The sequence below is a fragment of the Mus caroli genome, unplaced genomic scaffold (assembly GCF_978045245.1).
Source record: "Mus caroli unplaced genomic scaffold, Mus_caroli_1 scaffold_4, whole genome shotgun sequence".
Classification (NCBI taxonomy): Eukaryota; Metazoa; Chordata; class Mammalia; order Rodentia; family Muridae; genus Mus; species Mus caroli.
Window position 1 is genome coordinate 88,142,218 of NW_028227259.1, and position 144,179 is coordinate 88,286,396.

Sequence of the window (144,179 nt, forward strand, 5' to 3'; positions counted from 1 at the left end):
CTTGCTTCTATAGAGTGAGCCTGAAAGCCAGAGAATAGTTGGTTGTGTCCATAACTGATACACCACTGGATCATCCTGCTTCCTAGGGTGGAATATAGTTATCAAGGTTCATAGTTGGGTAAATTTTGATGCTTTTTCTCTGCCCATAGTCTACAAAGCACTTTTTAACACTATGAAAGCTAGCAATTGTGGAGGAGGTTTCTGGATCAGTTCCAGCTTAATTACTTTGTATTTTGCTGCTAAGGTATGTGTTATCTATGCACTATGGTCATATTTAAGTCACCTTCCTTGAGACAGGCTCTCATTGTCTGTTATCTGTGTCAATCTTGCTGACTCATGATAGTCCATGTTTTTCCCGTGTCTGCTTCTTGTCCCCTCAGGAGCACTGGGATTACCAATGTTCAGTCATTAAAAAGGGTGTGGATACTTAAGCTCAGGTCTATGGCTTTTACTCCAAGCACTCTGCCTGCTAAGTTTTCTTCCTAATAGTGTTCCATGTTTTCTTAAACATCACACTTAATTAGTATATAAAGAATTTCAAGTCTAATTTGTATCAAATACCTTTACATGGAAAAGATATAAAATTTAAATGTGATTCATCACACACAAGTTGAAAAGTCTACCCAGAGAGTTGAATATATAATTTATATTTTTTTCCAGAAGAAGTTTCAACCAAGTACCCCAATATTGGTCACTTTCCTTGGTGGGAAGAAAATATTAAGAAAGTTGATATGAAGTAAACACAGTAGTGGACTCTGGAACCAGTATCCCAACTAGACTATCTCTCATTTTTGACTTGGTTGGGATGGCTAGACCAATTTTATCTCTATTTCAAATCTGTATCCTACTGATAATAACAGCATGTAGCATGCAGTGTTCTTATAAAGACCAAATAAAATGACACATATAAAATTTTAGAATGGTCTTGTATGATAGCTTAAAATACTGCAGAATTTTGTTGTAAAGCATCTTTATAGAGAGACAATTCTAACCCAATGTGATATGAGTCAAAATATACAAGACAAAATTTTAGGTACAGAATTAATTAGCCACATTCACTTAGTCAAACCACTAAACATTCTGAACATCATGCTGTTGCTTAGAAACCAGAGGAAACAATGACATCCTAAAACTAATGTAAATACTCAGTATATCTTAATTAAATCCAGATATTTATATCTGGGTATTGCCGTGAAAGTTTCCAAATTGAATATATGCATACTCTGCATTCATTATAACTGTCTTAAAAATGAGTGCTAAGGTAGCTTACCTTCTAGGTTGCTGGAAAACATTAGAAGCATTTTCCTGCCAAAACTCAAAATGCTAGGAGTGCTGGACTTGGCAGCAAGTACTGGAATGAAAACTGAAACAATTTTGTTAAGAATAGCATGGTCCTGCTTAACCATGACATACATGCATGCTGTGCATTCCATATTTTAAAACTCATTGAACTGCATACACTTACAACAGGAGAATATTTTGTTGGAAAATTATTTCTTGACATGCCTGTTAAGGGGTTTTGAGACTAGAACCTCATTTGTTTTGTGAATTATACTTTAGTACCTATTAACCACTCAACCCCTGACTCACAAAGAAGACCACCACAAGTTTCCAATGATTATATGTGTGTGTGTATGAGTATATATTATATATAATCATATATAATCATATATAATATATAATCATATAATTTATATAGATATATATCACAAACACATTTTCTCCTGTGGAAATCTTTACCAACTGTGCTAAGCCATGACTATTGTTGCCTACTAGTTATAAAGTCTTCAGACATACATTCAAAAATACTAAAGATGTAGTCACCAATGTACTTGGTGATCATCTTGAGGACAAATGGAAATGTCTCTCAGTGATTTTTTTTTTTAATTTCTAGGTGATTGCCAGCCATTGCAGCCATGGACTGAGATAAGCTGCTGCTGATAGTGCTAAGTCTATGTAAGAATAGACCCATCATCAGATAGGGGTGGGTACAAGAGAGCTATCGCATACAGATATATTCATCTAAAGTGAAAGTCATTTCCTTCAGTTGTGTACCCATAGATATCCACACCAGTATCAATTAGATCACCACAATCAAATGCTCATACGTGTAGCTCATGTTAAAATGAATAACTCATAAAACAATATCAAAAGTGGGAAAGGTCTAGGTAGGAAAAAGGGAAGATTAATAGGATAGGAGACAAGAAAGTTGTGAAGAGAGGGTGACAAGAATGCATGGTATACATTCATGAAGTCACCAAAAAGCTAACTAACATGAGAAAGAAAAAAAAAAGCCACATCCCACCTTTGCTCTTCCTTATGAGTGCAGAGAAGTATAAGGTAACTAGCATAAAACAACTTGTATTTTGAAGACCACTTAAGTTAAACGATGTCACCTGATCATATATGAAGGATAGGCAGCTGAGAGCAGCATATTAGAATTAGTAAATCATTTCTCACTTTACACCCTACTCCAGTCACCATATTTTAGTTACATAACACCAGTGCCCTTACCACATAACTCAAATGTCTGCTTCCTGGGTATACTCGCTGTGAGTGACTGGAAGATAGAAGTTTTCAGAGAATAAAGACACTGTTCTGGCTTTTCAGTTCACAAGCCATTGTATAAAGAACAGACAAACAAGGGTCAAACACCATTCTTTCCCTGTTACTCTACTGGTATTTTGAAACTATGTTATTTGCACACAGACAACAAAACATATAGCTATGCTGTCTTCTTACCTCCCAGTACTAGAGCTATATTTTCTGTAAAATAATTTATCTGTTATCAAGTTACTACTGGTAGATAATCCTCCATGGAATTTTCTTGCATACCTGAGTGAAAATACAAATATATGCATTTCATCCCCAAATCACAATTTAATTAGCCTGCCACTGGACCATGGAGTTATATAAGCCTTAAGGCCCTTATCTATCAGGTAAGTTGTTGCTGCTCCTGTCCAAGAACACACTATTTCTTCAGCTGAGTTTAAGAAGAAACATGGCATGAATTTTCAGTTGAGCTCATCTGAGCTTCATGGCAGGAAGTAAAATACCTGCAGGATGATAGACTCTTTACCACACTGTGCAAAGAGTGGAGGGAATCGAACTGCCTGTAAATGGAGATATAGATGAAATAGCTGGATGTGGAGCGCAGACAGCATTGCAAGAAGAGTGTCCGCATGCCCAGCCAGTGAGTATTTCTAGCAATGAAATAACCCTGGCAGAAAGTGGGGAGCAGGAGAAGCGGAGCTCCACAGTAGAGATACACATTTTATGACACTGAAAATGTACACGATTAAGTGAGTGGTCCAAGCTTAGCAACAAGAATAAAAATTAGCAAAGCCGTTAAAACTTGTTCACTCTACATAAGAAAGCAGGCTTGGCTTAAATATAATAGTTACTTACTCCTTGCTGTAACAAAATATCACACAGTGAGTTGAGAAGGGAAGGTTTGTGGGTCTTGGTTTCCAGAAGAAACACACCTAGCAAAGGAAGGAATGACTGAGCAGGAGTGGGAGCTCCCTCTTCATATAACATTTGCAGTCAAGAGCAGAGAGAGATGCATGCTGGTACTTGTTGGCTTTCTCCCTTACCCCTTCTTCTGTATCCAGACCAGGAGATGGTGCCAACCACATAAATGGTACCTCTCCCTCCTTGCTCAACCGTATAGTAAACGACCATACCATTCTGGAATAATTTTACCTATTTATCTCTATAATCAAATGTACACCTGTTTAATATGTTGTGTGGAACCTCACAAACAGTTTTTTGAACAATCATAAATTTCCACTGATATCTAGGATCATTTCTGATGTATCATCAGCTTGTATCATCAGATGCTGTGCACAGTAAAGTCAGCCTGCCTGTCCTGCAGACATCAAGAGGCAGGTATGCACAATGATGCTATCTCCATAAAGCTGATTTGCATGACATCAGATGTTGGAGCATTTGCCTCTGGTTTAGAGGTCTATGGAAATGGTTACTAACATAAAACTGTTCTCCTCTACTGAAAGAATCCTTGATCTTTCACCAAAGCATTTATTCTGAATTTTGACAAAGTAGGCTGACTTTGAGCCTTCATAGAGAGATCCTAACCTGTGTGTTTTGTGTTCCCTGCCACTGAAAAATCCAGGCAAGCCTTGACTTTTTCTTCTTCTCCACAGCAAGTTTCTAATTTAGATGCTATCATGCATTAGTGTGAATTGATTGTGTTTCTAAATAGTACTGGGTTTATGGCCACTCAGTTCATGGAGAACAACTCTCTTGATGAGCATCCCATATGTTCTTATATTTAAAATCTAACATGTTCTTGTAAAAATGGTGAGATGTGTTTTGAACAGAAAAGAGCCAAAAAGTTGGAGCTAGCATAATTGAAGTGAGGAAGCTTTTAAAATAAAAAATTGACTTGGAAAACTGATAGTATTTTTAAATGTAGTGAAAGTTCTAATGTCAAGGAAAGTTTAAAGAATAGCTTCCAAAAAAAAGATACTATTAGGGTGTTTGTGCACATCTGCTCAGCATTTTCCCTTGGCATTAAGTGATCAGGTCTACAAATATGAATACTGGAGCTTAGGAGCTGGCTCCCTCAGTAAAGTGCTTGCAATGTAAACATGAATACATGTGTTTGTACTCTCAGTTTCCACTTAAAATAAAAGGTGTGGCCTGCATACATCATCATAGCTGCACAATCATTATAGATGTGCACACTTCATCATATGTAAACACATGATCATGGGTACACACATCATCATAGCTGCACACATCATCATTTGTGCACACATTATAGCTGCACAATCATCAGGTGCGCACATAGTTATAGCTGTGCACATCATCATAGATGCACACATCAACATAGGTGAATGCATCACCATAGATACACAGATCATCATTGCTGCAGATATCATCATAGCTGCACATATCCACATCATCATAGGACTGAGGACAGAGAGACAGAAGGATCCTGGGGCTTTCCCAGTACAAGCCCAGACTAAGTAGTGAGTTCCAGGTCCAGTGAGAAATGCTGTCTCATAAATAAAAGAAGACATTGACCTTCCATGACTACACATATGCATATACACCAACAGTATGTACACATATGTTGTGCATCATACACATACAAAAATATGGATACTTCAAGTTGACTGAACTTAAGGTAGACTTAGCAATGAGAGTTGAAATTTAAATGCCATTACAATTCAAAAATTCTGATTTGGTTCCTCCTATGAAGTTAAAATGGTTTTTATTTCAATGGCTAAATATATGGAGTACTATCTAAAAGAATATTTTCTTACATGCAAGAGGAGACAAATTACTTATTCAATCTCCTTCAGCTAGTTAAAATGCCAAGTGAATGTCTTTAATGTTTGATTAAAACAGATTCTAGGTGGCCAGTTGCTATTAATACAAACTGTAGACTAATAAACCAAACTAATATATATATATATATAAAGGCTAATTTCTGTGTTTGGAAGAGGCAGTCTAAATTAACTAACAGTCAAATTAATGATCATTTTGCTGTCCTAGTTCATGAGCAAGTATTATAGAATTGGGTGAAAACGTGTGTGTATGTGTGTGTGTGTGTGTGTGTGTGTGTGTGTGTGTATGTATGTGTGTGTGTGTAAGAGAGAGAGAGAGAAAGAGAGAGAGATGTAATTCTATTTCATTTAAAACATACTTGAAGAACAATAAAGAAAACAATAGATTCAACCTTAAGAAGTTTAGAGTTTATCTAAAATATATATTTAAAAAAACTTCATGTAGTACCAACTATGTTATATATAATCATTTTAAGTGGTAATTTAAGGCATTTCAAATAATAAATGAGATGAATATATTTATAATAGTTTTGAATAACACTGAAAGTCTCTTCAACGAAGTGACAGAGAACTCAGTTTTAAATTATATGTGTCACCTGTAACAGCATTTTAATTAGTCTGGCCTAAGTGACAGAGAAACATATGCAATGGTCAATAATCTGGTTGCAGGATGACTGAGCACTTGTGGTGGAAACAAGTTAAAGAGGATAATTAACATTAATGTCAAATTTTTTCTAAGCATTAATGACACCTTAGCTCAAAGTGCCACAGTTTCCAGGTGTCCACCCAGATGCCACACATTAAAATTGTCCTTAGTTGCACACCTAGTCAGTGGTGCAAGGCAGAAAATGGCAGCCAGCATGGAAAATTGCACACACCAATGGGACTTTGTTCAACTCACACAACTTCTGAATCCACAAGAGTTAGAAATAGAAAGATCTTTTAATAAAAATTACTCTGTGCTTTCATTCCATAATCTTCTTCGAACACACAAACAGATCCTAAAACCACTATAACAATGATGTGTGCAGCTTATACACATACAAAGCCTCCACAGTACAAATTAGTTTCTCAGTCCTGCAAGCTATAAAACACCTGATATTAAACTGACTAGATCTGAGTTCTGTCATCAGAAGACTGGAGTTGAAAATGGAAACATATTTTAGGTAGGAAGAGAAGAAATGGAAATAGACAAAAGACAGTATCAAGAGAATAAAAATCCAATCCACAGTTTGGAGAAAATATTTACAAAAGTATAGACTAATATCATTTAAAATATGTGAGGAATCAAAAGTTGAGTGGTACAAAAATGAGTACTCTGATTTTTTTTTTAAGTAGCAACAGGTATACAAGATGAGTCACCAATGAAGATAGGTGGTAGATAAACATATGGAAATATGTTCATGTGTTTCATTAGGCAGAGGCAAACTGAAACAAGGGCTGACAATTTGCACCTCTTAGCATGCTGTATCTGCACACAGAACCTGACAACACTAAAAGCTCATGAGGACAGAGAGTGCAAGAAACTCACTCATGGCTGGTGACTAGTCAAAATGGCAGCAGCCCTGAACAAGAGAAGTTGGCAGATTATTAAAGAAATGAAGCACTCTCTCCCCCTCTCTCTATAGATATAGATATAGATATAGAGATAGAGATAGAGATAGAGATAGAGATAGAGATAGATATTTGAAATGTAAATAAATTAAAAATCCAATTAAAAAGATGACTAAGCAAGACTTTCTTTAAAAGGGGGGGCAGGGGGAAGACACAACATGGAAACTAACACACACATGCACAGATGTGCAAATTCATACACATGCATGCACACAGATGCACAAATGTACACAAATTAAAATTCAAGAACAAAGAAAGAAGATCCAGAGTTAGAGGAAAATATTGTTGTGTAGCACTTTCCTCTGAGGTTAAAACCTTCTATCTTGGAAGACAACTTCTTAAGATATGGTATATAAAGAGAAACAACAGGATATTTACCAGGAGGTATTATCTAAGAGCAAAAATATTTTAAGAGAGGAAAGACGGTTTTGGTTATAATTTCAGTGTTTCAGTTAGCATTGTGGCAAGAAGCACATGATAAAATAATACTAGGCATTTCATGCCTCCAAAAGGTGGAAGAGAAAGAAAGAAAGAGAGAGAGAGAAGAGAGAGAGAGAGACAGAGACAGAGACAGAGACAGAGAGACAGACAGAGAGACAGAGAGAGAAACAGGTATGGTATAGAGCTTACAGCGGTACTTTTTGTAAATCAATTGTCTATTTTATTGCTGTTAGTCATAAAATCAATAAAAATATTTTAAGATCAATAATTAGTTTACTTTCTTCAAGTAACTTTTCTATAATATTAAATTACTATTAATGGGCCGGGTATGGTGGTGCATGCCTTTAATCCCAGCACTCAGGAGACAGAGGCAGGTGGATTTCTGAGTTCGAGGCCAGCCTGGTCTACAAAGTGAGTTCCAGGACCCTGTCTCGAAAAACCAAAAAATAAAAAAAATTACTATTAATGTAATTTATGATAGTTTTAATGGCATGATCTCCCTCTCATAGCATAAAAACATCTCCTAAGTCAGTTACTTCTGCCATGACATTTTCATAACAATATCATGTAGAACAAGATAAATATATTCAAAAGTGAGTATGTGCATTTATCTCAAGGATAGCAGCTATGCACACTTAGATTAAATTACCCAAAACTGTAGTCATGAGATAGACACAGTAAAAATTAGTTATCAGCCAATAAACTCTTCTGTACATTCACCTTACTCAAAAGGATGGCTAAGGGCAATCCATTATCACATTTGTCCACATAGTAATATATAATGGTTCTATCTCCTTTAAACCTGGAGCAACAGTGAGACAGAAGAACCTAATGACCATCCTCAGGCCACACATATATTGGAATCACTAGTCATTTGTGTTTAGTTAAGAGTGAGCATTATACCTCAGTTGGTAAAAGGTGCACACAGACACAGACACACACACACACTGTATGTATGTATGTATGTATGTATGTACATATGTATGCATATATGTGTGCATGCATACATACATTATTTTATCATGCACTTCCTGCCTTAATGTGAATGAAAACCACAGAAACTGTAACCAAAATGGCTTTACCTTGTCACAGTTTTGCAAAGCCTTCTCTAACATCATTTTTTGTCATTTCATCAATAATCTTCACCTTAATTTCACCTCTTCCACAATCTCAAATCATAATTTAGACACATAGCTGTTGTAACAAACATTACCTGGGAGATACAACACACACACACACACACACACACATCTCCTAAGTCTCTCTCTCTCTCTCTCTCTCTCTCTCTCTCTCTCTCTCTCTCTCTCTGTGTGTGTGTGTGTGTGTGTGTGTGTGTGTACTGTAGTATAGTGTATAGCACCTGTGTGTTTCTGCTACAAGCTCATTGGTTTTGTTAAAAATCAATCTCACGGTTAAGAGAACAGCCAGATGTAGCCTTCCTTAGAACCACCCTCACAGATTCTGCTTCTACAATGCCCAGTAGATGGTCTTTTCTGAGGAGAGGTAAAGAGGGTGGATCTAGGGAAAATGGGAGATAGGGGAGGGGGGAGACTGTGGGGAAAGAAGGAGGGGAAACTGCAGTCAGGATGCAATATATAAGAGAAAAATTTTTTTTAAAAACCTAAATGTTACAAATTTTACAAACATTAAAGTTTATTAGAGTGCTATTTCTTGCCATATTTATAATCCAAAACAATATTTTGCTTTGCATTTGACTGACAGAACAAAGTAAAATGATTTAAATTTGAATACCAAGCTGGATGGTGGTGGAAGAGGCAGGTGGACCTCTAAATTGGCAGGCCAACCTGGTCTAGGACAGCCTGTTCCAGGACAGCCAGGACTCCACAGAAAAGCCTTGTCTTGATAGATAGATGATTGATAGATAGATAGATAGATAGATAGATAGATAGATAGATAGATAGATGATAGATTCAGATATTGATTTTTGTTTACTCTTGTATAATCTCTATTTGTATACTCTTGTAGAACACATATAGTTGTCATATTTCCCCTATAGTGTATAGTTTGATTAGAGTTAATAGAGGAAAAGACTTGTTCCCCAACATCATAAAATAGCAAATTCCCTTTCGTCACTGAAACACACCCATGCCTGTTTGTATTCCTTCCTCATACCATTCTTTATCCAAATTCTATTCCAGTCACCCATTGTCCTACCCCAAGCTATCATAAATTAACTTTCATTTTGATGAATTTTATATAAATGAACAAGTACAATATAAAAATTCTATGGTCTAGTTTTTATTTCATTCTGCATTATTATTTTAAGATTTATCCACATAGTGAAGGTGTCAAAAACATATCTTTATTTAGAGCTGCATTCTCTGTTAAATAAAGAATGCAGTTGTTTACATATTAATAGGTATTTTGTTTTTCCAGATTTGAGTCATTATAAATGAAGATCTAGCATTTATACACATGCCTGTGGACATATGCCTTCATTTATCTGGTGACTATCTTTAAGAATGATGCATCTGGAAGACACAGCACATGAATTTTTAGCATTTAGAGAATGCCGAGCTCTTTTCCATGGTGTGTGCACCATTTTACATCCCTGCCAGTAGTAAGGATTTCCTATTTCCCACATCTTTGATGTCTTTTTAATGTTATCCTGTCTAGTAAATGTGGGGTACTGTATCATAGTGATTTAAATTTGTCTTTTTCTCATTACTCATGATACAAACAAGTTTTCACCTTGCCATTTCTCTCAGCATATTTTCCTTTGTTGTGAATTATCTTTTCATTATCTGTCACTCTTGGCTCATATTTTTATTGGTTTAATTGCCATCTTATGATTAAAAATTGTTTTTCAGATACATAACTTTGAAATATTTCCTGCAACTACATGGCTTGTGTTTTTAACTTCTGATCAGTCTCTTTCAAAGAGTTTTTTTTTATTTTAAAAAACATGATTTTACTATCAGGAATCTACATGTAGCACCTAAGAAATGTTGACCATCCTAACTCACAAAGATTTTTCTAGTCTTATGGTTGTCATGCTATATTTGGTTATGGATCTTGGGGAGAAGGGAGGTACAAATTTTAAGTAAGCAATTGGTTACATGATGCCAAAGTGTTGGGCTTTGGGTAATGCAAGCTAAACATGAATTCATTCTAGGGATTGTGTATACAACAAAAATTATCAAAGATCTATCCCAATGAGTTCATGGGAAATATCTAATAAGCAAGGAAAACCTCTGTGGGTCTGTACTTGAATTTTAAGAGTCTGAACACATAAGATGATTTCATGTGTAATTTTATGAGTATTAGTATTTCAAAACATATCTTAAAATTATATGAACAACGCCTCAAATTTTATTTAAAGGGTATAAATGACATCACCAAACCCCTAACACTTTAAAACTCTGTTTTGTCCTTTGAGAACAATTCTTTTTTTTGTATATGCACGATATATGTGTCATACCACACATTTAGATTCAGAACACCTGGCAAGGTTGATTGCTCAAGCCTGAGAGTTTTGTTAATTTGTGAGTCACAGTGATATTTGTGATCAAATGTGGTCTTTTAAGCATTTTCATTTCTTCTTTCTGCATGTCATGACTGAAATTACGTAATCTTCATTCTCGTTACTAATAATGTGATAGGTCACTGAACAAGGAAAGTAAAAGTGGCACACAAGGTAAAACCAGAAGTATCATTTAATTTAAGTAGTTATCTGCTTTATAGGCAAATGCAATACAACACGCACGCATGGTGGTGAGCAATCTCCCATACACAAACACATGAAATAGACATCAGATGTTCATGGTGGCCGTTTTCATGTTGCTCCATCACCAGAAATCTCATCATCCTGTTACTTTTTCTCAAATATATCCAATGGAGGAAATCTCCCTTCTTTTCTCATCCACTTGACCTGAATTCTACACAACAACCTAAATATCACACGATTGCAGAACAGAACCATAGACTATAGATGAAATGAATATAGACACTGGATTATTTTAAAGAAAAAAGGAAAACCTAAAAATGAAATGTGAAAACACTACAAATCTGTTAAGAAAATGGTAATGTCAAAGGTTTTTTTTTTCAGCATGCCATATTCTTTCCTGTCATATGAACACAATTTTTATAAAGTAACTTTTCCATATAAGAAGGCCATAAGTAAATAAATAAACAAACAAATAAACTTTCACCTGTTTAAAAAAAAACTTGCTTGGAGAAGAAGAAGAGAAAATGAAACATAAGGCTATATTGTTAAGGTATAAATTTGATATGGTTGAGAAACTGTGAAATTGAAAATTACCTTTGAATTTAAGAAAGAAGTTGATTTCTTGATTTATGTTGATTTAAGAGTAAATAATTGCCCATTATAAAATGGCACTACATTTAGTAACTTTGAGAAAACTTATAAATTAAAACCAGACAAATGCTCCAAACTATATGGAATAAACAGAACAGTTTCCACAGGAAGACAGACAAATAGAAAAACACTGACAAAAAAAGAGACAGGTGTATATACACAGACACACAGACGTGCACACACCGACAAAACACACACAAACACACACAAAACCACAGAAAGAAGTGCAAGAGACTGGAGCTGAAATTGTTCTATCTCATGTTTCTAAGCATAGAAATGTTGACCTTATGACCCTGCCTCTGCCCCCTCTCCATTTGAGTTTGCGTAGATTTGTAAAATCTTTCCATCAGGAGCCGAAGCCCAAACCCCTAGTGTAATTAGTTGATGTGTTAATGTTCTATGCAGATATGAGTTGAACCTTGGTACCATGGTTTATTTTGTCAAACCCAGGCAATGAATATCCTAGCAGAAATTTAAAAAATAAAAGGTTATTTCAGCCTCAAGTCAAACTACAGAATGTAATTTGTAACATAGTCAATATAATGTTCTGTGAGAGCCAAGCTTTTCAAGAGAAGAGAGGGAATCTAATGGCATAAACAAATATGCTTAAAGAATTAGAAATCAGCATCACCATTACTGTCACAGATACCAAAGAAATATGCTAATAATAGAGCTAGCCCATAACAATTTGTCTCAAACATTCAGTGTGTTACTAATGTATTATTAAAACTCCATTTAGCTAAATGTTAAATCTACAAAAGGAGAATATGTGGAATGCTACGTTTGATTTATGCCTTATCTTAACGTTTGTATCTTTCTATAATGAGAGTATTATTTTAAGTAGGTCAGAAAAAATAAATATGGTCATAAATATTAAAAAACATAATTTAGTTAGATAAATGCAAGTCATAAATAACCTCACTGTAAATAAAAAATTGAATTAACAATCACAAACATGGCTGTGAAATATTATTACAAGTCAACTTCATAGTAAAATGAATGATAAATTTTCTAATATATTCACTTTTCTCCATTTTGCAATGTCTAGCACTCACTTTAATTTTATATAATAATACAGGCATGACTGGGCTAATATGGTGCTTTAGAGGAGGTATTCACTATAGGGAAATGTCTAAATAATTAAGCAAAGAGCACTGGCGTTATCCTAAAGACAATGCAATGAGACCAATATAAATTAGGAAAACAAACAAACAAAAAAAAACATAATAACAACAAAAAACCCAATCTTGCAAAGGTGTTGTTCAAATCCCTTGGTATGGAAAGTATGGAGTAAAATCAATATATCGATAAAAGTACACTAGAAAAAACAAACAAAAAAATTCTTCTTCCCTTCTTCTAATTATCAATGAAAAGAAGAAATAGTAGTAGTTCAAAAAAAAAAAGCAACAGTACTTTTTGAGTTCAAGAGTAACTTTTGATGTTACAATCTAATAATAGATGCAGACAAAATATTCATAATAATCAACTTTAATATGCCTGTTGATTTTTTTCAATTTAGATTAAATTGTTTCCCATTTAGAATGTAGCCTGGGGGCCTTTCTTGATTTTATAACTCCCAGAGGAGCCGTATTCCTTATTTAAAAATAAACAAATATGTTTTAAAATATGTTTTAAAACAGACTTAGTTCACAGTGAAGTGGGAGAAATAAAAAGGGTTTCAGTCTTTTGCCTAGAATCCAGGAAGATAAAGGTACTTCAGACACAGAATTTACTAACCCCAAATTATGACTCTAGTTCATACATAAGTTTATTATAATTCTATTTTTCTCAACTTATTTTATAATTTATGTTTATCTAGTGCCAACTTTGCCATAATGTTCATTAGCATGAAATACACAAAGATAATTTGCTAATATCGTGACCTCCAGAATTTATAATTTGCTGATGAACTAAGGATATGTGGAAGAAGATATGATGTTGAGTTTTTCACTATTAAATCAGTTCCATCCATTATCCTTTTCATTCCATTTCTTTACTATCATGAAATACAGCAAATAAATTTAACGGATATTTTTCTGATCGTAAATTTTACTAATCATAAAAAACCTAATCTTACTTCAGTAGTTTTCTCCCAAGAAATAAAATTAAATAGTTAATTATTCTATTTATTCTTAATTTGCCCATACCCTGTTCCCAGATTCTTTGAAAAGTAGTATGTCTGCTCATGTCTTTTTTTCTTCTGGCATTCCAGTGTATGTTCCACATACACAGCTATTCTTTAGGTATTAGGCATTCTGCTTTTCTATGTCAGTCTCTTATTTTTTTGCTTTCAGTTTTGGAAATTTCTGTTAACAACCTCAATTTCAAGGGTTCGTTCCCCAACTATGACCAATCCCTTCCAATTTACATGTGACAAACACTAGAGGAAAGAAGGACTTAAAGGTTTTGTCACTTGTCCAACAAGTTACAGCCCAGTAATTTCTTTTGAAAGTGAAATTTGTTAAGAATAGAATGTTTATAAATATTTCAAATGGCTACTTTCCCTGTTTTCCTGCAGCAAATGCGGAGTATCTTTCTCTCATATATGTTTTGATAAATGGATATGGCTTCACGGACTCAGGAATTGTAAGTTTTCATTTCCATGCTCCCCTGGGCTTCTAACTCTAGACTTGACCTATTGAGCCTTCAATGACCCAACTGACAGTTGCAAATTAGGTTTTATTAAGTATCACAAATTTTTGTATGAGACTTTCTTCTCATGGATAGTTATTCTGCTAAATTCTGATAATTATGCCCTCCTATCTCTCCAGTTTGGAGCAAAAATTTCCCTTTGTTCTCAGTTCTCTGACAGATGCAAGAATTGTTCCCTTTCTGCTTGTTTGGTGTAATACTTCAGATGTAATGATGATTTCTTAAGTTTTTGTACATTGAACCACAAAGCAGAGATCTCTCAAATCTTTCTCCTAATATTTTGTCTTGCTATCTGAATTATAAGTTCCTAGACTAATAAGTGCAAATCATCAATGTATTAGATTTTAGGACCAGTCTCAATTAGATGTGTAGGCAAAAGATGAGTAGAATATTTCTTTCCTCTATTTTCCCCCACTTAATTGTAATGTCTGTGTCAATAGATCAATGCCCCAATAGTGTTTGTCTGAGCAGTCAGCTGTTCTCAGTGTGAGCTCCAGCAATGTTCTCTTCTCACAGATTCCTAAGAACAGAAACTGTCTCTCATTGTTGCTGATCTAATTCAAACCCTCTTCATTTGAACCTCTGGGAATAAACTATACTTCTATCTGTAATGAAGCTGATAGAAATAAGGCACAGAACAAGAATCCAACCAAGGTTTGGTTGTTGTATCTTCACTGCCCTATCTGTATTTTTTTAAATTTTTTATTAGGTATTTTCCTCATTTACATTTCCAATGCTATCCCAAAAGTCCCCCATACCCACCCCCCACTCCCCTACCCACCCACCCCCCCTTTTTGGCCCTGGCATTCCCCTGTACTGGGGCATATAAAGTTTGCAAGTCCAATGGGCCTCTCTTTCCAGGGATGGCCAACTAGGCCATCTTTTGATACATATGCAGCTAGAGACACGAGCTACCTGGTACTGGTTAGTTCATATTGTTGTTCCACCTATAGGGTTGCAGTTCCCTTTAGCTCCTTGGGTACTTTCTCTAGCTCCTCCATTGGGGGCCCTGTGATCCATCCAATAGCTGACTGTGAGCATCCACTTCTGTGTTTGCTAGGCCCGGCATAGTCTCACAAGAGACAGCTCTATCTGGGTCCTTTAAGCAAAATCTTGCTAGTGTATGCAATGGTGTCAGCGTTTGGAAGCTGATTATGGGATGGATCCCTGGATATGGCAATCACTAGATGGTCCATCCTTTTGTCACAGCTCCAAATTTTGTCTCTGTAACTCCTTCCATGGGTGTTTTGTTACCAATTCTAAGAAGGGGCAAAGTGTCCACACTTTGGTGTTTGTTCTTCTTGAGTTTCATGCGTTTAGCAAATTGTATCTTATATCTTGGGTATACTAAGTTTCTGTGCTAATATCCACTTATCAGTGAGTACATATTGTGTGAGTTCCTTTGTGATTGGGTTACCTCACTCAGGATGATGCCCTGCAGGTCCATCCATTTGCCTAGGAATTTCATAAATTCATACTTTTTAATAGCTGAGTAGTACTCCATTGTGCAAATGTACCACATTTTCTGTATCCATTCCTCTGTTGAGGGGCATCTGAGTTCTTTCCAGCTTCTGGCTATTATAAATAAGGCTGCTATGAACATAGTGGAGCATATGTCCTTCTTACCAGTTGGGACATCTTCTGGATATATGCCCAGGAGAGGTGTTGCGGGATCCTCCAGTAGTACCATGTCCAATTTTCTGAGGAACCACCAGACTGATTTCCAGAGTGTTTGTACAAGCTTGCAATCCCACCAACAATGGAGGAGTGTTCCTCTTTCTCCACATCCTCGCCAGCATCTGCTCTCACCTGAATTTTTGATCTTAGCCATTCTGACTGGTGTGAGGTGGAATCTCAGGGTTGTTTTGATTTGCATTTCCCTGATGATTAAGGATGTTGAACATTTTTTTCAGGTGCTTCTCTGCCATTTGGTATTCCTCAGGAGAGAATTCTTTGTTCAGCTCTGAGCCCCATTTTTTAATGGGGTTATTTGATTTTATGGAGTCCACCTTTTTGAGATCTGTATTTAAGAAAGCAAGTAGAGGTAAAGGTCAGAGGCTTAAAAAATTAGATTTTAAAACTCTCACATTGTTTGGTAATGCCTAAGGCTAGATTGGTGGCATGTTGAAGGTAACATGGCTTTTGCCCACATCACTTGAGTACAGACAACTCCCTTCTCATACTCTCTGTCTGCGGCTTTATCAGGTGCCTACTCTTTCCTCCTCAGAGTAAATCTCCCCTGACACTCATAAGAGTCATTTTCTCCCACACTTCCTTTTGCTGTCTAGCCATATTTATGAGTTTCTCAAGTGCTTTATCACTTGCCCTGGCATTTCTTCTCTTTCTTCTTCAGTTAGAGCCCCCTTTAAGCAAATGAGTCTTCAAAACAAAATTATTTACCTAGATACAGATCTATACATTCAACTTTGTTCTTAATATTTTATTCGGTGTTTCATATAACTCAATCTATGCATGATCCAAAGAGAGTGTTTCATTGTTCCTTGTTAAATTTTTCAATAACTTGTCAATTTTCGATTTAAATCCTCCTATTTCTTCATGTTGATTTTAGTTTTCTTGCCACACTTTATACATCAACATCTTTTCTTGTAATACTGAATCCAAAATATAGGTCAATTTCATTTTACATTAAAATCATTGACAATGTCCTAATCTACATTAGCAATCTCACTGCACTTAATTTCGACAAAGGCTTTAAAGGAAAACTATATTTCTTATTCCTTTCACACTGATTTTTCACACAGAACATTCTTAAGAATAAATCTTAGAACTTAAACTAGGTAATACTGTATGTTTTCAGTACCTTTTCTTTCAATGTTTTCAGTATCTTTACATTAAAGATGGACTAATATCCGAAAGCCTCCTTAATGGATTGTAGAATAAATATGCTAATAACCTTGCCAATTTATTATTCATCCTGCTCATATGTAAAATTCCTTGTTGTACTGCTTCCTCATACAGCTTCTCTCCATTGTCTAATAGCACAAAAAAACTTTTCAATCCTAGATTGTTTGAATGTGATTCTCTTCTGCTAGAAATATTTTCTCATGTCCTTGCATAGTTTCACTTCACCAAATAATACCATTTGAAATGTCATTTCCAAATCAGATCTTACCTCCCTTTGTCCTAAATAAGCTCCAGGTGTTTAGAAATGAATCTTTTAAAACTATTTCTTTATTATCATCCATCATAATACAATATTTCTTTTCTCAACCATAACTGATTACAATTTGCATTTCATTATACTTTGTTTTCAAAAATTATTGTGTGTTTTCAATATCATGATGTAATTTTTCAAAATACAAAAAGGCATATATGTGTGAATTTTCCAAATATTTACAATGGAATGACTAGTTGAAAAAGAGATTAACTATTTTCAAATGACTTTTTAATAGTTAGAAAATCATTCTTTCTGCTTTTCTTTGAATTGTGTAGTATATTAATCTTTCATGTTGTATTTCCATGTAAAGTAATTGCCATTACCTTCCCCCTCAGAGAAATACCCCAATGCGTCCAGTAAGTAACCATATTCCACCCTTTTACTAACTCAATGTAAATGATAAGTGGCAAGCCCAGTGAAAACATTCAAGAACTACATTTGACAAACTTACGGTCAACATCATGCTACATGAAGATAATTTTGAAGCAATTCCAATGAAATCTGGAGGGAGACAGGGCTTACCCCTATAGCCACACCTTCCCATTGTAGTATTAGAATCACTAGCTAGGCAAAATAACACCAAAGATGGAATTAAATTGATATAATTCAGAAAAGAAGTCAAATGTATCCAGATTTGAAACTGATATAATCTTATAAATATATTACAAATTTCCAACAATAATTAGAAATTATCTACAATTTCAGCAAATTTTTAGGATACAAAATTAACCTTAAAACATCAGTAGATTTCTATAAACCAAACCAAGCATGTTGAGGAAGTGAACATGGAATCATTCACAATAGGCTCAAAGGAAATTAGAATCCAGAAATACATCTTATTGTTGTTGAAATACCTTTATAAGAAAGACTTTAAATCCCTAGAGAAAGGTACTTAGGAAGACATATACTATAATCATATATTTTTTATGAAAACAAAATCTACTTTCAATAAAAGAACACAATATCAGTCTTAAAAAAAATTCATTGTAGCTGGGAAGTGGTGGTGCATGCCTTTATTCCCAGAACTCAGGAGACAGGGGCAGGAGGATCTCTGAGTTTGAGACTACCCTCGTCTATAGAGTAAGCTGCTGGACAGCTATGGCTACACAAAGAACCCCTAGCTCAAAAACAAAATAAAATAAAACAAACAAATATAAAAATAAAATAATAAAATAAATCATTGCTATAGAAAAAGAAAAGTCCTCCAACCACTGATTCCCTGTATTGGTAGAATTAATATTGTGGAAATGATTATATTATAAAAGGCAACATATAGATTCAACACAATCCTAATCAAAATACCCATGATATTATGAAAAAAAAACCCTAAAATGTATAAGGAATCACTACTGATCCTAGAGTGCCAAATGAACTTGAAGAACAATGCTGGAGAAATTACCGTTACAGTCTTCAAGCTGTATTCCAAGGGTACACTATTTTAAACAGTAAAAGATCAGCATGACACAGGCAAAAAACCAGACATGGATATAAATGGAAGAAAACATTCAGAGATTAAAATCAATGTAATAAAACAGAATACCCACACATAAGATAAGGAAGTTACAGTCATCTAATATTAATAGAGATATCTATAATATACTCTAGAAGAAAGATGGCACATTCAAAAAGTGGAGCTAGTAAAAGTGGGTGTACCAAAGATATCTATGTGAAGCCTGAAATGGCCAAAGCATTAGAAGAAAATACAGGTTGTAACCTACAAGATATAGGTGTAGAAAAAGACTTCCAGATTAGGACTCAGTTTGCTCAGGAATGATGAACAGCAGTTGACAAATGAGATCTCATGTACCTAAAGGGCTTTTATACATTTCATAAAACAACCGAGTGAAAAGGAAGCTCACAGAGTGAGAATCTCAGCCAACTTTAAACCCAATCACAGATTACTAAGGAGAATATAAAGCAAAGGCAAAAAACAAAGAATCAAGACAGCAAACAATCTGGTTAAAAACTGGACTATATACCTGAACAGAGTTGTCTAAATATAAAAGAAAACAAGCAAGGTATGGTTGAGCATGCCTTTAAATAGGAGACAGAGACATAGGGAAATTAGTGAGTCCAATGCCATCCAGATCTACATAGTAAGTTCTAGGACATCCAGTCTATGTAAAGCGGACATGCCCCACCTCAATAAATAAATAGACAGAAAATGTGTGTGAGAAAATGCGGAAACAGGACCCTCATTCTCTCTTGGCAGGATTGCAAACTAGTGTAGGCACTCTGTAAATCAGTATGGAGAGTTTAGAAAAAGCTAAAAGTGCATCTACAGTATGGCTTAGTATACAACCAAAGGATTCAGGATACTATTACAGAGATACTTCTCAGCCAGTATTGCCACCCTGTTCACAATAGCTAGGTAATAGATGCTCAGGTGTTCGACTGATGAGTTGATAAAAGAAAAGTGACATTAATACACCATGAGTACATGGATTTATTCTTTCTTCTATTGTTTGGATAGAATAGAGATATAGACATATTCTGAACCACAGGTCTGCTATATTTAAAAGCTTAGAACAAAAAAATACCAGCCCTTTTCAATCTAACCATGTTTCTAAATTATATTACATAATAAGATCTTAAACATGTTTATTAAATAGTATGTAGGTATAGAAAGAAGTCATGGGAAGATCCTAAAAGATCTTCAGTGTTTGTATTATAGTTGCATATATTCCTTTGAGTATGTGCATATTTACTTTTATGTAAGAATTAAATAATTGACCTGTTAATATACAACTAAATTAGATTATTAAACATTGATATCTTACTATTGATTTCTTACACAAAAATGTAGACACCTTATCAAAAATTGGAAAGAAAACAAAACAGGGAAATACAGAGGCTTGACATTAGGGACTTGGTTTGTTTTGTATTGATTTGATTAACTACTCTCCTACTAAATGATCCTTCCCTGTCTTGTGGCAACCTAATTCTAATAGTCATGTAAAGTTCTACCTCTGTGTCCCTTTTTCTATTTAATCTCTTTTATTCCCTATGGGAACTAGTCATATTGATCAGGACATAATAGATAATCATATCTACTAAATTTTTACTCTTTATGTTAATTATAAAGCATGTTGCTTTCTTCAGAGGAGGAATGTTATGTAAGAAGTAGAAAGAAACTCAGCTACTCAAAGTCACTCTCCCCTTCTTACAACTGGGTCCCCAGGTTCTCTGCAACAGCATACTGTGCTTTAGCATCTTTACTGGAAAGCAAAGATACTGGGGTCCTGAAGTGTCAATCTCATCACCAGCTTTTCAAAGTTTCCAGGCTCAAGGGTGGTCCAAACCGATTTTCAAGGCCAGGAGACCTGTTGTCATAGCACAGCTGATTAAAGGTAAGAGGTCTGTCTGAAACGAGGGCAGATTCAGCAAGGCCTGGAACAAACTGATATCATTTGATACCTGTTGGGGGGGTGGTTATTTGTCTGTTTGTTTCTCTAGCATCTGAGAACAGCCCTTCTAGACAAAGTTCTCCAAGCTGAGAGAGTATACAGTCTCAATATATGTAATCCTAGTCACTTGTACCCAGCCATGGCAGTCAGTATGCTCTGCACATGAGATTGTCAATTCTCAAGTTCCATCATCAGATTCTCGTTGGTCATCAAATGGTACAAATTTTCTTGCATGCCTCAGAGTGGTAGGTTGCTCATGTCAATGGCACTGGAAGACAGGACTGTGAAAACGTGCCCCCAAATAGTGAACAGTCTGGTAGACTCTACGAGCCAGCAACTTCATTCTGGACACTGGAGAAGTCTACAGAAACCCTACCTAGGCCTTCCAGGTATGGCTTTCCTGGGTTCCACAGCAGCCAGTGCCTCTGAATTTCATCTGTTCTTGATCATGTGCCATAACCCTACCTTCCAACAATTCAATTTAAATGTAGTAAAAATGTGGAATTCAGTTGTTGGAAGCGTAACACTTGGTTGGATATCAAAATGTTCTAGGGAATCCTAAAATTCTGTTTATTTCCCATAGCTGGAATTAAGTTGTGATGCTCCCAGCTGCAGCCTTCTCTACAAGATGCACATGAAGTAGATCCTTAGACACTGTAGAAACTGTTCACAAGATGCACATATTCACATCGTCCAGTATCAATTAGTTGACCTAGTTGAGTACACATGACAAGGGAAATAGGTCAAATGAGTTAATTTAAATGTTCCTAAGCCCTTCCAATGATCACTTGGTTGCAGTGATGGTTCTTCTCCAATGTATACCCTTGAATATATGTGGAATGCAGTCTTCTAGTGTACAAGAAGATATGGAGTTTATAATCCTATCCATGCCACTATAGACTTTTAAAGGCCTATTTACAAGGTATTTTTACATCATACCTTATAGTATGGTACTAATTCTATTTTGCATAAAAGTGTACAGTGCATAAATATACATCTTTAGCCTGCACATTCAAAGCTTTTAACTGGTTATATACCACAAAGCCAGACTTTGAGAGATGGTTGCTATCCAGGGTATTAAGACAGATAATCATCTCAGCTACCCTATCACACAGATACTTTCTAAAGGCAAACATAAGGATAAGTGGGGGAAGGATTCCTGCTGGATCTGTAATAAAAATGTATTTATGGGACATTATAATAGGTAACATTGTACTTATTATGGGGCCTTTAATTTATACTACTAAAACATTTTACACTCCAGCTTCATTATATAATACAGACATTTATTGCTAAACAATGAGCAAACTGCATGTGTAAATTTGCTTACCGATAAATCTATGTTTTGCTGGTTCATTGTAAAAGAGAAAAATGCAGAGGGATGAGGGTTTTTTTTAAGCTTATCTTAAAATGAATTAAATATATAGATTTAAAAGGCAAAAGACAATAGAAGGCAGAAATGCAAGAGTGTGATAGCTTTGTGTATAGCTTGATGGAAGAGGAAAGGAAGGAAGAAATAAACCAAAGACAAAGAGATATTTTCATGCAAGGAAAACATACAAAATTTAGGCATGAAATTAAAGGTGAAATACCTTTGCTATAAACAATATAGCCTTGCCAATTGTGCTGAGTGAGAATTGGGTGGGATTGATTGTGCCAAAATTAGATAAAGCACTAGCTAAACAAAGCGCTTCTGGCATCCTGAGGCAGGAGCCAGAAAGTACAAAAAAAGATCAGCTCAATGGCACTCAGCCATTAGATACCAATGAAGCTAATCCACACTGCGAACTTCTGAGCAGAGTAGATTTTCCTTGTTGTCTGTTCTCACAGATAATCATTAATTTTAAGTGCAGCCTGTGCAGGTGCAGAGAGAGTCCCTACTGTTCTGACATTGTGTTGGAGTATTTCCAGAATTGCAAGCTGGTCTAGTCCTTGAGTCCCTTCCACTTCGCTGCCTCTCAAATTCACTTACACCTACAGCCAGCCAGTTAGGGGCAGATCAGTTTTCCTGGCACCCAAGGAGTTTCATTTTTCTAAAAGTATGCAGCTAAAATTCCATAAACCTATTCAACAAGTGACAGTAGAAACATCATGTAACTATCTTTGAAACGGGCATGATTGACACTCTTCGGATTAATTGATCACTCCTCTGGACTAGATTTCTAATATTTTTATGCTGAAGGGCATGTAAGATATGTGCTTTGTGCTCTAAAGCGATAGGAATTCTGTTTCACTCAGATCCAAACTTTCACTATTTTTCTCCTCCTTCTGCATTCTACAGATATTTAAACACGGAGTTACATTCTTTGAAGTGAAAACTTGAGGAACGGTAGCTACAATTAGCCCTCTGAGTTGAAGACATTTGTGTCTTGAATTTTAATTCCAATTATACAGCTTGCAAGCAAATGCCGGATGGACCTGTTTTCCTCTCTATTTAGAGAAGGGAGGAGGGAAGGGGACATTGCACATGGCATCATTGGAGGAAAGCCAAGTGGCAGAGTGTTGGGGAAGAACTGGCAGCCATACCATCTGAGAGATCAAACTGGCGACAACTTTCAATGCATTTCAAAAACAAGATGTAGTATAGGATGACAAGGACAAACTTTCTAGCAAACATCCTGAAAAACATTTTTCTCCCTCCCCTTACATGCAATTATCACTCCAGCTTCTCACTTTCTAAATATTCCAATTTGATTTCCGCTGTGTAGCTATTTTGCTATAAATGTCAAGAAAATCTTAAAGGATTTGTTTTTTTTTTTTTCTAATCTTGGAAGATACTTCAAGATTTCTGTGGGATTTTTGTTTGTTTGTTTGTTTGTTTGTTTGTTTTGCTTTGCTTTGCTTTTTTAGAAAAGAGGGATCTAACAAACAAAGGGAATTTGGAGGTAACGTGTTAAAAATGGAAAATATCAGAAGTAATCATTACTAAAGAATGCCCTGGCAATGGAAATGCTTTGCTTGCTACTATGCCCAAATCAAGATCAGGACAACTTGAACATAATGGCCCTTTTTATGTGACAATCTTGGAACATGTCCAAGGCAGTCATCTCTTTAATCTCTAAACTATCACCACACTAGAGAGAAGTACAGTCTATCAAAGCTCCATTTTCCAGATAGTAAATTCTCAATGCAAGAGATTTAAGTCTTACTTAATGGTCCAGAAGCGAAAAAAAATGGGTGGTATTTTAAAATGTGTAAGCCTAGATGGCTGTGTATGGCTCTATCCATTTATGTTCATATTCTGTTGGGTATGGGGAAGACACAGTGACTTGCCCAAGATGAAACTGTTGTTGAGGAAATGTACCTGGTCATTAGAGGATAAAGGGCTATGGACAAACATGGCTCTAGGAAGAAAGAGCTCAACTTCATTCAGGTATACATCCAGTATAGTCTGTCTCTGGCCACAAGCATTTTACTTTGATACAGTGAGAAACAGATTATGAACAACTCTCCACAGAATGAATAGAAAACTGGAGTTACTGGCAGTTGAGGTTGATAAATCTGATCAATGGGGGAAAGGAATAATCCTGACTTTGGTTACAATGTCCTCTAGCCTGGCTTAGTTAGTACTGAAACTGCTTATTCTGATACTCTCCCATGGTAGTCTTTGCATTCACTCAGGAAAAAAATAAAGGAACTATTCCACCATCACCATCATTGTGTCCCAACACTTCAATAAATCAAATTAGAACAATGGCTACTTCATAAGATTTAGCTTAGTAGAAGCAACACTAGTAACTACAATATTAGCAATGATGGTTGCTAAACCATCATTGTTATCCATAAGCAAAACACATGTTCTAAATAAAGAAATTCTCACATCTTCTATGGGATAGAGACTATGATTAATGTAAGAAATCAGGCCAAGCCAGGTCTCATAATCTGCCAAACACACAGGACTGTTCCTTCACCATTATTACTGTCAGTAATATTCCTTCTTAATTCTTATATCAGAAGTATCAGTCACTTTATAATCAAATTGCCTTATGAATAATAAAATTGCTTATGAAGCCTTATGTTCAATCTCCTGTACTTTGAGTAAATTAATTCACCAATTAATAATTTATATTACTAGTTACTTTTAAATTCATGTGCTTTGATGATCTGGCCTCGCCCCCCCCCCCCAATACTAGGAATTAAACCTATGATCTTACACACTCTATACATGCACTCCACCATATATTATATCTCCAGACCTTTTTTTTCACTCTTGCTTTGATGAAGGATCTAATTAAGCTGTGCAAGCTGACCTTGAACTCACTGCTCTTTAGAGTGGCCTTGATATTGAGTTTGCTCCAGCCTCTGTAGTAGCTGGGATTATAGACCTATGCCACACACCCAGATTGGCATGCTGTACTCATTGTTTCATTGTTTTTGTTTGGTGATATTTTTATGGTAAGTGGGCTGTTGTAACTATTCTCAAAAGAAGAGATTACCTAACATTTCTATTTCAAAAATATACTAAAAACAAATTCTATATATTAGAGCCTTCAAAATAATTGAATGGAGTGAACATCTTATAGTCCCATTTTACAGAGGAGGCATAGATATCTTCATATCTTGAAAAGTTTGCTATCAAATGTCTTTAAATTAAGCATTGATTGGACTATAATGCTCTAGAAATTAAACCCATTCAAACCTTTACAAACACATATTCATTCAATATTTATAATATATTTATATTAACAATATATGGGTACTTTGTTGTACATTATTATACCATAAGTCATAATCATGAAGAATTTTGTTTCTTGTGGATTAAAGTCATAGTTTATAGAATTCAGATAATACTTAATATAAGTTGAGTAATTTTCATTGCCTGTCATTAGGCAGAATCCTAAAGATAGACTTATGGTATCCCATTACAATAACTGAACTCATCCTGTAATGATTCCTAGCAAAAGAGTATAAGATATACTGACTTCCACAGTTAGCAGCCCCACACATACACCAAGCTAACAGCTACAGTATATTCACAAAAGAAACACATGGTGCAAACCCATGTTTACTGCTTCAATCTATGTTAGCTCGTAGGAGCACTGTTTAGATGGTTCAGTGAGCCATGTTCTCCTGATTTCCTCTATCTTTTCTGACTCCAATCTGTCTTTGCCTTCTTCCATGGGATTCCAGGAGCTCTGAGGAGAAGGACCCAATGTAAATCTCCAGTTCAGACTCTCTCAGCATGTCTGGCTGTGGTTCTCTGCATTCACTCCCATTTCCTTCTAGGGAAGGAATCTTACCACAATGGGGGACGGCAGCAATCTAAGTATAACAGAACTTGACTCTTGCCTGTTCGATTCTTCCCACATTGGATTTCCTTGTCCAACTTCCTTGGTGTGAAGGCTTTTGGCTCATCTTGCTGCATTTTGTTTTGTTGTATTTAGTTGTTCTCTCTGTGGTCAAGATGTAATTTATAAGAGAAAACAACTCTATTTAGATGAGATAGAGACAGAGAGAGAGAGAGACAGAGACAGAGAGAGACAGAGACAGAGTGAGACAGAGACAGAGAGAGACAGAGAGACAGAGAGACAGAGAGACAGAGAGAGAGATACCTTTAGAAAAAAGAAAAAAAAAGGAAGGATTCATGGACACTCTCCTTGTCTTAAAAGGTGTTTGTGTATGTATGGGGTGTGGTGTCTGTTTGTGTGTGTGTGTGTGTGTGTGAGAGAGAGAGAGAGAGAGAGAGAGAGAGAGAGAGAGAGAGAGAGAGAGGGGTAGAGGTGTAGGAAACAATGGGGTCTGTAAGAAGCTGTTGAATCCCTGGAGCTGATCACAGTTTGGTATGAACCATCTGGTGTGGGTGTTGGGAACAAATCCCAGTCTTCTGCAAGAGCAGCAACCATTCTTAACTATTGAAATGTCTCCCCAATACCTTGTTACATGTACATTTAAGAGAACTATAGTTCTGTTCTTTACCATAATAATTTTAGTTACTCCAACTGTCATTAAAACAGCCATTTTCCTTTTCTAAAATAAATACTTTTCTAGTTTCCTATTATTTTAATACAGTTCTTTTAAATGGACCATTCAGTCTTTGAACAGTTCATTAACAACATCTAAAAGCCCTACTCATCATTATATGACAAGATGAAATTACCAAAAGAAGACCCTGGAATACAGCCAGTTAGCCTGCCTGAAATGTGATAAAACACAGGTACTCTTCAGTGTCTTGCACATAATTGGAACTCACTAGATGTGATCTGATTCAGTGATTACCAAGTTGGAACTGTGGGGAGGATAGATGTGCACAGGATGTTCAAGCAGCTTATGGGTGATGAGTGGAGTAAGTTACCTACAAACAGGGAGATTAGAAACAAAATGTTTTTAAAGATACCCTGAAGCATAACTTCAAATGCTCTATCATGGCAATGGACAACTGGAAATCCTGCACAGCAGATGGCAGAAGCTAATGCCCAGCAAAAATGAAATGGCTGCATTTTCAAAGGTCCCAGCTATCCAACCCCCCCATGGGGTAATTACAGAGTTTTCAAATGTAGGTCAGTCTTCATTTGTACCTATGATATGGAAAAGGTTACAGTATACAGAAAAGATATTTTAAGCTCAAATGTGGGAAAAATAAGCAAGATCCTTAAATGTTTTTATTTAATTAACTATATGAAATACATTTATATAAATATGCTAATATTCAAGATATCAATAGTATCATACATAAATATTTATTGCAAAATAATTTATAAATATTATTAAGCAATAAGTCACAAATATCATTTCATAATTGCATCTGATAAGGCAACAGGTAAACTTGTGTCTTGTTTGGTTCTATAACTATGTATTTAGTTACCTATTTTATTTTATCATATTAATAGGTATAATTTTGTATTAAATCAGTTATTTCATAATTGTTGACTGTGCCTTATTCACAATAGATGTATCATATTTTCATTCTTCAAATAGCCCATATGCCTTTATTTCTTCTTCCTATTTAATAGGCAAGAATATAGAAAGGCATTCTCATTAGAGGCACTTAAGAGGAAAAGAGTAAGCAGACTGGAATGCAAATGGAGAGGAGACACTGGGATCATGAGCAGGTACATGGTTTGAAAACAAAGAAAAGTAGTTGTTGGTACCTAGTGCATACATGGTACAAAACCCCAGGGAGCTTTCCAGATTCCTGATTTCTCATTATAGGCCATACCAAAAAGAAGTATATAGACTACACCAAATCATAACTGTCCCCGGGGATATCTAGGGGGTTATTATTCACCCAAACAGCATCAATATAGGCTTTATCTCATGTATTGAGCCTTAAGTAACATATAGATTGATTACTTCCAGAACCTTTAGGCCAACATTATATATTGTAAGCAGAACATCATTGTAGGTCAAAGAGTTTGTAGCTGAGTTGATGTTTACATTTCCCATTGGTAGCATGCAGAGTAACTGCCTTTACCAAAGATGCTAGAATGTAGGTGCAAAGGCTCTACGTAGGCAACAGCTCCACTTTTCCATGTTCAAGGAGTTGTGTGTTGTCTTCAGCAATAAGGCCTAGCTATTACTCATGGAGAGCAAGCTATAATCTTGGCAACAACCTGTGCTTGAAGGGAAGGGATTCCCATGAGATCCCTTTGGCCAATAGATTATATATAACCCATTCTTAGTTCATTTAGTGACAAAAGAAGTCAAGCTGGGGAGGTGTCTGCCTGAGAGGGCTCTGACTGCTGGAGCAAGTGAGGGAGCCATTTTGTGTCCCTGGTCCTTCAGAGACCAGTATGCGCAAGTGAGAGTGCAGACTGCAGAGGCAACACATCTTCTGGGACAGCCTCTGTTTAGGGCCTTCACCTTCAGTCAGGAGATAGGTCTGAAGGCCAGAACTCTGTGCACCTTCCCTGCAATAGGAAAACTTGGCTGCTGGGAGTACTCTGACCACTGAGACTCAGGAGAGAACTGCTGACAGAGGCTAACAGAATCACAGGCAGAACAAGCTCCAGCCAAAGACAACTATAACAACTAACACCAGAGATTACCAGTTGGCAAAAGGCAAACATAAGAATCATACTAAGAGAAACCAAGACCGCTCACATTCATCAGAACCCAGCACTCCCACCTCACCCAGTCCTGGATACACCAGCACACCCGAAAAGCAAGACTCAGAATCAAAACCATATCTCATGATGCTGGTAGAGGAAATCAAGAAGGACCTTAAAATAACTCACTTAAAGAAATACAGGAGAACACTGCTAAACAGGTAGAGGTCCTTAAAGAATTATAGGAAAACACTGATAAACAGGTAGAAGTCCTTAAAGAGGAAACACAAAAATACCTTAAAGAATTACAGGAACACACAACCAAACAGGTGATGGAATTGAACAAAACCATCCAATAGCTAAAAAGGGAAGTAGATACAATAAAGAAAACCTAAAGTGAGACAATGAAGGAGAAAGAAACCCTAGGAAAGAAATCAGGAACTATAGATGCAAGAATCAGCAACAGAATACAAGAGATAGAAGAGAGAATCTCAGGTGCAGAAGATTCCATAGGGAACATGAGCACAACAATCAAAGAAAATGCAAAATGATCCTAACTCAAAACATCCAGGAAAACCAGGACACAATGAGAAGACCAAAGCTACAGATAATAGGAATAGATGAGAATGAAGATTTTCAACTTAAAAGGCCAGCAAATATCTTCAACTAAATTATAGAAGAAAACTTCCCAAACCTAAAGAAAGAGATGCCCTTGAACATACAAGAAGCCTACAGAACTCCAAATAGACTAAATCAGAAAAGAAATTCCTCCCGACACATAATAATCAGAACAACAAATGCACTAAATAAAGGCTGAATATAAAAGAAGTAAGGAAAAAAGTCAAGTAACATATAAAGGCAGGCCTATTAGAATTACACCAAACTTCTCACCAGAGACTATGAAAGCCAGCAGATCCTAGACAGATGTTATACAGACACTAAGAGAACACAAATGCCAGCCCAGGCTACTCTATCCAGCAAAACTCTCAGTTACCCTGGATGGAGAAACCAAAGTATTCCATGATAAAACAATATTCACAAAAGATCTTTCCATGAATCCAACCTTCAAAGGATAAAAGGAAACACCAAAACAAGGACAGAAACTACACCCTAGAAAAAGCAAGAAAATAATCCTTCACCAAACCTAAAAGAAGACAGCCGCAAGAACAGAACCCCAACTTTAACAACAAAAATAACAGGAAGCAACAATTACTTTTCTTTAATTTCTCTTAACACCAATGCACTCAATTCCCCAATAAAAAGACATGGACTAATAGACTGGCTACACAAACAGGGCCCAACATTTTGCTGCTTACAGGAAACCCACCTCAGGGAAAAATACAGACACTACCTCAGAGTGAAAGGCTGGAAAACAATTTTCCAAGCAAATGGTCTGAAGAAACGAGCTGAAGTAGCCATTCTAATATCAAATAAAATTGACTTCCAACCCAAATTTATCAAAAAAGACGAGGGGCACTACATACTCATCAAAGGTAAAATCCTCCAAGAGAAACCATCAATTCTGAATATCTATGATCCAAATACAAAGGCAGCCACATTCATTAAAGAAACTTTACTTAAGTTCAAAGCACACATTGCACCTTACACAAAATAGTGGGAGACTTCAACACTCCACTCTCACCAATGGACAGATCCTGGAAATAGAAACTAAACAGAGACACATGGATACTAACTGAAGTTATGAAACAAATGGAATTAATAGATATCTACAGAACATTTTATCCTAAAACAAAAGGATATACCTTCTTCTCAGCAGCACATGGTACCTCCTCCAAAACTGACCATATAATCAGTCACAAAACAGGCCTCCACAGATACAAAAATATTGAAATTATCCCATGCATCCTATAAGATCACCACGGACTAAGGCTGATCTTAAGTAACAACATAAATAATTGAAAGCCAACATAAACGTGGAAACAGAACAACACTCTACTCAAGGATTCCTTGTTCAAGGATGAAATAAAGTAAGAAATTCAAAACTTTTCAGAGTTTAATGAAAATGAAGCCACAACATACCCAAACTTATGGAACACAATGAAGGCAATCCTAGGAGAAAAATTCTTAACCCTGAGTGCCTCCAAAAAGAAACCAGAGAGAGCATACTGTAGGCAGCCGCACGCCCAAAAGATGGCACCGACCTCCGGTACACCGGCGCTGTAAACAACACCATTGCGCAGGTGCCAGCCCGAATCTGGCGCCAACCCCTCCCGAGTGGGTGTTACATATCAAAGGGGCCGACAGACTGACAAATCCCAGGAGGACCCTTAGCTCTCCTCAGTGCTGGGGTGGAGATAGGAGTCCTCCCGGGGGTTTCCAGAGTTCCCGAGTAGCATGGAGGTGTTCTGGAAATAAAGAGAGCTGTTGAGAAGAATCCAACCTTGTTGCGTCTTTTCTTGCTGTACAAGGTGAGCGCAACAGCATATACACTAGCAACCTGACAGCACACCTAGAAGCTCTAGAACGAAAAGAAGCATATTCACCAAGAGGAGGAGACAACAGGAAATAATCAAATTCAGGGCTGAAATCAACCAAGTGGAAACAAAAAGAACTACTCAAAGAATAAACCAAACCAGGAGCTGGTTCTTTGAGAAAATCAACAAGATAGCCAGACTATCTAGAGGGCACAGGGACAGTATTCTAATTGCCAAAATCAGAAATGAAAATGGAGACATAACAACAGAACCTGTGGAAATCCTAAACATCATCAGATCCTACTACAAAAAGGTATACTCAACAAAACTGGAAAACCAGGATGAAATGGACAACTTCCTAGACAGATACCAGGTACCAAAGGTAAATCAGGATCAGATTAATGATCTAACCAGTCCATTTCCCATAAAGATATAGAAGCAGTCATTAATAGTCTCCCAACCAAAAAAAAGCCCGGGACCAGATGGGTTTAGTGCAGAGTTCTATCAGACCTTCAAAAAAGACCTAATTCCAACTCTCCTCAAACTATTCCACAAAACAGAAACAGAAGGCACTCTACCCAATTCATTCTATGAAGCCACAATTACTCTGATACCTAAACCACACAAAGATCCAACAATGAAAGAGAACTTCAGACCAATTTCCCTTATGAATATCAATGCAAAAATACTCAATATAATTCTCACTAACTAAATCCAAGTACACATCAAAATGATCATTCATCATGACCAAGTATTCTTCATCCCAGGGATGCACGGATGGTTTAATATATGGAAATCCATCAACGTAATCCACTATATAAACAAACTCAAAGACAAAGAACCACATGATCATCTCATTAGATGCTGACAAAGCATTTGACAAAATCCAACACCCCTTCATGACAAAAGTCTTAGAAAGATCAGAAATTCAAGACCCATACCTAAACATAATAAAAGCAATATACATCAAGCCAGTAGCCAACATCAAAGTAAATGGTGAGAAGCTGGAAGCAATCCCACTAAAATCAGGGACTAGACAAGGCTGCCCACTTTCTCCCTACCTATTCAATATAGTGCCTGAAGTCCTAACCAGAGCAATTCAACAACAAAAGGAGATTTACGGGATATAAACTGGAAAGGAAGAAGTCAAAATATCACTATTTGCAGATGATATGATAGTATATATAAGTGACCCTAAAAATTCCACCAGAGAATTCCTAAGCCTGATAAACACCTTCAATGAAGTAGCTGGATATAAAATTAACTCAAGCAAGTCAATGGCCTTTCTGTACACAAAGGATAAACAGGCTGAGAAAGAAATTAGGGAAACAACTCAATAGTCACAAATAATATAAAATATCTTGGCATGACTCTAACTAAGGAAGTGAAAGATCTGTATGATAAGAACTTCAAGTCTCTGAAGAAAGAAATTAAAGAAGATCTCAGAAGATGGAAAGATCTCCCATGCTCATGGATTGGCAGGATTAATAGAGTAAAAATAACTATCCTCTTGAAAGCAATCTACAGATTCAATGCAATCCCCATCAAAATTCCAACTCAGTTCTTCACTGAGTTAGAAAGGGCAATTTGCAAGTTCATCTGGAATAACAAAAAACCTAGGATAGCAAAAACTATTCTCAACAATAAAAGAACCTCTAGGGCAATCACCATACCTAACCTCAAGCTGTACTACAGAGCAATTGTGATAAAAACTGCATGGTACTGGTACAGTGACAGACAGGTAGATCAATGGAATAGAATTGAAGACCCAGAAATGAACCCACACACCTATAGTCACTTGATCTTTGACAAGGGAGCTCAAACCATCCAGTGGAAAAAAGACAGTGTTTTCAACAAATGGTGCTGGCACAACTGGCAGTGCAAATTTTATAAGCCCTAGAACAGGGAGTGAGTGGGTAGGGGAGGAGGGCAGGAGGAGGGTATAGGGAACTTTCGGGATAGCATTTGAAATGCAATTAAAGAAAATATAATAATAATAATAATAATAATAATAATAAAAGAAATCAAGCTGGGACTCTGTAACTCCATATTTTGACAATTATTTTGCAATTTCATTTATATCATGTTTATATATAAAGTGGAGTTTATATATAAAGTGGAGTTTCCCTCAGGAAGATGGGAATTGATGTATCCTATAATCCAGCGATACCTGTCTTGGCCATTAACCCAAATGGTTATATATACTTTATATATATATATTTATATATATAAAGTATATATATATATATATATATATATATATATATATATACTTTAGGAAGCATCTATGATATTAGGTTTCATATTGTCTTGTAAAATGCCCTTGATTTTAGCTGTCTCTTTCTATATTTCTTCCCACAACAATCCTCCAAGCTGCTTCACCACTTGATCCTCTCACTCCTATCCCTATTCATCCATAATTATCTATTCTATTTCTCTTTCCTATGGAGATCTATCGGTTTCCTATATTCTCTACTCTATACCTAGTCTTTGTGGTTCTATTGAATACTAGTAATGATTGACTTAGTGGATAGTACCTACACATATCCAAAGGACCATATTTGTCTTCCTAGGTTAGAGTTTCTTTACTCAGGAGTATTTTATTTTAGTTCTGCCCATTTACCTCCAAATTTAGTCCTGTCATTTTTTTTAATGGCTGAGTATTATCTCATTGTGTATGTGTATTACATTTTCTTCATCCATCTTTCTCTTGAGAGACATCTAGGCTTTTTCTAACTTCTGACTAGTATTAATAATGCTGCTATAAACATTGTTTATCCACTGTTTCTGTAATAAGATGAAGCACCATTTGGGTTAATGGCCAAGACAGGTATCGCTGGATTATAGGATACATCAATTCCCATCTTCCTGAGGGAAACTCCACACTGATTTCCATACTGGCTGTACAAGTTTGCACTCTCACCAGAAATGGAAAAGGGTTCCCCATATTCCACATCCTTACCAGCATGAGCTGTCATTTGTACAATTTTTGATGCCAGGGTTGGTGATACCTCCAGATCTTTTGTTATTTATGATTTTGTTATCTATTCTGTTGTTTTGGTGTGTGTGTGTGTGTGTGTGTGTGTGTGTGTGTGTGTGTTTATATGAAGCTAAAAATGATCTTTAATCTATCAAGATATTATATCAGAAATTTGACTGTGATTTAAGTAAATCTGTAAATTAATTTTGGAAAGATGGTCATTTCCATTGTAGTAATCCTACCAAACCTTGATTAGGGAAATATTTCCATCTTTTGACATCTTCTTCAATTCCTTTTTAAAATGTTTTAAATACCTTATTGTACAACTCTTTCACTTGCTTAGTTAGAGTTAGCCCAGGATGTTTTATATTATTTAAGTCTATTATGAACAGTGCTGTTTCCCTGATTTCTTTCTCAAAATTTCTTACTTGTATATAGAGGGCTATTGATATCTATGTGTGTATTTTGTATCCAGCTACTTCATTTGTTTTTTTGTGTCAAGCTATGAAACTACATCGGGCAGAAGCTACCTCTATTCTATTCTGTAACATACAAAAGCAGAATAGAGAGAAATCAAAGGTATCAGAGAGCATCGCACTAGGGGTAACAGGAAATGAAAACAAGGCCACAGTAAAGACTTCCACTCATAAAACCAGTTTGGAAAAATCATACACATCTATGACTTGGTCAAATTGCTTTTGGTACAATATCCTCTCCTATCCCTTTCTTTTTCTGTGCCAGCTACTCCAGGAAAACACTGCATCTGTCGAAGGAATGTTCATCAAGTAAAAGGAATTCTAAATAAGAATTGCTTAAACCAATGAAGATATGTCATTCATGGCTTACAAGAAATCTGAAGATTAACAGTGACTAGTATTATTTACTCGTTTGTGATCTTCCAACATTACACCCATAGAAGTTGGACGTTATACCCAGCCTTCCATTGTCTTTATTTACTAAGTTACATTTACATTCCAGAGAAGAACACTAGAATAGTTCTAGGGAGAGTGACATAGAGAGATAAACATCTGACATTACATCAAAAAATTCAAAGCATCCCTGTCAGTTCCACAGCCAGACATAATTTCCTGCACAGAAAAGGAGTGGATGGGTTAAAGCCACGAATAAACAAAATAAAGGTACCAAAGAAGAACTCTGTTGGCCAGAAAGCATATCACTAATTGTTAAAACACTTTGTTGTGTCCTGCAACACTTATTGGGCTATGAGTTTTAGTGGAAAGTGTAACCTTACTGGAAAGTTATATCAAAGTATTCTTTAAATATGACAAACTTTTATTGTACCTTTCTGGAAATTAATCATTCCTTCTCCCATGCAATAAGCAGACATTGATCAGAATCCTCTAGAATGGCTAGGCATATCCCTTTCCTTGCTGCTTCCACAATTTGCTGTAGCTATGTAGAAATGTTGGTTTAGGTTCTGCCACTGAAAAGTGTCACAAGTCATATGTTCACCTTTTCTCTGCCACACTAATATCCAAACAGAACCAGTGTGTAAGACTGCTTTAGACAAGATGAAGGAAGCTACAAAAGTAACTTAAGTCCCTTCTTTTTTCTTAGCTTTTTAATTCTTAATAGGATTTTTTAATGTATATTTTAGGTGTGGGGGGTATTTTCCTTGCCTGTATGTAGATATACAATGTGTGTGCCTGATCCCCACAAAGACTAGAAAAGGTTGCTGGTTCCCTGGAACTAGAGTCTCAGCCAGTTACTATCTGCCATTTAGGTGCTGGAAACTGAGCCCTATCCTCTGCTAGAGAAACAGACGCATCTAAACTGTGTGCAATGACTCCAACTCCCTTTACATTATTTGCGTTTATTTATGTGCTTATGTGTACATGGCATGCATGTGCTTATGCTTACAGAGACCAGAAGAGAACCTCAACCTATGGAGCTGGAATGACAGGTGATTGTGAGTCATCCAACATATGTGCTGAGAATTGTACCTAGGTCCTCCACAGAGCCCAAAGTTTACTTAACAGCTGATCTCTCTGTGTGTCTCTGTATCTCTGTCTCTGTCTCTCTGTCTCTGTCTCTGTCTCTCTCTCTCTCTGTCTGTGTGTGTGTGTGTGTGTGTGTGTGTGTGTGTCTTTCTCTCTCTGTGTCTCTCACTCTCCTATTATCTTTATTATTATAATATGTGGAGAACTTTGTGAATAGCAACAAGCAAGCAAGCCTCAAAAATCTTAATGAGCCATGTCCACAATACAAGAAACCCCCTTCAAACCCCAGTTTCTAAACGGTCAGTTATATCCCCGAAGTAATTGGCCGCATTAATGAAAATATAGTTCTAATCCTGGAACTACCTGCTTCAGTTTTCAGCACCACAAAAAAAGTTACATGATAACAATAACAATTTTAAGTTGTTACAAATCACGTTTTTAGTTATATACTTCTATTCTAAAAAGGTATGTGCTAAAATTAAATTATTTCTTTTTATAAATAACAGGGAAAATCAGTCTTATATTTTACTTTGTTATCTTTTCCCTGCTCATAGGAATTATTAGGAGCAGTATTAGAAAGCAACAGCAAGATGAGGAAAAAGGAAAAAAAAAATGCAGAACAGCACCAGCAGGGGGCGCATCAGGCTCCTTTCGTTTCTCTCAAATGCAGAAAACAACTGATGGGGATTCTCAGAGCTGAAGGAACATGAACTCCCAGTGTGAGAAACAGAAGGAGTTTGCAAGAATCAAAGAACAGCCAGATGATGGTGTGAAAAAGAGAAAGTAGTGAAGGTGATGGATGAGGGAAGAGTTCGGCAAGGCCACCCCTTGTGGGATACAATCAAGAGACTGCGTGGGTTCTGAAGGTGCTTGAGGAGACTTTGAAGGATTATAACGAAAATGTTCATTCTAAACTCTCTTGAAGATAACCTTTGTTTTTGTAAAGAATACAATAAGTGAACATGTGTTGTCCTCTTTTATAAATTATTGATGATTCATCGTTGTGGAGCCAGAATCATAGAGAGGAATTCACAGAATGTGTCAGTCCGAATATGCTTAACAAGTATAAATGAAACTTTTCTTTTCAATGAATAGGATATGAAGGGTATGAGACGAAAAATCCCAAAAGCTTCCTTAACAGGTGGTAACGCACCTGTGTTACTGATTTCTCCATTTTTCAAAATGAGGGGGTCTGGGAAATACACATTTTTTGGATAAAGATAAATATCATGAAGAAAGACAATAGATGAATTCTATTATGCACATAATACGTGCACTATATCTATCAAATAACCAGATATGGACATCAAGTAGAACCATAAAAGTTCAGAGCACATGGAGTATTTTAGGGTAGAGGGACTTGATTAGATATTGTCAGAGTAGAGATGGGAGCTATGATGGGATTGAGAAGTAAATGCCCATGTGCTCAGACATGTATACACCAAGAAAGCATAAGAGAGGCAGGGAAATGGCAAGGAGTAGGCACTTACGGATTCATAATGAAGGTAAAATGGTCTAAGACCAGAGTAATTAGTCCCTTAAAATGCAGACTTGAGCCTAGCATAAAGTTCCTCTGTGCCAGGCGTGGTGGTGCACGCCTTTAATACCAGCACTCGGGAGGCAGAGGCAGGCGGATTTCTGAGTTCGAGGCCAGCCTGGTCTACAAAGTGAGTTCCAGGACAGCCGAGGCTACACAGAGAAACCCTGTCTCAAAAAACCAAAAAACAAAACAAAACAAAACAAAACCAAAAAAAAAAAAAAAAAAAAAGCTCCTCTGTGAGGCTCCACCCAGCAGCCAATGAAAACAGTTGCAAAGACCCACAGCCAAACATTAGATGGAGATCAGAAGTCTTGTGGAAGAGGTTGTTGAAGGATTGAGAGATCCAAAGAGGATAGAAACTCCACAGAAAGACTAACAGAGTCAACTAGTATTGGCCATTGGGACTCCCAGAAACAGAACCATCAGCCAGAGCAAGCATGGGCTGGACCTACCCTCCCCCCTGCATGTAGGTAGTGCCACTTGGCCTTTGGCTGGTCCCCCAACAACTGGAGAGGGGTTGGGCCTGAATCTGTTGCCTGCCTATGGATCCTTATTTCCCCTGCTCTTGTCTTGTCTCAGTGGGTAAAGATGTAGCTTGTCCTGAAGTGTCTTGATGAGCTGGGGGTGGAGTAGAAAAACCAGAGAGTAACTCCCCCTTCTGAGCAGAGAAGGGAAGGCGAAGTTGAGGGAGTCTCTGTGTGACTGGTACTGGTAGAAGATGGGGGCTGATACTGGATGTAAAACAAATAAATAAATTAATAACAAAAATACATAAAACAAAAAATAATGTGGCCATGAAGCAGAATGGGAAAGCTTCAGTTTGAAAGATGGATGACCTTGGCAACGGCATTTAGTCTAATGTAATGATAACACATGCCTCAAGGGAAAAAACAAATAAGATGTATATGAAAACACATAAAATATTTTGTGCAGTTAAAAATAGTTTTTGATCAAGTCAGGGGACAAAGAGATGCAGGACATTTTTGCATTTTTAAAATTAACTTTGTTGTATATTTGTATACAGATACTTTGGTAGTGAAGAAAATATCCATTAGCCTGTGAGGAAGGCCACAATAATCCATCTCCCACCCCATGTGCTACCCTACGTTGGGGCTTTGACATTCTCCTCCTCATTAAGGTGTGAGGTTTGTATTCCATCCTCATAAGTCTCTGCAGTTTATGATCCAGCCTAAATCAAAAGGACCAGAAAATAGACTCTGTGTGATGTATCTTGCTGTTCTGAGGTGAGGACGGGAATGACAATGCAATTTGCTCCCTAGTTCCTGGGGCACTCCCACTGTGCAGTGCTAAACTGCTTTGTGAACAATGATCCTGCCATGAAACCACTGTGCTTTGAGAAAGCCCAAAACAGATGCAGAAAGCAAAAAAATGCAGAGGTGCAATGGAGGGTAGTTCTGAGACACTGTGAGCTCTTCTTTTTTCTTTTTTGAGCTCAGGAGATTACCTAACTACATCACATGCAGATCCTGTGTTAGCACCTGCTTGCTACCTGATCACTTCCTGAACACTGGATCCTAGGGACGATGAAATGTCTTTTTAAAGATACACATTTAGGAATAGCTTATTATTTGAGCTGTTGCACCTATAGTAAAAAAGAGAAAGGGGGAAATTTTCAGAGGGACTTTTACACAACTTTACAGGACTACTCTCCACAGGTAACGATCATCTGTGATAGGAAATAAGTAGGCCAGCTGCATGCAGCTGGAGAACTTCATAGTCAGCAGATGACATCTGCTTTCTTCTATTTTCTCTTTGCTATGTAGAGAGTCATCAAAGAATAAGAAGGTAAAAGGATGCTAAGTCCTCAAGGAAGATAAGATGTAAAATGATACTTGAAGGAGGTAGATGGTGAGTTGAGTAGGGAACCAGCCTTGGGTGGCTTTGTCAGCCTGAAGAAATGCATAATGCTTGCCATGATGCTTTGATGTAGGCCAGTGAGTGCACTTGAGAGACTTTAGCTTTCCGTCAGCTATTCTGGATGCTAAGATACAGGTAAAGCTAGAACGAAGGTGTAACAGAAATTGATATTTTACCTGGAAATATAGACAAAGGGCACGCCAAGATACTTTAAAGGATTTCACAGTAAAACAATGTCACAGTAAAACAATGTAATGAATGCAGTATATCTGGATAAGAAGAAAAATGAAGAACTATGTAGTTAATACTGGTATATGAAACCCTAGCTAGGGTAGAAATACTCGTATTTTAAAGAATTAGAGAAACATAGCGTTTTTGAGTCACATCGTTTGATGCTACTGAACAAGGTTTTGTGGAGATTACCATTTGATAATACAAACTAAGAGTGTGCAGCTCAGAAGGAGTGGAGAGCACATAATCTTTGAATGTTGTGCAGTTAAGTAACTAAAGGTCCAATATTTTAAAGTGTTTACATGAATGTTTCAGATAGAAAGAAAAATAATAGATACTATGTATTCAATTGTTGAACATGCCTGGGAATTAGCAGGTGTAACAGTGGCTTTGCAAGGAGAGGTGAGATGTACATCATCTACACTCACGTGCCTGAGATGAACAAGGAGCAATGGCATACTAAAGTGAGACAGACAGAAATCTTGAAAAACTATGAAAAACAGTTATAGTATGCCATCTCTGGTCTTCCCTATTACAAGAAAAACAAAATAAAAGTTGTATGTAAGACGATATCTGAGATTTCTTTAGCATAAATGGGAATGAAGGATTGGGCAGATGGCTCAGTTGATAAAGTGATTGTACCTTTACAAGAAGAAGTACCTTAGGTTTTCTCCTTGAAATTTATGTTATAAAAAAACAAAAAACATAAAAAAGTGGGTACACTTGTATACACTTGTAATCCCAGTACTGGAGAAGCAGAACCAGGAGGACACCTAGAACTCACTGCCAGCCGTGTGTGTGTGTGTGTGTGTGTGTGTGTGTGTGTGTGTGTGTGTGTGTGTGTATGTGTAAAGGAAAAAGACGTGATGTTGATCTCTGCCACAGGAACACATGCATGAACACATTCACACATGCACACAATATACACAATAAAGAATGGGGACAAAAGCAAGAAAGATAGAGAGAAGGGAGAGAGGGAGGACAGAAGAAAGACAGGAGAAAATTTCTACTTCCAATATTGCTCCCTCTCTGTTTCCTTTTCACCTTCATTTTGCTACTCTCATACCCTTAAAGCAATCCCAGGTCCTTTTTTAGTTTCTGAGACTCCACAGGCATTAAACACACAAAGATAAAAATTAACATATATTTCTGGGCCCAAGTTACCACACCCACCCAAAGACATAGGGAGTATCACGGAGTAATGGGAAGAAAGCATGAGAGAGTGTAGACAGGGAAAAGGATGGGAACCACTATCTTTGAGTCATATAGTTATATTCCACACATCTACCATTGGGAATGCACTAGAGCAAGCCTATCAGTGACAATCATCAGTTCAAGGTGAAGACCGACTTCTTCCTGTGACTACTGACAAATTCTGGAGAAATTGTCATTACCTTTAGCTGTGTGCCCAGTGAGGGACACACTGGGCTCCCCCGAGTAGTTCAATACCCATGATCATGCAGCCTACCCAGGTTAAACTCAGTTGGACCCAAAATGAAAGAAAAAAGGGTGGGTGTGAAAAAGAACTTGTAGAGGGCAGGAGAGGCCATAGTAGGAGTGGGGATGAAGTGGGGAGTGGGCATGGCACTGAAGAAGTCAGAATGAATAGTATTCAATCATTAAGTTATCAAGGAACACATTCAAACAAAACCTACTTTAAAAAAGAAAGAGAGAGATCAAATGGAAATGGCACATCAATAGAAAAGAGACAGAATGTATTATGGACAAGACAGTTCAAGGTGAGGACATGTGTAAAAGGCAGAGAATTTTCAGACTGGGAAATAAGCAAAACCCAGTGGAGGTAAAATCTTGTTAGGATATAGTTTAGGTTGTCTGAACCTGAGTTTGTGATCAAGATAAAACATTATGGCATTAACAATGATGTGTCTTGGGCTATGCATTTGATATATAGTCTCTCTTTTTGTGTTTGGGTTTTATTTTATGTGTTATGCGTTATGTTTATGTTATGTTATGTCGCATTGTGTTATGTTAGTTATGTTTTGTGGGTGACGGCTTAAGCCAGAGTTTTTCTGTGTAGCCTTAACTGTCTGAGAGTTCATGCTATTGATCAGGCCAGTGTCCTACTCAGAGATCTCCCTCCCTATGTCTCCCAAGTACTGTGATTAAAGGCATGTTCCACCACCACCCAGCTATCGTTTGTTTGTTTGTTTCTTTCTTTCTTTCTTTCTTTCTTTCTTTCTCTCTCTCTTTCTTTCTTTCTTTCTCTCTCTCTCTCTTTCTTTCTCTCTTTCTTTCTCTCTTTCTTTCTTTCTTTCTTTCTTTCTTTCTTTCTTTCTTTCTTTCTTTCTTTGTTTAATCACTGTGAAACTAAGAAGAGAAATAGGGATTCAGGGCAGCAGATGACAGTCTTATCTAAAGCATGTGAATTTCTGGCTTTTCCTAAAATCCTACTTGGTCATTATTAATGCTAGAGACACAAAGTCTTATGAGAGGACAATTATTTGGAACTGGATGAGATGCTGATGTAAGTGCTACTGTCACAATATGAGAAACAATTTTTCTACAGTCAAGTGGAGCTTCCAGCCTAAAAACAAATAGTAATAACAGCCAGGACCATGGACAGATACATTAGCTTTGAATGGGAAAAGTAGTTCTGTTTCGGAAGTAAAGTGTTATTAAGATAAGACTTTATTATTAAGAAGCAAAAATGCTTAGATCTCATAAAAGTGCTGGTTAATTCTGTCTGAAACAATATAAATTTGAGGCTGAATATAAATTTGAGGGATTAAATAAAGGTTTGGAATTGCTGTGAGGTATTTAATAGAATAAAGAAAATGTCAAGTGTCCTGAAGAGTCAAGCATAAATGTATAGATAGAAGGAATTATGGTTCACCGGTATTCTATGATAGACATAAAATGATAACATGAAAAGTATCTGATTTATAGTTTAAAAAGGCAGTAATTCGTGATTTATATCTTTACTATAACTATAAATCATGAGGTTGCCTTTTACCTTCTGGACTTGTGGCGCTGAAAGACAGCTGCTTATGTAGCATTGCTCACTGTGATATTTGATATCCCAGAATGAGTTCCTGAGGTCAAGGAAGATATCCTTTTCGTTATTAAATACTTTCTTTGTTTACATTTCAAATGTTATCCACTTTCCTCATTTCCTCTCCGAAAACTCTCCTATCCCATCCCCCCAACCCCCGCTCACTAATCCACCCAGTCCCACATCCCTGTCCTGGCATTCTCCTACACTGGGGCATCAAGCCTTCACAAAGGCCTCTCCTCTCATTGATGTCCCACAAGGCCATCCTCTGCTACATATGCAACTGAAACCTTGAGTCCCTCCTTGTGTATGCTTTGATTGGTGGTTTAGTCCCTGGCAGCTCTGAGGATACTGGTTGGTTCATATTGTTGTTCCTCCTATGGGGTTACAGACCCCTTAAGCTCCTTGGGTCCTTTCTCTAGCTCCTCCATTGGGGACCCTGTGCTCAGTCCAATGGATGGCTGTAAGCACCCACTTCTGTATTTGTCAGGCACTGGCAGAGCCTCTCAGGAGACAGCTATATCAGGCTCCTGTCAGCAAGCACTTGTTGGCATCCACAATAGTGTCTGGGTTTGGTAACTGTATATAGGATGGATCCCCAAATTGGACAACCACTGTGGAAATCAGTTTGTTCATTCCTCAGAAAATTGGACATAATACTACCGGAAGATCCAGCAATACCTCTCCTGGGCATATACCCAGAAGATGTTCCAACTTGTAATAAAGACACATGCTCCACTATGTTCATAGCAGCCTTGTTTATAATAACCAGAAGCTGGAAAGAACCCAGATGTCCCTCAACAGAGGAATGGATACAGAAAATGTGGTACATTTACACAATGGAGTACTACTCAGCTATTAAAAACAATGAATTTATGAAATTCTTAGGCAAATGGATGGAACTAGAAAATATCCTGAGTGAGGTAACCCAATCTCAAAAGAACATACAATGAATGCACTAATTGATAAGTGGATACTAGCCCAGAAGTTTGGAACACTCAAGGAAGATATCTTGTCCATCTTCTGACAGAAGCACCTCAGCACCTCATGCCTAATTAGCATACGTAAATACTGAGTAAAAGTACAGCTACTCATATTAACATGTGGTGTTGGGAGTGGGACTGGTAGGGAATAAGCACTTGTGATAGATTCATGACCAAAAACTAGATTTTGTGTTGTGGGGATCACATGGTGTTCTACTTATTACATATATGAGTTATGTATGTGTACATATATACATGTCTTTATTAAGATATTATCTAGCTTTTAATCTAAGAGTAGTACTGTTAATTATTGCTTGCATGTCTATTCTACATACTGGATTGAGGTACTATGAAGGGAAAATGATATTATGGTATTTCTGGCATTCTCTAAAAAAGAAAATAAAAACTATTACATTACAATATGTTAATTCCAAGGTATTATATAATGTTCCATAAATACATGCAGCACACAATTCCAAGAAAAAAATATTTCATTTATATGGTAATATCAGGGCCACAACAAGGAGTGCAGGTTAAAAATGGATTCTTTTCATTAGGATCACACAACAGGAGTTGACAATTATACAAACTAAAGGAAACACTGATGAATTTAGAAAACAACAGGCCTGTTTCTTTAATTTTTATTAGGAATGTTTAGGAAAAGTAACTTCAAATAAAATGCTCAATATACTCTAACCAATTAGAAGAGATGACTCCTCAAGTCCTTGATCTCAAATATTCAAACTTCATCTCATGACCGGATTGAACAGGAGGGGCACCCTGAAACCGAGAAATTTTGTTTTGACTGTTGAGGTCATTTAAACTCCATCTGGTAAACAAGACTGTGAATCTTAATCACTATGCAACAGAAGAAAACTCCAAAAGTAAATAGGGTAAATTAAAATTTACATAAACACAATAGAAGATAAATAATTAAATAAAATAGTAGAAAATAATAATTAAAAACATGATATGCAACTTTCCCTACTCCACGGAGGAAGTTGTTGGTCAGGACTGGACAGATTCTTTGTAAAGCCATGCACATATTTGCCTGATACTCTGTCATTCTCTGGCATCAAGGCATGTAATTCAAACGGAAAATGGTGTCAGTCATTCAGAGGTTTTGACTAAACAAGGCTAAACATCTGCATATTTGGACGAGTGCCTGGTTTTCTAATTCACTAGCAGGAGATGCTCCATTAGTTGTTATCCTAAGCATCAAGAACATTGATTCATGATGTGTATCAGATATCCTGTGCTTGTTTAGATTGCATTTATCTTATCATCTAAGATTATGTTGATTTTACTTAGATTACATCCAAATAAAGGGTAATTAAACTTATATGTGACAGGAAAGAATCTCCTATTGGATGATTCTGCAAAAATGGATATAACTCTCTAGATAACTTTCAAGGGAACAAGAGAACTGTGTGTGCAAGAAAAAGAGGCCTGTGCCAAACTTCTCTCATACACAGCCTCTTGAGAAAGTGGTGCTGTCTGCCAGGTCATGACGTGTCTCAGTTTCCTCAGCCATAAAACAAATTTAAAATACCTTGTTTTACATCTTTCTGGATATATTGAAAAGATAAATGACTAACTATTGCTTGCAAGTTCAGACTCTGGAGTCAAGTGCATCTGCTTTGGATTGTAATTGAAAGAGTCATTATAAATGTAGTTATAGTTCAATTTCCTCATCTACAAATTGTTCTGTTCACAATATTTGAGAATCAAGTAAAACATGCACTGTGGTTGCTTAACAGTGGTTGGCACACTGTATGTAGCCAACAGGCAAACATTCGAGAAATTCATAGAAAATATGATCAAAGTAACTTGGAAAATGCATACATCTGTAAGCATCCCCATGTCTCACACTTGAGAAGTCAGAACATGGAAGTGTAAGGTGCACCCTGTTTTCAAAGCATTGAAAGGTTAAAATGAACAAACTGCCAATCAAAATGACATAAATCGCATACAAAATTTAATTAAACATATATGTTTTTATATAATATATATCATCATATGTTGCGGCCCGCCCGCGGTCCACAACACGAACGGTTCACTGAGAATGGCAGTTCCCTGCAAAGAGAGGAATCTAGACGGGGCGGAAGAAACAATGGAGTCAAGACAACATTCGGATCAAGACTCAATTTAATATTTCCAGACACTCAGTTTATAAAGGAAGGGGGAGGGAACCCAATTTCCCGCCAAGTAACTCAGGGTCCAGTAGCAGGACGAACACGTGTGTGCCTCCAGGCAGCAAGGGCAGGTTCCAGCAGTGGGCGTGGCAGGACGAATGAGCCGGTAGCTCCACCCTTGAGCAGGCAGGTTCCAGGCTGGGGGGAAGGGAGGCCACATTTCCCCCCATTAGATAACAAAACAAAAATAAAAAAGGGGGTGGCCTGTGGCAGAAAAATTATCTATGTTCAATAGTTCTGCCTGAGTTCCTAGGGCTAAAGAAAAAACCTATTTCCGTGGGATTCCCTAACTATTCTAATGGTAAACTGTATCTGGCTGAGACTGTCTTAAAAGCACTGACTGAAATACCAGCACTGGGCTGTAGGCTCTGACTTTATAATGCTAATTAGTGCTGAATAGGTAGCTACCTGTTTACATTTTAAGTAGGGCGTTGGAACCCTGGCTGGGTTTAACTAAACAATTTTAGAATAACACTGAACTGATAATTATCCACAATTTTGGGTAAAAGGCAGGGGAACAGTGAGAAGGGGTTAAGACCAGCTCTTTAGTACAAGGCCAGTTGGCTTTTTTATTTTTTTTTGGGTGGGAGGCAGTGAAGGGCTTGCCCTTACGACAGCAAGGTCTCCAATCTCTCTCCCCCCTATTAATTAAGTTTAAATAGGCAATGCTTAACAGAGGTGATCAAATGATTTTCTCATCCGTAGATGAGTGGGCCTTTAACCTTGACTTGGGTGGACATTGACCTGATTCCTCCCTGAGTATTGTAACAACTCACATCTGTGGCTCTTGGTATCTTTTGGGGAGGGGAGGCAGAGCCATAAGTATTTTTGGTTTTTAGCTGGAGTCAGATACCAACCTCTTTCAAATCAGGTGTGTCGCACAGGGAACTCAGAAACGGTCAAACTGGACCTTCCCTCCGCAGTAATCTCCTGCGCCAAGCGGTACCCATACCGTATTCATATGATTATGAATCAGTATCGCAATTCTGAGTTATTGCGAGGTCTCTATATGAGACTTGTCAACCTCAGATTTAGCAAGGCCTAGACAAGAATTATGTCAGTATTAACACCGTTAATTTTGGTTAAACTAGGAGCTGAAAGTCTTTCCTCTTCATCTCTGTTATTCCCAGTAGCCTGAGGAACTAAGGACACCTTGCAGTAACAGCAAGGGTGAAAAGCCAGAGGCCAGCTAAGGGACTAAGCCTATATCTATCAAAATAAGAACTAATCTTTGTAAATATATATGAAATTTCTACTTCCCTAGCTCTCCTGGTAAATCTAAATCTTATCTTAGACTGAAAAGCCACATGCTGGGATGTCCCTGGAAGGGAGATTAGCAGAACCACCTGTTTGCTCTTAGGGGCGGAGAACCGGAGAATGTAGATTGACCTGCTTGAGAGAAGGAAGAATACTAAACAATTAGAGTGTAGTAATGTAAATTTTCTGTTTGGAGAAGTCAAGGTACTTTATTTAGATGCAAATTGTAAAGCTAAAGTTAATCTCCGGCCTCTTGTAGGGGAATTGGCTCAGAGGAAACAGTGTTTTTTGAGAGCTTCCACTCTCAGCTCAAGAGGAATTTTAGTCTTTAGAATGATACTTACGAGGAGAGACAGAATCTGTGTTTACCTGACGAATTAATCTCTCTGGTAGCCACCGTGCTTCATCTTCATCTCGTGAAAAAACACAAACCGAGCCTCTTCCCCAGATTAGAACTGGATCTGGACCCTTCCATTTATTAGTCAGGGCGTCCTTCCATTTTACCAATGCATAAGAATTAGAAGTAACTGGGTGCCAGTGGCGTTCCGCTGCAGACTGACCTTTAATGTCAGTTTGCAAAAAGTTTAGGACAAATAAGGTAAAGGCAAGGTGAGCCTTTGGTGACCTTGGGGGAAACGCTCTGAATTAACTTTGCTAGGTAATTTAGAATATAGGAATCTCTAATAATTGAATATTAGACCAGTCTAAGATTGAGTTAGAATGGCTGGTCACACTGAAGAAGAGTGAAAAATCATTATGACTCTATTAAATGACTAATTTTACTAAGTCTGAATATACAGTCTCTGATGTACTATTGCCATAAAGTTAAAAGGCTAGAAGCTAGTCTAAACCGGAAAAATGACAAGCAAGGATGGATCTAAAACATGAATTTAATCTTTTAGTCCTTTTAATTAGGACACTGAGTTAACTTACCTGTCAGCTCAGCACACGAATTACCAATATGCTTCTGTAGAGTTCTGTGGAGAGAACCTGTTTTTCCCTTTCCTAATAAGGTAGCTGTTTTAGGATCAATTTATAAGCCAATAAGTAGATCCTTTTAAGATACTAAAAAGCATTTATTAAATTTGACATTTTAATCTCAAATTTTGAAAATAAAGGTATGTTTTAAATAGTGTGCATGGAAATGCACTAAATAGTATATATGGGGATACAATTTCTTTCTTTTGTCTTTTAAGAGGTTAAAGTTTAAAATTTTACAATATCTAACCTTTTGAATTAATAACTTTTTGGACAAAACATTTTAAATATTTGGCTGTAAAGGGGCAGTGACTAATTGCACTTTCAATCATTTTTCTTAAGGAACGGTTGTAACTAGAAGGCTAGAAAAGTTATTAAGAGTCACACGTGCATAATTTATTTATTTATTAACTAAAAATATGTATAAGCAATTGTAAATTTGAGAATTAATAGTATCTGAGGGATGAACAATTTTAAGTAATTACGAGCTCAGAGATATAGCATTGACTATTAATATATAAATTAAGGTTTGATTGTTCAGCATTTTAAAACACCATCTACAGCACACAACCAGATTATTTGTGCTGGAATAGGGGCAACTGTGTATCTTAAGACTCCGCCCCACAGCAGCTAGTTGGGCCCACGTGGGCTAACGATTGGAGGGAGGATGAGAAAAATGACTTTACAATAATGTTTTTTCTGGCCAAAGAATTGTCTTGGGCACAACTAATTTTTAATTACCAATTAACAACAATTATAAAAGCTTTCTTTATTTTTTGTAAAACCTTTTGTAGTAAACTAAAACACCAAATAATAAAAGGATACTGTCTCTGAATCTTTTGGGTGAGAGCAAGGATTTAAGGTAAACTTCCCTTGAGAAGCATTAGTTAATAAAATACTTTCCACTTAGGAAACAATATATACTGAAAGATTAAAACTTTTGGCTTCTTGTAAAGAAGCAGAAACAATAAACATTTTTCTTACATAATGTAAAGCTATATTAGCCATACGTAGAGGCAAAATTTTCTAGTGATTACCAGTTTACTAGAAGCAAAAATCTTTGAATTTAAGCATTATTTTAAACATCTGAATAGATCTGTAACACTGTTAAAAAGAAATTTTCTTGAACACAGGGAAAAACTTTTTTAGGCATTGTTTGCAAAACAAAAGAAAAGGCCACAAGCCGCTCTGGGACTGCCCAGAGCCCTGTATTGACTCAAAGGTAAAATACTTTGTAATCTGAGCATTAATCTTAAATTTGCAATCAAACTGCAAGCTGTAGTCAATGGAACAATGGCAGTTTTAACCATAATTTTTAAGTTTTTGTGCAAGGTTAGGATAATATCTACAACTTTGGGAAAGTAAAACCTATGTTTAAAACAATTTATCACTGTTAAAATCAATATTAGAAGCATTACTATCATATTACGAAGTTTGGATATCAATTAATACCTATGAATATCTATTAAGGCAAGCTTTAACGCTTTAATAAAGAGGCATTGCTTTATATCTTATCTTAAATTTTACTATTTAGGATAGGAACCACATTAATCATTATCTAAACTAGAAATATCTAAAGAGACTCAGCCTCTGAAGCTTAATCTCAAACTTTAACTTGCTTCAGGGCCTCACCAACTTTTTCCCAGGTTCCACAATCTATCGTTTCTTCTTCTTTGAACCATGGACAACAGCTATCTATCTTATCTAAAAGATTTCTGACTTTGAACCCTTCTTTCTTCCACCTAAGCAGTTTTCTAAAAAAACTGCGGCACACCGCCTGTCTCCGTATCTAGTTCCGATTTACGAACTGCTGACCCCAAGCAGAACCAGTGTTGGGTCAGCACTGCTTCAAACTTGTTCGTATCCTACCGCATCCTCAGCAACACTCTACAAAACTGAAATTTTTTAGGCTAGCGCTAGCATGTGTACCTGTCCCTTGCTCTGATGCTCCTCTGATACGAAGATTCTTTCCTTTCTTGTGGAGCTCCACACAGCAGTCGTTTCTCTTAACATCCCTCTGCCATTCCTCAGGTCCCAGTTCTGGCGCCAACTGTTGCGGCCCGCCCGCGGTCCACAACACGAACGGTTCACTGAGAATGGCAGTTCCCTGCAAAGAGAGGAATCTAGACGGGGCGGAAGAAACAATGGAGTCAAGACAACATTCGGATCAAGACTCAATTTAATATTTCCAGACACTCAGTTTATAAAGGAAGGGGGAGGGAACCCAATTTCCCGCCAAGTAACTCAGGGTCCAGTAGCAGGACGAACACGTGTGTGCCTCCAGGCAGCAAGGGCAGGTTCCAGCAGTGGGCGTGGCAGGACTAATGAGCCGGTAGCTCCACCCTTGAGCAGGCAGGTTCCAGGCTGGGGGGAAGGGAGGCCACAATCATAGTTATATAATGTAGACTACTGTCTCTACTTAACTTTATATTACTTTTTCTATTTTATTAAATTATTTTAACAGATATACAAAGATTAGCTAAAACTCTCCAAATATCATCCAACTCTTCTATACAGAGATCAAACTAAAAGCTAAATCTTTAATTGGCACAGTGTTTCCTTTAATGCATAGTTCTTGGAAGATTCTTCCAAAACCAATCGTGTGAACTTTTCAAAGTACTAGAAAACCTGAAAGTCCCTGTCACACATGCCATCTACCTGCTGAATTCTCACTGCTGTACATTTTCTAATATCAATACCCATGGCCAGTCACTTTTAATACTATTTGCATCTGAGCTATTATTCATACAGCAAATCAATAATTCTCTAGACACAATCTTCTATTGAAATCTAGAATAGGAAAGTTAAATCTTTTGGATATAAATATGCGCACAAAAGTATGTAACAATTATTTTGTGTAGATTTAAGTATTGTAGATATTAAAATACTATTCATAAGACTACATAATTCAACAAAAATTCAAAGATCAAACTCGTCTGTGTCACCAGCACCCAGATCTAGAAACAGAATGTCCCTAGCACCCCAGATGCTCCTCCAAGCTTTCTTCCAGTAACTTTTCCCACAAGGATTCTGCTAGTCTCAGTTCAAATGTCATTGACTCATTCTGTCCCTTTGAATGTCATGAAACAGAATCACAGCATTCTTGTATAACTATCTTCTTTCTTTAATATTTGTTTGTGAGATCTGTTCATATGACTACCAACAGTTGTAATTTTTTTGGATATGTTATTTACTTAAATTTCAAATGTTAGCCCCTTTCCTTGTTTCCCCTCTGCAAACACCATATCCCACTCCTCCCCCCTGTTTCTATGAGGGTGGTCCTCTACCCTTCCACCCACTCCCCCCTCACCACCCTTGCATTCCCATACACTGAGGCATTGAGCCTTCACAGGACCAAGGACCTCTCCTCCCACTGATCCCAGATAAGGCCAACCTCTGCTACATATGCAGCTGGAGCCATGGGTCCCTCCATGTGTACTCTTTGGTTGGTGGTTTAGTCCCTGGGAGCTCTGAGATGTCTGGTTGGTTGATATTGTTGTCCTTTCTATGGGGTTGCAAACCCCTTCAGCTCCTTCAGTCATTTCCCAAACTCCTCCATTGGGATCCCCACGCTCAGTCCAATGGTTGACTTCGAGCATCCACATCTGTATTTGTCAGGCTCTGGAAGAGCCTCTCAGGAGACAGCTATATCAGGCACCTATCAGCAAGCATTACTTGGCATCAGCAATACTGTCTGGGTTTGGTGTCTGCAGATGGGATGGATACCCAGGTGGGGCAGTCTCTGGATGGCCTTTCTTTCAGTCACTCCTCCACTCTTTGTCCTTGCATTTCATTTTGACAGGAGGAATTATGGGTTAATATTTTTGAGGTGGGTGGGTGGCCCCACCCCTCAACCAGGGGCCGTGCCTATCCACTGGATATAGTCTTTACAGGTTCTATCTCCCCTTTGTTGGGTATTTCAGCTAATATCAGTTTTAATTCTATTGATACATTTTACAGCCTAATCAGAGATTCTTCGTGTCCCTTTCAACTTCATTTTCTTCTCTGAGCCCTATTGGCCAGAGTGTGCCCCTGAACTAGAGATTAATCTTACTAGAAGAAACATTTCCATATCCAGTTCTCCTAATACCTCAAGATCGCCTGTACTTTCTACATGCTTTGAATTCTCTACATAAAAGACTTAAAGTTTCAAATAAGCTTCTTCATCCATGCATAGATGAAATTGCTAAGCCCTTGCTTTTTACCATCCCCAAATTCTTTTCTTTTCAAGTTTTGCTTCATTTTAAATATGCCCAAAATATCTTGAATTGCCAGAAAAGAAGACAATTCTTTGTCTGTTCTTTAGGCATAGAAGATGGTGTTCAGATTTCACACTGGCTTTGTACAAAAGGCTAGTGTACTTAGTGAGGAAAAAGTAAAACCTTTCTGCTCTCCTTTGAATGAGAAAATATTTGCACCATATATGTAGCCATATTTAAGCAACAGCAGCACATCATTAATTAGCCAATTCTTTTCAAGAGAGAATAAAATCAGTGCTTCTGAACTGAAAACCTATGATAAGACATTTAATAGCTAAAAAAAAAAAATCCCTTGTCTTCATGATATCCAAATGTGATGTATGATATCTTTTAAGTGATCTTTGGAAAAATTAAAATATTGTGATTCAAAGTATTATTTTGACAACAAAGAGTACATTTTCCCTCAACCAAGAATCATTTCTCTGGGAATACTCTATTTTATATTTTCTCTGGAGATTTTTTTTTCAACAAGCTTTTAAAACAGATGCTGAGCTAGAAACCAATCCAAGAAATAAAGAAAGCCAAGGGGGAAAATAATAATAATAGACAGTTGTACTTGATTGTTTCCCTGATCAGGGTATCCTCCTGAGTGACAGGTAATTCATCTTCTGTCAGTTTCCATTGCCTAGAGATCATTCCAAGCATTGTTATCAGCAAAACCTCCACAAAGTGAAGGATTCTCAAAGAGAAAACCAGATGTGATGAGGTCAGGCCTTGCATGTGATGGGGTATTTGGGTTAATGATGATTGATACCATATCACATTTCATAAAGCACACGCTTGCTAAATCAGGGGTTTTTGCTGTCGCAGAGGGGCAGTTGCTGAATGCACTTACAGCAAAGCACCAAGGTCAAAGAGGAAGGAATGGACAGAAGAGCCCAAGGTCCTTAGAAAAGAGGCAAAATAAAACAGTGCGCATAGCGTAGAATTGTGTAAAAATCCTTTCAGACAACTGTAATTTGTCTAGGATTTCTAAAAGAGTCTAAAATTTCCAACCCTCTGGTAAGCACGCTGTCTCAGTGTGTCTCAGTGTGCCTGCCTTCCTCGGAGGTGCATTGTTGACTTCATTCCTGTGGTTTAATACATACATTGACCTTACCTTTGCTAAATTGAGACTATCAGAATCTACATTAAAACAGTAAACAATTAAATTTTTTCTAAGACATTTCGATTTTAAGGAAAAGGCTTACAAATACAATTTTATACCCAATTGTATACAATGTTCCTCTATTGATGGTAGATAAAAAGCAGTGATTTAATTATCACTTCTGTGCAAAAATATATTTACTTTTATTTTATATGAGAGTATATTTTATAACTAGAAGAGGACAGTTGGCAAAATTTTGCATAGGATGGACTCTCATGGTTTCTTCTCAAAAATAAGTCTTTGAAGACTCTTATTTATGCTGTTGTTTTGAGGTTTGGTGTTTTCAAAGGAACGATAATGCTTTAGCTTCCCTAAAATAGTCAAAGAAGGTATAACATTAAGTTGTTTTATTTATAAGAGGATAAAAATGCCCAAGTTTTGCACAGCTACTAACATCGTCTCAACTTCTTCAAAGCTAAGTCATATTCCACAAAAGGTTCCAGTTGAACATGTTTGAGAATAACTTCTTCCTAATAATCAGTTTAGTTATACTTAGAAGTTATGTAAAGAGTAGTAGTAGATTCTTTTTTAGTATTAGCAAGACCATGGCTCAATCTCAGGTACCATGGACAAATAAAACAGCTGAGATAAGAATTTGTTCAGAATAAGTAGGTGTTATGTGAAAAAAAAATGAGCATCATTGTCAGCACTGGATTGAGAACTTTATACCTACCTAATAAAAGGTAGAAATATCATCATGAATTTCTGTGCCAACTTGACAGTGCCACTAGACAAATATTTGGTTAAATGTTTCTTCTGGGTCTGTCTTCAAGGGAGATTAGCATTTGAACTGAAAGAGTTAGTAAAGTAGTTAGCCCTCTCCAGTGAGGACAGGCATGCCCAGTCAACTGAAACTAGAAAGGGCAAGAGCAGTCATCCATTCTCTCCCTCCTTCTAGAAATAGACAAGAATATTGGTTTTCAGTTGTTCCACATACCATTGAATCTCTCAATTCTTGAACCCCAACCAGAACTATACCATGAGTTCTTAGAAACTGCCATTTGTACCTGGGGCTTTAGCTTCCATAATCATGGGTATAGACATTCTTTCTCCCAACATCTGTCTCTAACACCAATATTCTTTTGCTGTTGCATATGTTCTTTGAAGAACTCTAAATAATATGAATTTGGGAGGCTTAAAAGGTAGCTGTTGATATAAATACATAGCATGTGAATGATGTTGAAAGTAGGTACTTGGTAGAAGCTGAGAACATTTTGAGGTCGATGCTGTCAATCTGAGAATCAACAGAAGGAAATGAAGGACATGGTGATAGAGAAAGAAAAAATGGGATTCTTCTAGTAGAACAGGAAAGCTGTGACTGAAATGTAGCCCAGTGATCTCTGGGAGGAAAAACCTGAGAGTCACAGTATGTGATATTACTGAAGGACACACACAAACACGTTGAAGTGAAGTGCTGGACTCATTCACAGTGACTGACCTTAGTAAAGCAAATGCAGAAAAATAAAAGAGTTGAAAAAGATATTGTTCAACAAAGAAAACCAGCTGCTAAAACACTGGGAAATTTCTCAACATTATGTTTGCAAAAACATCACTGTGTGGCACACTGATGATTTTGGAGGAATGGAGTATAAGGAGAAGCCACTGGTGCTTATAAACACTGTGAGATAAAATTTGAGAAAATAGGAAGAAAAGGCATTAACGAGAATTTTCCTTCAAGAAGAGATACTCAGGGACTTGAAATGTGATTCAGCAATCATCATAACTGCCCTTCCCACCACAAACCCAGAACACACAGGCTGCCTCCACTTTTCTCCAAAGGCTAGAGCTTTGCTCACTTTCTTTATAACCATTAAACATTTCATGTATTTGAAATCTTGAGACAAAGGATTCCAGGCAAGTCAGGAGGAAAGGCAACAAGGGAAATGAAACAGAGCCACTAAAGAGAACTGTTCACATCCACTCAGCAAAGATTGAATTTCACATTTTCAACTTTAAAGTTTGAGGGCAGATGTAATAAAATGTAATAAAGGCATACATACTTATTTATGCCTTGGCTCCTTGAGTAGAATCAGGGAAAAACACTTTGCAGTATCAAAAGTTTCCACTGGGACATAGAGATGTCACTACTGGGCACTTGGTTCTAAGGCAGTCAAGTTGCACATAAGACTGGGGGAAAAGAAAAAAAAAATGAAGAAGAAGCAAAATAGCAAAACGTTCTTGAGCCATAAGATGCAGTGACATGTGGCTGGCTAAGTGCTGAACTAGTTTAGAATTTGTTATTCCTTTCTACCCCTAACATCATCCTATTGGATGGAGAGTAATTATCTTTTCCTGGACCTGCCCCACAATTTTACTGCGAAGCCTAGAGTTGCTTGCTTTTGCAAGCAGTTAATGCTAGAGGAAGACAAACTGGTGGAGATCACATTATGAAGCCAATACCCTTGTGAGAAGAGAAGACAAGGCGAGGATACTGTCTCCTAGCTTTGTAAGGACACAGAGCCAGAAGCCATTTGCAAGATGTGTTTCACCAAGGATTTGTTGGCATCATGTGGGATTCTTCATTGTCTCCAAATTATGAGAAATAAGCATATTAAGCCACATAGTATGAGCAACCCAAGCTAAGGCCAAAAGAAGAATCCAACAAAGGCAATGGGAACAAGCAGTAGTTATTAACCACCTCCCTAGATGCCAAGAAGACATGAAAACTGAGGCACTGGTGACTTCTGTGTTCACAAAGAAGGCATAGACTAATTGCCAATACTTTTGAGACATGAGCTTTAGACTTTTTGTTTTCTCTCGAGACAGGGTTTCTCTGAGTAGCCCTGGCTGGCCTGGAACTCACTCTGTAAACCAGGCTGGCCTCGAACTCAGAAATCCGCCTGGGTCTGCCTCCCAAGTGCTGGGATTAAAGGCGAGCACCACCACTGCCCATCTCTCTCTCTCTCTCTCTCTCTCTCTCTCTCTCTCTCTCTCTCTCTCTCTCTCTCTCTCTCTCTCTCTCTCTTTTAACAGTCTAGCAATTAATGCATCTGGATCCTTGAATGTGCAGATTCTGGCCAGGTAAGTCAAGTACTTTGATTGAGGGTAAATGTGGCAGTGTTTGAAAAATTCCATGCATTTATTGAGACAAAGATTGCATTTCTTCTTTTGGACTTCACATTGTTGGGTTGTACACACTACTTCTCTATTAGTATATATACATGACCAGCAAAATAGTTAACAAAAAGTAAATAGAAATAATCCATTCCTTGAGGTAATAGAATAATATTGCATCCTAGTTACATTCTGAAGCACAATGGTATTTTGATGACATGTAGTACTTTTTTCTTCAGTTCATGTACAAACATAGATTCCCACACATTTTAATACATTGACGTCTGAACATATTTTCCTGTATTAACTTCCCCTAAGGCCCTGACTCCTCTATTCATCCCGTTCCTAATCCTAAATAATACCCCTTCTGTTTTCATGCTATTCTTATAGATAGATGACAGACAGACAGTGAGATGACATAATATTAGTATATATGATATATATATATATATACATACATATTATATATAGAGAGAGATACATATACATATACATATACATATACATATACATATACATATACATATACATATACATATACATATATATCAGAGAAAGACAGAGTTAAATTGTTTGTCTTATTCCAGTTTCCAATAGCCTGAGTAGGTCCTCTGGAGATATTTTTAAAGGACATATTCACAGTTAACACTAGAACTGAAAACACACAAAAAAAGAATAGCTTTTGAGTATGTGCTCAAAAATCTCTGATAGACAAGAATCCAAAGTACAAAAGCAGAAAAAGAACATTGCTCATAGTCTTCTGCCAGAGGCACATGGGGGAGGGGATGAGATTTTTACTTTCTTATTGCTTAAGGTAAAATTACTCCCACCTGAGGGAAACATGACAAATGGTGGAAATGGGGTTATCCTGGGAGGGTAGCCTGAGATCAGTTCCTTTCTGAAGCCTTCTCTTATCACAATGACATCTTTGGTACAATAAAGTAGGCAAGTGTAATGCCTCCACAGGCCACATTTTTCAGAGTATGTGATTTTTTTTCTTCTTCCTTCAAATGTATTCTAAGACATTAGCCTCTGTGAAAGAAGAATTTTGCATAACTGTACAAATTCTAAAGGTAGGGTGCTTATAGTAGAAATCTAAATTTAACACATATTGTACCAAGGCATTTTTTTAGCACTCTTTTAAAAAAAGAGCATATGATACTCTGTATCAAAGGAAACTGTTCACTGCTTTCAGTAACGGGATATATGCTAACATAAAGGGAGCTATACGTGAGATTGAGAGTTCAGGATGCAAAACAAGAACAGGAAAGTATTCTACTTTATACTGTTCAAAAAAGCATATCTAACTTCCCAATAGTATTCCAGAGAAAGGACTAATTTACATATATGTAAAATATGTATGGACAACTTTATATCTAAGATAAGAGCCAGAAGTATTGCATCACTTGTGGATGGTATGTAAATGACCATATCCAAGTAGGAATTTAAAATTAAAATACCTTTTTAAAAAACTCATTTCCAAAGTAGTACTTAATAAAAGCCTGACCAAGCCACAAAAGCTTTTAACTTTTAACATTTCTTTACAAACTATAATTCCTTTTATTAAATCAATGATATAAATAAATATAAGATCATAAGTAACATGATCAAAACCATTAGTTGTAGTCTCTTCTTCCCTAAAATTTAACTAGACTTCTCAAATGTATAACTTCTGTTGTTCATGTCTTCAGTTTGCTCTGTGTTATACACATGTGAACAATATACTCAATATATTCACCCCTATTTGCCAGGGGTAGAATACTTTTGAATTTTCAACCTCTATAATTATGAATTAAATAAACTTGGTTTTTATAAGATCCTTATCTCTTCTGCTTTGTTAAATAACAGAAAACAAAGTAAGATAGAAAATATTATCGAATTTCATCTTGATTCCAAAAAGCAGTTTGGGTTGAAGATTAGATTAGTAACTGCTAAGGATAAAACATTTAATACCAAAGTAATAAATATGTTACCTAGTATTGTTTTGTTCAAAGAAAAGACAGAAGAGACCTTAGGCTTAAGACTGAAAATAAAATTGAAGAAAAAAAAAAGGTGTGATGGAAATTAATCACTTCTCCTAAGGAGTTATGTATAGAAATATGAATACTGAATCTGGCAATATTGGTGATTATAGCAAGAGTTGTTCAATAGAGAAGTTATGATGCTGTGCTCCTACATTGCCAGATAGTCTCAGACACATGTGGTCTTGTAACTAGTGAGCATTTCATGGGACAATAGAGTCCCATGGGACAGTAGCAACATGTAAGTGCAGTCTACGAATTCAAGGGCAGCTTTATAGGATTTATAGCTTTTGAACTTTGTAAAGGGTTCTCTGATAAACTGAGGTGGCTTCAAGTCAAATTCAGAGGGGCAGTTAATTATTGTTTGAAACCTTTAAGGATATCGAATGACTGAAGAACCATGTGAAGACTCTGATTCGGATGCCTCTGCTGCTGTGGTTTGCCTCTGCTCCTATCTGATATTAACCAACCCTTTATCTGGTATTCTTCTTTGCATGTCTCAGCACATGGCTGGCATTGTTCTGAATGCTTTGCAAATACCACCTCATTTAATTCCCATTCCTAACACTGTAAAGTGAGGACGTTGCAGTATTCAAACACAGCCAACACACAGAATTCTGTCAGCAAAGTAGTTTATTTTCAGAGCTTGAGGCTTCGAGCTCTGCATTCATTTCTTTTATAGAATGCTTGTGTGTGAATAATGGTTGTCTCATTGTCAGGTGGAGAGCATGTCATCCTATTTCCAGATTGATGATTCTAGTCACGTGAAGGATCACCCATCTACTGGTTAATTTGGGCTCTTGGTTCCTTTAGTATTTCTAGTGTTGAGTTATAAGCAAGCAGCGCAGGCAATGTATTGTTCATAGTCATTTATCTTTAAAGTGATATTAGATGACACCTTCTGCTGATATTCCTTAGCTTATGGTGGGGTTACATCCCAATAAAATCAAGATAAATCAGAAAGGTGGTCACAATTACATTATGTACATGTTTAAAATATCATAATTAAATCTAGTATTTTAGATAACCTGTTTATAGCAAGGGGAAAATTTTAAAAATGCACTTAGCATGCCTACCCAATGGATTGGCATAACTTAGCAGCACTGCACATTAGAGGAAGTTATTTGCCTCACTAATCATAGGGTGACTAAGAATTGCAGCTGGCTGACATTGCAGAACTTGACAAAAACTATTGTTGCACTTCGTACAAGCATAGGAAATCAGAACTTAACTGTGGTTTCTAATGAATGCGTATCTATTTTTTCATTATGATGAAGTTTAAAACATGTGCATTGAGACCAAGCTTCAGTATTGTTTCATACACACACACACACACACACACACACACATATGTATAATTACTGAAGAGCAAATTATTGTCTTTGCTCTATGTCGCTTTAGTGGGTCAGATTCGTATCTGATCCCTTGCTTCTTTCCATCGCTTTTCTCTCAGAAGTCTAGAAAGGGTGTCTGTGAGAAATGCAATAGCAATGTCATGAATACATCTCATGTAGAAATGCCTTCCTACTGCTAGAGCTGCATGCTCAGCTTCCCTACTGTAATAAACCTAACCTTTATCTCACTCTCACCACACTTGTTCTTTGACCTTAAAATGTCTGGAATTCCATTGTGGAATCCTTTCTAACACCTCATTTCCACCCCCCCCCCCATCCTCACCTGTTTGTATACCTCTGATAGCCATCTTGCCACAATTCTCAGTTTCTATTCAATCTCGTGTTTGTAGTAATCCTGAATTATGATCAGTTAAATAAACCTTAACATAAGCAGGTTCTTCTACATTGAGCAGATTTCTTATGATTCAGCCAACCAACTATGTAAGTTGTGTGTTCTGATGGTACCACTAACCTTGAATCATCCGACATAAATCAGTTGCTAATGGCTAATGGATCTCCCTCTCTCCCCATCTTCCCCCACTAAGTCTTGAGCTGAACTTTGCCTCTATAGAAGACTTACACTATGGAAAGTAGTAGAGTACTCTATCTGTAAACACAACTGCTTTATGGCTTGAATGTGATCTCTACTCCAACCAATGGCACTATTTTTGAAAGTTGTATAATGTTTAGGATAGCTAGTGAAGAAGTAACAAAATTCTAGGCCTTTAGGACGAGGCTTGGGAATGTGACCTTTGTGACTCATTGTTCCAAGGTATGCTAATCATACCTTGATAGCGACATTCCTTCCTCTACCTACCTGCTTCCTGGGTTCAAAGAGTGTTCATTCAAAGAAAGTCACCCTGACCAACAGCTGGAAACTGCCATGCAAATGTGCTATTGTTAGGGGCTCTTAGAAACTGAGAGTTAACCAGAACAATTACCAGGTATTCTCTGTGACTCTTGTGACTTTGCACTTCCTTGTGACTCTTAACTGGTATCTTTGGTATTTTTCCAACAATGCCCTCCCCACTTCCTTGAGTTGTGGTTTCTTCCTTTAAATACCCCCTTATACAGCTACTCGGGGCGCCATGGTCCTCTACCCCTGCGTGGTGTATGACCATGTGCCCGAGAACGCTCTCGAATAAAAATCCTCTTGCAGTTGCAGCAAGACCGTTTCTTGTGGGTGATTTTGGGGTGTCGCCTCTCCTGAGTCAGAACGTGGGGGAGTCCTCACGTTGTGGGTCTTTCACTAGCAAACAGATATAGGTTCTTAGAAACAAAGCTAGAGAATCAACACTCATGCTTGTAGTCTAGGTCATGGTCTCCACCTTCTGATCCTGATCTGCTGAGGTGTGACAGTCACACTGCAAAATCTCCAATCCCACTTCACAACTGGAATCATAGCCACTTGGCATATCCCATAAAACATGAAAAGATGTTGAAATAAACCCTTCATCTTTTAGTTGCTCCTTGTTAGGAATGTGTTTGCTGTCATGAGAAAAGAAACTAATAGTTATGATCATTTTACTCCCCAGCAAACCCCTTCCTCTCCATGCCAGAGGAAGAACTTTGTTATTATTTCTAAGACATTTCTTTGGAATACACTTCATTCTGTTACTCATGCTTCCTCCAGGCTCATACAACAATCATTATCTGATCTTATTTATATTAAACATCTCTCATTCCATTGTTTATATCTCACATATGCATCCAGAGTATAGCCAAGTAGAAGACACAAACTTAATTAGAAAGTCTTCTATGCCTCCCAGATTCTTCTTCCCTTTAATTTTTCTCTACACAGTATGTCCACTATGCTCATAATACAGATGCTTGCCACCATTTATATTTGGAAACTGTTCTAAGTTTTAAACATGAAAAACAATATTGTTCAAAGTCATATGGGAACATTTATGCAGATCTCTTTGTTTCTTGGGTCTATTACTAAATTATAGTGGAAATATCAAGAGCAGTCATCTGCTTCCCTTTAGTGTTTCCAAGTTCTAAAATATTAACTAGTTTTCCACTGTGCATATTTTAAAATATTATTCCTCTATTTAAATTGTTCTGAGCTTTTAAAAAATATTTTGTTTCATCCCAATTTCAATTGTACTCATTCTTGGTGACAGAATGACTAAAACAAAAAGTTCATCAAATTTGAAGTTCATGAAATCTGAATATTTTTTGATCATCATACAAAAGTATTTTCTCATTATCTTAATTTTTAATATTCAATTTAACTTTTACAAACAAGAATATCAGTTCCAAGTAGAAATATCATTTTGAGATTTTAATTTTTGAAAACTGAATTAAATATTATTAAAGTTTTGCATAAAATGCAAATTCACCCAAATTTTGCACTCAACCGTTGTCTAGGTGTCAAAATGAAGGTTTATATCATATATGTGAAAGTTACAGGCAAACACAAATTTGAGTGTAATAGAAACTGGTGATGCAAAGTAATTCAAGCTCTACCACATATCTTGAATACCTGCTCTTTATCACTAGATTTTCCAGCGTTCCAGTGTCAAAGGCTATAATTACCTGGCATTTAGACACCATTGCCTTTTAAAAGAGATATATTGTACTCAGGGAAAGTGTGATACTTATCCAAGGAAGAGATCTTTACAGAGGTGCAGGAGTCAAGTGATAAATTCGATCATACAAGTGCTTATAATGCTTATAATATGGAAAATACAGGACTCTAGACAACGACAATGACCATTCATGCCTGAATATAAGGACTAGTCATGGTAGAATCTTCGTGTCACTTAGAAAAATGAAAACACATTTCTGCTGTAACCAAAGACTTGGCTGGTGGTTTAGTCTCTGGGAGCTCTGGGAGTACATATGGAGGGACCCATAGCTCCAGTCAAATATGTAGCAGAGGATGGTCTTGTCGAACATCAATGAGAGTAGAGGCTCTTGGTCCTGTGAAGGCTGAATACACTAGTGTAGGAGAATGCCAGGACAGGGAAGTGGGAGTGGGTGGATGGGTGGGGGAACATCCTATAGAAACAGGGGAAGGGGGATGGGATAGGGGGTTTTGGAGGGGAGGTTGACCCAGATCGGGGAAAACATTTGAAATGTAAATAAAGAAAATATCAAATAAACATACACACAAAATAACTCTTGGCTAGAAAGTATATCATGAGCATACTGTTTTAACTTAGGTATAATTACAAAACTTTATTAACAAACCTGGGGAGAAGTATTTGTTGTTTACCAAATTGAAAGCATACTCAAACTGGAATTGTATCTTCACTAGTTACTGGCAGCTCACAACAAGCTAAATACCAGAAGCTATTGCTTCAAGAAGCACATCAAATCTAAGGCAACTCAGGGACCAAATGCATGTAATACTAGACAGGTTCTGAGCAAAAATAACCTCAAGTAATTTAAATGAGAGGATTTCAGGAGAAAATTGCATGTAAATAGCAAACTGGGGATTATTATTAATGTAACATGCAAATTCCTTATCCCTTTTTTTTCTCTTTAATGCTTTAAATGAGTAATTCCCACAAGGGAAAAAGAAAACCAGGAGCTCTTAACTACTAGATTTCCTGAAAGCTATTACTTGTATACAGCTGATATACAAGGAAAAATGTTGCTATTAAACTAAATTTTAAGTAAAAGCATATTATAGTAGAAATAAGACTCTCCAGAGAGTAATTTTATAGGACCATTATTGCACGGTAGCTTGGGCAGTTGAACTCACATGAAACAAATGGCTCTATAAAACAAGTCCCAAAGTGGCCTATTGCTTAATTAAATTCATATACAAAACGTCCCTCTGCCTTGACACATGTACATACATATATTAGATGTGTTTTAAATTCCACCGCTAAAAATATGACCTCATAAAGATGCAAAGGTTTAGACACCACTTCAAAACCAAGAAGCTACTTGAAGCAATATTTTACATGAAACTGTGACTTAATTCTTTTTTTTCTTTCCCCTAGTAAGAACTGTCTATTTGATGCATATAATATGTTTAAGCTTTCTCTGTGCCTGTAAGGACATGCCATAGTCTTGTAACAAATGCAAATACTTTTTCTGCCCACTTTATCAAAGTGGAAGTGTATTTAGAGAACCTGCGTATGAATAGACAGGAACACATTTGCAAGATCTACAGTCCAATCGCTCAACCGCAATGTGTCTACTTAGAAGAATGCTAATTTAATGAATGCAAATAAATTAAGACATGTTTTATGTCTTGAATGCAAAATTGTTTTACCACAATGTATAACTCCATTATCCTGCATTGTGGACTACCTACATGTCAGCAACAGCCCTGGAGGAACAGGCTGTGGTCCATTCTGTTCAATAGCCTAAAAAGATTCTTAAAGCCATCTGGTATTAAATGTGCTCAAAGAAGATAAAAACATGAATAAATGAGCTGGCATTACTCAAAGCATTAGTGATTGATTATGAGGTCTGGGAATCCACAAACGTTCTTTCAATTTCTAAATCGGAATCTCAAATGACTCCCTTCTGTATTTTTCACCTGTTCTTTGAAAATAGAATTTAAAAATAGCCATTCAACTCATACTCTAAAGAGAAAGGTGAATCAATATGTAAAATCTAGACAAATATGGGCAATTGTCAAATGCAGACAATAAATAAAAGCACTTTTAAATATGTAGGCAAGAGTTTTTAAATTTGAGTAAAATTATCAGGTTTCAAAATAGAATAGAATGGAGAAACAGTTCAATGGTGAAGAACAAGCATGGCTCCTGCAGAGGACCTACATTCAGTTCTCTGGACCCCGATGAGGAGAATCTATATTTACACACCTTCGTTTACAGCTCCAGGGCATCCAGTGCCCGCTTTTGTTTTGCCTTCTCATATAGCTTCTCTCAGATGCACACAATCCCACCCAGACATATATGCAAAACCACAATTTTAAATTTAAAACAATCATTTTTTAAAATGGAAAAGAAAGTTTGTGTGTTGTTTTAATTTTTGCAACCACAGATAAAAAATATCTTATGAAAAATATAAGCATGTTACAGTAATGCTTCCTTTTTGGACGTCTTAGGAGTCATGGCAAATCCCCACAAAAGAACACAAACCAACAACATAAAGAGAATAGCGAGTGTCAAGAAAGCTTTACATAATACAGTGGACTTCAGAAATGGAGACCAAAGACTAAGACATAGTGAGTATTTTTTAATATTTTAATTTTAAGGTTTTTATTCTTTTCTCATATAATATGTCCCAACCACAGACTCCCCTTTATGCCCTCCTCCCAGCTCCTCCACCACCTCCCTTCTTTCCCATACCCACTGCTCCAGTCTCCTTTCAGAAAAGAACAGGCCTCCTGTGATATCAACCAAACATGGCATAACAAGATTCAGTGAGACTAGACATTTCCCCTCATATACAGGCTGCATGATGTGGCGACCCAATAGAATGAAAAATATGCCACAAGCAGGCAAGAGTCAGAGACACCCTTATAGTGCATAATTTTATACATGGGTTTTAGGAAAAAATAAGCAGTTATATCAGAGAATGATTTTAGTAAAATTTATTAAGGCCTGCTTTTTCCGTATCTTCTTGGCCTCTCAGGTTCAGGGTAATGAAGTAGGATGTTCTCTACTTCTTATTTCCTCATGATAGAATTCAAACATTTAGTTTATATCATACCTCAGAGGAGAAAAAGGATATGAAGTTCTTGTGTTCTCTTCTCTTTGGCTGAGATTTCATAGTTTGGAAAATCATATCTTGATCTCAGAAGAGAATAATAACAATCATAAGAACTAGTATATATGGAATTTGCAGGGAGTACCAGGGACTATGTCAGATGCTTCATACACAGTCTAAAATTTAATACTCATGGTGAACTGTCATTTTAAATATGGACTAAGCAATGCATGTGGTAGATCATGCTTATGATCCCAACCCTGGGCAAGCTGAAGCAGGAAGATTGCCATGAGTTAGAGGCCAACCTATATCAAATAGTGAGTTCCCTGGTAACCTGAGCTACAGTGTGAGACCTTGTAGCAAAGAACAAAACAAAACAAATAGATAAATTGAGACACTAAGACATTAAGCAATTCACATCAAATCAGTTAATGACTGGCAGACTTGGAGAGATGAATACTCATAGTTTCAGGCCCTACACCCAAGCAGCCAATTTTAATAGAAAATCGTGCGTCTTGTTCTGGGTCTGGGTAGAACCTTAGACCCATGTAGAGGAAACTCTACATTTAGGCAACTGACAGGAAAAGAGGTTAAGAGGTTGAATAGAATTCCCTTGCATGGACAGACAATGCCAATCTCATAGTGTATGGGTTATTAAATTAGAGTTGAAATGCATGTGGTCCTCCCTATTGTGAGTGAGGCTCCAGGGGTTTCTATAACACAAGCAGTTTTTAATTCCCTCAGTTACTCAACAAAACCACACACTAAGACCTTATTGCTAAAGACACCCTATACTTGGCTGCAAGAGAGGAAAACCAATCTCAAACTTATCCTGCTGGGTAGAGTTCACAGAAATGGAAGGTTCTAAGCAATCTCCAGTGGCAGAAAAAGAGGTCAGTTGCCTTATCTAGCACAGGACTCTGCATGGCACAATAGAGACTTTCTAGGCAAGAATTGCTTACTAGCACAATAGTAACATGACCATTGTCAATTAGATAACGGTTCTCTTACTAGATTTGAAACCTACTTCACTGGAGGAAAATGCATGACTGGTACTATAGTCTTGGTTAAAAACAAAAGGCTAGGAAATTCAGGCCATTGAACCTAAGAATGTGTTATTATTTTCTACATGGTCATGTTCTCAAATTTCCCTCCAAATATTTAAGTTTATGCCCATAGCCCATCACTGTTCTCAACCTCAGTCAGATAGGCTTATTTCCCTAGTTATTATCAGTCAGTGTAGAGATGTGCAAATGGTCATACTGCTAAGAAATTGTGTGCTCTGCCCTAAGTGAGACATCTGTTGCCTTCCGCAGTAAGTCTCAGGAAACAGTAGATAGGCAGACAGTCAGAAGTATTGTTAGATGCTAAAGATTAGAGAAATGATGGGAAATACTATCTTTGGATAGGGTGTGGCTGGTGAACTCATGAACTCACACAAGCTGTAGTTACTTATATAAGACCTGAACATGATAACAACAGGCAAATTTTCTGCACAGATGGGGAACGTGCTTTCCAGACTCCAGTCATTACTGAGGAGCTACTGGCAGGTGATAACTCCTGTGTGAATAATCAACTTATTGGGGAATGTAGTATTCTCATGCTTCAGTGGAAAGTCCCATACCCATTCACTTATCAGCAAAAGTAATTGGACTTAGTGAGTTATTTAAAAAGAAACCTATAAAGATGGGAGGGGGTGGGTTAGAGTGGTACAGGGAAAGTCAGGAAGGGGAGGAGCAGGGGGATATGATCATGGTTTGTTTTATATGTGTATGAAATTTTCAATAATCAACAAAAGTTATCAATAATGAAGAGACATCCTTAATGCTCATATCACCAAAGGCAAACTGACTATGTCTAACATACATAAACTTTTACACAACTAAAGAGGCTTATGTTTGGAGTCAGGGGATAGTTGCTCAGATTCTGTATATTTTCAGAAAAGAGAAGCACATAAGCTTTTGTCTGGAGGAATGGAACAGTTAGTTAAAGAGATGCCACAGCTATGAACCATCTGCGGGATACAATGATTAAGCCTGAGTAGAAATTGGGGAAGTCAAAGGGCCTGACTGGAGAGCATGTGTGAGCCATCAGGTCTCTGTATGTCATTCCCACCTCCCACACTCTCACTGACGCCATAGCTGAGACAGAAGGGCAAGATCTGCAATATCTCAGAGAGCAATATCGGAGAGCAGATGTTATTGTCTTACAAAAGAAAAACAGCCATTCTCAAAATAGCAGCCTAGAGTACATGCTAGGCTTAGGAAAATGTGCAAGACTTTATGAGAACTTCATAAGGGAATGATATGTTTACTTTGTCTGAGTAAATAATCATAACGAGGCCAAGGAGTCTTAATTGTGCCCAGCGTTAAAGGTCACACTCCAGCCATTACAGAAATACAACTGATTTCCCTGGCTGTGTTGAGAAGCCCTGATGAGATGAAGAAATCACAATGGTCACTTCTTCCCAAATCCTCTAAAGTCTCTAGTCTATTAAGAGAAGGGCTGGTAAGAAACGACAGATCCATCTCTCTTTGCTTCTGACAATTGTTATTGGGAGTAGTTTTAACAGGAGCCCTTGAGAAAGCATATCTAAGAGATAAATTCTCCTGTAGCCTCACTATTACATTTTCAATATTATTTGGTCACTTTGGTTAGGAAAAGAAACCATGTGAGTAAGATAATTTTACATTTCAGTAACCTCATTGTTCCATGAACTACAAAGGTTAAGTCACTCCTTTTTTTAAATGTTAATTATTTTATTAGATATTTTCTTCATTTACATTTCAAATGCTATCCCCTTTCCGAGTTTCCTCTCCAAAAGTCCCCTATACCCTCCCCCTGCCCTGCTCCCCAACTCATCCACTCCTGCTTCTTGGCCCTGGTATTCTCCTGTACTGGGGTATATGATCTTCACAAGACCAAGGGCCTCTCCTCCCATTGATGGCCAACTAGGCCCATCCTCTGCTACATATGCAACTAGAGATACGAGCTCAGGGAATACTGGTTAGTTCATATTGTTGTTCCTCCTATATGGTTGCAGACCCCTTTAGATCCTTGGGTACTTTCTCTAGCTCCTTCATTGGGAGCCCTGTGTTCCATCTTATAGATGACTGTGAGCATCCACTTCTGTATTTGCCAGGCACTGACATAGCCTCACAAGAGATAGCTATATCAGGGTCCTGTCAGCAAAATCTTGCTGGCATATGCAATAGTGTCTGGGTTTGGTGGTTGTTTATGGGATGGATCCCCAGGTGGGGCAGTCTCTGGATGGTCCTTCCTTCTGTCTCAGCACCAAACTTTGTCTCTGTAACTCCTTCCATGGGTATTTTGTTCCCCATTCTAAGAAGGAATGAAGTATCCACACTTTGGTCTTCCTTCTTCTTAAATTTCATGTGTTTTGCAAATTATATCTTGGGTATTCTAAGTTTCTTGGCTAATATCCACTTACTAGCAAATGTATATCATTAAGTCTCTTAAGGCATTAATTGAAGGAGTGTAGCTTAGATGTGTGAAAGGTGGCTATTGTACTCTCGTAATTCTCCAGCTCTCACACAGCCTTTCCACACAGCTGGAAATTAACCACTAGAATATAATCTCCATGAGAGACCTGACCATAGTCAGTCTTAACAACATGCACCAAGTCTACTGTGTTACAAGTCCAATAAATATCTATCGAATATGGATGGGTAAGGACAAAGTAGGCCTGATGGGCCCTGGCTTATTGTTGTACAAGGGAGTGGGAAATGGCATTCATAGTTTTCATCTCTCTTGCTTTATAGAAAGATACAAAGCAACTTGAAATAACAACCATGTGAAAAAATGATTGAAAGTAGGGACCCATAATAATTTAAATATTACAAAAGAACTCTGCTGCCATTATGTAATGTGGAGATTTTCAGGTGTCTTAACTATATCAATAAAGATGTCTCCTTATGCAGCACTTTTCAAATTTTTTCCTTGACAATGTTGCAGAAGGATATGGTTTAAGATTCATATTTATTCAACAAATATTTATCTAATGCCTACAACGTCCAAGTCACTTTTGTGATGCCTAAGAAGACATCCATGTGTCTAAGATGCAGGTATTCTTCAATTCAAAGAGTACTTACTGAGGCAACAATGTAAAACAAACAGCCAAAGCCATTGTCCTAAGCAGCCCAGGGAGAGTGCTTTCTTGATTATAGAAACTGAACACTTGAGAAGTTCCTGAGTATCACTTTTGTCTTTAGCATTTGTAAGTACTGCTCTCACCCTTAGATGTAGTCAAGCACAAGGCACTTGAGACACAGAAGCCTCTCTGTATTAAAGGTCCTAGAACGGAATCTGCTTCATGTTACAGGACTACTGTGGGCCTTCCATGCTCAGTCTATGTGACAATGAAAGTTACCAACCAGTGAACAGTTAACTAAAGCACTTTGAACTGATAACACTCAACGGTACCGTTGTCCTTTACCAGAACTCCAATGTCCCTTCAACATGAAAAATCCTCTCTTCTTACAAAGTTTGTGAATTCAATGATATAAAGAATATCTTAGCTGAAGAAAAATTTAGCATATAAAATTTAATTTTACAAATGATACCCTAAAAAGCAAAGAAGCAAAGTAAATCATAGGCAGCGGACATTGAAACTCAATTTTTCTTCCTCAGTTTGTTTCCAATCCACCACACTAATTATTAAGTTGCTCAAATCCATTTTGTCTTTGAAAATATTGCCTGAACATATTCTCACTTTAAAATCTTTTGGCTTTTTATTAATATTGTTTGAGAATTAATACATTCATTTCTAGGACAAAAAGGCTTCAATATACAATATTAAATGTAGGCAAAATAGAAAGATGCTTGTGGAACAGTGGACCGTGCCACAAAACTTAATTATATTGAGTGGGTCTGAGACTCCGGCACCCAGGCACCCACCTGAAATGACAGTAGACATCTCTCTGCTCCCAACTAGATGCCTGGCCCAAAACATGTGACCCCACTCCCCACATCTGTCACATAGCTCAGAACAGAGTTCTCCATTCTAATGAGGCACCTAGACTCCCTGAAGGTTTAGCCAATAAACTTCCCTTGCCAGACATTCCTTCTTTCAAAAGGTATTTAATCTCTGGTCCACCCTGAGAAGGTGCTATGCACCCATTTTCCATGATGAACAGTCAATAAACAGTATGGATATATATGGACTGTCTCTTTCATCAAGAACCACTATGGGGAGGATGGAGAAGGCCTTCGACTACCAAGCTTCAACCTAAGTCTCCCACAGAAGGCCCCAATTGCACTCCCTACCAAGGGCCAAGTTAAGGACTTTCATAGATGGCTCTTTGTCATTCTTAGCCGTTACACCCCCAACTCTGTTCCCAATTCTTTGCGACTCAGCAGCGCCATGGATACACGGGAGTCAGTGAACCCCAACTTCAGCATGCTACATTCTAGGCTGTTTTCCCACCTCCTGAACACTGTCTCAGCACTTCCCTTTAAGCCCAGCACCCAATGGAAGCAGCTCCTGGAGGTGTTTCCCACACCCCAAAGGCAGGGTGAAACACAGACCCACAGATGCTTGCAAAGAAAACTAAGCACAGTGACATGTTTCATATGTATGCAGATCTGTCTTTGACATAAGAATTGTTCTGTTTGTCTGTTTGCTTGGTTTTGTTTCGTTTTTTGTTTGTTTGGTTTTTTTTCTCATGCAGTTCCCGGGATCTCATGTATGCCAGGTTGGCCTCTGTTTTCAAACACATTATAGAGCTAAGGACGACTTTGAATTTCTAGTCATCCTGCTTCTCCTTCCCAAGTGCTAGGATTACACTCCCGGGAATTGTAGTGGTTAGTCGCACATGGTTATGAGGATTGAGCTAGTGCTTCATGCATGCTAAGCAAGTACTCTGGAGATGATACCCCCAGGCCTAGAGTTGAAGTCTTACCATACATTAGGTTTCAAGTGTGAAACCCACAGAACGATAAAGGTCTTCTCCACCTTTGTTATTAGCATCAATTCAGAGCCTCAACCTTGCCTACTGAATACCCCTAAAGTTCAGATTTCATTTTCAAATGAAAATGTATGTGGTATGCAGTAGACCACTTACCATTTCTGTCTCTCATGGTATCCCACACGATTTGCTCTTGATATCTTACTGGTGGAGCTATTCCATGATTGGAAATTTCTTCCTTGTGTTCATTAGTATAACCTTTCACATTTTATTGTGCATTCACTTCCTACTGTTTTCCTCCATAAGTTCTATGGAAACAGAAACTAGTCAACTATATACCAACCTCATCTTTATCCTGACACCTACTGGCTATGCAGCATCTACTTTTAGATGAACAAATGGATAATCATTGGGAACGCTACTAAAATAGATGGTCCTAGATCAGTGGTTCTCAACTTGTGGGTCCCAATCCCTTTGAGGTAGTATATCAAAAAGCCTGTGTAGCAGATATTTACATCACAATTCATAACATTTATCAAAATTACAGTTATAATGTAGCAATGAAACAACTTTATGGTTGGGGGATCACCACCTGAGGGACTGTATTATAGACTCACAGCATGAGGAAGGTTGGGAACCACTGCCCTTGATATTTTGAGAAGGGTATCTAAAACTAAACAAAGTATCCCCTCTCTTCTCCCCAGATATCCTACCACACTAGGTTGAGTTTTCTCCTCTGTAGAGACCCTCACTTTGTTTGAATTGACATTTCACAGTAGCTCTCATTTGACATTGGTGTTCTTTAAAGCAGAAATGACCATATGCTATTCTGCTCTACCTACTTTCCCTTATGGGTTCATGACATAGGCTTTCAATTAGTTTCCTTCCTGAAAGCCATGGGGAAAAAAACCCACCCACCAAAAAACAAACAAAAAAAAACAAAAAAACAAAAAAAACCCTCTAATTAATCAGGTATCATGGTTTCTACAATTGACAAATTAAAACTCCAAGCTATCATAGTGTAAAGGACTCAAATGGCATCTCACTTAGCTTTCCCTGCACGCTTGGTGTTAAGGGGTCCAATGCTTTCACCAGCTGTTCACGATTTCTCATATACTGGTTTGACTCTGACGTATCTTCTCCATTATGACCAATTAGTTCTACTTTTCTTTCATATCTGATTGATTTCTTTTTGTGACTGTTACCTCTGTATGCTGAGCTGCACCCCAATGTGTTTCCACAGGTTCTTGATCCTCTTACCCTTGGTACCCCTTCACTCTTGCATATAAAAGTTATCACTTTTATGCCTGTCTTTCTATGTCAATCAGGTAAAATGAACTGTGGGAACAAACACAATGTTTCTCATTTTAGTCCAAGAGTGTTGATTTCTCTTGCATATAACAGTCTTTTAGAAGAAAAAAAATTAAGTCTGAGACAAAATTAACCCAGGCTATTTATTTATAAACTTTGGTAGGAGAAGCCATCTGTTGCCATTTAATTTTGGCTGAGACTCAAAAGTGGGAGAAAAGAAAGTAATTTAGATAGTAAAACTAAGAAAGAAACAGGCAACTCCTTATTGGCAAATATTTTATTAAAATGGTATTTTGAAAGTGAGCTAGACTGTCTTATTGATCTCCAGACTTCATCTTGAATATAAATCTTAGAATTTGGTTGGGATTTTGTTTTGATTTTTGTGTGGTTGGTTGGTTGGTTTTCTTTTGGATGTTTGTTTTTGTTGTGCTGTGAGGATTTTCATTTGTTTTGAAGGAATTTGTTTTCAGTGTGTGTGTGTGTGTGTGTGTGTGTGTGTGTGTGTGTGTGTGTGTATACACATATGCATGTGGATGTGACTAGCTGTCTTATGTAACAAACAGAGATACACAGCACAACATACTTTCTGTGGCCAAATGTCACAATGATTCTTAGAGATGTTGTTGACATGACAGGAAGTTTCTCAGTTCCAGAAGTGTGACTTGGTGTCTCTCTTCCCAGTGATAATCTAGGGACCCTATCTCCTCCTCCTCCTCCTCTTCCTCTTCCTCCTCCTCCTCCTCCTCCTCCTCCTCCTCCTCCTCCTCCTCCTCCTCCTTCTTCTTCTTCTTCTTCTTCTTCTTCTTCTTCTTCTTCTTCTTCTTCTTCTTCTTCTTCTTCTTCTTCTGACCATGAATTCCTTTAAGTTTGTTGAACAGATAAGGAAAGAAATGTCTTCTTATAAATGCCAAAAAGATGTGAGTATATCTCTTCAGTATTAAAATTCTGTAGGCGATCTTAACAAATTGAACTTTATGGACATACTAGCTGCAAAGAGTCCTAAGAAACACACCTCAAATGGGGAAAGCACAATTCTGTGACAGAGGAGTATCAATTAGAAATGAGCAGTTAATAGCTGCCATCTCTGTTACCTGTCACCTGTCACCATTGGATTCTGAGATTTGTAAAAAGAGACACTATGTTTCTTTCCTAGCAAAGGTACAGTGACACATTTTATAGCTATTCGGGAAATATTGAATGATTAGATAGACATATCTTTTACTGATTCTATAATCTAAAAACTCAATTAATATCAATAAATTTAATTCTAATCATGCATATACTGAAAATGGAGTATATAATGAAAGTAAACCATGTAATATATAGATATATAGCAGGACTCTGAAGTTAACATTAAATATCCCATGTCTACATAGGTCTACCCAGATCTCCCAAAGTTTAGACCACCAACCAAGGAGTGTACCCGGAGGGATCCATGACTTCAGATACAAATGTAGCAGAGGATTCCTTGCCTGATAAGAATAGGAGGGGAGGCCCTTGTTCTCGGGGTAGGGGGAGGTCAGTTTGATGCCCCAGTGTAGAGAAATGCTGGAGTGGTGTGGGCACACTGTCACACAGGCAAATAGGATGGGGAGGGCAGATGTGGGACGGGGAGTAGCAGAGGGGTAACTGGGAAGTAGGATATCATTTGAGATGTTGAAACAAATGCAATGATTAATGAAAAAAAATACTGAAAGTAAATCAAACAGAAAGCACCACAGGAAGTCTATATCAAATGATCCAATAGCTATATTTTAGGCAGTAGAAATCTAATTGTCAAATAAGTTACAGACAATATTAAGTAATTCACTTGTCAAAGTGGCCATTTTAAGATTTCCATGAGATTTCCAGATCTTATCTTAATGATGAGGTACAAATGTATTTTTATTTTTAATTCTGAGATAATTTTTGAGGCATCAAGATCAGTCTTAATCATTTCTATTTGTCACTTGAAGGTATACTGTTTCTAAAATAAAATTGTCAAAAATAGAGCATGCAATAAATATCAGCACATCACCTAGTGAAAACTATACTAAACAACATTCCAATTAGATTTTTGAGGTATTCAGGAATGAATTATCCTCTGCTCTCAGGTTTTCATGAATAATTCAAATTTCACTGTCAGTCGACCTAATTAGTAATTATCCAAACTATTTCTAAATTATCTGGTTTGAAGCTACCTGAATCGCAACTAGATTTATTTCTGATATAATTATTAACCCCATCTGTGTTGATCTTGTCACTCTTCCTGTTGCTGGTAATGAAAGAGGAATCTCTACATGCAAACACCAGTGATGCAGCTTAATAATGTCCCATTATCAATCAATCCCTAAGGTCTGACAGCATGTTCTACACAAGAAGATATTTTGAGAGCTTAGAGACATATGTCCCACATGCAACTAACTTAATGATGAAGCAAAAGAAATAAGGATCTGACCTTGAAGGAAGAGCTTGCATGACTGGAGAGTAGTTAGGCAAAGAACTTAAAACACAATCAGAAGCATTGTGGAACAAAAGAGGAATTTAAGCTTAATTTTACTAATGGATCAACATAATACAGATTGTATTACTTTATCATAATACATGTCATTTTGCATATTCTTTAACAGTGAAATTTTATTTACAAATAATACCTCTTTCTCCACGATCTAACAAACTTAGAAAATAAATTGGAATATTACTATTCCTTCTGAAAATAACCATAAATCATAAAAATTCCTACGAAGTCTTATAATGAAATAAAACATTAAAAAATACTAACTAGGGTATAAGACATACTTCATAGATGACTCCACCTGCATGATAAACTTTATGATGAAAATTAAATTATCTACATATCTTGTTTCATTCCATTTGTTCTTAAAAGGAACTGAACTGAAGTGATGTCTTTTCCTTGGTATTTTTTTTTCCTTAGTGGACACTTGTAGGGAATTACAATGTTCAATACATCTTTTTCAAAGCTGTCAGAAACACTTAGTTTTAACCCCAGAAGCATGTAAAATTTTGTTTTATGGTTGTTGTTTCCCCTACAATGGTAACTTTTGTCTGCTGCTGTCATTAATAGCATCTCCAATTTCCATACACATTCAAACACACATTTGAAAATGTCTCAATGCCTTTCTTGTCTTTCTTTCCCAGATCTTACTGAAAATTGAAAAGAATAAAATCTGTGATAGGCTCTGGTCATTCCTTGAGTCACAGGCTCAATGTTTTCCCCTCTAAGTTTTTTTTTTTCTTTTTCCATTTTGTTCTTTCTTCTGGATGTATTTTTAGAAACTTCTCTTATATTTTTTGAGCCCCCTAGCTGCATTACTTCATTTTGCTTTCCTGTCTCTCTTATTGTGTGCCTACATTCCTTGATGGCTAGCTTATATCTATGCCTTTCGATCTCCCCTCTTTTCCATTTCCTATACAATTCTGTTTTGTATTTCAGCACTTAGAGAACTCTCCCTCACCCACAGATTTTTTTTAATCTTCTCTGTATTCTTAACCTGTACTGGAATTGCTGCTGAGTGTCTCATGCTGAGCTCATCTTAAAACTTATTTCTTCCCTTTTTTTTTTTAACAAAACCCTAGCAGTTGGCTACCGACTTCAAGTGATTATTTTACTCAATATATTAATAACTCCTCCTGCTTAGCCTTGATGGCCTGCATCAGAGATGTTGAACAGGTCTTTTAAACACTATAAGAGACATGCTGGTCTGAAAACAAAGTGGGACATTTTAAACACAATTCTATGGTACCCAGTGATTAAGAATGCACATGTCTGGACCATTTGTATACTAACCTTCTGAGTTATTGAGGTACTCTCTGCCTCCTAGAGCTACATAAACATAGTTTAAACCTGGGGTCTCCCTAGAGGCTTGAGTTTTGAGTACTTATTCCTCAGCTGATACCACTGTCTGGAATGCTATGATCTATGGGACTTAGGGCCTAGCTGACAGAACTAGACCACTAGTGGTGAGCATTTTAAGGTTGCCCTCTGCTCCAATTCCAGCAGCATTCACTGCTTGAATTAAGCTCAAACTGGCTCCCACATGGCAGCTGCCCTGGATTTGATCAACCATGTCTTTTTGCCATAATGTATTGACATCTCAAAACTGTGGCACTATGTAAACCTTACTTTCACATGTAATAAATCAGGCACTGTGTTTCAATAAGAAAGCCAATGTTATTTTGGTCAAGCGATGAGTCTGATCTACATATTTGTTTCAGTAGCCACTACTGCCAAGATCAATGTGAAGCAAGTTAATTTGGATTTGCTATTTACAATTCCTCCAGGGACTCAGAAACACTCAGAGCCTTTGTTTTAACACTTTCGGGGGCACTATTTCATTTAAGCCCTCACACTGGTTTTTACAAATGAGGAGAGAGCTTTTTTGGTACAGTGATTGATAGATAAGCATGAGGAACTGAGTTTGACACTTGGAACTAGAGGGAAAAAGGTACATTGGACAGTAGGGCTGGAGAAGTAAAGACAAGAAGAGGTCCAGGTCTTGCTCATCACCCAGTCAATTCAAACCAGAAAGCTCTAGGCTCAGTAAAGACCTGTCTCAAAAAAAACAATGTGCGAGCAACTGAGGAAGACACCTAGCATCAACCTCTGGCCTCCATAAGTATGTTAATGCACGCACATGAAGATGCATACCTATGCATGTGAACTGCCCACCCCACTAATTCACATACACAAACCAATGAACATACATACAAGTATGCATGTTCATATAAATATGTGCAAAACCAACTGTAAGTCCTTAGAAAGGATATAATGATAACAGCTTAACAATAAAAACAATTAAAATGGAAGAGAAAGCAGAAAAAATATAAAAGCCAGAGAAAGGGGGGAGTTTGATGTGAGATTGTGTCTTCTAGGACTGTCTAAACATGAACAGAGTAAGGACAACAGACATGCTAAAGTGGATGGGGAAAGCCCTAGTTCTCAACCCTACACAAAGAATGACAGGTAACTAAGGGACACTCAGAGCTGAAGAAATAGTCTTCCACAGGAAAGGGTACACCAATTGGTTATACAAGAGCTATCACATAACTTTGAAAACACAAGGACAAGTAACACTATCCAAACTGAGAAGTTATATCTGGCTTCTCTGTGTGTGTGCCTCTGTCTCTGTCTCTGTTTCTGTCTCTCTCTGTGTGTCTCTCTCTCTGTCTCTCTGTCTCTGTCTCTGTCTCTCTCTCTCTATCTCTATCTCCATCTCTTCTGTGTGTTTCTCTGTCTCTGGCTGTGTGTGTGTATGTGTGTGCACGTGCACTCAAGCATGCACGAGTGCATATGCATGTTCATGTGTATATGTGTGTTTATGCATGTGTATTTATGTATGTATTCTCCATATAGTGTTTTATAGAATTGACCAGAAGCTTCTAAATAGGTAAAAAGCAAATTACAAAACCATGAACTCAAGCAGTCTCTATGAGGAGGTTAAAAGAAATAATAATAAAAAGTAAAATGGCCAGCTTAGAAAACAGTCTGGCTAGCTGTGGAGGCATCATCCTACCATTGATACACCCCAGTAAAAAAGCAGAGCCTTCTACACAGACATCTGTAAAGAAATGACTTTTAAACCTGATCGTGAATGAAGAAGAAGGAAAACTTTTTGTACCAGAAAGAACTGGTAAGAGTAAAACACCATCAACATTAAATGGATTTTTCTTCCTTTTTATGGATTTTACATTTTAAACACATATGTCATGACATTTTAATGTAGCAGTTCTGAAATGGAGAAAAAGCACATTGATTTTATGCCCTAGAGAAAAATAAACAAGAGCACTTTCCAAAAGGTTTTGGCCTGAGACTTCCTTGAACCATAGAAAGGACATTTATCGCCACACTGAATGATGTTGGTTGGTAATGAGTGTACAGCTCTGACCACTCTTCCCATCTAAATATACTTTTTGCTTCTATGCATGAGTTCACCAAGATGCCACAACTATAAGGCCATGTGCTGATGAAGTGACCATGAGTCAGATTGACATTTAAAGGAGCTGTACCAACTCCCAAATAAACTGCATCACTATAGAATCAATAAATACTCACATACCCTTCCTGTATTTAACTAGAAAAATCAGTAACTTTGAGAGAAAATTTTACTGAGCTCAAAACAAAATGGTAAAATATGTGTACCCAGGTAACATAGACAATATTGTTCTACCTGGTATTTCTTTCTGCCTCCATAGTTGACTTTGTTAGCTGCTCTAAAGAGAAAAGAAGAAAATACTTTTATTAAGAAAAAAATTTTTAATCAATAGACTGTATTGGATGCAGGTAAAACCAGTGACCTGAGAGCCTGAGGGAACTGTTTACCACCTACTTTTACATAGTTATAGGAAGATTCATGATTGCGCCAGTGCTGTGTGAGGTTTATAGGCATGGAGAACTTAAAATAATAGTTACCTTCATCTTTACTGGAAAAATATGGCTCCATTCAAAGAGATCACTCCGGTTGCATTAAAATAATTCTTTAAATTGATGCTGTAATGGCCAGCATGATGGATAATCAGTAAAAGCATTTATTACCAGGTCTCAGTTACCAGGATCCCCACAGAGGAGGAGAAAACCAACCCCTGGCATGTGTCCTTTGACCACATCATGCAAGCACTGTTGCACAAATACCCCACACATACACATACAATATATAATATAGGATTTTTTTAAATACTGCATGATGTAAGGCAGGATTTTAGACAAAACTATATTACATTAGTATGATTTTGATAATTCATACTCTGAATTAGACTGTATTTTAGATGGCCAAGTTTAATATTATATATATAATAATATATAAAAAGAATATATATATATATATATATATATATATATTCTTTTTCAGGGGTTCTATTCCAGTACAAACATCATGACCAAGAAGCAAGTTGGGGAGGAAAGGGTTTATTCAGCTTTCACTTTCCACATTGCTGTTGATCATCAAAGGAAGTCAGGACTGGAACTCAAGCAGGAAAGGAAGCAGGAGCTGATGCAGAGGCCATGGAGGGATGTACTTACTGGGTTGCTTCCCACGGCTTGCTCATATAGAATCCTGGACTACCATCCCAGGGATGGTACCACCCACAAGCGACCCTCTCTCCTTGATCACTAATTGAGAAAATGCCTCATGGAGGCATTTCCTCACCTGAAGCTCTCCTTTCCCTGTGATAACTCCAGCTTGTATCAAGTTGACATAAAACCAGCATGTATATACATGTGTCTGTGTATATATATATTAGTATATATACATATATGTATATATACACAGACACATGTATATAAGTGTGTGTATGTGATTGATTAAAAGAAAGAGTGTGTGTGTGTATGTATGTATGTATGTAAAACCTTAGTTTCCTTAGGAATGTCATTGACACAACTAACACATTGACAATAAAAATGTTTATTCTTCATTACATACCGAAAATGAAAAAGTTTCTTATTTGTTTCTACTTTGCTCTCTCAATAACAAATATGCAAAGAGCTGTTTATTATACTGAGCCTGAGAAACCAAGGCTAAGAAAAACAAATTCTGGACGTTTTCTTTATTTGTAGATGATGGTAATCAATCTTCAAATGTGAATTTATAAACCAGAATGACTCCAGATATCAGGGAACATAAAAAGGAACCACAGCAGGGAGTAGGGGCAGATAAGAGCTATTGATATGAAGGAATAGTAAAACACAGTTGCAGTAAAGAGAAATATGGGGAATATGTGTCAAATGAATATCTGGAAGGGAAGAAGAAAGAACAAAGGGGGATGAGGCAAGAGAAAGGAAAACATGCACACTTTAAAGTTCTAGAGATGATGATGATGATGAAGAAGATGATGATGATGGGTGGCAGTGGTGATGATGAAGAGATAGATGATAGATGGATGGATAGACAGATAGACAGGCAGATAGACAGACAGACATACAGACAGACAGATAGATATTGGAGTTATACTACTTGAGTTCACAATGTTCCCCCAAACTCATAGACTAACAAAAACCTCAGTGACCGGCATGGGAAAAAGTCAAGAGGTCCAAAAGACTTCCAAAACAATTCAGAATATCTCTACTGAGCTTGGTTGTCTTCCAGGATAAAAAACTAAATAAGGCTTTATTGCTGAATACAGCACATGCATTTCAATCACAGAACTTGAAGAAATTCATATGAATGTGGCCAGAAGCCTCCTCCCTTAAAGACCACCTCTCATAGCATCTGAAGGTGCTGTACAAGACACTGAAACGCAAATGCAATCATTTGTTCTATCCAACTGTAATGTCTGAAAACCATAACAAAGATCAGAATGGCAAGACGTTCTAAAAGGGAAAATAGAAGTCTTTATATCCTAGTGAGGAATTAGATCCACCTATTTGGACTTACAGCCTACACAATTAGGAGAAATTTGTGCTTGGCACTATAAATTTAGTCAAACTACCTATGGCTGGTAAGGCCATGGTTCTCACCACATCTCCTATTGCTGTCATTTTCCGAAATCAGTATAATCTTTAACCACAACCTAAATGGTTAATCTTAAAGATGCTTCTTTTGGAGACCACTATAGGAAGTTTTAACAGGTTGAAATGCAAAGAACAGATGACCAAGGATACCCATCCCCAATTTATACATTTATAATAAACCCCTACACTTCTAACTCAGGAACTAACACAGACAAGATGGTAGAAGGTAATAAGAGCCAGGGGACCAGGATGTCTGATGCAAGATAGTGCCTTCAAATAATTGGGGAAAGAAGTGGAGAGGGTAATAAGTATGTTCATGATGTGTTATATGAGATCTATAATAATTAATAAAATAGTATAATTTTTGTTTAAAAAAATCTAAAATAGCAGAATGTTTTCACCTTTGAGAAAAGTCTGGGAAGTTGAGTTGGTCCATTCCTACAAAGAATGAAAAGAAATGAACCAAATAAAAGAAAGAGAATTCCATTCAAAGTCACTAAGAAAGTGTATTCTGAAGCTTTATTGACTGAAAGACTTAACAATGTTAGTATACAGAGCTTTTAAAATAGAAGCATATGTTGTGCGACTTTCCACAGATGTCACAGTTCCTCTTTGCTTTATGCCCACCCATTTTTGTTGTATGCTCTGCAGGAATCATCATTTCCAAACGAACTCTGTCATAATCTGAGTTTTCCAAAAATAGTCTTCTACTGTAAGACTATTTTGGAGAAACCTACATTATTTGAAAGTTTGTTTGTTTGCTTGTTTGTTTGTTTGTTTAAACCATGGGATGTTTTCAAGACAATATCAATGTAATTCAGTTGGTATATCTACCCAAAATGATTTTTAATCCATAGCTATTTTGCAAAGAAACTAGGTAGATAAAATATATTCCATTCAGATTTCCACCAAAGCCCAACTTATTCTTCACACTAGTACAAACCTTGTATCCAGGCAAATCAAATCCACTTACAATGTATTCAAGTCATCTCCAAAGATCAAGGAAGAAGGAGGAGGAGGGGAAGGGGGAGGAGGAGGAGGAGGAGGAGGAGGGGGAGGAATAGGAGGAGGAGAAGGAAGAGGGGGAAGAGGGGGACAAAGAAGATGAGAAAGAGGAAGAAGAGGAGCGGGAGCAGGAGGAGGAGGAAAGAAAAAGATGGTTGTACATAGTGACACAAGGCTTTAATCCAGCACTCCTTGGGAGACAGATGCAGATAGATCTCTGTGAGTTTGAGGTAAGCCTGGTCCATGTAGTGAATTGCAGAACAGCCAGGGCTACATAAACAGGCCATATCTAAGCCTCCAGACTTCAAAATCAAGAAATTTAATGCCAATATTTTGTTTTTCAATTGGAAAAAAACTAAATTTTGCATTTTTATTAAAAACTCTGTTTATGTTAGTATTTTTCATAATTCAGGCTATCAAAAAGCAAGAATAAGTGCAAATTAACTGTATTTGTCAGCACTTTGTCTTTAGTACATGTTCTGTTATAACTGAACTTGAGACGTTTTCCACAGAAAATAAAAAGAATGTGTGGTAAATATTGCATGTTAGGTGTATGCATCATTCTGTACCGCATCATACTAAAGTGGCAGCGGGGAAAACATATCAAGGGTAGAATGAATGAGCTTTGGATAGACTAAGGAACATAAACACATCTGTGATGTTTGGGAGATGAAAATTTGGTGAATCCAAGGTAATTAATTATTAAAACAAGAGTTACTTTAATGCAGTACTATCAGCAATTAAAAACAATGAATTCATGAAATTCTTAGGCAAATGGATGCATCTGGAGGATATTATCCTGAATGAGGTAACCCAATCACAAAAGAACACACATGGTATGCACTCACTGATAACTGGATATTAGCCCAGAAACTTAAATTACCCAAGATACAATTTGCAAAACACATGAAACTCAAAAAGAAGGAAGACCAAAGTGTGGATACTTTGTTTCTTCTTAGAATGGAGAACAAAATGCCCATGGAAGGATTTACAGACACAGTTCAGAGCTGAGAGGGAAGTAAGGACCATCCAGAGACTGCCCCACCTGGGGATCCATCCCATGTACAACCACCAAACCCAGGCATTATTTCATATGCCAGAAAGATTTTGCTGACAGGACCCTGACATAGCTCTCTCTTGTGAGGGTATACCAGTGTCTGGCAAATACAGAAGTGGATGCTCACAGTCATCTATTGGATGGAACACAGGGCCCCTAATGAAGGAGCTAGAGAAAGTACCCAAGGAGTACTTTATAGGGTCTGCAACCCTATAGGAGGAACAACCAGTAACCCCCCCCCCGAACTGTGTCTCTAGTTGCATATGTAGCAGAGGATGACTTAGTCGGCCATTAATGAGAGGAGAGGCCCTTGGTATTGAGAAGATCATATGCCCCAGTACAGGGGAATGCCAGGGCCAGGAAGTAGGAGTGGGTGGGTTGGGGGAGAGGGTAGGGGGAGGGTATAGGGGGCTTTGGGGATAGCATTTGAAATGTAAACGAAGAAAATATCTAATAAAAAGGCATTAAAAAATAAAAATTTTTAAAAAAGCTGAAACCCAGAAGAGGGATGCAGACAGGAAGTAGTGTATTCATGCAAAGAAATGTGAAAAAAAACTTGGAAAATGGAAACAGTGGACACTTCAGAATGTGAGGACTACCTAAGAACAATTTCTTCCCAATCCTAAACATCCACAAGGCTACATATGATCACTATTTGGTAAAAATTAAAAAGTGAGAAAAAAATTAAGCTTTGGACCTACAGCAGGAGAGGGCACTAAATGTCTTACAGGACCACAATCCGATAGTCACTGAAAAAATATATGTATACACAGAACTATGCTTCTTCCTACACATCGCTGGAAGCAAGATTCCACTGACCAGGTCTAATAAAGAAGATAAAAGTACATCTCCAAAGAAGGTATGCAGATACGAAAGACCAGATACACCTAAGCACAAAGGAAAACTGGGAAAGCCCAAAGGTAAATTGTGTCCAAATTCCACACTCCAGGCTTTTAGTATTTCAATCTCGGAAGCACAGACAGTAAAGAAGTTCCCGAGGCTGAGAAAATGTTTCAACACCAATGTTATTAAACTTAAAATGACAAAAAGAATTAATGCAAATACATGCAACATAGGAAATGGGACTTCAAAGTGTGCTTATATAATTAATATTCACAAACAGCAACAAAAAGAGATTGTTCTGTAAAAATAATAATAATAATAAGAGATTGCTCAGAGAAAGTACTTTCCATTCAAGTTTTAAAAAACATTAATGAGAATGTTGTCACAATAGTATAAAAAAATTAGAGAAAAGCAAAATAGGTGAATTATTTGAAAGTTCAATTGCTGACTGTCAGAATCATCAGAAAACATAACACAAAGAAAATGGGAAGAAACATGCTACAAAATAAGTAAACAAAAAGGCATTCTTTCAGGCTAGTTCACATCATAACTCATGGCATTCTCACCCAGGAACATACAAGGCTTCAAAACTCTGAGATATACATGTCATTCCCCAAAGCTTCTAGGAATAGAAACCAGGTTTTAATAGATGCCCAGAAAAGAGGTTACACCATACAGAGATGCAGTCAATGCAGGTATGAAAAGATTTTAAAATATTAGCTTGTTTGATGAATAGAGGAACTAATCTGGTCAGTTTGCAGTTCCTGGGCAAATTTGAAGGAATCCGATTACCTTCTTTTCTGCTATTTCACAGATGACAGAGAAGCTTGACTAGGAAAAAAAATAAGTCATTTATGATCCTTACACGGCATTATTGTACTGTATGAGAGGCTTCTCCAAGACACTGGCAAAGCCCTTTGATGGCAGACAGACAGAGAAAACAAGCAATAATGGCACTCATGCAGCCTAATGTGATACTCAAACAGAAGTGTGATACGTGGAGATATTGGAGCATTCGCCTGCAATGTGCTTCCTTGAGCTGAGTTTCTGCAACAACAAAGCATGCATAATCATGCCATTTGCTTAGACAGGTACAACAAAAATTGAACAAGATATGCCATCCAAAATATGAAAACTGCTTAGAAAGTAATTAGGGGTTAAAAAAAAGTGTACCCACTTCTTCTATTTTTCTTCTATTTTTATTCACTCGTGTATACTGATATATAATTCATTCATTTACTGGTCTGCTTGCTTTTGAAATAAAGGATGAGCATAAAAGTTATATTGTGAAGCCAAGCCACGGAGGGAAGTTGAGCTCAGGATCAAGGTCATAGAAAAAGAAAGTAGTAGACCAGCCTTTGAACTTCTAGCTCTTTCTTTTGCTCCCTTTATTCTAATCCAATCCCGATGTAACAGAAGACACAAATATGTAATATGATGAAGTATGACATATTTTACAGTTCTTGATAAGATATGAAGCTAACAGGAAACTACATCCTTTAAATGCTGTTTACTTGATGGATGGATGGATGAGTGGATGGATGGATGGATGGATGGATGGATCAATCGATCGATCAATCGATCAGTCAATTGAGAGTTGGCCAATAAACTACATCTCTGTTATCACATAGTTTAAGCAAAATGTTTTCTTCTTTATCTGGCCTAGAAAAATCAAAGATTTTAACAGATTATACCTACAGGAATATATAACCTTGGGTAATCACTGCGGGAAATGATCAGTTTTGGTACTTGGGGCCTTCTTTATATAAGAAACAATTGGACATGCAGTCACTTTTTCCCATAGAACTGAAGTGAGCAATATCAAAATCATGACCATCAGCATCAATGTCTCCAAATGACTAGAGCTTGACCTTGCATTCTGGGAAATCATGGCAAAACGAATTAACTCAAATTGAAAACTCAAAAGTTTGGGAAAATATAATCACTTGTATTTTGTAGCTTTGATCTTACAGCAGTGTGGAGAGTTATAGAGTCACTACATTGGGCTTAATTAATAACCTCAAAATGTGTGCCACCCTGTGTCTATGTTGTGTGCTATGTAGATAAAGTGAGTAAGTGCTGTTGAAAGCATTTAACACAGGATGCAGTCAGTGGCATGGCACTCATATCAATACCTCCATCATCTGAAGTTCGGAGAAGTATTGTCATAAATCTGTTTGTAACTCTCCAACTTTTAAAGATTTGTTTATTTTTATTTTTATTTTGTATGCATTAGTCTTTGACTATATATATTTATGTGCACCAAGTATTTGTCTAGAAGTTCTAGACCACAAAAAAAATGTTTGTTGCTGCCCCTGGGATTACAGACTGTTGAGCAAAACCATATGGGTGCTGGACATAGAACCTGTGTCCCCTGCAATGGTAGAAAGTGTTCTTAATCACTAAGCCACCTTCCTAGCCCTGCCTCTTTTAGTTGTAAAACATTAAAACCATCCTGGTGCCAGAACTACACAGAGAAACCTTGTCTCAAAAAAAAAAAATTAAAATCATTTTGTTCAAAGACACAGAGTGAATTTTTAAAATCAATCAAATAAACAATTATTTAAATTCTTCATATGTTTATCTAAATCAAAAATATTCCCTATTAATGACTTAAGAATAGAGCTGAGAAACAAAGAATTCTCAACTGAGGAATATTGAATGGCTGAGAAGCACCTGAAAAATGTTTAACATCCTTAATCATCAGGGAAATGCAAATCAAAACAACCTTGAGATTCCACCTCACACCAGTCAGAATGGCTAAGATCAAAAATTCAGGTGACAGCAGATGCTGGCAAGGGTGTGGAGAAAGAGGAACATTCCTCCATTGCTGATGGGATTGCAAGCTTGTACAACCACTCTGGAAGTCAGTCTGGTGGTTTCTCAGAAAATTGCACATAATACTACCAAATGATCCAGCAATTCCTCTTCTGGGCATATACCCAGAAGATGTTCCAAATTTTAATAAGAACACATGCTCCACTATGTTCATTGCAGCCTTATTTATAATAGCCAGAAGCTGGAAAGAACCCAGATGTCCCTCAACAGAAGAATGGATAAGAAAATGTGGTACATTTACACAATGGAGTACTACTCAGCTATTAAAAACAGTAGATTTATGAAATTCTTGGACAAATGGTTCTATCTGGAGGATATCATCCTTAGTGAGGTAACCAATCATAAAAGAAGTCATTAGATATACACTCACTGATAAGTGGCTATTAACCCAGAAATATAGAACACCTAAGATACAATTTGCAAAACACAAGAAAATCAAGAAGAGGGAAGGCCAATGGGTGGATACTTCATTACTCCTTAGAATAGGGAACAAAATACCCATGAAAGGAGTTACAGAGACAAAGTTTGGAGCTAAGATGAAAGGATGGACTATACAGAGACTACCCCAACCGGAGATCCATCCCATAATCAGCCACCAAACCCAGACACTATTGCATATGCCAGCAAGATTTTGCTGAAGGGACCCTGTTATAGCTGTATGAGGATATGCCAGTGCCTGGCAAATACAGAAGTGGGTGCTCACAGTCATCTATAAGATGGAACACATGGCCCCCATTGGAGAAGCTAGAGAAAGCACCCAAGGAGCTGAAGGGGTCTGAAACCCTATAGGTGGAACAACAATATGAACTAACCAGTACCCCCAGAGCTCATATCTCTAGCTGCATTTGTAGCAGAAGATGGTCTAGTTGGCCATCACAGGGAAGAGAGGCCCCTTGGTATTGCAAACTTTATATGCCCCAGTACAGGGGACTGCCAGGACCAAGAAGTAGGAGTGGGTGGGTACAGGAACAGGACAGAGGGAGGGTATAGGGAACTTTTGGGATAGTATTTGAAATGTATATAAAGAAAATATCTAATAAAAAATAACATTAAATTTTAAAAATAAAAATAAAAATAAAAAAAGAATAGAGCTGAGGTCAGGGTCCAGAATTTTAGCTCTGCTCTGCTCATCTCATAGTGATGAACTGTGTGCTACACATTAACTTTTATCCTTCATTGCTTTCTTTCTCCCCTCCTTCCTTTCTTCTATTTGTCTTGGTTATCAGAGAATAAGGCTTATAGTAAGTGGAGGAAAAAGAATAATGTGCACACATGGTTCAAACAGAGCACATGCTCATATTAAAGATTTTCTTGTCTCCTGTCACTAATGGGAAAAGCATGGTAAGAACCTGTGACTTGCTCTAGGGCAACAATATTTTACAATCTGCCAATTGATTGAAGCCCCACAGTTGCCTGGAATTTGAATAGTAAAAAGAAAAAGAAGAGAGGATTTTGTTCAGGTCAAGGGAAAAAGGTTGTTGTAGTGCCCTGAAGCTAGACCAAGGGCACATCCCTCAGCCAGAACCACAAACATTGCTCATCAGCCCCAAATGCTGGGACTTACTGTGGTTTGTGTTGTTTCATACATACATACTCAAATGTATTCTCCAAAACACACATCATACTTTTGAAGGATCATCTATGTAAGTACATCTTAACATGCCACTCTTTAATCTGGATTCAGCTAGTTTATTTGATTATAATCTAAAAAATTTGACTTTCAGATCACTAACTTTTGTTTTGTCACTAACTATCCTGTCCATTTCCCAAGACTCCAAAAGATAGTCCAGATATCAACCTGGACTGTAGTAGGGTTTCTGGCAATGAATTCCAGCATCCCTCTGGGACTTGTGAAACTGTTTACTTCTACCCAAATGAGTACCTTATCACTGGTAGAAGGAACAAATGATTGCCCTGGATGCCTATGAGCATATATCACAGTGTATGCTGACTTCCAGGGTCCCTCAGTTTCACAAGTACCCATTACAAACATCATAGTCCATGCTAGCACCCTAGACCTTCTCACCTTCTCTCCTATCCTAAACTCCCTCCAGTTCAGGCTTCTTCCCACCACCAGCTTCTCCAGTCACTATTCTCCATATAACACTCCTATGTTTGTATTCTCATTCTCTCTCTGGAATCTTCCAAATGCCACTAGCTTTTTTCTCTCTCATATCTAGAATTAAAACCTCCCCCTTTAACCATAGAATGAAGTTCTCATGTAACCAGTTTATTCGCTGACCACACGAGCTCACAGTCGTTTGGCTAAATGAATTTAAGCAATTTTTCTTCTCTTGCTATGAATTTTTCAAACTCCAGAACTTCTATGAGCCTTTAGTATGCTAAACTAAATTATAAATTTCAATGAAGAGGAGACAGATGGCCTCATTTTCCGAGCCTTTGTGATACGAGAATATATTTTTAGTAACCATCTTTTCAGGTGGCTGAATAGATGGGTAACCTAGGGGATTACACAATGATTGGTGTTTCAGAAATAAATTAACGAAGTTTATTTTCTCAGTAATGAAGGAGTGATGTACAGCTGAAGCGGGAGTGGGTCTCCTTGCTCTGATTCATAGTGGTGAGTACTTCTGCCCCATCGCTGCAAGTGTGAAAGACTTCTGTGATGCTAATGCAGCTTCAAGGTTGGAGATGTATCTGCTTCTGTATAAGCTAAGTCAAGTTCTGTGCAAAATCATAGTATTTAATCATAGGATTGAAAGTGCCATGTGTGAGAGTCAGAAATGAGCAAGTGTTTATCTGAGTGGCATCATCTCATCTTGGAAGAAGAGAGTGTCTTTCTTCACCACTGTCACAAGATAAGTCTCATTAGTGAAATTAACAGTAAGCAAAGGAAACAAGTGATCCCTGCAACACAGAACATTAACAGTGATACAGCAGGGTGGCAAGATTAAAAAGCAGAGGAGACAACTATTTCTTAGCTAGGATGAATAGGGGAGGCATATCGTAGGAATGACATGTAAGCCGACCCTAAAGGATGAAGAAAAATAAAAATGGGTACATTAAGTGAACAAGTGAACGTCTAGAAGAAACAGCTCTTGTTGAATAGGACATATTCTTGCATCAACCTTAAAATTCTATTAAGAAGGATGAAGAACTTGAAAAGGAACAAGAAGCACAGGGGATAAAAAGAAAAAATGCTGGCCACAGGCACTGCAATGTTTGCTCTGAATCTAGATAGCAAGACAGAAAACCACAAGAAAGAGGGGAAGAGAGCCAAAGTCAAGTGCAGCTGACAACAAGCAACTCACAGGTAGATAAGATGAGTTAAGGGAAGGCATATCAGCTACCCACCCAGCAGCCAAAGTGCTGCAGGAAAACAAAGCCCAAGGAAAATCAATACTGTCTTCTAAAAGTAAGGAACTGCAGCTGCAAGTAGATGATTCAGCATGGTGATGCAATATGTCTGAAACAGACGGGAGGAGACTTACGCTACTGATGCTTTGGGAGTGCCATAAGAACATTTGCACACTGGCTTGTTAACACAATAGAACCCTGTCTTACCAAGATAGAAACACAAAGCACAAGAGCAGCATGACACGTTTCTAGGAAGAGGTATCTTCTTGAGTCACTGGACTCTCTCATCTTTCTCAATTCTCTTGTGTGAAGCCTGAACAGAGAGGGTCACTGCTTGTAGCTAATGAGAATAGTGGGTTAAACATACTCTTTATTTAGGAAGAATGTGGTAAGTGAAAAGTACCGCTTCCTTTCTCTCTCTCTCTCTCTCTCTCTCTCTCTCTCTCTCTCTCTCTCTCTCTCTCTCTCTCTCTCTCTCTCCCTTCTCTCTTCTTCTCCCCCCCTCTCTCTGTGTACATGTGTGCATGTGTGTGTGTGCTTGTGTGTGTTTATAGCTGGGTACCATGAATGCATATATGGTTACACATATAGTCAAGTTTGAGAGGACTGTAAATATTCCAATTACTTTATTCTACTACATATAACCTTTTATTATCTTCAAATGATGTGAGGTAAGTCTCTGGTAAAGAATTTTTGATAATAATAGATTGAATTGAATATGAACTACAAAAGTCATTTATGACTATCAATGGTTTATGTATCTTTGTAATTATCCTTTGATCACCCCTAATATATAGCCTGTGTTTAGAATACTATCCTATATTTAATATGAGGTAGATAGCAAACGAACATTGCATATATTGTTGGTGAGTGATGTTCAAGGAATTTGGCATCTTGGTACCTTAATCTCTTTTGTCTTCCATCAGAAATACTGGGCTTTTTTGAGGAGAAACCAAAGTGAAATATCTTTTCTATCTCTAGTTACATCTCTTTACTTCTTCCTTAGCATATATCACATTATAGGGATTTTACTTCACCACCAGCAAAGTGAATTGTTTATCAGGAATTTTTGTGGGAGGGCATTGCTTGGGCTAAATTTACTAGAGTTTAATGTTTTAAAACATATATTTGTTTTATGACACTTCAATAACAAAATGTTGCATGTTTGGTTATGTAAAGAATAGAAAATAATTTTCTCAGTTCTGTAATCAATTTGTAGTTTGTCATCAATTCCAAAATGAAGGTACAGTCAGAATGCTTCTGACAAGGCCACTCTTTCTGGATTGAATCTTCATGTAACCTCCTCTCAGTGTTCATATGGAAGATGGGAACGTCCCCCCAGACGCCATGAGTTCTGTTTGATGAAGGTAACACACTTAGATTCCCAGTAAACTGAGTCACCTCACAGACTTACAACCAACATACTTGTTTCATATCCATTCAATACAGGCAATAGAAGATGCATGAGTGAGTCCTTCCCAAGGATTATGAAGGAATGGTTATGTGTTCCCTGTTTCTTGTTAATAGCATATGTGTGTGTTAGCAAGGTTACTATGTTACAAGGTTACTATGTTACATACTCTAAGTACATTAGCCTAAAATAATGTTTTATTCTCTCATGTCTAGTTAGCAGGCTAATAAAGGTTTTTAAATAAAGGCTATTTAGCAGGTTTATAAAGAAGCCCTGATAATGTTTCCTGTGTTATTCCTAATACCTGGAGTTATCTGGGACATCTTCTGTTTTATATGCGACATCACTTCTGCTCTATATAATTGTCTTTGTAGAACTAAAGAGAGCATATCTCATCACACTAATGGATTTGGCTTGTGTCAAATACATCAACACTTAGTGACTAAACAAATGATTTGATAACATTCAGGATCAAGGTATGAAGGGAAGTAAACAAGTCTTACTGAATAAGTCATATACAACTTTTTATTACCTTTAAATGCTAAGAAGACTCTGGTATAGAAATTATAGTATAAATAGACTGAAAAATGATGAGTATAACCAGTAATTTGACTGGTCACAATAAATTATAGCTTAAATAATAAAAGGAATATATCAGGAAGGGTTCATTTATTTTATATTAATTTCTGCCAAACCTCTGTAGATTCCCATTTTCTTCTTACTGAATCTTTGTTTATTGCTGTACAATTGTACCAAATTGTAGTTATAAATGAATACTAATAATCTCCCTATAGCATTGTGCCTAGAGTAGTGGTTCTTAACTTGCAGGTCATGACCCCTTTGAGGGTTGAATATCCTGTATCATCATGCATATCAAATATTTGCATTATTATTTATAATGGTAACAAAACTGCAGCTATGAAGTCACAACAACATGAAGAACTGTATTAAAGGTTGAGAGTCACTGGCCTAGAATTAACAACACTGTCTTGTATGCTTAAAATTGTGTTAGCTGATTAGGTTTTATGTTCTTGCCATGATAAAATAACGTGATTATTTCTAAGGTTGAAAGAGGTATCACTGAGCTATATGACAGTTATGAAGCACCATGTCTTACACAAAGTCACTAACTGTGCTCCCATAAAGGTTTTCCTCTTCATACTGTATTTGTTCATTGCACAAAAAGAATTCTAGTAGAGTCACAGATAGCAAAACTTTTTGATGCCTTAGTTTCCAGCATTTCAATTTACAAAACTCTGTTTGAACTGGAAGAGAAATGCCTGAATGCTGTTTAATTGCACCAACAATGTGATTTCCATTTTGGTCTTATAAAGGAAAATAATCATCAATCAGTTTGCCAGATTCTGCATTTCCCAGATCCTCATTATAAAACCAGTACCTTTTGAGATAATCCCTAATAGAGAGAGGCCAAACTACAGTCTGTTAATATAGCATATGCCGTGGATTTGTGGCATTCGCCGGGGAGATGTCAAAAGACCTTTGCAAACTCCCACACGCGTAAATGTCACTACAGCATATAATTTCTCACATAAATCTGCTGAATGTAATGATGCATTTAAATAACTCCTTAAGAACTCTAATGAAGGTTTCTGCATACCTGATGACAAGCTGCGAGAAACAGAGCCACAGCGATGCATATCACAGTTAAGGAGGCTCACTTACAGGATAGTGCCTCAACTCTCACACTGGCCTCAAGGACACAGGATGCAAAGACAAGCATCAACATGCGAGCACCCCAGACTGTGAACTTTATGAGTTTCCTGTGAGTCATCACAATCACAAGTATTAAACCTATGGATTGCAAGGGTCCACTCAATTGTAAGATGCAACTCTGATGAATATAAACGATAACAGATAGCACGAGAAAGGAAACAAAGCCCACAGAACCCTGAACATGCACGAAAAAGACTGTGTCTGTTCAGCCCAGTGGTGTTTATGTGATCAGGTAAGATGTGCAGCAACTGGGTGTGAATGGTATCCTGTAAACCTGTGCAACAAGCTCTGCTGTAAGAAATATGCATCCCTTTGCTCCCTGTTCTGCAACCAACATCCATTAGCATATAACCTTCCATTTACAAGCACACGTGGGAAACCTGCCAACAGGACACTATATGCTGAAGACGATTAAATCAGCATTATGGAGAGGAAAAAAAACACGAGAAGGAACCATCCAAGCAATTTAATTACAAGGGCCACATTTACTGGAAGGCAAACTGAAGACTCTTATCACTTACCAGCTACATGTAAGATGAAATTTCAGAGTAGTACGAGAAAGAAAACAAGGTTAATCGAAGTTAAATGTATTTGCTTGAATCCACCTTACAATCATCTAGCGATTCTGTGGCTGTCCTCATCTGTGCAAATCCACTCCATGACAGGATACAATGATGAAATCCCCTAACAACGTCTCAACCTGTACCTTCATCAATAAGTGACAGGGTTGTATATCAAACACAGAGACAACAACAACAATGCCAAAAAACAAAAGCCCTCTACAAAATGGATTTATTGACTGCAACATATATAGCCCTTTATTTTCTTTTATAAAATATAAACATGTATCTATAGTATGCATACACCTTGACTGTATATCAAATATACCTACAACATACATATACCTAGCTCCACAACTGTAACCTTTAACGTCAAATAACATTTTAATTGTTTTCAATATTATCCATTCCATGATATAATTTCAAAATTTTAATATTTCTGTTGGAATTGAAATGTTCATTTTTAAGCTAGAACTAAATTCTACATGTCTGGTTTTAAAATGTTGATTACAAAGCAATGAGATGAGCATATAAATTCTTCCTTGGGGAGGGGTAACTTTTCAATTGAGTAAATACAGATCTAAGAGTGAAGATAAGATCCCTTTTATGTTCTATGCCAAAAAAAAAATCAAAAAATAAACTGCCTGCTAGGAGAATTACCTCACCATGGACTACAGACGTTTTTGTTATAAAGGCAACTCTAAAATTAGTGTGCCCTAATAACGCTCACTTCTTCCCTTAAGAAACAATTACATCTATTCACACTGTGGATTAGAGTTTTCCAGAGGAGCAGAACCAATAGGATGTACACATAACTATAAATGAGGGGGTTTATTCTGACACTATCAGAAGCTGTCCAATCACAAAATGACTGTCCACATGATGGGGAGCCAGAAAATCCAGGAGCTGCCCAGTCGAAGGAGTCAGAAGCAGGGCAACAAGAGGAACCACTGGCATAGCTACAGCTTGGAGCTGGAGGCCTAGAGTCTCCGATAAAAGTTGTCATTCAAAAGTTCAAATCTGAATACCAACTACAGGGCAAAACAGCAGCAAAGAAGGCATCTGGTCAAGAAGAATGTATCCATGAACACTTCTTCCTCTTACTCCTTTTTATTTTATCCAGACCCATTTGGCTGTGACACACACATTCAGTGTGGGACTTGCCCTCTTTTAGTTCACTAGCCCATACATTACACACTGAAGTGTGCTTTACCAATTCTCAGTAACTGAGTTCAGTCAAGTTGGTAACTCAGGGTAACCTTCACAGGCAGTGTGCTTATACTTATAACTGTGTGTAGAGTTTAAGCTGTGCTACTATTACATGGTAGGCATCTGCTGTCTTCCAGTTGTGTTTAGTCATTAACCACATATTTTGTTTCTCAACTGCAACATTGTATGGTTTGTATATGGTTGGCCCAAGAAGTGAACTATTAGAAGGTGTGGCCCTTTTAGAGTAGGTGTGGCTTTGTTGGAGTAGACACGTCACTATGGGCATGGGCTTTAAGATTCTACTCCTAGCAGCCTGGGAAGTTAGTCTTCCACCAGAAGCTTTCAGATGAAGATGTAGAACTCTCAGCTCTGCCTGCACTCTGCCTGCCTGGATGCTGCCATGCTCCCACCTTGACAACACTGTACTGAACCTGTAAGCCAACCCCAATTAGATACTGCCCTTTATAAGACGTGCCCTGGTCATGGTATCCGATCACAGCAGTAAAATCCTAAGATAAACATGTAAAGAACTTCGACAGTCACAAGGTGTGTAAAGTTTAACATAGTACACTTTCACTATGAAGACGGCAATGTGCCATGGAACAAAAAGGAAACAGGAAAATACTATGACTGAATTCCCATTGGAGTTTTAGAAACCAAAAGAAGTAATCAATTGGGAAGAAGTGGTCCAGGGGTCAAGGAAGCACAATGTTAAGGGTATTTATTTATTTATAATTTATGTATAGTAGGATGGGATCAGTAAGAACTATGATTGTACAGGACTCCAGATACCTGAGCTTGCCTCCCAAACATGCCCCCAACCTATCTTCCCAGGCCACACCCTCTAGCTATCTCTTAATTTAGTTTCAATGTGCCTCCTGGGGTTTCTCTGCACCTTTCTATTTTTGTTGAACAAGTTAAAGAAATCTCTCTCTCTCTCTCTCTCTCTCTCTCTCTCTCTCTCTCTCTCTCTCTCTCTCTCTCTCTCTTTGCTATATTAAGTGATGTCCTGTGGTTAGGGTTCATAATAAACAATCTGTCATGCTGACACACAATGGCTGGTATACAGCCTTCTGCAAGAGAGGGTAGGGATGGGTAACTCGGAAACCTGAGAAGTGCAATGCAAAACTGAGCCTTCACCAGTGCCTCAAGTTAAAGAATTATATAAGATGCTTCAATAAATACATGTAGGGTTCAAATCTCTTTAAACACACTGTGGGTAGCCTATTGGTAAGAATATATATATATATAAAAAAAAAAATATATATATATATATATATATATATTAATGTGATATATATCACATTTACATAGGAAATAGGCAAATATAAAAGTGACCATGCATAGGCAGTCTATAAGAGGAACATTTGTATATACATATTTATATACACATATCTTGCTTTCTAACAATATAAGATAAATATAAATCAAAGCACTCTACAATCGAGAGTCTGTTGCACTTCAGTTTTCTCTCTGGCATTCTCTTTCCTTTCTTACTTCATCTCTTTGAAAATTTATATTTTTGAACTGCTTAGCATTTCTTCTAAATACCAATAATAACAAATCTAGCACTTTGAACTTTTAACTTAAAGTTCAGTTTTAACTTCCTTTTTTCTTCAATGTTCAGGAAATTTTTATTTTAAATCATAAATTTTGCAATCTAAATTATATTAATGATACTCATTTTCATATTAAAAATTGCCAATATTCTCTAAAACTTTTAGATTTCAGATTGTTGTAATGACATTTAGGTTAATAAAACATGATTCTATATTAAGCAAATAATATAAAGTTTGGACATAAATGTGGTTCTTAAGAAACAATAACAAAGTTTGTAATTTCTTAAAGAATTGTTTTTAATTGTGTGTTTGCATAGATGTGTGCATATGCACCCCTGGGTGTGTGTGTATGAGTGTATGTGTGAGTGTGTATGAGTGTATATGTGAGTGTATATGTGAGTGTGTGTGTGAATGTGAGTGCTTGTAGAGGCCAGAGATGTCAGACACTCTGGAGCTTGAATTTCAAGTGGTTGTGAGATACCAGTGTAGGTGAGTAGGTAGAAATTGAGCTCCAATCTCCAGAAAAATAGTTCTTGCTCTTAACCTCTGAGTCATCTCTCTGACCCTTTGCAATTTTTAAGACATCTCTTTAATGTAATAATAAAATTTATATAAAATATTGGTTTTTTCCAAAAATCTATTGAGCATACAAGTAAAAAATTACTGGAAGGAATACAATAATAGTATGACACATTTAAAACAACCTCTTTCAGGAGAAATATGAGGCATATTTAAACCTTTCCTGGTTAAATAGTGACCCCCCCCCATCTGCTTGGGGCTCGGGGCTCAAGCCATGTTTACACCAAGCTAGTGGTGGGCAGGCTATGAGAAGCCATGGAACCCCACTCCGGTGGTCTGGGGAGCACAATCTGAGTAGAGGACTGCCAGAGCTGGCTTGGGGGCCCCTGTGCCTGCACAGAGTCTGGGTCTAACTGGTTATTCTCTTGGGCACCCAGACACCGGGAGCTGCAGAAGAGCTGAGAACAGAGTAGGGGCCTGTAGCCTGGACCCAAAGGAGAAAGGAGAGAGCTTTGGTTGTATCCTGCATGGAGGATTGTCCTTGGCTTGCTAGGCAGGCAGCTTGGCTTGGTGGAAACCGTGGCTGGGAGCACAGGGAGGCCTTCTGCTGGAGATTAGCAGTCACCTCTTTAGAGGAAGGGCTGTTCCATTGCTCCCCATGATAGATCCCAATGAAAAGAGGCAGTAATGATTTTAAGGCATTGATTGTCATGGTGGAGAGTGGCGATGAGTAAAACCATACCCTACTTTCTCAGGGTGGGTCTGAAGTTAAATGCCTTTTGCAGGAAGGAGTGTCTGGGAAGGAGAGTTTATTGGCTAAGCCTCCAGGCCTTTGGGTACCTCATTAAAATAGAGATCTGTCTTGAGGCTACATGGCCTGTGGTCAAGTTTTCTACCCGTTGAGGGGCGTGGGGCATTACCCTTACATGACTGATGACCACAGAATTATGGAGAGCTGTGGACTCATGCCAGAAGCCTAGTGTCCAGGAATGTGGCAAAGCGCTTACAGAGTTATCCTCTGTGGGGTCACCTGAAAGGTCACTGGGGTTTCAAATCTAGTTCAACCAGAAGCCAGGATGCCTTTCATGGTCCCACACTTTCCTCAGCAAATTTTAATTCAAGCTTAAAAAATAATAAGTGTGCTGTTAACACAATGGTAGACATAGATCCCAGTGGTATGGAATAGAGAGCCTGAAGTTCAATCCATGCCTGCATAGTTAAACTGTTTTCAAATGAGTTAAAGTTACAAATGGGGGAGAAGACAGTCCCCCCAATAAATAGGTGCCTGCAATAAATTGATCTGGCACCTTACCCTGTGTACAATAGGTAATTCAAATGGATAATGACCTGTGAAATTCCTCAAACCATAAACAAACCAGTGGTATAAAAACATCTTTATAATATCGCCTATTTACTCATTTTTATATGATGTCAAATATACAAGAAAAAATGGACAGTGGATTATAAACTAAAAAGTTGTAGAATAAGGGAAATTACTGACAGAAACACAAATGCAGAATAGTAAAAAATAGTCACAAGCTATACACCTTGGTAAGTGATTAATTTCTAAAACCTAAAACAACAAATCAGGTCTAAGACAACAAAAATCGCTCATTTAAAAAGTAGCAAAAGGACTTAAGACATTTCTCCAAAATGACATACAGGAGCCCAAGAGCTCTTGTATTGCTAATGATCACGGGGAAAAAAAAAGGCAAGTCAAATTTAAAATGAACCATTCTGTCACATGAGGATGTCCATTATTCAGAAACAAAAATGTAATGATGATAAATGTTTGTGGTGATGTCAAGGAAACCTTTGTATTCAAAAAGAAAGAAAAATGTTATTATAATGAATACAGAAATCTCTTGTCAGAGAGTTTATTCAAAAATATATAAATTGATATCAGAAAGGGACATTCACATTTCCAAGTTCACTGGTACTTTTTTTAAAAAAGCAACAAGTAAGAAGTGGAAATAATCTAAGCATCATGAAACTGATATCATGAACATGATGACATGAAATTATCATTCAAAGTGAAAAAGTCTCATGACAGAAGACATATATCTGACTCTCCTTAAAGTATATCAACTATTCAAACTCATGAAACCATAAAACAGAATAATGTTTGCAAGGAGTCTGGAGATGAATTTGTGTGTGTGTGTGTGTGTGTGTGTGTGTGTGTGTGTGTGTGCACGTGCACGCATATATATATATATATATATATATATATATATATATATATATATATATATGCATACACCCACATGATTAGTGTCTGGATTCAGAAGAGTTTCCTTAAAGAAATAAGCAAGAGGCATGCTATACACTGAAATAATATGCACCAGGAACATGACATACGGCTTTGTCTCAAACAACCTCTTTAACTAGTTAAGAACACAAACTACAATTGTGCAAAGCAGTTAGAATTTAGACAGGTAATTCATGTCAGTGTCAAATGAATATATAGTTTCAGTGAAGGGCATAATCAAGCAAAGCTAGTCAGAGCGCCATTGCAGATTAGTGTCTCAGGAAATGTGCTCTTGGGTTGTAATGAATGGCAGTCAAATCCCTGCTGTGTAATTGTGTTATCCTACATAAGTAACTCCGTGTGTGGGATGTCTCCTACTCTATAAAATTGAGAAGAGTCTATGTTTATATACATATACACATAAACATACATATACATATATGTATATATTAAATTATACCTACTGCACTGTGGAATTCAATGTAGAGTGCTTCCCTTCACTTTGTACTTTCTTTCTTTGGGTACAAGTCAGAAAACATCAGAGAAAATATGATAAAAACACACTAAAACTTGTGAGCTAAAAGAATAAATGTAATTTTAAGAAAAACTTTTTTTAAAAGGCTGAAAAGAAAACTAATGAGAAATACCACCTGTTATTCTATCTCACAGAATAAACACACTTGAGATTTTATTGTGTCTTTTCTCAGATAGCATGACCTACACAGAGGCAAAGCTGCTGCGTTATCATTTAATAATACACGTTTTTCTTTTCTATGATGCCAAACACCATGGGATGCATCATCTTTAATGATTGTCCAATCGTCCACAACAAAAAAACCAACGTACAACTCATTCAACAAGAATCCTGTGATTATTTCCTATGTTCTGAGCGCCAAACACTTAAAAATAGAACAAAAGAGAGACAGAATTTCCACTAATGGTTTCCAATAGTTTAAAACAACAATCTCTTCCATTTTCTCCCTGTAGCAAACCACAGAGCAACAAATGTCATTGGACAGAAAGTTTTGGAAACAATTTAATATTAATTTTCTTGACAGTCCTGGAAATAAAAGAAAATGTGTAAATGCTAAAAAGACTCCTAAGACACACAACAGTCTAAACTAATGACAATCTTAGTTCATTTTACCTCAATTAACAATATATATATATATATTAGCTTGCCATGTTAATTTATTGATTAATTGATGAATTTTTTTAACTTACTTGTATTCACAGATTCTGATATCATCACATTGACAAAACAGGAATGTGTATTTCAATCATGCTGTCAAGTAGGTCAGTGTCTTAATATCCAAGATTATTGTTAACTATCCTCCTACATTGTTCTAGAAAGTCAGACCAGGAGTAATTAGATGATAATAGTTTGACCAAATGATCAATGAGATGACCTTCAATGAAAGGAATATGTCTAGGAATGGGAAATTGAAAATAGAATTAATAACATTTTATGATTGAAACTGAAGAAATATGTAGAGAAGGACCACTTCATACAAAAAAAAAAAAAAGGAAAAAAAAATCACCAAGCCTATCTAAGAAGCAATGCCTTTAAACTATAGTAGAAAACTGTGTACAAATTGTACCTGGTCATAGGCAAAAAAAAAAAAAAATGGATTTGAGAACAAAACCAAGTAGAGACACAAAGGATACTAGACATGACCTCAAGGAAGGGGTGTGAAAAACAGCAGCTAGATATAAGTGTTCTCTGACAGTCATCTCTATAGCTGGACTGTGAACTCTCCTTCTGGTACACTGTGCCCCCCCCCCCTCCAACAGAGATAACTCGATTCTCAGTACTGAAAATGACAGCATCTATAAAAGAAGCCTGAAGACATGAGTGGCAGCACAAGAAACAGTGAAAGGCAGGACGAGGATGTGCAGGAAGACTGATGAAATGGCTCAGCTCATCCCTGGAGCCCAACTGCCATGTATCCATTCCACGAACATATCTTTAAAGCTGCTTGGACCAACCTTCTCTTTACAGGAAATAAACTAAAACAAAATAAAACAAAACAAAAAGCTTTGGCATTTATAAAACATTCTCTCCTAGTTCGAATCTCCCAGATCATTATGAAATGTTCAAAGCAATAATAACTCGCTTTTATTTTCTTTTATAGATATGACTCAGAAATATAATAATTCATCCCATTAGCTTTTCTGATTTTAAATCATTACTACCCAGAAAAAATGCATCACAAAACTATAAGGTAACAGAATTCACAGAGACCAATATGATTATATGCACATGAAAACACATACACTATACAAATGAATGCATAGTTTCTGATATCACAGGCTCAAAGTTTAATGAGAGAGACAAATGAACAATCAATTAGTTATGATACAGCTCATTGTCATTGAACATATGCATATAATGTTAACTATAGACAATATAACTTGAACCAAATTTCATTGTGTGACAGTAAATACACAGTACTATTTGGTGCACAGATAAATATTGGGGAGGGAAGCATAGGGGCGGAAGTATTAATAGCTAGGAAAAAGAGGAAGATAACAGGTCTGCACACCTTAGGTACTGAGCCAGATTAGACTGGATAAAAGATTGAACTGATAGAGACAGTAAAAGTACTGTGGAGGCATGGACAATTCTTGGGCGAGTAGCTGAAGACAGAAGTTTTTTTAAGGAAATAAAATGACTGCAGATACAGTGAGAGAAAGTTTGAGTCATTTGATATTGCAAGAGAAGTAGGCGCATTTAGAGAATCTGAAACTTTAGAGAAGCCAGATATCAAAGCATCCTGGACTTCCCTTGCTGCTTAGAAGAAAGTTGAACTTCTCTTCACATCCTAGGCAAGGCAGGAGAAGAGTTTTCAGGTTTTCATTTAGAAAACATATGTCTGGTAGGCACAAAGATGAACTAGAGAAAGACAATACAGCAGGAAGGTGTGAAAAAATGGTTTCATCATGGAAAAACCTTAGACTTATAGAATAAATATGGCAGCTACAGTCAAATTGAATCAGAGAGAACAAAGCACAAATGAAGTCAACAAATTACTAGCTTAGGGATCCCCTTCTAAATATATGTACAGAATGATAGATAGAAGATATAATATACTGACATTAGGATCATTTCCAATATTGGCTGGTGTTCCTAACAAATATTAAATGCAAAAAAATGGATATGAAGAGAAATCAGGGGGAACCAGGAGTAATGTCAGAAGCTGAAAGAATGTAAGATAGAAATGACTATAATATCAAGCAACAAAGTATTGGGGAATAAAATCAGGACCAATATGTACAGATGAGATCTGGCAGATAGATCACTGGTGGCCTAAGCAACAGCTGTGTCAGGAAAACAGAGTAGGCAGCCGGCAGAGAGCAGCTGGCAGAGGGAGGGAGATGGGAACCAAGGGTAAGGCACCAAATGCCCAGCGACCCTACCTTGCGCATTGTTAATATTATCTTGAGAAACATTGCCATATTCAGAAACCATTTTAAAATTTAACATTCATCTGGTTACCTAAGGATCACTCAGTTATAATCAGAGGAATATATGCACCATATTCAGGGTCCTTCACTAGGTGAAATGCATCAAAGTGGCAATATGAATCATTGGCTAGACTGAGTCCCAAAACATTAAGTGCATGTGTCTTGTCTCTCTTGGTCCTAATACCTGGCAGTGACAGTCATTAAATAAGAAATAGATTGCACCTTTTGTGTGTCTCTTTTAATCCCTTTATCAGGCTAACATAAATTCCATTCTTTCTTAAGGTCCTCAGAAACTTCAGAGAATGAAACATCACCCTCCATTTTTAATGTATTTATCTTTCTTTTATGTGTGCATGTATATATATATATATATATAAATGATATAAATATGTATCTGAAGAAACTAAGAAATTTAAATGTGTGTAGATAGAGAGATTAAAAAAAAGAACCCTCAATATGATAAAATGTGTTATATCTGTTTGCACATTGCATTACAGTTTATTTTACACATATACACATACATATGAAAAGACTATCAATTATGTTCCATCAAAGCAGCAGGTCTTCTATATGTAATAAAAGATTTTATTGCAAGATTTCTTTGCCTTCAAGTCACCTTTTACTTCTAAACTATGCCAGCAATCAGGAAGGAAAGATTAATATGAACAGAGAGAAAGAAAGGGCAAGGTGGAATTCATGAAGATGAGATTAAATCCGCAGGGATACATGAACCCACATCTGTCTTTCATAGCAAGCGACTTTGGTCTCATATCTCATCCAATCCTCTAGCTTCTAACTCCAGTTACTCAATTTTCCTGAAGGTCTGCTGAACAATGAACTGTGAACCCATGATTTTAAGAAGGAGAGAAGAAGACCCAAAAGAACTTGGAAGTGACCCTGGATATCTACAACTCTGAGCAAGGAGTACAGTTGTATATACTACTGCAGCAACCTTCTGTGTGTAAGCCTGCCGACCGCTTCTCCTTTATATCCTAATGTCAAGCAAATTTCTCTTACTGACAATACTAACACTGGACCACACAGTGTGAAAGTGATTCTGGAAAATTAGCTCCATGTAGCTAAGTTGACACACAACAAAATCACTGCAACCCTTCTCTCATTAATTGGATACCATATATCTTTTAGTCACAAGAAACTTCCCAGTTAAGCAATATCAAAATCATGTGTTCTAGTAAACATTGTACTGATGTTTTTCATATGGCCAAAAATCTAGCCCTCTCCTCACAATAATTATTAATAATAAAAATGAAAATAATAATAATAATAATAATAATAATAATAAATCACTTTATGTACCTCCCCATCATATTCCATTCTCTTTTAGCTGCCACACTCCTCCCAAGTATTCTAAGCTTAAATACCAAGATGGATTTAGTTATAACATATGGATTTAGTTATTATAACATTTGTAGATCATATAGCATAGTGGAAGAAGGAAAGAAAAATGATAAAATATGCAATAACTGGTTTAAACCAAACTAATGGGATCATGTAATTGTAAAATTGTTACAGTGAAATACAATTGTATTTCATACAATTATGAAATAAAGCACCCTGTAGGTGCTATCCTTCATAGTCTTTACTACCAATATCATATATAATCCCCTGTTAAGCAGGCACCTTGATAAGTGGAGTGACCCTAATTTTACTCCTGGGATGTTGCAAACATTAGTTATTCTGACTATCATTACATAAACTATGAAGCTGTCAGACAGTAAGAATTATTTAAAATTAAGACACTGGAAATAGATGACCAGTGCCTGTGGAAGGATAGCCAATGTGGTTCTCTGGCCTCCACTCCCCGCAACACATGAGCACCCACTTATATATGTTTGTAAAAGCATACACATGCATAAATATGAACATGTTTATTCACATGCATGGACACAGTTTCCCTCCAATATTGTGCTCTTATTTTCACACTTGTAAATACTATTAAGGAATTACTATCGTATACTGATTTAGTGTCTATATTACTTCTTTTCAGCCACTATCTCAACCTAAAAGATGGTGTCCAAATGAGTATTTAAACTGAATATCCAAAATGGAATTCTATAACCTATCAAACTAGATGTCTCAAAATGATAGAGAACATTAATACAATCAATGAATTCTGCAAAATTTGACCTACCTCAAAAAGTGTTGTAAAGAGAGTCAAATAATAATAATAATAATAATGTGGGGAAGGCCTTCACAGTAACTAAGTGGCTTTTAGAGCCACATATGTTGGTGTTGAAAAAAATGAGAAAAGTAGTGGCAAATTTATATCCCTGAGATAGCTATCTCACAGAGAACAAATTCTGACTCTATCCAGGAGGGAAGTGATCCAACATAACCAATCTGCTAGAGTTGGTTGGCTAGCTACCACAGAAAATGTGGCCATATTGAGCACTGAGTGTGGATCTCTGTTTTGAACAGACTAGGCATTTAGCAGTGACCATAGGTATTCATTCCTAGTAGTGAGAGACCATTCACAACCATGCTCACTACCACAAGCAATGCACGAATCCACTAAGCAAGGCCAAGAATGGCAGAGAATAGGATGTGTCACCTTAGCCATCTTTATCAGTCTTTGGCTGAGGCTGAATTCATCTGAAACAGAACGGATTTCCTCCCCTATGCCTGTTCAGAGAAGTCATGCTTAGTATCCTTTCTTGCTTTGCTCATTGCACCAATATCCTGATTTTGCTTCCTTATGCTCTCAGCAATCATATCTAACTGATAGTTAACTGGCTATAGAGTAATATAAAGCCATCTCTCTGGCCACTTCTCCTTTAAGGTTTTAGTTCTCCTTACAAGAAGGTTCTTTTCTGCCCTGTACATTCACAACAACATGGTGTACCACCCCTGCAGCTCTCTCCTTTATGTAATATAAGCACAGGACTTAAAATCATCTACAAACCAGGATAAAATATTGTTAAATTTCTTCAAGGAAAACATTAAGATCCAGTATTTTATCTTGCATACAGAAGTCCCTCAACAAATAACGTTAATTTAAAACACTAACCCTCCACAAATAACATTACTTTAAAACATATGCTCTATTATATGTTTTATTCTATTATTCAAATATATATACATACATATATATGTATTCTTTTCTTCTTTCCCAAGTTCTTCAAGATCCTCCACACCTCTCCTTACCCACTCAATGTCACATTTCTTTCTCTCTGAACAACAATCAAAAAAAGGAAAAAAAAAACAACAACAAACTATAACAATAACAACAGTAAAAAACAAAACAGAACAACACATTAAAAAAAAAAAACAAAACATGGTCTGTTCTGTGTTGGTCAACTACTCCTGAATATGGGGTCTGCCCTGTAGTGCGGCTAATACATCCAGTATCACTCCATTGGTGAAAACTAAATTTACCCCTTTCAGCAGATATCAACTACACATAGCTTCTTGGTTAGGGGTGGGACGTTGTGCCCAGTTCTCATTCTCCTCTCTAGAATTTTATCTGTCTTGAACTTGTCACAGAGACCAGAACCTGTTAGGGCATCTGTAGTCATATATGCATCAGCCCTGTTGCTTCTGGAAAATGTTCTTTCCTTGTTGTCTTATACCATATCTCACTCTTACAGTTCTTCCACCTTCTCTTCCTCCTAGATCCCTGAGCCTTGAATGGAGGGGTTTAACATAGACATCCCATTTAGGTCTGAGTACTACAAAACCACTCTTTGTCTGCACATTATGTGGTTGTGGGTCTCAATAAAAAAAAACATTTTTTTCTCTTGGTTCATCTTTTTTTTATTTTTTTAAATTAGGTATTTTCTTCATTTACATTTCCAATGCTATCCCAAAAGTCTCCCATGCCCTCCCCCACCCACTCCCACTTCTTGGCCCTGGCATTCCCCTGTACTCGGGCATATAAGGTTTGCAAGACCAACGGGCCTTTCTTTCCACTGATGGCCAACTAGGCCATCTTCTGATTCATATGCAGCTAGAGACACGAGCTCTTGGGGGTACCGGTTAGTTGATAATGTTGTTCCACCTATAGGGTTGCAGATCCCTTTAGCTCCTTGGGTACTTTCTCTAGCTCCTCCATTGGGGGCCCTGTGATCCATCCAATAGCTGACTGTGAGCATCCACTTTTGTTTTTTAGTTAACAATTTTAATTGCCTCTTGAGCTAAAAGAAGACCAGAGGAGAGAGTTGAGACAAAGTCTTTCCTTTTCTGTATTTGATTTTAGAACTATTTAAATGTGTTGCCTATTTTTAAATATTTGCTTATTTTAAGTTTCAACTCGATTAACCATAGTAGATTCAGCACTTACTATGATTTTTTTTTAAGGAATTCTACTGACCATTGTTTAGAATTTTAAATATATTTTCCTTGTATTTCAACAGTTTATATTAGAGTCTTTAGATTTTATATTAGGGGAGGGAGGCTGACTTCCTTTTAGATCTCTCAGTGAGTTTGCACAGCTTTAAAGTAAGCCATGCTTACATAATCCATGCATTAACCTTTTGAAAATGTCATTATGTATGCATGTTCACACAGTGCCAGTGAACATCGGATGCTACTCAAATCCACTCTACTGTGTAGTCATGTCAAACATACTTCCTTTGACTTCTTTTCCTCACCAATTAATTTTTTTGAAGGAACTCTCACTAAAGCTTCAGAGAGAAACTACATCTTAAGGGTTTGAAGTAATAGCTTTCTTCTTACTGCAGAAAATGTGCTGGTTAAGTCTTCCCACATATAGCAAGGATAAACATGATTTCCATGTGTGTCATCCTTTGACAAAGATTTCTCTAAAAACTAAGAAACAGGCATCAATACTCATGTGCTTTTATATTAACTAGTGGTTCTTCATGTATTTATTGCTTTTTTCCCTACATTTTATTCAAAATTCCCATATTAAGTTTCTCAGGTGTATTGTTGGAATAAAATATGGATGGATGGATGGATGGATGGATGGATGGATGGATGGATGGATGGATGGATGGATGAATGGATGGATGAGTGGGTGAGTGAGTGAGTGAGTGAGTTAGTGAGTGAGTGAGTGAGTGAGTGAGTGAGTGAGTGAGTGAGTGAATTAGTGTTGGGCTTTGTTTAAAATTGTGGTTGAGTTGCTTCTCATGATATATTAATACATTTGACATATGTGACTTCTGACTGTAAGTTTTCTCTGTGTCACCAGTATCATTGTCTACCTCATCTCTCCTCTCTTTTTGGATGCACCTCATTTCAGTATCCCCCATTATTGCCCTCTCTGAGCCTTAGGCCTTTCCTCTTCACATATACATATTCCTAGATATTTTCTTAACTTAGTTTTAAGTACCTTTATTATACTAATCCCAAATGTATCAGGTTTTATTTCTCTTCTTTCAACTTTCAACTGATATATTTATCTACTAATTCAATCTTTCCACTTGGACGTTGAATTGAGAGACCAGATCTTGGGTTCAGACTCCATCTTAGAGAACCTGACATAAGGTCAAACTCTTAGCTAGTGGGTTGTTACCTAGCACCAGTTTCCAGGCTACCACCTCCAATAAGACTGGGGTATAACACCAGTTTCCATGTAACTCCCCAACAAATTTGCACCTCCAGGTTACAAGTCTGCCCCTGACGCTTCACTTTCTAACAACCAACCACCAATCAAAAGAAAAACAAAAGTTAAGTTTATGGTTTGGCTCTCAGCACCAGCCAGTTATATTAAAGGCCATAATGGACCCCCAATCAAATGTGTACCAGGCTAGATCCTCCATTCTTGCCTCTATAAATACCTGATTGAAATTGAACTTGGGACTTCTCCTTCTGATTCTGTTGCATCAAAGACCTCGGTGTGGCCCAAGCTTGAGCTTATAAATAAAGACCCTTATGTAATTACTTCGGAGTTGGCTCCTGGTTGGCCTTTGGAGGTTCATGCTTTATGGCACAACAGAACAATAGCTGAAAATTAGCATGGCAACACTCAATTCCTAATTACCACATATGCTCAGATACACTGATTGGGCAGTCTTCCTGCTTTTGTTAGTGACTGCTCTATCCACTTGATCATATCAAAATCTCTTACATTTTCCTTTCCTTTCACACCTCGAAACACTGATCTTTCATAGAATCCAATCATCAATGTTCTTTCCACTATTCCCTCAAACATTCTCATTTAAACAAGCATCAGGTCTCACCTTGATCTTAAGATCTGATCTTTTCTCTGAAATCCCAGCCAGCATGCAACTCCTAGAGTTCTTATTCATAATGCTATGGCTTTGTACCTTAGTTATCCAAACCCTCCAGTGAAACTAATATTATTATCATTGTTGTGGGGGGATTGACAGGATACCATGTAGTCCATCTGGCCTCAAAGCCATGCTTTTCCTGCCTCTACTGCCCAATTTCTAGATTTATTAGTATGTGTCACCATGACAAGCAGTTTATCCTAATAAGTGTAGGAAAATTAAGAAGTTTATAGGACTCATAAAGGATATAAAATGAGATATGAAGACATTTATGTAAATCAAAATTACTGTGATATTTTAATAATCTTTTGGGGATGGGAGAGGCTAGAAAAAATAACAAACGGTAAGTTTAATCTAGATCTTAAACAATGGAAAATAGAAGTCTCATGAAGTCTGATAAGGAGGGGAAAAACCTATGAAATATCCTTGAGAAACTGAAACATCATAAAGATAAGTCATAAAGATTGAATCTCTGGATGGAAGAGTGGCAAGGAAATGTGTGAGAATGTGTGTGTGTGTGTGTGTGTGTGTGTGTGTGTGTGTGTGTGTGTGTGTGTATGTGTATGTATATGTGTGTATGTATGTGTGTGTGTATATATGTATGTGTATATGTGTGTATGTATATTATATATGTGTGTTTATATGTGGGTATGTATGTGTATATATGTATGTATGTGTCTATAGACTATAAATTCACATGCTTTTTAGCTAAACATCAGATAAGTGTTGCTCTAGTTTAGCAATGAGTTTTGATTCAAATGTACAACATAGCAAAAAAATTAAATAAAAAACAAAAACAAACTAACAAAAAACTATAGGCACAGGACAGTGGTGAGGCAGTCTTTGGGAGGCAGAGGCAGCAGATCTCTGGGTTTATGGTCTACCTTGTCTACAAAGAGTTCCAGGACAGACAGACAGAGAAACCCTGCCTCAAGAAAAGAAAAAAACAAAACAAAACAAACAAACAAAGAACAACAACAACAAAAGAGGTAACACAGATGTAAAAGATAAAAGAAAAATGAAAAACTTAAAATAAATTATTATAACAAAGCAGAAATTGAAGTTTAATATAATCATCCCTTGCTATTCTCAGGAGATTTGGCTAAGTGCCCCCTATCAAACTCTAAAATATTAGGAACCTTAAATCCTTTAAAATAAAATATGATATTTCCTTTTAACAGGTGTACATTTTCCTGTACAATTAAGTTTAAATTATGTCTGCATTATTTACAACATATGGTACAATACAAATGCTGTGGTAATGTCTGTTATACTAAATTGTTTAGGGAATGATTATAAATAAAAGGTTGTACACATATAACAGAGACACAATTTTTGTTGAAATATTTTTTTCATACTTGATTGAACCCATGAATACAGAACCTATAGTCTAAACAAGCAACTATATATTTAGGATGTTTTCATCATAAATAGACCATATTTAATATATATGATATTAAGTTCCTTAAGAAATCTCCAAGACAAAGAAATTCATAAGAAATACGAACTTCAGGAAGTTCTGAGGTCATAAATATGGGTATGTTCAGGTAAAACTATGTATAAAGAATGATCCTTTGAAGTTAAACATCTTAAATATATATGTCTGTATTTTTAACAATTAATCATATTGGTCTGTGAGAGTACAAGCCAAAAAACAGTACTCAAAGCAAGAATAGAAGACCTACCTTTAAGAACCAAATTTTAAAATATCAGAAAACACTTAGAAAGTCAGAAGGAAAACCAGTATCAAAAGTGCTGAAGAAAGAAAGAAAGAAAGAAAGAGAAGGCAGAAGTGGTTGATCGAGGATGTCACCCCACCACCACCACCAATGGAACAGCAAAGCCAATGAACAACAACACATGACAGCGGATGATCTGGGTGCCACTACAACTGCTTTATACACCCCACTATTAAGTGGGAATTGCTTTTATTTAGAAGCCAATGAGAAACCAATTTCCTCTCCACTCATTCAATAAACATGTCCACATCAGTAATTTCATGGCCTAACATAGCCTTTTGAATTAAAATAGATTCACCAAAGCAAAGTCATTTTTCTTATATCATCAAAACATGTAGAATCTGTTGAGCTTCTTCCGTTTCCTATTGTTGATGTTTATCCCACAACTCATCAACTATGACAAGATCTCAAGCATTAATGTTAATTGTCTTTAATTGGACATATTTATTAGACTTAAATGTGCTTTCATCTCTTCCACAAAAAATGGCAGCACCTTTGTGTTTTACCTCGTAGCCCCCATCAAAGGACTGCAACGCTATAGAAGCTCCCGTGGGCCACCACCTGAGTCATGGCCTTCCCCCCTCCTTGCATGCAGCTCACTCATTTTATAAGGCAAAGAGAAAGCACAAGATGAAAGTGAGCAAGATAAAAGGGGATAATAAAAGAAGTAAAGCTGAAAAGAGGTGGCATCCAGCACTCCTCTGAACAATAAGAGGTCCTCATTCATAATAAGGAGACACTTTGCGGGAAGTCTTCTTTCAAGAATGCAGTAAAGTGCATAACCTTGGGAAGAAAAGATGGAGTCAAACTGCTACAGGGAGCAGTTATTTTTTCCTCTTGAGCTGATACATAAACTTAAACTTTCTTACAACACTCAGGGGTGATATGACAACATATGGTCTGAAAAAAAGGCAAAATATCCACCATAAAAAATAAAATATGTGCAATTCGGAAAAAAATCAGAGGGTGTCCACATAGGAACCATACTCACAAAGCAGGTACCAGCAAAAAGGATTCTCAGCTCCTTTTTAAATCTGAGAACATCACCAGTTTCCAATTCTGCCTAAAACACGTTGTCTTTACCCTGAACATCTGGAAACTTTCATTTCAAATTCCCCAAAGTTTTCACAGTTATTAAATTCTTATTAAAATTAATAGCAACTTACAAAGCATGGCAGCATTATAACATCCTTTTATTAAGAAAATGTGATCAATTGAAATAATAAAACCACTAAGTGTAATATAAAAAGTGAGGCCAAACATTATGTAAAGAAAACTATTTAAATTATTCCTAAGGAAATGTCACTCTTTCTCATGCAGTTTGGATGTACTGGTGAGTTACTCATAAGGCAACATCATGGACATTAAAGACAAATATTTCTATATTTACAATGGTCCCACAGAGCCAAAATTCCAAATGCAGTCAATTATATATCCTTTTATTCTAGAATTAAGTGCATTAAATGACTGAAATATTATATTGTATATTGTGGCATCACCTCAGTTTAATAAATATCTGTTTATAGCTTAAATCTGTTTTAGGGATGTGTCCATTCTTCCTATTTATGTAGTTTTTTACTTATATTGATATTATTATCTTCTACTATAGATTTACCCCTAAGCTTTGTGTCTGTGTATTGGCTGTTACTCTGCTTCTTTCTATCTGTGTGTCTGTGTGTGACATTCTCTCTCTCTCTCTCTCTCTCTCTCTCTCTCTCTCTCTCTCTCTCTCTCTCTCTCACACACACACACACACACACACAGAGAGAGAGAGAGAGAGAGAAATGCATTCTCCATGCTACATTTTTTTTTCTTTTTAAATGTTTGTATGTGTGAGTGTTATTTCCTTCTGGGTATGCTGTGTGTAGCCACTATATTCATGTATTGGTTTTTTTGTTTGTTTTGTTTTGTTTTTGTTTTTGTTTTTTTTTACTTTGGATATATTTAATTTGTATTTTTTTTCCTTTTCTTGATGTAAAACTTAAGTTCTACAACACTTCTCTGTATTGCCCACTTTAGAGTGTGTGCTTTGGTGGCTTTCAGTATCTTCCCAGTGTTGTGTATCTATCAGTACACAGTTCAGGACATCTTTATCATCCTGCAAAGAAAAATGGTCTCCATTAAGCCGCTATGCCCCATTTCTTCCTCCTCTGCTGCCTGACACCACTAATCTTTCCCTGTGGTTTTTCCTAATCTAGAAATTTTTATCCAAAAGTAATCATGCAGTAAGAAACATTTACACCTGGCTTCTTTCATTAGAACATCCTTAAGTTTCATTCCTGAGGTAACGTGTCAGAAACATTCCTCTTTAATTTTTGAAGAAATTTTGGAATAGGTTCTTATGTCTCCAGGTTTAATACTGGGCATCTATAAGCCCCTCCGCACGGGGTTCATGGGGTTTTGTTCAGTATTCCTTTTGTCTCTCTCAGTATCCCATATTGGCTAGGCTCTTTGAAGTTATTTATATCTGTGAATTCACGGACCCCCATGCACAAGTAGATGCTAGAAACTTGCACAATACCTTCTGCAAATTCATTTATAGAAAACTTGTCTTTCATGGCTTTGGATTGTTTTCTTTACAACCTCGATTGCCAATAAAATATAAATTTAGAGCCCCATAATATTCAGCTTGGGGAAAAAAAGAAGCATACTTTGCATCCAGAGTTTCTCCAACAAAGACAGTTCAGGACAGCTCCATCACAAGATTCAACGCATTATCAAGTAAAACGGCACTTGGAGAAGGAACAATGAAATTAAAATGATATGTAACATAAAAGTTATAAGAAGGAAATATTTCCAAATTGCCATGTTAAATTATTTTCTGCAAAATATGTCAGAATTCCTTTTGAAACTAATTGTAAGCTCTAGGTGACATGATGTCACAGCCTTTCTCTTCCAAACACAATATACATAGGACCACCACCATATCCCTTAGGTAACACTGGCTACACAAGGAGGGAGTCTGATAGGATGTTTCCTATAACATTCCAACAGATTGATTCCTGACCACTTTAAAGCTTTGAGATCATGTCCTTCTGTCTTTCACTTACCCAAGAGGCTAACTACCTTGAACTCACATGTCCTCTGCTAAACAATTCTTAAGGCATCTGGTAATTTTTTTTTCCTTTACTTGTCTGCCATAATTTCCTCAAATATAATATCAAATTAAAATCATTTTCAATAAATGTTGGTGAAATTAAATAATTTAAAATTTCCAGTTAAATAGTATGGATTTCGTACTGCTTTATGAACACTGAAACTAAGAAGAAAAATAAGGGGGAATAAACAAAATCTAAATTAGGGGCTGAGGATACCTCTCAGGGGTTACAAGGCCTTGCTGCTTTTGTAGAGGACCAAGGTTCAATTTCCATCACTCACAAGAGAATTTACAATTGTGAGTTTCTTCTGTCCTTTTGGGATACCAGGCATGTACAAGGTGTATAGACATGCATGTAGGCAAAACTTTTATACACATAAAAATAAATATTAAAAAAAATCAATATTAGAAAATGATTCTTGAGCATGCCCTTAGAGAGACAGTTTATGGACCCTACTCTATCATTTTTTTGGAGGTTGGTAAGACACAGGGCTTCTGTGAATCACTGCTGAACAAGGCCATGATATTGATGACAGTGTGTGGGGGCCAGGGGGAGAGATACTTGGGGGAAAGATGCTGAGTGACATGGATCACTAAAGCAGCAATCTGTCTCAAATCAATTTCATGTTGTCACAGCAGTGTGGTGATGTTTCAAAGGAATCCTTAGAGCTATGCTTTCAAGTTTCTGCTGCATTGCACAGATGACCCTGAACCCAAATATGGATACTAAAGCATTAGGTAGAGTTTTATTAGCCATTGGGGGTAAACAGGGAAGAAGAAAAAAGAACTCCAAGGAAATGCAAATCAACACTTGTTGAACAAATACAATTTTCCCTTGGTTATACTTCTGCCTACTACAGCCTTCAACCTCTGGGTCAATGCTAACTATGCAAACAATATCACACTGAGTGCATCTGATTAGGAGACAATTTGGTGCTATTATATTCAATATTTCTGTGCACATGGGTTAAATTGTATTTTTTTTAAGAAAAGCAAACTAAAATTGTTTTTCCTTTAGCTAGGATAGAATATAACAGGACAAAATTCTTGATTCTCTTCTGTCTTGTCTTTTCTGAAATCAAAAAAAACTTAGATGTTTGTGTAAATCAGAAAAAAAAAAGGTCTCATGATGTAAACTCTAGACACAAAAGATATGTGAACTCATTAAATAGACAAAATGAGGAATGAAAGCACATAAGAGGAAAATTAGAAAAAGGAAGAACTAAGTTAACCTGCTTTTCTCCCTGTACAAAGCTCAAGTCGAAGAACATCCACATAAAATCAGATACACTGAATCTAATAAAAGAGAAAGTGGGGGGAAAGCCTTGAACACATGGACACATGGGAAATTTTCCTGATCAGAACACCAATGGCTTATGCTCTTAGATCAATAATAGACAAATGGGACCTCATGAAATTGCAAAGCTTCTGTAAGGCAAAGGACATTGTCAATAAGACAAAATGGCAACCAACAGATTGGGAAAAGATCTTTACCAATCCTAAATCTGATAGGGGGCTAATATCCAAAATATATATATAAAGAACACAAGAAGTTAGAATCCAGAGAACCAAATAACCCTATTTAAAAATGGGGCACAGAGCTAAACAGAGAATTCTCAACTGAGGAAACTGAAATAGCCGAGAAGCACCTAAAAAAATGGTCAACATTCTTAGTTATCAGGGAAATGCAAATTAAAGCAACCCTGAGATTCCACCTCACACCAGTCAGAATGGCTAAGATCAAAAAAAGTTCAGGTGATACCAGATGCTGACAAGGATGTGGAGAAAGAGGAACACTCCTCCACTGCTGGTGGGATTGCAAGGTGGTACAACCACTCTGGAAATCAGTCCGGCGTTTCCTCAGAAAACTGGACATAGTACTACCTGAGGACCCAGCTATACCTCCCCTGGGCATATATCCAGAAGATGCTCCAACGTGTAATAAGTACACATGCTCCACTATGTTCATAGCAGCCATATTTATAATACCCAGAAGCTGGGAAGAACCGAGATGTCCCTCAACATAGGAATGTTTACAGAAAACGTGATATAATTATACAGTGTAATACTACTCAGCTATTAAAAGCAATGACTTCATGAAATTTGCAGGCAAATGGACTGATCTAGAAAATATCATCCAAAATGAATGTGGCTGCCCTTGCATTTTGAGCATACATATTCAGAACTGAGAGTTAATCTTGGAAGATTTTACCTTTGATGAGTATGAAGTGCCCCTCCTTGTCTTTTTTGATAACTTTGGGTTGGAAGTCAATTTTATTCGATATTAGAATGGCTACTCCAGCTTGTTTCTTCAGACCATTTGCTTGGAAAATTGTTTTCCAGCCTTTCACTCTGAGGTAATGTCTGTCTTTTTCCCCCAAGATGGGTTTCCTGTAAGCAGCAAAATGTTGGGTCCTGTTTGTGTAGCCAGTCTGTTAGTCTATGTCTTTTTATTGGGGAATTGAGTCAGTCCATTGATATTAAGAGATTGTAAGGAAAAGTAATTGTTGCTTCCTTTATTTTTGTTGTTATAGTTGGGATTCTGCTCTTGTGGCTTTCTTCTTTTAGGTTTGTTGAAGGATTACTTTCTTGCTTTTTCTAGGTTGTAGTATCCGTCCTTGTATTGGTGTTTTCCGGTTAATATCTTTTGAAGGGCTGGATTCATGGAAAGATATTGTGTGAATTTGGTTTTTTCATGGAATACTTTGGTTTCTCCATCTATGGTAATTGAGAGCTTTGCTGGATATAGTAGCCTGGGCTGGCATTTGTGTTCTTAGTGTCTGAGTGATGTAACTGAATCACAAAAGAACACACATGGTATGTACTCACTGATAAGTGGATAGTAGGCAAATAACATGGAATACCTACAATACAACTCAGGGACCACATGATGTTCAAGAGAAAGGAAGACAAAAGAGTAAATGCTTCATTCCTACTTAGAAGGGGGAACAATATAATCAAGGGAAGTAGAACGTGGGAGGGACTTTGGAGGAACAGAGGAGTGGGAAGAGAAAATATGGGCAGAATCAGGTATTCAGGTATAGGAGGAGATGGAGGAGATGTACAGAGGGCCAGGAAATTGAACAGAGGTGTGTTGCAATGGGGAATGAGGAACTGGGGGTAGTAATCAGAAAGTCCCAGATTCCAGGAAAGCAAGAGCCTCCCAGGAACGCATGGGATGACATTAGCTGAAATACCCCACAAAGGGGAGGGAGAACCTGTAGAGGAGATCATAACCAGAGGTTAGGCATAGCACCCCAGTTGAGGGATCGGGCCATGCACCCATCTCCAAGATTTTAACCCAGAATTGCTCCTAACTAAAGGAAATACAGGGACAAAGAGTGGAGTAAAGACTGACAGAAGGGTCATCCAAAGAGTGCCATCCCATGTGCAGACACCAAACCCAGCTTCTATTGCAGATGCCAAGCAGCGCTTGCTGACAGGAGCCTGATACAGCTGTCTCCTGAGAGGCTCTGCTAGATCCTGATCAATACAGACGCAGAGGCTCGAAACCAACCATAGGACTGAGCACAGTGACTTAAATGGAAGAGTTGGGGGAAGGACTGAAAGAGCTGAAGGGGCTTTATCTGGCATCAATGGGAGGGGAGGCCCTTGGTCCTATGAAGGTTTGATGCCCCAGTGTAGAGGAATGCTAGGGTGGTGAGGCCAGAGTGGGTGGGTGGGGAGCACCCTCATAGAAGCAGGGTAAGGGGATAAGGGGTATGCAGAGAGGAAAGTAGGAAAGGGGATAACATTTGAAATGTAAACAAATAAAATATCTACTTTTTAAAAAAGAAAAAAAGAACTATAATAATCTTCACAAAGCTGGAGAAAGAGAAGCCACACCAAAAACTTTGTTGCCTCAAATAGCACTTACTATTAAAGCACTTGAAATGTAGCCACTCTAATGCTTTATAGACATAAAACTTCATATAAAATGCCAAAAATGTATGAAAAAGGAAATATAAAAATAGTCTATTGGCAACTTTTCCACTAAATGTATGTTAGTAGTGTTTGAATAAAACTAAACAAAATAAATGATTGAAGTTAATTTCATTCTATTCTACTAGAAATTATTGTTGATTATATGAATTTGGTTATTTTTCTGACAGACCAAATTTTTAAAATACTGGACTTTGGATAAAAGAATTTATCTGAAACAGTTATTCTCATTTAAAAGAACTATTTGCATAGAAAGACAGTATTACAGTAAAAAAGAACATGGGGCATGAGATGTGTAAGGACCTCTGCTTTCTTAGATGAAATGGAATTCTCTCTTACAATGAAGAGTAGACAAAACTACAGAGTATAAGCAATTATTATAATAGGGAAGCTGAACAAGAAACAGACTTTCTTCCAGTCAGCTCTCAGGAGGCTCCATGAAAGGAAAGCTCTGTTATGGCCAAAGTTAGAAATGCTCAAAGCTCAGTAGTTTAGGAAAAAGAGAGAAGTTTCACTAATTGTCGGGTCAACTTAATAGCATTGTCTTCCACCTTATCAGTGGGACAAACAAGTTTGCTAATCTTTTATGAGGTAAAGAAATGGAATGTGGATGGTCTGTACCCAACTGGCAGACTAAGCAAGGAGCATCTCTGAGGTTTGCCTATGTAGAATAGTGGTAGATAAGTTATTCAAAACCAAGGAAAACAAACAAAGTATATAGGAATTTCTTTAGCTGTCCTTGATTTCCTGAATTATGGGGCTCTGATAAATTTGTCAAAGTCAAACAGTTATTAGAACCTAGATGTTGAATGTATGGTAATAGGCTCCTATACGTTGGGGTAACTTTTCTTCACATTATGTGAAGGTATGTCTCTGTATTTTCAATTGTTAATTCTCTAATGGCAGAGAGACAAATGCTGAGAGGATTCTAGTATTGTGAGTTCTATGACTGATCATTGGTCTTATATTTATTTGTAAATACTTGTTTTTTCCACACATGCTCAGATACTTGACGATTTTTGTCTAGAGGCAGTCTAGAATTGTATCAGATATTGTCTCGCTAGTGATTGTTTGTAATAAAGACCTGCTGGCCAATAGATGAAGCAGGAAATAGAGGCTGCAATATCCAGGCCAAGAGAATGACAAAAGGGAAGGAAGCAGAAGCGGGAAATTCAGAGAACATACATGGAGGGAACAAACAGGGCCAGAGCAGAGCAGAGGAAGTCAGAGCTAGCAGAGAAAGCTCATGGGCTAGTTAGGTTAAGTTTAGAGTAGCTGTGGGAGTACCCAACAAAAAAGCCTAAGCTTTAAACAATATTAAAAGTCTCTGTGTCTTGTTTATTCCACTAGTAGTTCTAAAAGTCCTGCTGTACTCACATTTGCGGAAATAAATATACGACAACCCATATGAGAAAAATAGCTTTTCATTTTGTTGTTGTTTCATTTGTTTGTTTGTTTGTTTGTTTGTTTTTATAGAAATAAGCTAGCTACCATCACTTGCATTTGAAGACTCAGAGACAAGAGTCTGTGCTTAAATTCCCACTCATCATTGGATGGAAGTAATTCTTCATCAGTCCTCAGGGAGCCACAGGGCTTAAAATAAATAAATAAATAAATAAATAAATAAGAGATGTCATCAAGAAGTGTCTTTACCACAACAGCGAGTGCTGCTGCCACAGGCAGATTTGGAGGAGATATGTTGAGAGTTCCAAAAGCATCTTCTCCAATCTGTCACTGACAATCCTCGAAGTTCAATTTACCCCCTCACTGCTTCTTCAAGTTGATGGTCCATAAAAAAATCCTTAAAAAAAAAAAAAAGCATGGAAGTCTTACAAGAAAAATAACGGGCACTTCCAACAGAAAGTGTAATGGAGCAAGCTGTAGTTCTCTCTGTTGTGGTTGATATTGAGGCTATAATTGACATAGTACATTTCCTCCTGCTTACCAGTCACTCTATTGACTGTAACTACCTTAGGCAGTATTTGTGCTTGTCTCTGAGAATCACAAGCCATGGTTATTACATCCTTGTGTTGGCTTCAGAAGCCCATTGGCATTTACTATGAAATACAAAAGTATTGGGAATTCATGGGAATTTACAAACGCGATGCACATATCTTTCTGTCTTTTTCATACAGCACAAACCTCATCTCCTTGTGATAATGAGTGATACTGCTTCGGCAGTACAGTAACTACTTTCATTGCTTCTTAATCTAATACCACAAGAAGCCAGAATCACTGGATAAGTTATTGAGACTACAACTGTGTCTCCTGGTATAAATGCCCAATGTTACAACCTAAAATAAAAATGAAAACAAAGACAGGACTTTTAATCTGTCATAGGACACAGAAAACAAAGTTTCCCCAAATAGTTTATTGGGAAGAGTGGATAAGGACACCCTGAATTCCCTCCCTACTTGTGGACCATGTATTCTGACTGTCATACATATTCATTCCATAATGCTTACTGGTTCAAAGTCATGCCAGTACCATGCTTACAGAATGGTACTCAAAACTTCTAAGACTATATTTTGCAGAACTTTAAAAATGAAACACAACCTTCTGCCATGGCCCCTGTCTCAAAGTTAAAGGATAACACTCTGTGAACACCATGACAATATGCTTCTGTGAAATTTTCAACTCTAGACCAAAGCAGCTTCACAGGACTCTTAGCAATGTCCCATCCCAAGATAAAAATAAAAGAGACAGGGATGGAGATACAGCTCATAAGTGGAATGCAATTTTAGAAAAGAAAGCCAAAGCCTTATGTGCAATCCTCAACAGAGGGGAGAAGGAGAATGAAGGAAGAGAAGAGAAAAGGAGGAGACTGGAAGAGAAATGCATCCTCTCTACTGTCAGAGCACATATAAAACAGAAAATAAGCCTGACCTCCAAATTCACTGCCACACCCTGTATTGTGTTTATTCCTCCATTAGTCTTAAAGTTTCTCGATAGATAGTTTTCTTAAACTCTAACCATGCCCTGACAGGGTTCCAGGGAATTTAGTCATTGACATTTATGATGAGTCTTTTACAGGATGCTTCTTGATCCTGGTTGACTGCCTGACTGACCCTTGACCCATTGTCCCTTTCACAGGAAAGTTGTTTATAATCACAGACACATTTGTGGCTCTTGTATAACCTTTATAGACCTTATTCATGCCCAAGTAGCTTCTCATTATGAAAGTATAAGCAAGAGAAAAGTTCTAGTATGTCAGTTGGATAGCATGAGAAAACACAAAAGGGATGTAATTATGATTGACATACACTAGAGCAAGAAGGGGTACTTGTGAGGGGTGACAGGAGAGTCACAGAAGCATGGCCACAGAGCCAGCAGATATGGAGATGAAGGAAGACAGGCCTGGGGGGCTGCCTGGTTTACTGAGATTCAGGGTGGGTTTACTAATAAGAGTTCTCATTCGTGGGTTTACAGAAACCATGAGGTTACACTATGTCTGGAAGGTTGTCCCTGGGGCACATCTAGGCAGGCCATGTGGATTGTGGAAGTCAGTAGGACAGGTCTAGTAGGCTGTGTCTATCCCAAAGAAGGTGAGTCCCTGGAAGGAGCTACAGGAAGTAAACACCCAAGTCCTTCAAGCTGAAGAACTGACAGTCTGTCGAGGGTTAGTAAAGGCTGCTTCTGAAGTGATGGGAGAATGTGAGGTCTGCATTCAAAATTGAATCCAAGACAAGAAAAATTATCATATTCACTCTACCTTGATTTTTCCCTCCCCTATTTATTTGAGGGACAGCAAGAAGCAATGAAGGTGAAAGATAATGAAGAACAGAAAAGCAAGAATGAAAAAAAAAAAAAGCAAGAATGTCCCTGAGAAAACAAACATGGGCTCATGGAGACACGTGAGGGGCTCAATCTTCCTGACATTCACTGGGAGAAAATGAAATTTGCCTCTGAGCTGGTCCATTCAAGGAATGCAAACTTGGGCTGCATATATTTAATCCCCATTCATTGTTAACTAAGTTCTTCTCCTCATGACATCAATTCTCCAGCATTCCCTATCTGTCTTGGGCAACACCTAAAACCCTTAGACTAATAGGCTGTGGGAAATATTGGCATTTAATGAAATGCTGGTGGTTAAATGTTTTGTCACCCTAAGTGTGTACCGTAGCTCTTTAACTACTGGAAGGAGAGAAATGCAATGCATGAGGCTAGCCATTTTTCACATCCCAGTGGTACAGGAAGAGCCCCAAGCTCAATCAACACTAACAGTTGCCACCACACTGAACACATTGTAACCAACATCAATTTATATAGCTGTCAATGGGGACTTCAAGCAGAAAGCATAAACTTTTCAAGGAAAATAATATCAAATTTGCTGCAAAGCAGAGATAATTCTTACAGTTGTAGAAGGGAGGCATGCCTATAACATGGGCTTATCTTTTAAGTTCAAGTCAATGGAATGGGTTTGTTATAAATACCTATCTTAGAGTTATATGCTTTACTAATTTCTGAAGGAAAGCCTTTAAATGAAGATTTTTTTGACAGGAGCCTGATATAGCTGTCTCCTCAGAGGCTCTATCAGTTCTTGACAGAGTTGGATGCTCTCAGCCAACAATTCAACTGAGCACAGGTCCCCAATGGAATTGCTGGAGAAGGAACCCAAGGAGCTGAAAGGGTTTGCAGCCCCATGGAAGGAACAACAATATGAACCAACCAGTATCCCCTGAGCTCCCAGGGACTAAAAGAGTACATATGGAGGGACCCATGGCTCCAACTGCATATGTAGCAGAGGATGGCCTAGTTGGTCATTAATGGGAAGTTAGTCCCTTGGTCCTGTGAAGGCTCTATGCCCCAGTGTAGGGGAATGCCAGGAACAGGAAGCAGGAGTGGGTATGTTTGTGAGCAGGGGGAGTGGGAAGGGAAGAGGAGGTTTTTGGAGGGGAAAACAGAAAATGGGATAACACTTGAAATGTATATAAAGAAAATATCTAGTTAAAAAAAGAAAAGAAAGAAAGGAAAAGAAAAGAAAAGAAAAGAAAAGAAAAGAAAAGAAAAGAAAAGAAAAGAAAAGAAAAGAAAAGCCCAAATTGATTTTGTCTTCCATATGGCAAGTATAATCCTTACATTATAATACATGCAGCATGCAAACATGTATAATAAATACACAAAAATTATGTCTGTGCTTTTAGACCATGATTTTACCCAAAGAATATGACCTCTCTTATTTAAAACTTCTCAATAGCAAAGTGTAGTTTGAGTCATTTTTCAGAAGGGCAAATTTAACATGAAACTCAAGCCAATACCATATGGGAGAATGAAATGAATTACCATATTATTAATTGCATATCATTAATTTTCAAGGACAACTACAAATTAGAATAACTCATTCATTTATAAAAATGGAGCTTTTGTATGGGGAATATCTTCATGTCTCAGACAGGTTATCCATTTATTACTGTTAAAATATTTCCTCACATTCTCAGTTCTCTGAAGAGTGCTGTAAAATGGGGACAGATGTTGAATGGGAAGAGTGAGAATATGTGAGCTACAAATCTAATACTATAAATCAGGGAGAAAAATAGCAATCAAGAAGCAGAAAAGATTGAAGAAATAGTTTCCGCAATGGCTCAAACACCCACTTCAGATACATGCAGAAGAGGAAAAATAAGTGTAATGATATCAGTCAGGAGAAAGTAAGAACATTATAGCAGGCATCTATTTTCTTCCCTTCGATTGCCTTCATTATTCAGCAGACATCAGTGTGGCAAGATTCTCTGCAAATCCTTATTCCTGAATTGTTTTCAACATACAGACAATATGCTTTGCTCTGTATTGACTCAGAAGATGACTTGATCTCTGCCTAGGGCTCTTACAATCTGGTTGAAATAGTCAAAGCAATTCAAACATAAAAATGTCAGCCAAGGAGGTTATTGAATCTCAAGAGACATAGGGGTGCATGTAATGTTATTAGCTATAACCCTCCATTGATGCTAATTAAGCAGAGAAAACTTCCATTTTACCTCTGCTGGCAGTGCAAATCAAAAGGCCACTATTTAAACTATGTTGTTCTGTGACCTTGACATGACATATGATGTGATAAACTTGTAAGGCTGCCTATCAGTAATTCAAATAAGTTTAAATAATCAGAATTGTATGCTGCTGACCTGTGAAGGCTCTCAATACTTGAGAACCAAAATCCATGGTGATTTTCAGATTGTGAGACTATCATATTGTCTGCACACAGAACTAGGTCAACTATCAAAAGTAAATCTGACATGTCCATTAGCTAAGGTTCACCTCCATGGGTGACTTTCTGAAGACTGAGCAAATCAACAATAAATTCATAACATGGTGCAGCTAAGACAGAGTCAATCTATGCATATATATTAGTGATGTTAATTTAGCTCTGTTCAAGTCGAATAAAATCAGTGATAATTATTATTTAAATGACATATTCCACATCACAGAACATTATGATTAGGTAGTTAAAATGAGCCCTCAGCTCAACAATGTTCTCAACCATGTTCTGCTATTTTATGTTCTGTAGTGCACACACAAAAATACACAGTTTCATAAAGTTGCTATATCTTAAGATGATGAAAGGCTGGTTCTTTTTGCCAAAATATTAACATTTAGAACATTCCCTCAACTTTATTATATATATATATATATATATATATATATATATATATATAATGATTTAAAATAATATTCTAATTTTTAGAATTTGCTAAGGCAATATATGGTAACACTGTTTTGTGAGCATGAAAATTAGAAAGATCTTAGACAAACCAGTAAATCATGACTGAATACTATTATAGGCCCTAGAGGTAAAGAGACTAAAGAAACATAAAACGTTAGTGAGACTCACAGATGTGTCAGGCTCATGGGGAAGAAATCTTATGACAAAATCTGAAAGAAGAAGACTAGCCACTCACAAAAGCATGCCAGGTAGGAAAGCTAGTAGGTTAGGGTATTCACCTTGGTCTTCTCAGCTCCTTCTAATTCCTCATATTGACTGAAACCAACCAGAAGACAAGAAAGTCACAGGGATATTCACTTCCTGGATCCTAGAAGTGAATATATAATGACATAGCTAGACAGAAATAGACAAATGCTCAGTGTTGTATGTTATCAGCAAAAGTTTGTTTATTAAATATATGGTTTCTGGTCTCATGTAACAAAATTATAAAATTGACTTTCTATTTCAAGTCTGTCTTTTCTTGTGTGTGTGTTTTAGTGCAAGAGTGAATGACGCAAGAACCAACTTTAACTTACAACTAATTATAATCTACAAAACGCTGTTCATTTTCATTTACTTATCTGTAAAATATTTGATTTGTTTTATAATTTTTTATTATCTACTAAAGACAAGGTCAACCACAACCTTGTCCCTAGAATCCAATTGTGGAGAAGCACTGAAGAGACACTTAAAATTACCTTTGACACCATAGGACACATTGATGAAGAGTCTCTTTTAGTTATTTCTATAAGCCAACCTATGAAAGTATTATTGACAGTCTCTAACCTTTTAATGATTTCAAGTTAATAAAGGTGAGATCTGTAGCTTTGTTCTTACAGGTCAACAATTAATGTAACATCAAGCATGGGATCCAATGTGTATTCTATTTGTTTTTCAGAATACCTCTTCTATAACACATTTCACTATGTAAAATGAACTACTACCAAGTCAGAAACAAATCCAGTTGCAGCTTTGATTAAACAAAAGACTCCAAGAAGGTACGGGGATGGTCAAGGACCCTAGCCTGAGGAATACAGACTATAGACAGAAGGTAAACATACTTATATCCAAGTGGGCGAAAAGTCACACTTGTCCTGCATTTAAAACATAATCTTCCTTTTAAACTATTCTCTTGAATCCATATTATTTTCATGACATCATGTGTCTCTGATTATAATGAGTCACATTTGCTAAATTAAATTTTCAACTGCTTGACTTGGAATTCCTAAATACATGTAGCTGGCTGGACTGAGAAAATTGTTAAAACTCAATACATTTTTTTCCTGGCTTGAATTTAATTCATTTCATACCTATCACTCCTCACAACTGAAGAATCATGCATTTTTTACCTTTTATTCTCTAGCTCTACAACCTAGAGCAGAGAGCATTCCAAATGCATAGTCCCCATTCACTCTGCCATATACTTTCTGGAAGTCAGCCACTCACATCTAGAGTGCATTTAATCTCCTCACATGGACCTGAGTGAATGGTAAATATACACAGAAATTCTTATGTAAACAAGCAAATAAAGTTGAACAAATGAAAAATTGTTGCAAATTATTTTGATCACCATTCCCTGGGCATTTAAGACTTTCAGATGGGATTTAAAATACTTATATACTCCTAATTTCGTTTTGTGCTAGGTTTTTGAACATAGTATACATTCACCAACACTTTAATTTTGAATAAAATAAAGCTCCTTATATGCATTACCATGCCGTAGCTGTTCTCCATATGCATAAAATAAAAATTAAAGTTAACAGCCCTCTTCCCTACCATTGGAATAGTCTTTCCTTAACTTAAAATAGAAATGTCTCTAATGAACTCAACATTCTCTAAAGACAAACTGAAAACTGAAATCTTGGGACCACAAAAGATATTAACACATTCAAGAGTTCTTTTCTTTTCCTTTCCTTTCTTTTCTTCTCTTCTCATTTCTTTTATGCTATACTCTCTAGAACAGTCCAGAAAGGGCCAAAGTTCTGTCATTCCTATAACAAACAAGATTTTTATATCTATTTTCAGTCTATGGGAAAAGAGAATCTTATAATACTTTAGGCACTTTTGCTATGACCTTTTTTCTCAGTGTAACTCAGGTTCTGTCTTAGCCCTTCTCATATTTAAATCTCTAAGCCTTCAATATAGACACTGAAGCCTTCCAGAGCCATAGCATCTATGAAGAATGATTTCCCCTCCCCCTGCAATAGCTCCTCAGAATGGAGTGGGTTCTGGAAACAGTGTGCCCACCTATGCGGGGATTTGTGCTATCTTGATCTTGATCTTAAATGCCCAGGGAATGGTGATCAAAATAATTTGCAACAACTTTTCATTTGTTCAACTTAATTTGCTTGTTTACATAAGAATTTCAGTGTATATTTACCATTCACTTAGGTCCATGTGAGGAGATTAAATGCATTCTAGATGTGAGTGGCTGACTTCCAGAGAGTATATGGCAGAGTGAATGGTCTTGTTCAAGTAACTACAGATACTGTGAAAATCTAATTGTACATTCTACAACTCTCCTCTCCATCCTCCAGCTCTTGAGCTCTTTCTGCCTCCTCTGATACATTGTTCCCTTAGCCTTTGTGGTGGTTTGGGAGTTTAACATAGCTGCTCTGTTTAGGACTGAGCTGTCACCTATTTACAAAAGAGTTGCATCCTTACATAATTAACCATTTCCTGAGGTTGGATAATCTTAATATTATCAACCTATGAAATTACACAAGCACTCACGTGTGTATATGTACATGTGTTTCCATAGAGAGTTTAACTGAGTACAAAAGACATCCTGAATGTGGGTTATGTGAAACCATGGGCTGAAGTCTTGGGATGAATGTAAAAATGAAAGCAAATTGAACAGACACATTCTTGCTACTTCCTGAATTCAGACATAAAGCAATGAATATCCTCATGCCCATGATGCCTGCCTTACATAAGAGGGACTATATATTCCATATTCCATCTTAAGTTGTGAGACAAAATAAATTCCTCTCTACTTGAGATGCCCTCACCAGGTATCTGTCACCAGCTATGAGAAGAGCCTCTAGTTCGACCCATAGCATCAGCTTTCAAATAGTCGAAGATAGTCACTGACCTCTCTCAGGAGATAAAAGTCTATTTTCATGAGATGAAATGATAGATATTGTTTCCTAAACAAGGGAGTTTGCATGTTGAAGATTGTCTAAATCCATATTTTTTCTCAAACCTTCTTCCTTCATTCCCTAATTATCCCAGACAGTATTCTTCATCTGATCACAAATTGGAAGATGTTGCTACATAAAATAATTGGGGTATTTTGAGGCCTTTCGCCTTGTCTTCTTATATATATATATATATATATATATATATATATATATTGTCCCATTTGGCTATCAATTCTGAAAGGTCTACTCTTTTCTGAAGAGTTAATGGAGGAGAAGTAGATGTGGGAGAGAGGGAAGGTGGGGAGAGCTAAGAAGAGAGGAGAGAGGGGATACTTTTGTTGGGATGTATAATAAAATGAATAATGATTTTTAAAGTGAACTTAATAAATACAATGACTCCAACATTTCTTGTTAGTTATTTACCAACCCATAATTTACAAAGCTTTCTAAAATCTGCACTTTCAGTCTCAACATTCTTTGTATGTAACAAATATTCTACATCTGTAACTATATAATAATAATAACAATAATAGTAATAATAATAATTTATTTCTTTTACTAGTCTTAAATTTAATCTTGCTAACTTTTGCAGTCCCTCAGCTCTACTTTACCAGACTTTTGTGAACAAAGTCTTCATTTTTAACTATTTTACTAAACCTTCATCTTTCCAGACTGCTCCCCAAACTTTATCTTCTGGCTATTTTCCTCCATTCCCTTTACTCTTACTTCTTTCTGGTAACTCACCTGGAGTGTGTCTTAATGTGAATTTTTTTATTAAGTCCAGATTTGTGAGATATTTTGTCAGGTATATAGAATAGATACTTTAGTTGTGATGACTTTGGATTCTCCATGAAGAAGTTAACCACGTAAAGTATTGCTGAATATCAACTGTGAAAGCAAAAGACAAGATAGTGGGTGTGAAGTAAGAGGCATTAGTCAGAAACACAAATTTGATTAAAATCTCTGACAACACAAAAGAGTGACCCAGGGTCTAACATAATTTTTCACTGAACAAAATGGCAAGACCTTTGTGCCAGAGTCTTGGAAATACCAGTAGAGGAGGGTAACCTTCACTGTGAAGTTCAAATAACCATAAAGAAATGCAGATCTGTAAGAGGGTCTTCCATTAACCATATCCTTCTAGCTCAGCAAATAAACTCTTGAGTAAGGATCTGAACACTGTATCTCTGTGTCTACAACCATCCATCCATGTACCACATGGACCTAGTTCAAAGTGCTGGAGCTACAAAGAGAGAACTTCTAAAGATGAGCTAGAGGTAAACTATAGACCCTTGCACAGTAACTTACCCTAAGGATAAAACTGCCCCCTTCTGAAATTATCCATTCTAATTTTTTTTTTTGAGATAGAGTTTCTCTGTGTAGCCCTGGCTGTCCTGGAACTCACTCTGTAGACCAGGCTGGCATTGAACTCAGAAATCAGCCTGCCTCTGCCTCCTAAATGCTGAGGTTAAAGGCACGTGATTATAATGGTCACAGTATCTCTCTTGAAGGTCAGAATCAATCCCTGAGAGTGCTATAATCACACTTTTTTTATATAACCGTTCCTAAATTTGTCTAAAACCATAGTTGGATAAGAAAAATACTAATGGGTATCTAAGTAACTTTAGAGAGCTATCCATGTTATTTTTTGCTTTCATTAGTATAACAATTCTGCTTCTTGTTAATGATTTGGCCAGTTATCCCTGATGTCATTCTTCTTGATTTCTGTTTCCTGGACACAAGGTGTCTAATATATTTAGATAGCAGTTACAGTTTGCATTTCAAAGAGACCTTTGCTGAACCTAATGACAAGAAAAGCCCTTTGAGGACCTAAATCTCTAACTTACAGAGCCAAGAGTTGTAAATACATTATAAATGGTCCTCCGGTGGTCACTGTTAAGTGGGAATACCCTGACATCTATTCCTTTCTTCTGAGACCAAGTAAGTCTTCCTACAGGGACCAAAGACCTAGGCGATTCATTGATTTAGGAGGGTATGCATACCCTTGTTTGTAGACTGATCCCCAGGAAGTACTCACTCTGACTTGCTTCAGCTGTGCCTTTACTATACTATGGTGGTGATTTATTTATTAGGCCTATAGAAAATATAGGTTATAATTCTACCAAGTGATTTCTTGGCCCTGGTCTTATGCCCTGATTTTCTTCACTGTTGTGTAGGATCTTTGAGCAGGTGTAGTCTTTTTGAGATTCATTGGCTAGAACCTAAGCCTTACCTATGCTTCTGGGTAATGTTGACACCCGGGGAAAGAAAGGCAATGCCTAGAATACATATCTATAAATATGGGGGAAGTCATGATGTTTTCATTGAGATGATCAGGTTGAAAAGTCTCCGTTTAGGATTTCACATAATCCATTGCTGTTAGGTTTTATGTTACATGGTGTTTGTGAATGATGAGACATTCTAAATCATTTTTCCCCAAAGAAAGAAAACTATACTACAGTTTTCATGCGTCTGAAATGAAATTGTGAGTGTCTATTATCCTCTGCTTTATAAGAATGCAAACAAAGTAAGATGCTGATTCTCTATTGGAAGAAAAATAAAGCATTCACTAAAACACCTTATGCCCTTAGCAGTGTATAGCAACGGTATATATGACATGAGGATTATAACTAATACTCTAACTTTATTGAGACATAAGTAATCTGTAGCAATTTCTCAAGATCTGTCTATTTTTTTAAACAGGGGTAAGATTTAAAAGGCTATGTTGGGTCTTCAATGTAGGACTACATTTCACTCTGTTTCTTTGACCAATCAGAGACAGCCTTAGTAGCTTTTTTTGACATTTACTGCAATATGAAGAATCTACAAGTCCTAATTATAAAAATTTAAATTTTACTATTATGGATTTACCTAATAAGGCCTATTTAAGCTTATACACTTAGAAGAGCAGCACTAGCCGGGCGTGGTGGCGCACGCCTTTAATCCCAGCACTCGGGAGGCAGAGGCAGGCGGATTTCTGAGTTCGAGGCCAGCCTGGTCTACAAAGTGAGTTCCAGGACAGCCAGAGCTATACAGAGAAACCCTGTCTTGAAAAACCAAAAAAAAAAAAAAAAAAAAAAAAGAAGAGCAGCACTAAACTATCTCCCATTGGTTAAGATCACAATTAATAATATTATCAGTGTATGACCTAATTCTAATGGCCGTAGTACAATAATGATACTTCAGCCCATTTTGCATCAGCTACAAGTGATTCCTTCTATCTAATTCTCAAAATATATGGGTATTCTCTTTGTCCAATAGACAATCTTCCAGATAAGTGACATACAACTCATTAGGAACAGACTAAGGAAACCATTATATGACATACATGCTACTATTAAAATAGTTATTTTTCCTGGTAGAAATGAACTTCTTATGAAATGAGAGAAAAAGATCTAATGAGTTCTTGGTCCAGAAATTGGACAAAAGTGACATATTACTGTAATTATATGTTCATTCTCACCTCCATTGTTCTTGGGTTCTTTTGATCATACCTACTGAGCAGTATCCTTACTGGCCACCTGTCTATTTTGTTCCTTGATGTATTATGTTGTATTAACCATCACCACATCTTGCTGCAAGTCAGTTTCCCTGAGATGCTGCACAGTCACAATAATTTTGACCCACACTTTCTGAAACCTGTGTCATCACACACTCCCAATTATTTCAGAGCCCTTTTTCCCATCAAAAAGCCAACTCGTATGACACAATCTCTTGCAGAATCTAAGACAGAGTTAAGACTACAAAAGGTGCTTTGACAAGTACAAGTTGCAAAGAATGAATGAGAGAAAGGGTCAGAAAAGCACAAGAGCTTTTCTCTTCTCATCTCTGTGTCATCTCTCTCTCTCTCTCTCTCTCTCTCTCTCTCTCTCTCTCTCTCTCAGACACACACACACACACACACACACACACACACACAAACACACACAAAGAGAGAGAACTCCAGTAAACTTTTAGGGACAATCCCCTGTTTACCATATATCTTCAATCTATTTATGATTGAATATGCAAATGATTATAGTCAGACTAATTATAAGAAAGTAAATACAAAGCAAGAAAACTGAATTATTACCTACCCTATCAATCAATGTAGAGAACTACCAAAATTATTTTGCTTAGCATCAAAACCCTTATCCTCCTAAACTTTATAAAAGGAAGTCACAAGAATTGTCTAGACCCTTGAGTATCTTCACTCTTGAGGCCTGCTTTCTTGTAGTGTATTCTAATCTTTGCTATCAGTTTGCTTGCTACTTTCACAAATGTGTGTGGGACTTTTCTTTCATGTATTAGCCTTTCTTTCCTTCCTTATTTATTTTTCTCTCATACAATACATCCCAACTGCAGTTTTCTCCTCCACTCCTCTTGCTCCTCTCCACCTTCCCTCTTCCCTATATCCACTCCTCCTCTTTTGCCCTTCAGAATGGAACAGGCCTCCCAGGCATATCAAATGAACATAGCATAACTAGATACAATAAAACTGGGTACAAGTCCTCTCACAAGCACTGGGTGAGGTAACTCTGTAGGCATAAAAGGGGTCCTAAGAGGAGGTAATAGAGTCAGAGACACCCCTATTCCCACTGTGAAGAATCCCACAAAACCAACAAACTGGCAACTGTAACATATGCAGAGGACCTAGCACAGACCCATTCATAGTCCTTGATTGCTGTTTTAATCTCTGTGAGTCCCTACAAGCCCTGCTTAGTTGAGACTCTGGGCCTTGTTTGCCTACTGTCCTAGATCCCTCTGGTTCCTACAATTCTCCCATCCTGTATTCCTTGAAGATCCCCAAGCTCCAAGGGGAAAAGAGCTGCTGAAGCTCTCCAAGTTTGGCTCTCTGCCTAATGTTTGAGTGTGCATCTCTACATCTACTCCTATTAGCTGCTGGAGGAAGCCTCTCTGATGACAATTGGGCTAGACACCAACCTATGAATATAGAAGAATATCATCAGGAATAATTTTATTGATTTTTTTCTACCCTAGGTCTCTAGACTATCAAGACTCTGGTTTCTGGACATCCAGCAATATAGGGCATGGATTTCCTCTCATGGAGTGGACCTCAAATTAGACTACTCATCTGTTGGCCATTCCTGTGAGTTCTCTGCTTCCATTTCCGTGGCACGTGTTTCATGTAGGATAGATTATAGGTAAAATGTTTCATGGTTGAATTGGTGCAGCAGTCCCACCACTGGAAGATGCCTGGTAACAGAAGATGGTCTTTTCAGGTTCCATACCCTCCATTAGTAGAAGTTCTCACTACAGTCACCCTCACAGGATTCTGGGAGTTTCTACTGCACTAGGTTTTCACATCACCACCAAAATAAATCCCCCAGTTCCAGTTATCCCTCCCAGTACTCTCACATTCCCCCTTGCTCCCATTCCCATCTGTCCTGAGCCCCACCCCCCAACTCTATTCTATTTCCCCCTCCCAGGTAGTTTAATGCCTTCCTTGTCTGTTATTTAACCTTTCTGGGTCTGTGTACTAAAGCATTATTATCATATATTAACAACTAATACCCACTTATAAGTGAGTACATACCATGTTTGTCTTATTGGATATGGGTTATCTCATTGAGGATATTTTTCTCAAGTTCTATTCATTTACCTGCAAATTCCATGATGTCAGTTTCTACCAGCTGAGTAATACTCTACTTTGCAAATGCAACATTCTTTCTATATCCATTTTTCAGTTTAGTGGTGTCTAAATTGTTTCAAGTTTCTGGCTATTATGAGTAAAGCCACTATGAACATATTGAGTATTTGTGGAAGGATGGAGTATCATTTGGGTATATGCACAAGATGTAAATCTATATGGTAGTCCAGAGGAAAAATGAGAATCGATCCACTTGGACACCCAGCTATACCACTCTAGCCTTTATTTTCAATTCTTTAGATATGATATATGTTTAGAAGAAGTGAAATATATGGAGCAAGGGAGAAAAAGACTGATGGAGAGAGGAGGAGAAGGAAGAAGAGAGGAGAGTTTGAGAGAATGAGAGAGAGAGAGAGAGAGAGAGAGAGAGTCTATTCACCATACCTCCTAAAGTACCTATCACTGTCATGTTTATTTTCTCTATGACTTACACAATAGCACTCAAGGTTTTTAATGTTGTACCCCATACAATATCGACTTGATGTCAGAGTAATAATATTACTAAAATAACCTCTGCTGAAGGTCAAATCCATAGCTAAAATAAAAATGTATTTGTGCCCAGCTCACTCCTCTATTACAGGTAAGGCTGTCGAGTATTTTTCTTTGCAAAGTGTGTTGATTGTTTCTTAGAGAGTTGATTTCATGAAGGCGCTTGCAAATTGATTTTCTCAAAGTTGTTCTCGATGACTCTTTTGCGGCAAGTCTTATCTGAGTTAATCTATTACCTTCTGTATTGCTGTGACCATAACTCAGATAAAGCATAACACATTTTCATTTTGTCTTTCCATTATTTTTGCAGTAAGTCAATATAATCTGAGGCGAAGCATGCCTTGCTCAGCATTTATTGATCTGTCAGTTTGCTCATTGTTTACATCAAAACACCACTTGTCAGTTTGGTCGTATTACAATTATCTTCTCATATAGGAAATGACAGCTTCAAAGCACAGCTATGAGTCAATTCCAGGGCAAATTACTCTTAAGATGCTGGTACAACATGCCTACCCTACTTCCTCTTGCTAGGCATAGATGATGGATGAGTTTCATATTCTATCAAAACTGAGAAAAGCATATATCTATCCTAACTAGACTCCACTTTCTCCAGTACAAGAAAAATGTATTTTAATTTGTATCACATTACATGCTTACACAGTAGATGTTCAATAGACGGCGATCATTATTAATACTAGTTCAAGCACTTGTGCACATGTTCTGATAGTTAACAGGAATCAATTTTGGTGAAGTGGGATTAAAAGTGAGAAAATAATAGAGCTTGGAGCAATGATTTTGACTCACACAGAAACAAAATTCATTTGGCCTTTGATAGTTCTCATTTTGCAAGCAAAAATAAATCTTCTACTCAATGCTAGTCTTCATTTCCTGGGTCTTTAATACTCTGATTACTGTATTTCTATGGAGCACTATTAACTATTAAAAGACATGAACATAAAAAACAAAAGACAGTTTACTCTCCTTTTCACTAACTTCTATCTTTTGATACTTTAGCTTTTGTCTTTGCATCTTATATCTTGATAATTTAATCTCTAATTCAGAATGCCACCATACTGACAGAAGTGTCTGTTAACTGCTGGACAACATTGCTCCCCATAGCCTTTTTAGCACAAACATCCTCCACTTTCACCATTGCAGAGAAAGTCACATTAAACTCTTCATGTGCTCTGCTGATGGTCTCTTTCCAAATCTCTTCCACATGGGGACCAGCTATGTGCACCTTTCATCTCCTACAACGTTTTTCTTATTTCACATATTTTGGCACTGCAGACAGAATTGCTTTTAATGTCACTGTCAGGCACAAAGCCACTTTCATAAATGCAGTGTTGGGTCCATTCATTGCAGGCTCTGAGGTCACAGGTTTGTGTGATCTTTGGTAAATTCCTATGATTCCTTCAGCCTTGTTTCGGGAATTCTAAAAGCAATTCAAACCCTAAAATTCTGAAGGTAAATTTGGCTTTATATTTTTCGTGGTAGCACACACACACACACATACACACACACACAGAGAGAGAGAGAGAGAGAGAAACAGACACACACACGCACACAAACACACACACACATAGCACTATTACTCTTAAAAGAGACGAACAAAGAAAAACAGTTTACTCTCCTCTTTATTAACTTCTATCTTTTCAAGCTTTAAATTTTGTCCTTGCATCATATATCTTGGCAATTTAATCTCTAACTCATAATAGCACCGTACTGACTGAAGTGTATGTAAACTGCATTTCTAATGCTGGATAAGTTTAAGACTTCATAGAGAATAGTTTGCATGTATTGTTTATATTATTGAGAACCATAGCCACTCTTCTGCTTTGGTTTGAAAGTAAGTCACTTATTTCTAAAAAGTTCCAATCAAGCTTTTCTGGGAAACAGTGCTGTTGCTATGCCTACATCTACAAGTCTGGATGGCAATTTTATAGGCAAATTTTTTAAGTAACATAGTTATTCGATTTTTTTCTTTTATTTTTATTGGACAAATTGTTGTACAGACAACCTCTATTGACTGTGTTCAAAGCTATTAGGAAAGTGGAAGCTGCTCAAACCATGTATGCACATGTACACACAGTATTGAAAATAACTGAAATAGACACAAATGATGGCCTAAATTTACCCAAATTTCTAAATAGAATTGTCAGTTTTTTTATGAAGTTTGTGTATGATGATAAAATGTAATTTATGTTAAGGAAAAAGTTCAGTCTCTGAGTATGATTAAACTGCACTAGAATGTGATGTTTGCTCTTGTTTTGTGGATATAGCGATGGATTTATCCAATTACCTCTCTGTGGTGCAATTTGTTAATCATATATACTCGTCCCATAGAAGAAGAATGTCACACTATGCAGAGCGACACAGTAGTTGCATTTAGAGCAGAGTGACCAAACAGGCCTGCTAAGGCCCTTGGAGTAACCGATGGAGGATGTGTTCTCGATTTCTGTAGCAGGTTGGGATTGGCTGGCTTGAATAATGTGATCTGTGATCTGACAATGAATGAAGACCATTCAATTAAGGACTGGGTGGAATCCAGCTGTCCCAGCTGACAGAGGAGCTGGATGAATACAAAGACTTTCTGACTGGTGGTGAAGTTTATCTGATAAGAACAGGGACCTTACACATATCAAAGCAATACTTAGAATTGTGACTCTTACAATATCCCTGGTCATTATAAGACCCAAATCAGTTTATATAGGCAGAAAGGGAAAGTCACACATTTATAAGATAAAAATAAAAATAATAAAAATAAATAAATATAATATATGAATAAATAAATAAATTGCTCAATTAGCCCTCTGTGCAGCATTTAATGTATGTGCTTAGCCACCTAAATATGATTGCAGTAAGGGTTAATAATATATGCAATAAACGGAATTGTCAATACTGAAAAGCATAACATAATAGACTTTAAAAGAGAATTTTATCAATTTGTGGACAATGTAGTAGCTAAAGTTATCTACACTAAATAGTAGCTAATTGGTGACTCGAAAATAAATTAGTAGGAAAAAAAGAATGTGAGTAATAAGACAATGGGGCAAAGATGGAGAAGAAAAAGAAAGAAAGGGAAAGGGGTTGGAGGTTAGAAATGGCTCAAGGTTGTTGTGATTTGAGAGAGCTCAGAAATGTTACAATGAGGTAGTGATAGTTATCCAAATACTACAGTGTGAGTATAGATAAAGTATGTTTAAAATGATTATAATTTTGAAATTTCTGAGAATTCAAAGGAATGCTAGTGTGCTGTTCCGAATTCTCAAAAGGTGCCATGGCATGTTTTTGAAAACACTGAGAAACTTGTTGTTTTCTACTTTATGTTACAATGATAAAAGGCAGCACTGTTGCTGAATAATCATTTGTTAAAAATAAAGCTGTTGCCAAGTGAACAGGAATCCTAGTTTGTCTTATGAAATGTTCCCTGGTAAGTGTATTGAGGTTAGAGAGGTTTCCCAGTAGATGAGGAGTGTCTCCTTACTTTAAGTTTTCACTGGTGATGTGAAAGACCAGGCTTGGAACTGCAGCAATACACAGTAGTGGGGGTACAACATACTCCTTGTTTAGGACTTTTCACCTTTTGACATTTCATCAATGGTCTGAAGTTCTGTTTTACACTGAACACAGTAATGAAAGGGTTATTGCCTTGCAGTTTGCAAAACATTTCAACAGCATATTGTTAATTTTTTCTACTTTTAAAGCACCTTGGACTAAACATAAATCACTTTAATCAGTGAATAAACATTGTACAACCTACAACAGTAACAAGTATGGATCTTCCCATCACCCTGTTAACACAGAAGCTTGGGAAGGTCCCTCTGGCTCACCATGACTCTGTCTCCCTCGAAATACATAGGGACTTCACCAGTCCTCAATATAAGAATGGATAAAGTATATACTATAAATGTAATTGAAGTGAATAAGAGCTTTGAAGGCTACAATTAACATTATAAAAACAAAATTACAAAGAATCCACCACTATAGCTCAACTAAAACCAACCAAGTTTTCAGAGCAATGGAACAAACCTTTATTCTGGCTTTCCACTGTATGTACTTCAGAGACTCTGTACAACAGATTTTCCCCTAGGAATTATATTTGCCATTCAATAAGCCCTTGGGGAAACATTTCACACAGATCCTGTCTATGCACCTGTCAACATTACACTGGGCCAGGAATGAATCCTAACAATTACACTGCACTTATAAAACCTTCCCAAATTCTTCTAGGAAATAAATCATTTCATACTCATCCATTTTTATCGTGTGGGCAATACTGTTTATTCACTAGGAAACGCATTACAACCATCTTTTCACCCGTGCTTAGAATGTCTTCTTTACCTGTCCCCACAGCCAAGAAGGCTGTTTCCGCTGTTAAGAGGATTCTAGAAATGCTTTTGGATGGGAGGAACAGCAAAATGCGGTACTTAGAGGCATCGAGTGGGCTGTTCATGCATAAATGAATACCACCAAGAAAGCTGTGCTTATGATACCCATAACTTTATTTGATGCACAAAGATACTGTCAGCACCTGCTGGTTTTAACTTGAGCTTCTTAAAAGAATTGTATAAATTTAAGTCAAATGACCATAGATCTAAACTAATAGGATAAAACCCAAGAGATTTGGGAGACACCAAACTTCATATTTTTAGGATAGAAGCTTACCTAAGTGACTGTGTCCGATCCATTCATTCTAAAGTACTACTTTATACTGGTTGGTAATTTAATTTCTTTTTTTTTTTTTTTTTTTTTATTAATATTTTTATTACATATTTTCCTCAATTACATTTCCAATATTATCCCAATAGTCCCCCATAGCGCCCCCCACTTCCCTACCCACACATTCCCATTCTTTTGGCCCTGGCATTCCCCTATATTGGGGCATATAAAGTTTGCAAGTCCAATGGGCCTCTCTTTCCATTGATGGCCGACTAGGCCATCTTTCGATACATATGCAGCTAGAGACAAGAGCTCCAGGGTTCTGGTCAGTACATCATGTTGTTCCAACAATAGGGTTGCAGATCCCTTTAGCTCCTTGGGTACTTTCTCTAGCTTCTCCATTGGGAGCCCTGTGATACATCCAATAGCTGACTGTGAACATCCACTCCTGTGTTTGCTAGGCCCCGGCATCGTCTCACAAGAGACAGCTATATTTGGGTCCTTTCAGCAAGATCTTACTAGTGTATGCAATGGTGCCAGCGTTTAGAAGCTGATTATGGGACGGATCCCTGGATACAGCAGTCTCTAAATGGTCCATCCTTTCATCACAGCTACGACCTTTGTCTCTGTATCTCCTTCCCTGGGTGTTTTGTTCCCAATTCTAAGAAGGTGCACAATGTCCACACTTTGGTCTTCATTCTTCTTGAGTTTCATGCGTTTATCAAATTGTATCTTATATCTTGGGTATCCTAAGTTTTGGGCTAATATCCACTTATCAATGAATACATATTGTGTGAGATCTTTTGTGATTGTGTTACTTCACTCAAGATGATGCCCTCCAGGTCCATCCATTTGGCTAGGAATTTCATAAATTCATTCTTTTTAATAGCTGAGTAGTACTCCATTGTGTAAATGTACCATAATTTCTGTATCCATTCCTCTGTTGAGGGACATCTTGGTTCTTTCCAGCTTCTGGCTATTATAAATAGGGCTGCTATGAACATAGTGGAGCATGTGTCCTTTTTACCGGTTGGGACATCTTCTGGATATATGCCCAGGAGAGGTATTGCTGGATCCTCCGGTAGTACTATGTCCAATTTTCTGAGGAACCGCCAGACTGATTTCCAGAGTGGTTGTACAAGCTTGCAATCCCACCAACAATGGAGGAGTGTTCCACTTTCTCCACATCCTCGCCAGCATCTGCTGTCACCTGAATTTTTGATCTTAGCCATTCTGACTGGTGTGAGGTGGAATCTCAGGGTTGTTTTGATTTGCATTTCCCTGATGATTAAGGATGTTGAACATTTTTTCAGGTGTTTCTCTGCCATTCGGTATTCCTCAGGTGAGAATTCTTTGTTCAGTTCTGAGCCCCATTTTTTAATGGGGTTATTTGACTTTCTGGAGTCCACCTTCTTGAGTTCTTTATATATATTGGATATTAGTCCCTTATCTGATTTAGGATAGGTGAAGATCCTTTCCCAATCTGTTGGTGGTTTTTTTGTCTTATTGATGGTGTCTTTAGCCTTGCAGAAGCTTTGTAGTTTCATGAGGTCCCACTTGTCAATTCTCGATCTTACAGCACAAGCCATTACTGTTCTATTCAGGAATTTTTCCCCTGTGCCCATATCTTCAAGGCTTTTCCCCACTTTCTCCTCTATAAGTTTCAGTGTCTCTGGTTTTATGTGAAGTTCCTTGATCCACTTAGACTTGACCTTAGTACAAGGAGATAGGAATGGATCGATTCGCATTCTTCTACATGTTAACAACCAGTTGTGCCAGCACCATTTGTTGAAAATGCTGTCTTTCTTCCACTGGATGTTTTTAGCTCCCTTGTCGAAGATCAAGTGTCCATAGGTGTGTGGATTCATTTCTGGGTCTTCAATTCTATTCCATTGGTCTATTTGTCTGTCACTATACCAGTACCATGCAGTTTTTATCACAATTGCTCTGTAGTAGAGCTTTAGGTCCGGCATGGTGATTCCACCAGAGGTTCTTTTATCCTTGAGGAGAGTTTTTGCTATCCTAGGTTTTTTGTTATTCCAGATGAATTTGCAGATTGCACTTTCTAATTCGTTGAAGAATTGATTTGGAATTTTGATGGGGATTGCATTGAATCTGTAGATTGCTTTTGGCAAGATAGCCATTTTTACAATGTTGATCCTGCCAATCCATGAGCATGGGAGATCTTTCCATCTTCTGAGATCTTCTATAATTTCTTTCTTCAGAGACTTGAAGTTTTTATTATACAGATCTTTCACTTCCTTAGTTAGAGTCACGCCAAGATATTTTATATTATTTGTTACTATTGAGAAGGGTGTTGTTTCCCTAATTTCTTTCTCAGCCTGTTTATTCTTTGTGTAGAGAAAGGCCATTGATTTGTTTGAGTTAATTTTATATCCAGCTACTTCACCGAAGCTGTTTATCAGGCTTAGGAGTTCTCTGGTGGAATTTTTAGGGTCACTTATATATACTATCATATCATCTGCAAAGAGTGATATTTTGACTTCATCTTTTCCAATTTGTATCCCTTTGATCTCCTTTTGTTGTCGAATTGCTCTGGCTAGGACTTCAAGTACAATGTTGAATAGGTATGGAGAAAGTGGACAGCCTTGTCTAGTCCCTGATTTTAGAGGGATTGCTTCAAGCTTCTCACCATTTACTTTGATGTTGGCTACTGGTTTGCTGTAGATTGCTTTTATCATGTTTAGGTATGAGCCTTGAATTCCTGATCTTTCCAAGACTTTTATCATGAATGGGTGTTGGATCTTGTCAAATGCTTTTTCCGCATCTAAGGAGATGACCATGTGGTTTTTGTCTTTGAGTTTGTTTATATACTGGATTACGTTGATGGATTTCCGTATATTGAACCATCCCTGCATCCCTGGGATGAAACCTACTTGGTCAGGATGGATGATTGTTTTGATGTGTTCTTGGATTCGGTTAGCAAGAACTTTATTGAGGATTTTTGCATCAATATTCATAAGGGATATTGGTCTGAAGTTTTCTATCTTTGTTGGGTCTTTTTGTGGTTTAGGTAGCAGAGTAATTGTGGTTTCATAGAATGAGTTGGGTAGAGTACCTTCTGTTTCTATTTTGTGGAATAGTTTGTGAAGAACTGGGATTAGATCTTCTTTGAAGGTCTGATAGAACTCTGCACTAAACCCATCTGGTCCTGGGCTTTTTTTAGTTGGGAGACTATTAATGACTGCTTCTATTTCTTTGGGGGATATAGGGCTGTTTAGATCATTAACCTGATCTTGATTCAGCTTTGGTACCTGGTATCTGTCTAGGAACTTGTCCATTTCATCCAGGTTCTCCAGTTTTGTTGAGTATAGCCTTTGGTAGAAGCATCTGATGGTGTTTTGGATGTCTTCAGGATCTGTTGTTATGTCTCCTTTTTCATTTCTGATTTTGTTAATTAGGATGCTTTCCCTGTGCCCTCTAGTGAGTCTGGCTAAGGGTTTATCTATCTTGTTGATTTTCTCAAAGAACCAGCTCCTTGATTGGTTGATTCTTTGAATAGTTTTTCTTGTTTCCACTTGGTTGATTTCACCCCTGAGTTTGATTATTTCCTGCCGTCTACTCCTCTTGGGTGAATTTGCTTCCTTTTGTTCTAGTGCTTTTAGGTGTGTTGTCAAGCTGCTAATGTGTGCTCTCTCTAGTTTCCTTTTGGAGGCACTCAGAGCTATGAGTTTTCCTCTTAAAAATGCTTTCATTGCGTCCCATAAGTTTGGGTATGTTGTGGCTTCATTTTCATTGAACTCTAAAAAGTCCTTAATTTCTTTCTTTATTCCTTCCTTGACCAAGGTATCATTGAGAAGAGTGTTGTTCAGTTTCCACGTGAAGGTTGGCTTTCTATTATTTATTTTGTTATTGAAGATCAGCCTTAGTCCATGGTGATCTGATAGGATGCATGGGACAATTTCAATATTTTTATATCTGTTGAGGCCTGTTTTGTGACCAATTATGTGGTCAATTTTGGAGAAGGTACCATGAGGTGCTGAGAAGAAGGTATATCCTTTTGTTTTAGGATAGAATGTTCTGTAGATATCTGCCAGATCCATTTGATTCATAATTTCTGTTAGTTTCACTGTGTCCCTGTATAGTTTCTGTTTCCATGATCTGTCCTTTGGTGAAAGTGGTGTGTTGAAGTCTCCCACTATTATTGTATGAGGTGCAATGTGTGCTTTGAGCTTTACTAAAGTTTCTTTAATGAATGTGGCTGCCTTTGTATTTGGAGCATAGATATTCAGGATTGATAGTTCCTCTTGGAGGATTTTACCTTTGATGAGTATGAAGTGTCCCTCCCTGTCTTTTTTAATGACTTTGGGTTGGAAGTCAATCTTATCAGATATTAGAATGGCTACTCCAGCTTGTTTCTTCATGCCATTTGCTTGGAAAATTGTTTTCCAGCCTTTCATTCTGAGGTAGTGTCTATCCTTTTCTCTGAGATGAGTTTCCTGTAAGCAGCAAAATGTTGGGTCTTGTTTGTGTAGCCAGTTTGTTAGTCTATGTCTTTTTATTGGGGAGTTGAGTCCATTGATATTAAGAGATATTAAGGAAAAGTAATTGTTGTTTCCTGTTATTTTTGATGTTAAAGTTGGCATTTTGTTCTTGTGGCTGTCTTCTTTTAGGTTTGTTGAGGGATTACCTTCTTGTTGTTTCTAGGGCGTGGTTCCTGTCCTTGTATTGGTTTTTCCTGTTATTATCCTTTGAAGGGCTGGATTCGTGGAGAGATAATGTGTGAATTTGGTTTTGTCGTGGAATACTTTGGTTTCTCCATCTATGTTAATTGAGAGTTTGGCTGGGTATAGTAGCCTGGGCTGGAATTTGTGTTCTTTTAGTGTCTGTATAACATCCGTCCAGGATCTTCTGGCTTTCATAGTCTCTGGTGAAAAGTCTGGTGTAATTCTGATAGGCTTGCCTTTATATGTTACTTGTCCTTTTTCTCTTACTGCTTTTAGTATTCTATCTTTATTTAGAGCATTTGTTGCTCTGATTATTATGTGTCGGGAGGTATTTCTTTTCTGGTCCAGTCTATTTGGAGTTCTGTAGGCTTCTTGTATGTTCATGGGCATCTCTTTCTTTAGATTTGGGAAGTTTTCTTCTATAATTTTGTTGAAGATGTTTGCTGGTCCTTTGAGTTGAAAATCTTCATTCTCATCCACTCCTATTATCCGTAGGTTTGGTCTTCT